The sequence below is a fragment of the Passer domesticus genome, chromosome 7 (genome assembly GCF_036417665.1).
Source record: "Passer domesticus isolate bPasDom1 chromosome 7, bPasDom1.hap1, whole genome shotgun sequence".
Lineage (NCBI taxonomy): Eukaryota > Metazoa > Chordata > Aves > Passeriformes > Passeridae > Passer > Passer domesticus.
Window position 1 is genome coordinate 29,268,804 of NC_087480.1, and position 144,179 is coordinate 29,412,982.

Sequence of the window (144,179 nt, forward strand, 5' to 3'; positions counted from 1 at the left end):
TCCACAACCTGCCAAGACAATAAAAACAACACAAGAGAAAACAAAACATTCTAAAACACCACCAAAACATTCCGAAAACCCACCAAAAGATCATCAAAACAAATCAAAACAAACCAAACAATAGGAGGAACACGGCAACATATTGGCAAGCAAGAGACGGAGAGCGCGGCACCTTCTAGGAGGCCAAGAAAGAAGCCGCACAACACCTGCACTGTGTCTGCAACTTTCAAACTGCTAGAAGCTAGTGGCTTGCCACTGGCCTGCCTCTTCAATTGCCATTAGCATTCCAATGGAAGCTATTCTTGGACAACTTTGCTCTGCTTGCTGCTAGTTCTGCCCCAGCCTACCATAGATAACCTTGCTCTTCCCTTGAGGCTCTGAGATGCCAAGAACTTGTCAACTTCAAAGGGCGGGCCGGGCTACATCTACTCAGCTGCCACAGTTTCTCCTTGCTAGACCTAGTGGGAAAGCATTTTGCTGAGATGCAGAAGGCAAGAAACGCAGAATACAGAGACGCGGAGCTGTCCCAAGTGCCGCTGCCAGGCGTCTTTCCGCAGAAGGAGCGCCCCGCAGCGCACCGCAACCGGCACCGTCATCTCTGCGCAAAGAGCCAAAATCTTTGAAAACCTGCCAAAACTAATCCAAAAATATTTTCAGACCCGCCAAAATAGAAAACCAGACAGAAGTGATCAATACATTCGAAAAAACCTGACAAAACATGATAAAGCCCACCAAAGCTAATCCAAACACACCAAAAACTGGGCTAAACAGAATCAAAACCTTCTAAAAACCGGCCAAAATATTTCAAAACCCGTCAAAACTAATCCAAACATTCCGAATACCCGCCAAAACATTCCAAATACCCGCCAAAATATTTTAAACCCCGCCAAAAGGAATCCAAACATTCCAAAACCTGCCAAGACAATAAAAACAACTCAAGAGAATACAAAACATTCTAAAACCCAACCAAAACATTCCGAAAACCCGCCAAAACATCATAAAAACAAATCAAAACCAACCAAAATATTCCGAAAACCCGCCAAAATAATTTAGACCCACAAAACTCATCAAAACATTCTGAAAAAATGCCAAAACATTAGAAAACCAGCCAGAACTGATCAAAACATTCCAAAAACTTGGCAAAACATCATAAAAACAAATCAAAACCAACCAAAACATTCCAAAAACCCGACAAAATAGTTTACAACCTGCCAAAACTGATCAAAACATTCTGAAAAGATGCCAAAATACTAGAAAACCAGTCAGAAGTGATCAAAACTTTCAATAACTTGCCAAAACATAATCAAAACAAATGAAAGCAAACCAAAACATTCCAAATACCCGCCAAAATATTTTAAAACCCGCCAAAACGAATCCAAACGTTCCACAACCTGCCAAGACAATAAAAACAACACAAGAGAAAACAAAACATTCTAAAACACCACCAAAACATTCCGAAAACCCACCAAAAGATCATCAAAACAAATCAAAACAAACCAAACAATAGGAGGAACACGGCAACATATTGGCAAGCAAGAGACGGAGAGCGCGGCACCTTCTAGGAGGCCAAGAAAGAAGCCGCACAACACCTGCACTGTGTCTGCAACTTTCAAACTGCTAGAAGCTAGTGGCTTGCCACTGGCCTGCCTCTTCAATTGCCATTAGCATTCCAATGGAAGCTATTCTTGGACAACTTTGCTCTGCTTGCTGCTAGTTCTGCCCCAGCCTACCATAGATAACCTTGCTCTTCCCTTGAGGCTCTGAGATGCCAAGAACATGTCAACTTCAAAGGGCGGGCCGGGCTACATCTACTCAGCTGCCACAGTTTCTCCTTGCTAGACCTAGTGGGAAAGCATTTTGCTGAGATGCAGAAGGCAAGAAACGCAGAATACGGAGACGCGGAGCTGTCCCAAGTGCCGCTGCCAGGCGTCTTGCCGCAGAAGGAGCGCCCCGCACCGCACCGCAACCGGCACCGTCATCTCTGCGCAAAGAGCCAAAATCTTTGAAAACCCGCCAAAACTCATCCAAAAATATTTTCAAACCCGCCAAAATAGAAAACCAGACAGAAGTGATCAATACATTCGAAAAAACCTGACAAAACATGATAAAGCCCACCAAAGCTAATCCAAACACACCAAAAACTGGGCTAAACAGAATCAAAACCTTCTAAAAACCGGCCAAAATATTTCAAAACCCGTCAAAACTAATCAAAACATTCCGAATACCCGCCAAAACATTCCAAATACCCGCCAAAATATTTTAAACCCCGCCAAAAGGAATCCAAACATTCCAAAACCTGCCAACACAATAAAAACAACTCAAGAGAATACAAAACATTCTAAAACCCAACCAAAACATTCCCGAAAACCCGACAAAACATCATAAAAACAAATCAAAACCAACCAAAATATTCCGAAAACCCGCCAAAATAATTTAGACCCACAAAACTCATCAAAACATTCTGAAAAAATGCCAAAACATTAGAAAACCAGCCAGAACTGATCAAAACATTCAAAAAACTTGGCAAAACATCATAAAAACAAATCAAAACCAACCAAAACATTCAAAAAACCTGACAAAATAGTTTACAACCTGCCAAAACTGATCAAAACATTCTGAAAAGATGCCAAAATACTAGAAAACCAGTCAGAAGTGATCGAAACATTCAATAACTTGCCAAAACATAATCAAAACAAATGAAAGCAAACCAAAACATTCCAAATACCCGCCAAAATATTTTAAAACCCGCCAAAACGAATCCAAACGTTCCACAACCTGCCAAGACAATAAAAACAACACAAGAGAAAACAAAACATTCTAAAACACCACCAAAACATTCCGAAAACCCACCAAAAGATCATCAAAACAAATCAAAACAAACCAAACAATAGGAGGAACACGGCAACATATTGGCAAGCAAGAGACGGAGAGCGCGGCACCTTCTAGGAGGCCAAGAAAGAAGCCGCACAACACCTGCACTGTGTCTGCAACTTTCAAACTGCTAGAAGCTAGTGGCTTGCCACTGGCCTGCCTCTTCAATTGCCATTAGCATTCCAATGGAAGCTATTCTTGGACAACTTTGCTCTGCTTGCTGCTAGTTCTGCCCCAGCCTACCATAGATAACCTTGCTCTTCCCTTGAGGCTCTGAGATGCCAAGAACTTGTCAACTTCAAAGGGCGGGCCGGGCTACATCTACTCAGCTGCCACAGTTTCTCCTTGCTAGACCTAGTGGGAAAGCATTTTGCTGAGATGCAGAAGGCAAGAAACGCAGAATACAGAGACGCGGAGCTGTCCCAAGTGCCGCTGCCAGGCGTCTTTCCGCAGAAGGAGCGCCCCGGAGCGCACCGCAACCGGCACCGTCATCTCTGCGCAAAGAGCCAAAATATTTGAAAACCCGCCAAAACTCATCCAAAAATATTTTCAAACCCGCCAAAATAGAAAACCAGACAGAAGTGATCAATACATTCGAAAAAACCTGACAAAACATGATAAAGCCCACCAAAGCTAATCCAAACACACCAAAAACTGGGCTAAACAGAATCAAAACCTTCTAAAAACCGGCCAAAATATTTCAAAACCCGTCAAAACTAATCAAAACATTCCGAATACCCGCCAAAACATTCCAAATACCCGCCAAAATATTTTAAACCCCGCCAAAAGGAATCCAAACATTCCAAAACCTGCCAACACAATAAAAACAACTCAAGAGAATACAAAACATTCTAAAACCCAACCAAAACATTCCGAAAACCCGCCAAAACATCATCAAAACAAATCAAAACCAACCAAAATATTCCGAAAACCCGCCAAAATAATTTAGACCCACAAAACTCATCAAAACATTCTGAAAAAATGCCAAAACATTAGAAAACCAGCCAGAACTGATCAAAACATGCAAAAAACTTGGCAAAACATCATAAAAACAAATCAAAACCAACCAAAACATTCAAAAAACCTGACAAAATAGTTTACAACCTGCCAAAACTGATCAAAACATTCTGAAAAGATGCCAAAATACTAGAAAACCAGTCAGAAGTGATCAAAACTTTCAATAACTTGCCAAAACATAATCAAAACAAATGAAAGCAAACCAAAACATTCCAAATACCCGCCAAAATATTTTAAAACCCGCCAAAACGAATCCAAACGTTCCACAACCTGCCAAGACAATAAAAACAACACAAGAGAAAACAAAACATTCTAAAACACCACCAAAACATTCCGAAAACCCGCCAAAAGATCATCAAAACAAATCAAAACAAACCAAACAATAGGAGGAACACGGCAACATATTGGCAAGCAAGAGACGGAGAGTGCGGCACCTTCTAGGAGGCCAAGAAGGAAGCCACACAACACCTGCACTGTGTCTGCAACTTTCAAACTGCTAGAAGATAGTGGCTTACCACTGGCCTGCCTCTTCAATTGCCATTAGCATTCCAATGGAAGCTATTCTTGGACAACTTTGCTCTGCTTGCAGCTAGTTCTGCCCCAGCCTACCATAGATAACCTTGCTCTTCCCTTGAGGTTCTGAGATGCCAAGAACTTGTCAACTTCAAAGGGCGGGCCGGGCTACATCTACTCAGCTGCCACAGTTTCTCCTTGCTAGACCTAGTGGGAAAGCATTTTGCTGAGATGCAGAAGGCAAGAAACGCACAATACGGAGACGCGGAGCTGTCCCAAGTGCCGCTGCCAGGCGTCTTTCCGCAGAAGGAGCGCCCCGCAGCGCACCGCAACCGGCACCGTCATCTCTGCGCAAAGAGCCAAAATCTTTGAAAACCCGCCAAAACTCATCCAAAAATATTTTCAAACCCGCCAAAATAGAAAACCAGACAGAAGTGATCAATACATTCGAAAAAACCTGACAAAACATGATAAAGCCCACCAAAGCTAATCCAAACACACCAAAAACTGGGCTAAACAGAATCAAAACCTTCTAAAAACCGGCCAAAATATTTCAAAACCCGTCAAAACTAATCCAAACATTCCGAATACCCGCCAAAACATTCCAAATACCCGCCAAAATATTTTAAACCCCGCCAAAAGGAATCCAAACATTCCAAAACCTGCCAACACAATAAAAACAACTCAAGAGAATACAAAACATTCTAAAACCCAACCAAAACATTCCAAAAACCCGCCAAAACATCATAAAAACAAATCAAAACCAACCAAAATATTCCGAAAACCCGCCAAAATAATTTAGACCCACAAAACTCATCAAAACATTCTGAAAAAATGCCAAAACATTAGAAAACCAGCCAGAACTGATCAAAACATGCAAAAAACTTGGCAAAACACCATAAAAACAAATCAAAACCAACCAAAACATTCCAAAAACCCGACAAAATATTTTACAACCTGCCAAAACTGATCAAAACATTCTGAAAAGATGCCAAAATACTAGAAAACCAGTCAGAAGTGATCAAAACTTTCAATAACTTGCCAAAACATAATCAAAACAAATGAAAGCAAACCAAAACATTCCAAATACCCGCCAAAATATTTTAAAACCCGCCAAAACGAATCCAAACGTTCCACAACCTGCCAAGACAATAAAAACAACACAAGAGAAAACAAAACATTCTAAAACACCACCAAAACATTCCGAAAACCCGCCAAAAGATCATCAAAACAAATCAAAACAAACCAAACAATAGGAGGAACACGGCAACATATTGGCAAGCAAGAGACGGAGAGCGCGGCACCACGGCACCTTCTAGGAGGCCAAGAAAGAAGCCGCACAACACCTGCACTGTGTCTGCAACTTTCAAACTGCTAGAAGCTAGTGGCTTGCCACTGGCCTGCCTCTTCAATTGCCATTAGCATTCCAATGGAAGCTATTCTTGGACAACTTTGCTCTGCTTGCTGCTAGTTCTGCCCCAGCCTACCATAGATAACCTTGCTCTTCCCTTGAGGCTCTGAGATGCCAAGAACTTGTCAACTTCAAAGGGCGGGCCGGGCTACATCTACTCAGCTGCCACAGTTTCTCCTTGCTAGACCTAGTGGGAAAGCATTTTGCTGAGATGCAGAAGGCAAGAAACGCAGAATACGGAGACGCGGAGCTGTCCCAAGTGCCGCTGCCAGGCGTCTTTCCGCAGAAGGAGCGCCCCGCAGCGCACCGCAACCGGCACCGTCATCTCTGCGCAAAGAGCCAAAATCTTTGAAAACCCGCCAAAACTCATCCAAAAATATTTTCAAACCCGCCAAAATAGAAAACCAGACAGAAGTGATCAATACATTCGAAAAAACCTGACAAAACATGATAAAGCCCACCAAAGCTAATCCAAACACACCAAAAACTGGGCTAAACAGAATCAAAACCTTCTAAAAACCGGCCAAAATATTTCAAAACCCGTCAAAACTAATCAAAACATTCCGAATACCCGCCAAAACATTCCAAATACCCGCCAAAATATTTTAAACCCCGCCAAAAGGAATCCAAACATTCCAAAACCTGCCAACACAATAAAAACAACTCAAGAGAATACAAAACATTCTAAAACCCAACCAAAATATTCCGAAAACCCGCCAAAATAATTTAGACCCACAAAACTCATCAAAACATTCTGAAAAAATGCCAAAATATTAGAATACCAGCCAGAACTGATCAAAACATGCAAAAAACTTGGCAAAACACCATAAAAACAAATCAAAACCAACCAAAACATTCCAAAAACCTGACAAAATAGTTTACAACCTGCCAAAACTGATCAAAACATTCTGAAAAGATGCCAAAATACTAGAAAACCAGTCAGAAGTGATCAAAACTTTCAATAACTTGCCAAAACATAATCAAAACAAATGAAAGCAAACCAAAACATTCCAAATACCCGCCAAAATATTTTAAAACCCGCCAAAACGAATCCAAACGTTCCACAACCTGCCAAGACAATAAAAACAACACAAGAGAAAACAAAACATTCTAAAACACCACCAAAACATTCCGAAAACCCGCCAAAAGATCATCAAAACAAATCAAAACAAACCAAACAATAGGAGGAACACGGCAACATATTGGCAAGCAAGAGACGGAGAGCGCGGCACCTTCTAGGAGGCCAAGAAAGAAGCCGCACAACACCTGCACTGTGTCTGCAACTTTCAAACTGCTAGAAGCTAGTGGCTTGCCACTGGCCTGCCTCTTCAATTGCCATTAGCATTCCAATGGAAGCTATTCTTGGACAACTTTGCTCTGCTTGCTGCTAGTTCTGCCCCAGCCTACCATAGATAACCTTGCTCTTCCCTTGAGGCTCTGAGATGCCAAGAACTTGTCAACTTCAAAGGGCGGGCCGGGCTACATCTACTCAGCTGCCACAGTTTCTCCTTGCTAGACCTAGTGGGAAAGCATTTTGCTGAGATGCAGAAGGCAAGAAACGCAGAATACGGAGACGCGGAGCTGTCCCAAGTGCCGCTGCCAGGCGTCTTGCCGCAGAAGGAGCGCCCCGCAGCGCACCGCAACCGGCACCGTCATCTCTGCGCAAAGAGCCAAAATATTTGAAAACCCGCCAAAACTCATCCAAAAATATTTTCAAACCCGCCAAAATAGAAAACCAGACAGAAGTGATCAATACATTCGAAAAAACCTGACAAAACATGATAAAGCCCACCAAAGCTAATCCAAACACACCAAAAACTGGGCTAAACAGAATCAAAACCTTCTAAAAACCGGCCAAAATATTTCAAAACCCGTCAAAACTAATCAAAACATTCCGAATACCCGCCAAAACATTCCAAATACCCGCCAAAATATTTTAAACCCCGCCAAAAGGAATCCAAACATTCCAAAACCTGCCAACACAATAAAAACAACTCAAGAGAATACAAAACATTCTAAAACCCAACCAAAACATTCCCGAAAACCCGACAAAACATCATAAAAACAAATCAAAACCAACCAAAATATTCCGAAAACCCGCCAAAATAATTTAGACCCACAAAACTCATCAAAACATTCTGAAAAAATGCCAAAACATTAGAAAACCAGCCAGAACTGATCAAAACATTCAAAAAACTTGGCAAAACATCATAAAAACAAATCAAAACCAACCAAAACATTCAAAAAACGTGACAAAATAGTTTACAACCTGCCAAAACTGATCAAAACATTCTGAAAAGATGCCAAAATACTAGAAAACCAGTCAGAAGTGATCGAAACATTCAATAACTTGCCAAAACATAATCAAAACAAATGAAAGCAAACCAAAACATTCCAAATACCCGCCAAAATATTTTAAAACCCGCCAAAACGAATCCAAACGTTCCACAACCTGCCAAGACAATAAAAACAACACAAGAGAAAACAAAACATTCTAAAACACCACCAAAACATTCCAAAAACCCGCCAAAAGATCATCAAAACAAATCAAAACAAACCAAACAATAGGAGGAACACGGCAACATATTGGCAAGCAAGAGACGGAGAGCGCGGCACCACGGCACCTTCTAGGAGGCCAAGAAAGAAGCCGCACAACACCTGCACTGTGTCTGCAACTTTCAAACTGCTAGAAGCTAGTGGCTTGCCACTGGCCTGCCTCTTCAATTGCCATTAGCATTCCAATGGAAGCTATTCTTGGACAACTTTGCTCTGCTTGCTGCTAGTTCTGCCCCAGCCTACCATAGATAACCTTGCTCTTCCCTTGAGGCTCTGAGATGCCAAGAACTTGTCAACTTCAAAGGGCGGGCCGGGCTACATCTACTCAGCTGCCACAGTTTCTCCTTGCTAGACCTAGTGGGAAAGCATTTTGCTGAGATGCAGAAGGCAAGAAACGCAGAATACGGAGACGCGGAGCTGTCCCAAGTGCCGCTGCCAGGCGTCTTGCCGCAGAAGGAGCGCCCCGCAGCGCACCGCAACCGGCACCGTCATCTCTGCGCAAAGAGCCAAAATATTTGAAAACCCGCCAAAACTCATCCAAAAATATTTTCAAACCCGCCAAAATAGAAAACCAGACAGAAGTGATCAATACATTCGAAAAAACCTGACAAAACATGATAAAGCCCACCAAAGCTAATCCAAACACACCAAAAACTGGGCTAAACAGAATCAAAACCTTCTAAAAACCGGCCAAAATATTTCAAAACCCGTCAAAACTAATCAAAACATTCCGAATACCCGCCAAAACATTCCAAATACCCGCCAAAATATTTTAAACCCCGCCAAAAGGAATCCAAACATTCCAAAACCTGCCAACACAATAAAAACAACTCAAGAGAATACAAAACATTCTAAAACCCAACCAAAACATTCCCGAAAACCCGACAAAACATCATAAAAACAAATCAAAACCAACCAAAATATTCCGAAAACCCGCCAAAATAATTTAGACCCACAAAACTCATCAAAACATTCTGAAAAAATGCCAAAACATTAGAAAACCAGCCAGAACTGATCAAAACATTCAAAAAACTTGGCAAAACATCATAAAAACAAATCAAAACCAACCAAAACATTCAAAAAACCTGACAAAATAGTTTACAACCTGCCAAAACTGATCAAAACATTCTGAAAAGATGCCAAAATACTAGAAAACCAGTCAGAAGTGATCGAAACATTCAATAACTTGCCAAAACATAATCAAAACAAATGAAAGCAAACCAAAACATTCCAAATACCCGCCAAAATATTTTAAAACCCGCCAAAACGAATCCAAACGTTCCACAACCTGCCAAGACAATAAAAACAACACAAGAGAAAACAAAACATTCTAAAACACCACCAAAACATTCCGAAAACCCGCCAAAAGATCATCAAAACAAATCAAAACAAACCAAACAATAGGAGGAACACGGCAACATATTGGCAAGCAAGAGACGGAGAACGCGGCACCTTCTAGGAGGCCAAGAAGGAAGCCGCACAACACCTGCACTGTGTCTGCAACTTTCAAACTGCTAGAAGATAGTGGCTTGCCACTGGCCTGCCTCTTCAATTGCCATTAGCATTCCAATGGAAGCTATTCTTGGACAACTTTGCTCTGCTTGCAGCTAGTTCTGCCCCAGCCTACCATAGATAACCTTGCTCTTCCCTTGAGGTTCTGAGATGCCAAGAACTTGTCAACTTCAAAGGGCGGGCCGGGCTACATCTACTCAGCTGCCACAGTTTCTCCTTGCTAGACCTAGTGGGAAAGCATTTTGCTGAGATGCAGAAGGCAAGAAACGCAGAATACGGAGACGCGGAGCTGTCCCAAGTGCCGCTGCCAGGCGTTTTTCCGCAGAAGGAGCGCCCCGGAGCGCACCGCAACCGGCACCGTCATCTCTGCGCAAAGAGCCAAAATATTTGAAAACCCGCCAAAACTCATCCAAAAATATTTTCAAACCCGCCAAAATAGAAAACCAGACAGAAGTGATCAATACATTCGAAAAAACCTGACAAAACATGATAAAGCCCACCAAAGCTAATCCAAACACACCAAACACTGGGCTAAACAGAATCAAAACCTTCTAAAAACCGGCCAAAATATTTCAAAACCCGTCAAAACTAATCCAAACATTCCGAATACCCGCCAAAACATTCCAAATACCCGCCAAAATATTTTAAACCCCGCCAAAAGGAATCCAAACATTCCAAAACCTGCCAACACAATAAAAACAACTCAAGAGAATACAAAACATTCTAAAACCCAACCAAAACATTCCGAAAACCCGCCAAAACATCATAAAAACAAATCAAAACCAACCAAAATATTCCGAAAACCCGCCAAAATAATTTAGACCCACAAAACTCATCAAAACATTCTGAAAAAATGCCAAAACATTAGAAAACCAGCCAGAACTGATCAAAACATGCAAAAAACTTGGCAAAACACCATAAAAACAAATCAAAACCAACCAAAACATTCCAAAAACCCGACAAAATATTTTACAACCTGCCAAAACTGATCAAAACATTCTGAAAAGATGCCAAAATACTAGAAAACCAGTCAGAAGTGATCAAAACTTTCAATAACTTGCCAAAACATAATCAAAACAAATGAAAGCAAACCAAAACATTCCAAATACCCGCCAAAATATTTTAAAACCCGCCAAAACGAATCCAAACGTTCCACAACCTGCCAAGACAATAAAAACAACACAAGAGAAAACAAAACATTCTAAAACACCACCAAAACATTCCGAAAACCCACCAAAAGATCATCAAAACAAATCAAAACAAACCAAACAATAGGAGGAACACGGCAACATATTGGCAAGCAAGAGACGGAGAGCGCGGCACCACGGCACCTTCTAGGAGGCCAAGAAAGAAGCCGCACAACACCTGCACTGTGTCTGCAACTTTCAAACTGCTAGAAGCTAGTGGCTTGCCACTGGCCTGCCTCTTCAATTGCCATTAGCATTCCAATGGAAGCTATTCTTGGACAACTTTGCTCTGCTTGCTGCTAGTTCTGCCCCAGCCTACCATAGATAACCTTGCTCTTCCCTTGAGGCTCTGAGATGCCAAGAACTTGTCAACTTCAAAGGGCGGGCCGGGCTACATCTACTCAGCTGCCACAGTTTCTCCTTGCTAGACCTAGTGGGAAAGCATTTTGCTGAGATGCAGAAGGCAAGAAACACAGAATACGGAGACGCGGAGCTGTCCCAAGTGCCGCTGCCAGGCGTCTTGCCGCAGAAGGAGCGCCCCGCAGCGCACCGCAACCGGCACCGTCATCTCTGCGCAAAGAGCCAAAATATTTGAAAACCCGCCAAAACTCATCCAAAAATATTTTCAAACCCGCCAAAATAGAAAACCAGACAGAAGTGATCAATACATTCGAAAAAACCTGACAAAACATGATAAAGCCCACCAAAGCTAATCCAAACACACCAAAAACTGGGCTAAACAGAATCAAAACCTTCTAAAAACCGGCCAAAATATTTCAAAACCCGTCAAAACTAATCAAAACATTCCGAATACCCGCCAAAACATTCCAAATACCCGCCAAAATATTTTAAACCCCGCCAAAAGGAATCCAAACATTCCAAAACCTGCCAACACAATAAAAACAACTCAAGAGAATACAAAACATTCTAAAACCCAACCAAAACATTCCCGAAAACCCGACAAAACATCATAAAAACAAATCAAAACCAACCAAAATATTCCGAAAACCCGCCAAAATAATTTAGACCCACAAAACTCATCAAAACATTCTGAAAAAATGCCAAAACATTAGAAAACCAGCCAGAACTGATCAAAACATTCAAAAAACTTGGCAAAACATCATAAAAACAAATCAAAACCAACCAAAACATTCAAAAAACCTGACAAAATAGTTTACAACCTGCCAAAACTGATCAAAACATTCTGAAAAGATGCCAAAATACTAGAAAACCAGTCAGAAGTGATCGAAACATTCAATAACTTGCCAAAACATAATCAAAACAAATGAAAGCAAACCAAAACATTCCAAATACCCGCCAAAATATTTTAAAACCCGCCAAAACGAATCCAAACGTTCCACAACCTGCCAAGACAATAAAAACAACACAAGAGAAAACAAAACATTCTAAAACACCACCAAAACATTCCGAAAACCCGCCAAAAGATCATCAAAACAAATCAAAACAAACCAAACAATAGGAGGAACACGGCAACATATTGGCAAGCAAGAGACGGAGAGTGCGGCACCTTCTAGGAGGCCAAGAAGGAAGCCGCACAACACCTGCACTGTGTCTGCAACTTTCAAACTGCTAGAAGATAGTGGCTTACCACTGGCCTGCCTCTTCAATTGCCATTAGCATTCCAATGGAAGCTATTCTTGGACAACTTTGCTCTGCTTGCAGCTAGTTCTGCCCCAGCCTACCATAGATAACCTTGCTCTTCCCTTGAGGCTCTGAGATGCCAAGAACTTGTCAACTTCAAAGGGCGGGCCGGGCTACATCTACTCAGCTGCCACAGTTTCTCCTTGCTAGACCTAGTGGGAAAACATTTTGCTGAGATGCAGAAGGCAAGAAACGCAGAATACGGAGACGCGGAGCTGTCCCAAGTGCCGCTGCCAGGCGTCTTTCCGCAGAAGGAGCGCCCTGGAGCGCACCGCAACCGGCACCGTCGTCTCTGCGCAAAGAGCCAAAATATTTTCAAACCCGCCAAAACTCATCCAAAAATATTTTCAAACCCGCCAAAATAGAAAACCAGACAGAAGTGATCAATACATTCGAAAAAACCTGACAAAACATGATAAAGCCCACCAAAGCTAATCCAAACACACCAAAAACTGGGCTAAACAGAATCAAAACCTTCTAAAAACCTGCCAAAATATTTCAAAACCCGTCAAAACTAATCCAAACATTCCGAATACCCGCCAAAACATTCCAAATACCCACCAAAATATTTTAAACCCCGCCAAAAGGAATCCAAACATTCCAAAACCTGCCAACACAATAAAAACAACTCAAGAGAATACAAAACATTCTAAAACCCAACCAAAACATTCCGAAAACCCGCCAAAACATCATCAAAACAAATCAAAACCAACCAAAATATTCCGAAAACCCGCCAAAATAATTTAGACCCACAAAACTCATCAAAACATTCTGAAAAAATGCCAAAACATTAGAAAACCAGCCAGAACTGATCAAAACATTCAAAAAACTTGGCAAAACACCATAAAAACAAATCAAAACCAACCAAAACATTCCAAAAACCCGACAAAATAGTTTACAACCTGCCAAAACTGATCAAAACATTCTGAAAAGATGCCAAAATACTAGAAAACCAGTCAGAAGTGATCAAAACTTTCAATAACTTGCCAAAACATAATCAAAACAAATGAAAGCAAACCAAAACATTCCAAATACCCGCCAAAATATTTTAAAACCCGCCAAAACGAATCCAAACGTTCCACAACCTGCCAAGACAATAAAAACAACACAAGAGAAAACAAAACATTCTAAAACACCACCAAAACATTCCGAAAACCCGCCAAAAGATCATCAAAACAAATCAAAACAAACCAAACAATAGGAGGAACACGGCAACATATTGGCAAGCAAGAGACGGAGAGCGCGGCACCACGGCACCTTCTAGGAGGCCAAGAAAGAAGCCGCACAACACCTGCACTGTGTCTGCAACTTTCAAACTGCTAGAAGCTAGTGGCTTGCCACTGGCCTGCCTCTTCAATTGCCATTAGCATTCCAATGGAAGCTATTCTTGGACAACTTTGCTCTGCTTGCTGCTAGTTCTGCCCCAGCCTACCATAGATAACCTTGCTCTTCCCTTGAGGCTCTGAGATGCCAAGAACTTGTCAACTTCAAAGGGCGGGCCGGGCTACATCTACTCAGCTGCCACAGTTTCTCCTTGCTAGACCTAGTGGGAAAGCATTTTGCTGAGATGCAGAAGGCAAGAAACGCAGAATACGGAGACGCGGAGCTGTCCCAAGTGCCGCTGCCAGGCGTCTTGCCGCAGAAGGAGCGCCCCGCAGCGCACCGCAACCGGCACCGTCATCTCTGCGCAAAGAGCCAAAATATTTGAAAACCCGCCAAAACTCATCCAAAAATATTTTCAAACCCGCCAAAATAGAAAACCAGACAGAAGTGATCAATACATTCGAAAAAACCTGACAAAACATGATAAAGCCCACCAAAGCTAATCCAAACACACCAAAAACTGGGCTAAACAGAATCAAAACCTTCTAAAAACCGGCCAAAATATTTCAAAACCCGTCAAAACTAATCAAAACATTCCGAATACCCGCCAAAACATTCCAAATACCCGCCAAAATATTTTAAACCCCGCCAAAAGGAATCCAAACATTCCAAAACCTGCCAACACAATAAAAACAACTCAAGAGAATACAAAACATTCTAAAACCCAACCAAAACATTCCCGAAAACCCGACAAAACATCATAAAAACAAATCAAAACCAACCAAAATATTCCGAAAACCCGCCAAAATAATTTAGACCCACAAAACTCATCAAAACATTCTGAAAAAATGCCAAAACATTAGAAAACCAGCCAGAACTGATCAAAACATTCAAAAAACTTGGCAAAACATCATAAAAACAAATCAAAACCAACCAAAACATTCAAAAAACCTGACAAAATAGTTTACAACCTGCCAAAACTGATCAAAACATTCTGAAAAGATGCCAAAATACTAGAAAACCAGTCAGAAGTGATCGAAACATTCAATAACTTGCCAAAACATAATCAAAACAAATGAAAGCAAACCAAAACATTCCAAATACCCGCCAAAATATTTTAAAACCCGCCAAAACGAATCCAAACGTTCCACAACCTGCCAAGACAATAAAAACAACACAAGAGAAAACAAAACATTCTAAAACACCACCAAAACATTCCGAAAACCCGCCAAAAGATCATCAAAACAAATCAAAACAAACCAAACAATAGGAGGAACACGGCAACATATTGGCAAGCAAGAGACGGAGAACGCGGCACCTTCTAGGAGGCCAAGAAGGAAGCCGCACAACACCTGCACTGTGTCTGCAACTTTCAAACTGCTAGAAGATAGTGGCTTACCACTGGCCTGCCTCTTCAATTGCCATTAGCATTCCAATGGAAGCTATTCTTGGACAACTTTGCTCTGCTTGCAGCTAGTTCTGCCCCAGCCTACCATAGATAACCTTGCTCTTCCCTTGAGGTTCTGAGATGCCAAGAACTTGTCAACTTCAAAGGGCGGGCCGGGCTACATCTACTCAGCTGCCACAGTTTCTCCTTGCTAGACCTAGTGGGAAAGCATTTTGCTGAGATGCAGAAGGCAAGAAACGCAGAATACGGAGACGCGGAGCTGTCCCAAGTGCCGCTGCCAGGCGTTTTTCCGCAGAAGGAGCGCCCCGGAGCGCACCGCAACCGGCACCGTCATCTCTGCGCAAAGAGCCAAAATATTTGAAAACCCGCCAAAACTCATCCAAAAATATTTTCAAACCCGCCAAAATAGAAAACCAGACAGAAGTGATCAATACATTCGAAAAAACCTGACAAAACATGATAAAGCCCACCAAAGCTAATCCAAACACACCAAACACTGGGCTAAACAGAATCAAAACCTTCTAAAAACCGGCCAAAATATTTCAAAACCCGTCAAAACTAATCCAAACATTCCGAATACCCGCCAAAACATTCCAAATACCCGCCAAAATATTTTAAACCCCGCCAAAAGGAATCCAAACATTCCAAAACCTGCCAAGACAATAAAAACAACTCAAGAGAATACAAAACATTCTAAAACCCAACCAAAACATTCCGAAAACCCGCCAAAACATCATAAAAACAAATCAAAACCAACCAAAATATTCCGAAAACCCGCCAAAATAATTTAGACCCACAAAACTCATCAAAACATTCTGAAAAAATGCCAAAACATTAGAAAACCAGCCAGAACTGATCAAAACATGCAAAAAACTTGGCAAAACACCATAAAAACAAATCAAAACCAACCAAAACATTCCAAAAACCCGACAAAATATTTTACAACCTGCCAAAACTGATCAAAACATTCTGAAAAGATGCCAAAATACTAGAAAACCAGTCAGAAGTGATCGAAACATTCAATAACTTGCCAAAACATAATCAAAACAAATGAAAGCAAACCAAAACATTCCAAATACCCGCCAAAATATTTTAAAACCCGCCAAAACGAATCCAAACGTTCCACAACCTGCCAAGACAATAAAAACAACACAAGAGAAAACAAAACATTCTAAAACACCACCAAAACATTCCGAAAACCCGCCAAAAGATCATCAAAACAAATCAAAACAAACCAAACAATAGGAGGAACACGGCAACATATTGGCAAGCAAGAGACGGAGAGCGCGGCACCACGGCACCTTCTAGGAGGCCAAGAAAGAAGCCGCACAACACCTGCACTGTGTCTGCAACTTTCAAACTGCTAGAAGCTAGTGGCTTGCCACTGGCCTGCCTCTTCAATTGCCATTAGCATTCCAATGGAAGCTATTCTTGGACAACTTTGCTCTGCTTGCTGCTAGTTCTGCCCCAGCCTACCATAGATAACCTTGCTCTTCCCTTGAGGCTCTGAGATGCCAAGAACTTGTCAACTTCAAAGGGCGGGCCGGGCTACATCTACTCAGCTGCCACAGTTTCTCCTTGCTAGACCTAGTGGGAAAGCATTTTGCTGAGATGCAGAAGGCAAGAAACACAGAATACGGAGACGCGGAGCTGTCCCAAGTGCCGCTGCCAGGCGTCTTGCCGCAGAAGGAGCGCCCCGCAGCGCACCGCAACCGGCACCGTCATCTCTGCGCAAAGAGCCAAAATATTTGAAAACCCGCCAAAACTCATCCAAAAATATTTTCAAACCCGCCAAAATAGAAAACCAGACAGAAGTGATCAATACATTCGAAAAAACCTGACAAAACATGATAAAGCCCACCAAAGCTAATCCAAACACACCAAAAACTGGGCTAAACAGAATCAAAACCTTCTAAAAACCGGCCAAAATATTTCAAAACCCGTCAAAACTAATCAAAACATTCCGAATACCCGCCAAAACATTCCAAATACCCGCCAAAATATTTTAAACCCCGCCAAAAGGAATCCAAACATTCCAAAACCTGCCAACACAATAAAAACAACTCAAGAGAATACAAAACATTCTAAAACCCAACCAAAACATTCCCGAAAACCCGACAAAACATCATAAAAACAAATCAAAACCAACCAAAATATTCCGAAAACCCGCCAAAATAATTTAGACCCACAAAACTCATCAAAACATTCTGAAAAAATGCCAAAACATTAGAAAACCAGCCAGAACTGATCAAAACATTCAAAAAACTTGGCAAAACATCATAAAAACAAATCAAAACCAACCAAAACATTCAAAAAACCTGACAAAATAGTTTACAACCTGCCAAAACTGATCAAAACATTCTGAAAAGATGCCAAAATACTAGAAAACCAGTCAGAAGTGATCGAAACATTCAATAACTTGCCAAAACATAATCAAAACAAATGAAAGCAAACCAAAACATTCCAAATACCCGCCAAAATATTTTAAAACCCGCCAAAACGAATCCAAACGTTCCACAACCTGCCAAGACAATAAAAACAACACAAGAGAAAACAAAACATTCTAAAACACCACCAAAACATTCCGAAAACCCGCCAAAACATCATCAAAACAAATCAAAACAAACCAAACAATAGGAGGAACACGGCAACATATTGGCAAGCAAGAGACGGAGAGTGCGGCACCTTCTAGGAGGCCAAGAAGGAAGCCGCACAACACCTGCACTGTGTCTGCAACTTTCAAACTGCTAGAAGATAGTGGCTTACCACTGGCCTGCCTCTTCAATTGCCATTAGCATTCCAATGGAAGCTATTCTTGGACAACTTTGCTCTGCTTGCAGCTAGTTCTGCCCCAGCCTACCATAGATAACCTTGCTCTTCCCTTGAGGCTCTGAGATGCCAAGAACTTGTCAACTTCAAAGGGCGGGCCGGGCTACATCTACTCAGCTGCCACAGTTTCTCCTTGCTAGACCTAGTGGGAAAGCATTTTGCTGAGATGCAGAAGGCAAGAAACGCAGAATACGGAGACGCGGAGCTGTCCCAAGTGCCGCTGCCAGGCGTCTTTCCGCAGAAGGAGCGCCCTGGAGCGCACCGCAACCGGCACCGTCGTCTCTGCGCAAAGAGCCAAAATATTTTCAAACCCGCCAAAACTCATCCAAAAATATTTTCAAACCCGCCAAAATAGAAAACCAGACAGAAGTGATCAATACATTCGAAAAAACCTGACAAAACATGATAAAGCCCACCAAAGCTAATCCAAACACACCAAAAACTGGGCTAAACAGAATCAAAACCTTCTAAAAACCTGCCAAAATATTTCAAAACCCGTCAAAACTAATCCAAACATTCCGAATACCCGCCAAAACATTCCAAATACCCACCAAAATATTTTAAACCCCGCCAAAAGGAATCCAAACATTCCAAAACCTGCCAACACAATAAAAACAACTCAAGAGAATACAAAACATTCTAAAACCCAACCAAAACATTCCGAAAACCCGCCAAAACATCATCAAAACAAATCAAAACCAACCAAAATATTCCGAAAACCCGCCAAAATAATTTAGACCCACAAAACTCATCAAAACATTCTGAAAAAATGCCAAAACATTAGAAAACCAGCCAGAACTGATCAAAACATTCAAAAAACTTGGCAAAACACCATAAAAACAAATCAAAACCAACCAAAACATTCCAAAAACCCGACAAAATAGTTTACAACCTGCCAAAACTGATCAAAACATTCTGAAAAGATGCCAAAATACTAGAAAACCAGTCAGAAGTGATCAAAACTTTCAATAACTTGCCAAAACATAATCAAAACAAATGAAAGCAAACCAAAACATTCCAAATACCCGCCAAAATATTTTAAAACCCGCCAAAACGAATCCAAACGTTCCACAACCTGCCAAGACAATAAAAACAACACAAGAGAAAACAAAACATTCTAAAACACCACCAAAACATTCCGAAAACCCGCCAAAAGATCATCAAAACAAATCAAAACAAACCAAACAATAGGAGGAACACGGCAACATATTGGCAAGCAAGAGACGGAGAGCGCGGCACCACGGCACCTTCTAGGAGGCCAAGAAAGAAGCCGCACAACACCTGCACTGTGTCTGCAACTTTCAAACTGCTAGAAGCTAGTGGCTTGCCACTGGCCTGCCTCTTCAATTGCCATTAGCATTCCAATGGAAGCTATTCTTGGACAACTTTGCTCTGCTTGCTGCTAGTTCTGCCCCAGCCTACCATAGATAACCTTGCTCTTCCCTTGAGGCTCTGAGATGCCAAGAACTTGTCAACTTCAAAGGGCGGGCCGGGCTACATCTACTCAGCTGCCACAGTTTCTCCTTGCTAGACCTAGTGGGAAAGCATTTTGCTGAGATGCAGAAGGCAAGAAACGCAGAATACGGAGACGCGGAGCTGTCCCAAGTGCCGCTGCCAGGCGTCTTTCCGCAGAAGGAGCGCCCCGGAGCGCACCGCAACCGGCACCGTCGTCTCTGCGCAAAGAGCCAAAATATTTGAAAACCCGCCAAAACTCATCCAAAAATATTTTCAAACCCGCCAAAATAGAAAACCAGACAGAAGTGATCAATACATTCGAAAAAACCTGACAAAACATGATAAAGCCCACCAAAGCTAATCCAAACACACCAAAAACTGGGCTAAACAGAATCAAAACCTTCTAAAAACCGGCCAAAATATTTCAAAACCCGTCAAAACTAATCAAAACATTCCGAATACCCGCCAAAACATTCCAAATACCCGCCAAAATATTTTAAACCCCGCCAAAAGGAATCCAAACATTCCAAAACCTGCCAACACAATAAAAACAACTCAAGAGAATACAAAACATTCTAAAACCCAACCAAAACATTCCGAAAACCCGCCAAAACATCATAAAAACAAATCAAAACCAACCAAAATATTCCGAAAACCCGCCAAAATAATTTAGACCCACAAAACTCATCAAAACATTCTGAAAAAATGCCAAAACATTAGAAAACCAGCCAGAACTGATCAAAACATGCAAAAAACTTGGCAAAACACCATAAAAACAAATCAAAACCAACCAAAACATTCCAAAAACCCGACAAAATATTTTACAACCTGCCAAAACTGATCAAAACATTCTGAAAAGATGCCAAAATACTAGAAAACCAGTCAGAAGTGATCAAAACTTTCAATAACTTGCCAAAACATAATCAAAACAAATGAAAGCAAACCAAAACATTCCAAATACCCGCCAAAATATTTTAAAACCCGCCAAAACGAATCCAAACGTTCCACAACCTGCCAAGACAATAAAAACAACACAAGAGAAAACAAAACATTCTAAAACACCACCAAAACATTCCGAAAACCCGCCAAAAGATCATCAAAACAAATCAAAACAAACCAAACAATAGGAGGAACACGGCAACATATTGGCAAGCAAGAGACGGAGAACGCGGCACCTTCTAGGAGGCCAAGAAGGAAGCCGCACAACACCTGCACTGTGTCTGCAACTTTCAAACTGCTAGAAGATAGTGGCTTACCACTGGCCTGCCTCTTCAATTGCCATTAGCATTCCAATGGAAGCTATTCTTGGACAACTTTGCTCTGCTTGCAGCTAGTTCTGCCCCAGCCTACCATAGATAACCTTGCTCTTCCCTTGAGGTTCTGAGATGCCAAGAACTTGTCAACTTCAAAGGGCGGGCCGGGCTACATCTACTCAGCTGCCACAGTTTCTCCTTGCTAGACCTAGTGGGAAAGCATTTTGCTGAGATGCAGAAGGCAAGAAACGCAGAATACGGAGACGCGGAGCTGTCCCAAGTGCCGCTGCCAGGCGTTTTTCCGCAGAAGGAGCGCCCCGGAGCGCACCGCAACCGGCACCGTCATCTCTGCGCAAAGAGCCAAAATATTTGAAAACCCGCCAAAACTCATCCAAAAATATTTTCAAACCCGCCAAAATAGAAAACCAGACAGAAGTGATCAATACATTCGAAAAAACCTGACAAAACATGATAAAGCCCACCAAAGCTAATCCAAACACACCAAACACTGGGCTAAACAGAATCAAAACCTTCTAAAAACCGGCCAAAATATTTCAAAACCCGTCAAAACTAATCCAAACATTCCGAATACCCGCCAAAACATTCCAAATACCCGCCAAAATATTTTAAACCCCGCCAAAAGGAATCCAAACATTCCAAAACCTGCCAACACAATAAAAACAACTCAAGAGAATACAAAACATTCTAAAACCCAACCAAAACATTCCGAAAACCCGCCAAAACATCATAAAAACAAATCAAAACCAACCAAAATATTCCAAAAACCCGCCAAAATAATTTAGACCCACAAAACTCATCAAAACATTCTGAAAAAATGCCAAAACATTAGAAAACCAGCCAGAACTGATCAAAACATGCAAAAAACTTGGCAAAACACCATAAAAACAAATCAAAACCAACCAAAACATTCCAAAAACCCGACAAAATATTTTACAACCTGCCAAAACTGATCAAAACATTCTGAAAAGATGCCAAAATACTAGAAAACCAGTCAGAAGTGATCAAAACTTTCAATAACTTGCCAAAACATAATCAAAACAAATGAAAGCAAACCAAAACATTCCAAATACCCGCCAAAATATTTTAAAACCCGCCAAAACGAATCCAAACGTTCCACAACCTGCCAAGACAATAAAAACAACACAAGAGAAAACAAAACATTCTAAAACACCACCAAAACATTCCGAAAACCCGCCAAAAGATCATCAAAACAAATCAAAACAAACCAAACAATAGGAGGAACACGGCAACATATTGGCAAGCAAGAGACGGAGAGCGCGGCACCACGGCACCTTCTAGGAGGCCAAGAAAGAAGCCGCACAACACCTGCACTGTGTCTGCAACTTTCAAACTGCTAGAAGCTAGTGGCTTGCCACTGGCCTGCCTCTTCAATTGCCATTAGCATTCCAATGGAAGCTATTCTTGGACAACTTTGCTCTGCTTGCTGCTAGTTCTGCCCCAGCCTACCATAGATAACCTTGCTCTTCCCTTGAGGCTCTGAGATGCCAAGAACTTGTCAACTTCAAAGGGCGGGCCGGGCTACATCTACTCAGCTGCCACAGTTTCTCCTTGCTAGACCTAGTGGGAAAGCATTTTGCTGAGATGCAGAAGGCAAGAAACACAGAATACGGAGACGCGGAGCTGTCCCAAGTGCCGCTGCCAGGCGTCTTGCCGCAGAAGGAGCGCCCCGCAGCGCACCGCAACCGGCACCGTCATCTCTGCGCAAAGAGCCAAAATATTTGAAAACCCGCCAAAACTCATCCAAAAATATTTTCAAACCCGCCAAAATAGAAAACCAGACAGAAGTGATCAATACATTCGAAAAAACCTGACAAAACATGATAAAGCCCACCAAAGCTAATCCAAACACACCAAAAACTGGGCTAAACAGAATCAAAACCTTCTAAAAACCGGCCAAAATATTTCAAAACCCGTCAAAACTAATCCAAACATTCCGAATACCCGCCAAAACATTCCAAATACCCGCCAAAATATTTTAAACCCCGCCAAAAGGAATCCAAACATTCCAAAACCTGCCAACACAATAAAAACAACTCAAGAGAATACAAAACATTCTAAAACCCAACCAAAACATTCCCGAAAACCCGACAAAACATCATAAAAACAAATCAAAACCAACCAAAATATTCCGAAAACCCGCCAAAATAATTTAGACCCACAAAACTCATCAAAACATTCTGAAAAAATGCCAAAACATTAGAAAACCAGCCAGAACTGATCAAAACATTCAAAAAACTTGGCAAAACATCATAAAAACAAATCAAAACCAACCAAAACATTCAAAAAACCTGACAAAATAGTTTACAACCTGCCAAAACTGATCAAAACATTCTGAAAAGATGCCAAAATACTAGAAAACCAGTCAGAAGTGATCGAAACATTCAATAACTTGCCAAAACATAATCAAAACAAATGAAAGCAAACCAAAACATTCCAAATACCCGCCAAAATATTTTAAAACCCGCCAAAACGAATCCAAACGTTCCACAACCTGCCAAGACAATAAAAACAACACAAGAGAAAACAAAACATTCTAAAACACCACCAAAACATTCCGAAAACCCGCCAAAAGATCATCAAAACAAATCAAAACAAACCAAACAATAGGAGGAACACGGCAACATATTGGCAAGCAAGAGACGGAGAGTGCGGCACCTTCTAGGAGGCCAAGAAGGAAGCCGCACAACACCTGCACTGTGTCTGCAACTTTCAAACTGCTAGAAGATAGTGGCTTACCACTGGCCTGCCTCTTCAATTGCCATTAGCATTCCAATGGAAGCTATTCTTGGACAACTTTGCTCTGCTTGCAGCTAGTTCTGCCCCAGCCTACCATAGATAACCTTGCTCTTCCCTTGAGGCTCTGAGATGCCAAGAACTTGTCAACTTCAAAGGGCGGGCCGGGCTACATCTACTCAGCTGCCACAGTTTCTCCTTGCTAGACCTAGTGGGAAAACATTTTGCTGAGATGCAGAAGGCAAGAAACGCAGAATACGGAGACGCGGAGCTGTCCCAAGTGCCGCTGCCAGGCGTCTTTCCGCAGAAGGAGCGCCCTGGAGCGCACCGCAACCGGCACCGTCGTCTCTGCGCAAAGAGCCAAAATATTTTCAAACCCGCCAAAACTCATCCAAAAATATTTTCAAACCCGCCAAAATAGAAAACCAGACAGAAGTGATCAATACATTCGAAAAAACCTGACAAAACATGATAAAGCCCACCAAAGCTAATCCAAACACACCAAAAACTGGGCTAAACAGAATCAAAACCTTCTAAAAACCTGCCAAAATATTTCAAAACCCGTCAAAACTAATCCAAACATTCCGAATACCCGCCAAAACATTCCAAATACCCACCAAAATATTTTAAACCCCGCCAAAAGGAATCCAAACATTCCAAAACCTGCCAACACAATAAAAACAACTCAAGAGAATACAAAACATTCTAAAACCCAACCAAAACATTCCGAAAACCCGCCAAAACATCATCAAAACAAATCAAAACCAACCAAAATATTCCGAAAACCCGCCAAAATAATTTAGACCCACAAAACTCATCAAAACATTCTGAAAAAATGCCAAAACATTAGAAAACCAGCCAGAACTGATCAAAACATTCAAAAAACTTGGCAAAACACCATAAAAACAAATCAAAACCAACCAAAACATTCCAAAAACCCGACAAAATAGTTTACAACCTGCCAAAACTGATCAAAACATTCTGAAAAGATGCCAAAATACTAGAAAACCAGTCAGAAGTGATCAAAACTTTCAATAACTTGCCAAAACATAATCAAAACAAATGAAAGCAAACCAAAACATTCCAAATACCCGCCAAAATATTTTAAAACCCGCCAAAACGAATCCAAACGTTCCACAACCTGCCAAGACAATAAAAACAACACAAGAGAAAACAAAACATTCTAAAACACCACCAAAACATTCCGAAAACCCGCCAAAAGATCATCAAAACAAATCAAAACAAACCAAACAATAGGAGGAACACGGCAACATATTGGCAAGCAAGAGACGGAGAGCGCGGCACCACGGCACCTTCTAGGAGGCCAAGAAAGAAGCCGCACAACACCTGCACTGTGTCTGCAACTTTCAAACTGCTAGAAGCTAGTGGCTTGCCACTGGCCTGCCTCTTCAATTGCCATTAGCATTCCAATGGAAGCTATTCTTGGACAACTTTGCTCTGCTTGCTGCTAGTTCTGCCCCAGCCTACCATAGATAACCTTGCTCTTCCCTTGAGGCTCTGAGATGCCAAGAACTTGTCAACTTCAAAGGGCGGGCCGGGCTACATCTACTCAGCTGCCACAGTTTCTCCTTGCTAGACCTAGTGGGAAAGCATTTTGCTGAGATGCAGAAGGCAAGAAACGCAGAATACGGAGACGCGGAGCTGTCCCAAGTGCCGCTGCCAGGCGTCTTTCCGCAGAAGGAGCGCCCCGGAGCGCACCGCAACCGGCACCGTCGTCTCTGCGCAAAGAGCCAAAATATTTGAAAACCCGCCAAAACTCATCCAAAAATATTTTCAAACCCGCCAAAATAGAAAACCAGACAGAAGTGATCAATACATTCGAAAAAACCTGACAAAACATGATAAAGCCCACCAAAGCTAATCCAAACACACCAAAAACTGGGCTAAACAGAATCAAAACCTTCTAAAAACCGGCCAAAATATTTCAAAACCCGTCAAAACTAATCAAAACATTCCGAATACCCGCCAAAACATTCCAAATACCCGCCAAAATATTTTAAACCCCGCCAAAAGGAATCCAAACATTCCAAAACCTGCCAACACAATAAAAACAACTCAAGAGAATACAAAACATTCTAAAACCCAACCAAAACATTCCGAAAACCCGCCAAAACATCATAAAAACAAATCAAAACCAACCAAAATATTCCGAAAACCCGCCAAAATAATTTAGACCCACAAAACTCATCAAAACATTCTGAAAAAATGCCAAAACATTAGAAAACCAGCCAGAACTGATCAAAACATTCAAAAAACTTGGCAAAACATCATAAAAACAAATCAAAACCAACCAAAACATTCAAAAAACCTGACAAAATAGTTTACAACCTGCCAAAACTGATCAAAACATTCTGAAAAGATGCCAAAATACTAGAAAACCAGTCAGAAGTGATCGAAACATTCAATAACTTGCCAAAACATAATCAAAACAAATGAAAGCAAACCAAAACATTCCAAATACCCGCCAAAATATTTTAAAACCCGCCAAAACGAATCCAAACGTTCCACAACCTGCCAAGACAATAAAAACAACACAAGAGAAAACAAAACATTCTAAAACACCACCAAAACATTCCGAAAACCCGCCAAAAGATCATCAAAACAAATCAAAACAAACCAAACAATAGGAGGAACACGGCAACATATTGGCAAGCAAGAGACGGAGAGTGCGGCACCTTCTAGGAGGCCAAGAAGGAAGCCGCACAACACCTGCACTGTGTCTGCAACTTTCAAACTGCTAGAAGATAGTGGCTTACCACTGGCCTGCCTCTTCAATTGCCATTAGCATTCCAATGGAAGCTATTCTTGGACAACTTTGCTCTGCTTGCAGCTAGTTCTGCCCCAGCCTACCATAGATAACCTTGCTCTTCCCTTGAGGCTCTGAGATGCCAAGAACTTGTCAACTTCAAAGGGCGGGCCGGGCTACATCTACTCAGCTGCCACAGTTTCTCCTTGCTAGACCTAGTGGGAAAACATTTTGCTGAGATGCAGAAGGCAAGAAACGCAGAATACGGAGACGCGGAGCTGTCCCAAGTGCCGCTGCCAGGCGTCTTTCCGCAGAAGGAGCGCCCTGGAGCGCACCGCAACCGGCACCGTCGTCTCTGCGCAAAGAGCCAAAATATTTTCAAACCCGCCAAAACTCATCCAAAAATATTTTCAAACCCGCCAAAATAGAAAACCAGACAGAAGTGATCAATACATTCGAAAAAACCTGACAAAACATGATAAAGCCCACCAAAGCTAATCCAAACACACCAAAAACTGGGCTAAACAGAATCAAAACCTTCTAAAAACCTGCCAAAATATTTCAAAACCCGTCAAAACTAATCCAAACATTCCGAATACCCGCCAAAACATTCCAAATACCCACCAAAATATTTTAAACCCCGCCAAAAGGAATCCAAACATTCCAAAACCTGCCAACACAATAAAAACAACTCAAGAGAATACAAAACATTCTAAAACCCAACCAAAACATTCCGAAAACCCGCCAAAACATCATCAAAACAAATCAAAACCAACCAAAATATTCCGAAAACCCGCCAAAATAATTTAGACCCACAAAACTCATCAAAACATTCTGAAAAAATGCCAAAACATTAGAAAACCAGCCAGAACTGATCAAAACATTCAAAAAACTTGGCAAAACACCATAAAAACAAATCAAAACCAACCAAAACATTCCAAAAACCCGACAAAATAGTTTACAACCTGCCAAAACTGATCAAAACATTCTGAAAAGATGCCAAAATACTAGAAAACCAGTCAGAAGTGATCAAAACTTTCAATAACTTGCCAAAACATAATCAAAACAAATGAAAGCAAACCAAAACATTCCAAATACCCGCCAAAATATTTTAAAACCCGCCAAAACGAATCCAAACGTTCCACAACCTGCCAAGACAATAAAAACAACACAAGAGAAAACAAAACATTCTAAAACACCACCAAAACATTCCGAAAACCCGCCAAAAGATCATCAAAACAAATCAAAACAAACCAAACAATAGGAGGAACACGGCAACATATTGGCAAGCAAGAGACGGAGAGCGCGGCACCACGGCACCTTCTAGGAGGCCAAGAAAGAAGCCGCACAACACCTGCACTGTGTCTGCAACTTTCAAACTGCTAGAAGCTAGTGGCTTGCCACTGGCCTGCCTCTTCAATTGCCATTAGCATTCCAATGGAAGCTATTCTTGGACAACTTTGCTCTGCTTGCTGCTAGTTCTGCCCCAGCCTACCATAGATAACCTTGCTCTTCCCTTGAGGCTCTGAGATGCCAAGAACTTGTCAACTTCAAAGGGCGGGCCGGGCTACATCTACTCAGCTGCCACAGTTTCTCCTTGCTAGACCTAGTGGGAAAGCATTTTGCTGAGATGCAGAAGGCAAGAAACGCAGAATACGGAGACGCGGAGCTGTCCCAAGTGCCGCTGCCAGGCGTCTTGCCGCAGAAGGAGCGCCCCGCAGCGCACCGCAACCGGCACCGTCATCTCTGCGCAAAGAGCCAAAATATTTGAAAACCCGCCAAAACTCATCCAAAAATATTTTCAAACCCGCCAAAATAGAAAACCAGACAGAAGTGATCAATACATTCGAAAAAACCTGACAAAACATGATAAAGCCCACCAAAGCTAATCCAAACACACCAAAAACTGGGCTAAACAGAATCAAAACCTTCTAAAAACCGGCCAAAATATTTCAAAACCCGTCAAAACTAATCAAAACATTCCGAATACCCGCCAAAACATTCCAAATACCCGCCAAAATATTTTAAACCCCGCCAAAAGGAATCCAAACATTCCAAAACCTGCCAACACAATAAAAACAACTCAAGAGAATACAAAACATTCTAAAACCCAACCAAAACATTCCCGAAAACCCGACAAAACATCATAAAAACAAATCAAAACCAACCAAAATATTCCGAAAACCCGCCAAAATAATTTAGACCCACAAAACTCATCAAAACATTCTGAAAAAATGCCAAAACATTAGAAAACCAGCCAGAACTGATCAAAACATTCAAAAAACTTGGCAAAACATCATAAAAACAAATCAAAACCAACCAAAACATTCAAAAAACCTGACAAAATAGTTTACAACCTGCCAAAACTGATCAAAACATTCTGAAAAGATGCCAAAATACTAGAAAACCAGTCAGAAGTGATCGAAACATTCAATAACTTGCCAAAACATAATCAAAACAAATGAAAGCAAACCAAAACATTCCAAATACCCGCCAAAATATTTTAAAACCCGCCAAAACGAATCCAAACGTTCCACAACCTGCCAAGACAATAAAAACAACACAAGAGAAAACAAAACATTCTAAAACACCACCAAAACATTCCGAAAACCCGCCAAAAGATCATCAAAACAAATCAAAACAAACCAAACAATAGGAGGAACACGGCAACATATTGGCAAGCAAGAGACGGAGAACGCGGCACCTTCTAGGAGGCCAAGAAGGAAGCCGCACAACACCTGCACTGTGTCTGCAACTTTCAAACTGCTAGAAGATAGTGGCTTACCACTGGCCTGCCTCTTCAATTGCCATTAGCATTCCAATGGAAGCTATTCTTGGACAACTTTGCTCTGCTTGCAGCTAGTTCTGCCCCAGCCTACCATAGATAACCTTGCTCTTCCCTTGAGGTTCTGAGATGCCAAGAACTTGTCAACTTCAAAGGGCGGGCCGGGCTACATCTACTCAGCTGCCACAGTTTCTCCTTGCTAGACCTAGTGGGAAAGCATTTTGCTGAGATGCAGAAGGCAAGAAACGCAGAATACGGAGACGCGGAGCTGTCCCAAGTGCCGCTGCCAGGCGTTTTTCCGCAGAAGGAGCGCCCCGGAGCGCACCGCAACCGGCACCGTCATCTCTGCGCAAAGAGCCAAAATATTTGAAAACCCGCCAAAACTCATCCAAAAATATTTTCAAACCCGCCAAAATAGAAAACCAGACAGAAGTGATCAATACATTCGAAAAAACCTGACAAAACATGATAAAGCCCACCAAAGCTAATCCAAACACACCAAACACTGGGCTAAACAGAATCAAAACCTTCTAAAAACCGGCCAAAATATTTCAAAACCCGTCAAAACTAATCCAAACATTCCGAATACCCGCCAAAACATTCCAAATACCCGCCAAAATATTTTAAACCCCGCCAAAAGGAATCCAAACATTCCAAAACCTGCCAAGACAATAAAAACAACTCAAGAGAATACAAAACATTCTAAAACCCAACCAAAACATTCCGAAAACCCGCCAAAACATCATAAAAACAAATCAAAACCAACCAAAATATTCCGAAAACCCGCCAAAATAATTTAGACCCACAAAACTCATCAAAACATTCTGAAAAAATGCCAAAACATTAGAAAACCAGCCAGAACTGATCAAAACATGCAAAAAACTTGGCAAAACACCATAAAAACAAATCAAAACCAACCAAAACATTCCAAAAACCCGACAAAATATTTTACAACCTGCCAAAACTGATCAAAACATTCTGAAAAGATGCCAAAATACTAGAAAACCAGTCAGAAGTGATCGAAACATTCAATAACTTGCCAAAACATAATCAAAACAAATGAAAGCAAACCAAAACATTCCAAATACCCGCCAAAATATTTTAAAACCCGCCAAAACGAATCCAAACGTTCCACAACCTGCCAAGACAATAAAAACAACACAAGAGAAAACAAAACATTCTAAAACACCACCAAAACATTCCGAAAACCCGCCAAAAGATCATCAAAACAAATCAAAACAAACCAAACAATAGGAGGAACACGGCAACATATTGGCAAGCAAGAGACGGAGAGCGCGGCACCACGGCACCTTCTAGGAGGCCAAGAAAGAAGCCGCACAACACCTGCACTGTGTCTGCAACTTTCAAACTGCTAGAAGCTAGTGGCTTGCCACTGGCCTGCCTCTTCAATTGCCATTAGCATTCCAATGGAAGCTATTCTTGGACAACTTTGCTCTGCTTGCTGCTAGTTCTGCCCCAGCCTACCATAGATAACCTTGCTCTTCCCTTGAGGCTCTGAGATGCCAAGAACTTGTCAACTTCAAAGGGCGGGCCGGGCTACATCTACTCAGCTGCCACAGTTTCTCCTTGCTAGACCTAGTGGGAAAGCATTTTGCTGAGATGCAGAAGGCAAGAAACACAGAATACGGAGACGCGGAGCTGTCCCAAGTGCCGCTGCCAGGCGTCTTGCCGCAGAAGGAGCGCCCCGCAGCGCACCGCAACCGGCACCGTCATCTCTGCGCAAAGAGCCAAAATATTTGAAAACCCGCCAAAACTCATCCAAAAATATTTTCAAACCCGCCAAAATAGAAAACCAGACAGAAGTGATCAATACATTCGAAAAAACCTGACAAAACATGATAAAGCCCACCAAAGCTAATCCAAACACACCAAAAACTGGGCTAAACAGAATCAAAACCTTCTAAAAACCGGCCAAAATATTTCAAAACCCGTCAAAACTAATCAAAACATTCCGAATACCCGCCAAAACATTCCAAATACCCGCCAAAATATTTTAAACCCCGCCAAAAGGAATCCAAACATTCCAAAACCTGCCAACACAATAAAAACAACTCAAGAGAATACAAAACATTCTAAAACCCAACCAAAACATTCCCGAAAACCCGACAAAACATCATAAAAACAAATCAAAACCAACCAAAATATTCCGAAAACCCGCCAAAATAATTTAGACCCACAAAACTCATCAAAACATTCTGAAAAAATGCCAAAACATTAGAAAACCAGCCAGAACTGATCAAAACATTCAAAAAACTTGGCAAAACATCATAAAAACAAATCAAAACCAACCAAAACATTCAAAAAACCTGACAAAATAGTTTACAACCTGCCAAAACTGATCAAAACATTCTGAAAAGATGCCAAAATACTAGAAAACCAGTCAGAAGTGATCGAAACATTCAATAACTTGCCAAAACATAATCAAAACAAATGAAAGCAAACCAAAACATTCCAAATACCCGCCAAAATATTTTAAAACCCGCCAAAACGAATCCAAACGTTCCACAACCTGCCAAGACAATAAAAACAACACAAGAGAAAACAAAACATTCTAAAACACCACCAAAACATTCCGAAAACCCGCCAAAACATCATCAAAACAAATCAAAACAAACCAAACAATAGGAGGAACACGGCAACATATTGGCAAGCAAGAGACGGAGAGTGCGGCACCTTCTAGGAGGCCAAGAAGGAAGCCGCACAACACCTGCACTGTGTCTGCAACTTTCAAACTGCTAGAAGATAGTGGCTTACCACTGGCCTGCCTCTTCAATTGCCATTAGCATTCCAATGGAAGCTATTCTTGGACAACTTTGCTCTGCTTGCAGCTAGTTCTGCCCCAGCCTACCATAGATAACCTTGCTCTTCCCTTGAGGCTCTGAGATGCCAAGAACTTGTCAACTTCAAAGGGCGGGCCGGGCTACATCTACTCAGCTGCCACAGTTTCTCCTTGCTAGACCTAGTGGGAAAGCATTTTGCTGAGATGCAGAAGGCAAGAAACGCAGAATACGGAGACGCGGAGCTGTCCCAAGTGCCGCTGCCAGGCGTCTTTCCGCAGAAGGAGCGCCCTGGAGCGCACCGCAACCGGCACCGTCGTCTCTGCGCAAAGAGCCAAAATATTTTCAAACCCGCCAAAACTCATCCAAAAATATTTTCAAACCCGCCAAAATAGAAAACCAGACAGAAGTGATCAATACATTCGAAAAAACCTGACAAAACATGATAAAGCCCACCAAAGCTAATCCAAACACACCAAAAACTGGGCTAAACAGAATCAAAACCTTCTAAAAACCTGCCAAAATATTTCAAAACCCGTCAAAACTAATCCAAACATTCCGAATACCCGCCAAAACATTCCAAATACCCACCAAAATATTTTAAACCCCGCCAAAAGGAATCCAAACATTCCAAAACCTGCCAACACAATAAAAACAACTCAAGAGAATACAAAACATTCTAAAACCCAACCAAAACATTCCGAAAACCCGCCAAAACATCATCAAAACAAATCAAAACCAACCAAAATATTCCGAAAACCCGCCAAAATAATTTAGACCCACAAAACTCATCAAAACATTCTGAAAAAATGCCAAAACATTAGAAAACCAGCCAGAACTGATCAAAACATTCAAAAAACTTGGCAAAACACCATAAAAACAAATCAAAACCAACCAAAACATTCCAAAAACCCGACAAAATAGTTTACAACCTGCCAAAACTGATCAAAACATTCTGAAAAGATGCCAAAATACTAGAAAACCAGTCAGAAGTGATCAAAACTTTCAATAACTTGCCAAAACATAATCAAAACAAATGAAAGCAAACCAAAACATTCCAAATACCCGCCAAAATATTTTAAAACCCGCCAAAACGAATCCAAACGTTCCACAACCTGCCAAGACAATAAAAACAACACAAGAGAAAACAAAACATTCTAAAACACCACCAAAACATTCCGAAAACCCGCCAAAAGATCATCAAAACAAATCAAAACAAACCAAACAATAGGAGGAACACGGCAACATATTGGCAAGCAAGAGACGGAGAGCGCGGCACCACGGCACCTTCTAGGAGGCCAAGAAAGAAGCCGCACAACACCTGCACTGTGTCTGCAACTTTCAAACTGCTAGAAGCTAGTGGCTTGCCACTGGCCTGCCTCTTCAATTGCCATTAGCATTCCAATGGAAGCTATTCTTGGACAACTTTGCTCTGCTTGCTGCTAGTTCTGCCCCAGCCTACCATAGATAACCTTGCTCTTCCCTTGAGGCTCTGAGATGCCAAGAACTTGTCAACTTCAAAGGGCGGGCCGGGCTACATCTACTCAGCTGCCACAGTTTCTCCTTGCTAGACCTAGTGGGAAAGCATTTTGCTGAGATGCAGAAGGCAAGAAACGCAGAATACGGAGACGCGGAGCTGTCCCAAGTGCCGCTGCCAGGCGTCTTTCCGCAGAAGGAGCGCCCCGGAGCGCACCGCAACCGGCACCGTCGTCTCTGCGCAAAGAGCCAAAATATTTGAAAACCCGCCAAAACTCATCCAAAAATATTTTCAAACCCGCCAAAATAGAAAACCAGACAGAAGTGATCAATACATTCGAAAAAACCTGACAAAACATGATAAAGCCCACCAAAGCTAATCCAAACACACCAAAAACTGGGCTAAACAGAATCAAAACCTTCTAAAAACCGGCCAAAATATTTCAAAACCCGTCAAAACTAATCAAAACATTCCGAATACCCGCCAAAACATTCCAAATACCCGCCAAAATATTTTAAACCCCGCCAAAAGGAATCCAAACATTCCAAAACCTGCCAACACAATAAAAACAACTCAAGAGAATACAAAACATTCTAAAACCCAACCAAAACATTCCGAAAACCCGCCAAAACATCATAAAAACAAATCAAAACCAACCAAAATATTCCGAAAACCCGCCAAAATAATTTAGACCCACAAAACTCATCAAAACATTCTGAAAAAATGCCAAAACATTAGAAAACCAGCCAGAACTGATCAAAACATGCAAAAAACTTGGCAAAACACCATAAAAACAAATCAAAACCAACCAAAACATTCCAAAAACCCGACAAAATATTTTACAACCTGCCAAAACTGATCAAAACATTCTGAAAAGATGCCAAAATACTAGAAAACCAGTCAGAAGTGATCAAAACTTTCAATAACTTGCCAAAACATAATCAAAACAAATGAAAGCAAACCAAAACATTCCAAATACCCGCCAAAATATTTTAAAACCCGCCAAAACGAATCCAAACGTTCCACAACCTGCCAAGACAATAAAAACAACACAAGAGAAAACAAAACATTCTAAAACACCACCAAAACATTCCGAAAACCCGCCAAAAGATCATCAAAACAAATCAAAACAAACCAAACAATAGGAGGAACACGGCAACATATTGGCAAGCAAGAGACGGAGAACGCGGCACCTTCTAGGAGGCCAAGAAGGAAGCCGCACAACACCTGCACTGTGTCTGCAACTTTCAAACTGCTAGAAGATAGTGGCTTACCACTGGCCTGCCTCTTCAATTGCCATTAGCATTCCAATGGAAGCTATTCTTGGACAACTTTGCTCTGCTTGCAGCTAGTTCTGCCCCAGCCTACCATAGATAACCTTGCTCTTCCCTTGAGGTTCTGAGATGCCAAGAACTTGTCAACTTCAAAGGGCGGGCCGGGCTACATCTACTCAGCTGCCACAGTTTCTCCTTGCTAGACCTAGTGGGAAAGCATTTTGCTGAGATGCAGAAGGCAAGAAACGCAGAATACGGAGACGCGGAGCTGTCCCAAGTGCCGCTGCCAGGCGTTTTTCCGCAGAAGGAGCGCCCCGGAGCGCACCGCAACCGGCACCGTCATCTCTGCGCAAAGAGCCAAAATATTTGAAAACCCGCCAAAACTCATCCAAAAATATTTTCAAACCCGCCAAAATAGAAAACCAGACAGAAGTGATCAATACATTCGAAAAAAACCTGACAAAACATGATAAAGCCCACCAAAGCTAATCCAAACACACCAAACACTGGGCTAAACAGAATCAAAACCTTCTAAAAACCGGCCAAAATATTTCAAAACCCGTCAAAACTAATCCAAACATTCCGAATACCCGCCAAAACATTCCAAATACCCGCCAAAATATTTTAAACCCCGCCAAAAGGAATCCAAACATTCCAAAACCTGCCAACACAATAAAAACAACTCAAGAGAATACAAAACATTCTAAAACCCAACCAAAACATTCCGAAAACCCGCCAAAACATCATAAAAACAAATCAAAACCAACCAAAATATTCCAAAAACCCGCCAAAATAATTTAGACCCACAAAACTCATCAAAACATTCTGAAAAAATGCCAAAACATTAGAAAACCAGCCAGAACTGATCAAAACATGCAAAAAACTTGGCAAAACACCATAAAAACAAATCAAAACCAACCAAAACATTCCAAAAACCCGACAAAATATTTTACAACCTGCCAAAACTGATCAAAACATTCTGAAAAGATGCCAAAATACTAGAAAACCAGTCAGAAGTGATCAAAACTTTCAATAACTTGCCAAAACATAATCAAAACAAATGAAAGCAAACCAAAACATTCCAAATACCCGCCAAAATATTTTAAAACCCGCCAAAACGAATCCAAACGTTCCACAACCTGCCAAGACAATAAAAACAACACAAGAGAAAACAAAACATTCTAAAACACCACCAAAACATTCCGAAAACCCGCCAAAAGATCATCAAAACAAATCAAAACAAACCAAACAATAGGAGGAACACGGCAACATATTGGCAAGCAAGAGACGGAGAGCGCGGCACCACGGCACCTTCTAGGAGGCCAAGAAAGAAGCCGCACAACACCTGCACTGTGTCTGCAACTTTCAAACTGCTAGAAGCTAGTGGCTTGCCACTGGCCTGCCTCTTCAATTGCCATTAGCATTCCAATGGAAGCTATTCTTGGACAACTTTGCTCTGCTTGCTGCTAGTTCTGCCCCAGCCTACCATAGATAACCTTGCTCTTCCCTTGAGGCTCTGAGATGCCAAGAACTTGTCAACTTCAAAGGGCGGGCCGGGCTACATCTACTCAGCTGCCACAGTTTCTCCTTGCTAGACCTAGTGGGAAAGCATTTTGCTGAGATGCAGAAGGCAAGAAACACAGAATACGGAGACGCGGAGCTGTCCCAAGTGCCGCTGCCAGGCGTCTTGCCGCAGAAGGAGCGCCCCGCAGCGCACCGCAACCGGCACCGTCATCTCTGCGCAAAGAGCCAAAATATTTGAAAACCCGCCAAAACTCATCCAAAAATATTTTCAAACCCGCCAAAATAGAAAACCAGACAGAAGTGATCAATACATTCGAAAAAACCTGACAAAACATGATAAAGCCCACCAAAGCTAATCCAAACACACCAAAAACTGGGCTAAACAGAATCAAAACCTTCTAAAAACCGGCCAAAATATTTCAAAACCCGTCAAAACTAATCCAAACATTCCGAATACCCGCCAAAACATTCCAAATACCCGCCAAAATATTTTAAACCCCGCCAAAAGGAATCCAAACATTCCAAAACCTGCCAACACAATAAAAACAACTCAAGAGAATACAAAACATTCTAAAACCCAACCAAAACATTCCCGAAAACCCGACAAAACATCATAAAAACAAATCAAAACCAACCAAAATATTCCGAAAACCCGCCAAAATAATTTAGACCCACAAAACTCATCAAAACATTCTGAAAAAATGCCAAAACATTAGAAAACCAGCCAGAACTGATCAAAACATTCAAAAAACTTGGCAAAACATCATAAAAACAAATCAAAACCAACCAAAACATTCAAAAAACCTGACAAAATAGTTTACAACCTGCCAAAACTGATCAAAACATTCTGAAAAGATGCCAAAATACTAGAAAACCAGTCAGAAGTGATCGAAACATTCAATAACTTGCCAAAACATAATCAAAACAAATGAAAGCAAACCAAAACATTCCAAATACCCGCCAAAATATTTTAAAACCCGCCAAAACGAATCCAAACGTTCCACAACCTGCCAAGACAATAAAAACAACACAAGAGAAAACAAAACATTCTAAAACACCACCAAAACATTCCGAAAACCCGCCAAAAGATCATCAAAACAAATCAAAACAAACCAAACAATAGGAGGAACACGGCAACATATTGGCAAGCAAGAGACGGAGAGTGCGGCACCTTCTAGGAGGCCAAGAAGGAAGCCGCACAACACCTGCACTGTGTCTGCAACTTTCAAACTGCTAGAAGATAGTGGCTTACCACTGGCCTGCCTCTTCAATTGCCATTAGCATTCCAATGGAAGCTATTCTTGGACAACTTTGCTCTGCTTGCAGCTAGTTCTGCCCCAGCCTACCATAGATAACCTTGCTCTTCCCTTGAGGCTCTGAGATGCCAAGAACTTGTCAACTTCAAAGGGCGGGCCGGGCTACATCTACTCAGCTGCCACAGTTTCTCCTTGCTAGACCTAGTGGGAAAACATTTTGCTGAGATGCAGAAGGCAAGAAACGCAGAATACGGAGACGCGGAGCTGTCCCAAGTGCCGCTGCCAGGCGTCTTTCCGCAGAAGGAGCGCCCTGGAGCGCACCGCAACCGGCACCGTCGTCTCTGCGCAAAGAGCCAAAATATTTTCAAACCCGCCAAAACTCATCCAAAAATATTTTCAAACCCGCCAAAATAGAAAACCAGACAGAAGTGATCAATACATTCGAAAAAACCTGACAAAACATGATAAAGCCCACCAAAGCTAATCCAAACACACCAAAAACTGGGCTAAACAGAATCAAAACCTTCTAAAAACCTGCCAAAATATTTCAAAACCCGTCAAAACTAATCCAAACATTCCGAATACCCGCCAAAACATTCCAAATACCCACCAAAATATTTTAAACCCCGCCAAAAGGAATCCAAACATTCCAAAACCTGCCAACACAATAAAAACAACTCAAGAGAATACAAAACATTCTAAAACCCAACCAAAACATTCCGAAAACCCGCCAAAACATCATCAAAACAAATCAAAACCAACCAAAATATTCCGAAAACCCGCCAAAATAATTTAGACCCACAAAACTCATCAAAACATTCTGAAAAAATGCCAAAACATTAGAAAACCAGCCAGAACTGATCAAAACATTCAAAAAACTTGGCAAAACACCATAAAAACAAATCAAAACCAACCAAAACATTCCAAAAACCCGACAAAATAGTTTACAACCTGCCAAAACTGATCAAAACATTCTGAAAAGATGCCAAAATACTAGAAAACCAGTCAGAAGTGATCAAAACTTTCAATAACTTGCCAAAACATAATCAAAACAAATGAAAGCAAACCAAAACATTCCAAATACCCGCCAAAATATTTTAAAACCCGCCAAAACGAATCCAAACGTTCCACAACCTGCCAAGACAATAAAAACAACACAAGAGAAAACAAAACATTCTAAAACACCACCAAAACATTCCGAAAACCCGCCAAAAGATCATCAAAACAAATCAAAACAAACCAAACAATAGGAGGAACACGGCAACATATTGGCAAGCAAGAGACGGAGAGCGCGGCACCACGGCACCTTCTAGGAGGCCAAGAAAGAAGCCGCACAACACCTGCACTGTGTCTGCAACTTTCAAACTGCTAGAAGCTAGTGGCTTGCCACTGGCCTGCCTCTTCAATTGCCATTAGCATTCCAATGGAAGCTATTCTTGGACAACTTTGCTCTGCTTGCTGCTAGTTCTGCCCCAGCCTACCATAGATAACCTTGCTCTTCCCTTGAGGCTCTGAGATGCCAAGAACTTGTCAACTTCAAAGGGCGGGCCGGGCTACATCTACTCAGCTGCCACAGTTTCTCCTTGCTAGACCTAGTGGGAAAGCATTTTGCTGAGATGCAGAAGGCAAGAAACGCAGAATACGGAGACGCGGAGCTGTCCCAAGTGCCGCTGCCAGGCGTCTTTCCGCAGAAGGAGCGCCCCGGAGCGCACCGCAACCGGCACCGTCGTCTCTGCGCAAAGAGCCAAAATATTTGAAAACCCGCCAAAACTCATCCAAAAATATTTTCAAACCCGCCAAAATAGAAAACCAGACAGAAGTGATCAATACATTCGAAAAAACCTGACAAAACATGATAAAGCCCACCAAAGCTAATCCAAACACACCAAAAACTGGGCTAAACAGAATCAAAACCTTCTAAAAACCGGCCAAAATATTTCAAAACCCGTCAAAACTAATCAAAACATTCCGAATACCCGCCAAAACATTCCAAATACCCGCCAAAATATTTTAAACCCCGCCAAAAGGAATCCAAACATTCCAAAACCTGCCAACACAATAAAAACAACTCAAGAGAATACAAAACATTCTAAAACCCAACCAAAACATTCCGAAAACCCGCCAAAACATCATAAAAACAAATCAAAACCAACCAAAATATTCCGAAAACCCGCCAAAATAATTTAGACCCACAAAACTCATCAAAACATTCTGAAAAAATGCCAAAACATTAGAAAACCAGCCAGAACTGATCAAAACATGCAAAAAACTTGGCAAAACACCATAAAAACAAATCAAAACCAACCAAAACATTCCAAAAACCCGACAAAATATTTTACAACCTGCCAAAACTGATCAAAACATTCTGAAAAGATGCCAAAATACTAGAAAACCAGTCAGAAGTGATCAAAACTTTCAATAACTTGCCAAAACATAATCAAAACAAATGAAAGCAAACCAAAACATTCCAAATACCCGCCAAAATATTTTAAAACCCGCCAAAACGAATCCAAACGTTCCACAACCTGCCAAGACAATAAAAACAACACAAGAGAAAACAAAACATTCTAAAACACCACCAAAACATTCCGAAAACCCGCCAAAAGATCATCAAAACAAATCAAAACAAACCAAACAATAGGAGGAACACGGCAACATATTGGCAAGCAAGAGACGGAGAACGCGGCACCTTCTAGGAGGCCAAGAAGGAAGCCGCACAACACCTGCACTGTGTCTGCAACTTTCAAACTGCTAGAAGATAGTGGCTTACCACTGGCCTGCCTCTTCAATTGCCATTAGCATTCCAATGGAAGCTATTCTTGGACAACTTTGCTCTGCTTGCAGCTAGTTCTGCCCCAGCCTACCATAGATAACCTTGCTCTTCCCTTGAGGTTCTGAGATGCCAAGAACTTGTCAACTTCAAAGGGCGGGCCGGGCTACATCTACTCAGCTGCCACAGTTTCTCCTTGCTAGACCTAGTGGGAAAGCATTTTGCTGAGATGCAGAAGGCAAGAAACGCAGAATACGGAGACGCGGAGCTGTCCCAAGTGCCGCTGCCAGGCGTTTTTCCGCAGAAGGAGCGCCCCGGAGCGCACCGCAACCGGCACCGTCATCTCTGCGCAAAGAGCCAAAATATTTGAAAACCCGCCAAAACTCATCCAAAAATATTTTCAAACCCGCCAAAATAGAAAACCAGACAGAAGTGATCAATACATTCGAAAAAACCTGACAAAACATGATAAAGCCCACCAAAGCTAATCCAAACACACCAAACACTGGGCTAAACAGAATCAAAACCTTCTAAAAACCGGCCAAAATATTTCAAAACCCGTCAAAACTAATCCAAACATTCCGAATACCCGCCAAAACATTCCAAATACCCGCCAAAATATTTTAAACCCCGCCAAAAGGAATCCAAACATTCCAAAACCTGCCAACACAATAAAAACAACTCAAGAGAATACAAAACATTCTAAAACCCAACCAAAACATTCCGAAAACCCGCCAAAACATCATAAAAACAAATCAAAACCAACCAAAATATTCCAAAAACCCGCCAAAATAATTTAGACCCACAAAACTCATCAAAACATTCTGAAAAAATGCCAAAACATTAGAAAACCAGCCAGAACTGATCAAAACATGCAAAAAACTTGGCAAAACACCATAAAAACAAATCAAAACCAACCAAAACATTCCAAAAACCCGACAAAATATTTTACAACCTGCCAAAACTGATCAAAACATTCTGAAAAGATGCCAAAATACTAGAAAACCAGTCAGAAGTGATCAAAACTTTCAATAACTTGCCAAAACATAATCAAAACAAATGAAAGCAAACCAAAACATTCCAAATACCCGCCAAAATATTTTAAAACCCGCCAAAACGAATCCAAACGTTCCACAACCTGCCAAGACAATAAAAACAACACAAGAGAAAACAAAACATTCTAAAACACCACCAAAACATTCCGAAAACCCGCCAAAAGATCATCAAAACAAATCAAAACAAACCAAACAATAGGAGGAACACGGCAACATATTGGCAAGCAAGAGACGGAGAGCGCGGCACCACGGCACCTTCTAGGAGGCCAAGAAAGAAGCCGCACAACACCTGCACTGTGTCTGCAACTTTCAAACTGCTAGAAGCTAGTGGCTTGCCACTGGCCTGCCTCTTCAATTGCCATTAGCATTCCAATGGAAGCTATTCTTGGACAACTTTGCTCTGCTTGCTGCTAGTTCTGCCCCAGCCTACCATAGATAACCTTGCTCTTCCCTTGAGGCTCTGAGATGCCAAGAACTTGTCAACTTCAAAGGGCGGGCCGGGCTACATCTACTCAGCTGCCACAGTTTCTCCTTGCTAGACCTAGTGGGAAAGCATTTTGCTGAGATGCAGAAGGCAAGAAACACAGAATACGGAGACGCGGAGCTGTCCCAAGTGCCGCTGCCAGGCGTCTTGCCGCAGAAGGAGCGCCCCGCAGCGCACCGCAACCGGCACCGTCATCTCTGCGCAAAGAGCCAAAATATTTGAAAACCCGCCAAAACTCATCCAAAAATATTTTCAAACCCGCCAAAATAGAAAACCAGACAGAAGTGATCAATACATTCGAAAAAACCTGACAAAACATGATAAAGCCCACCAAAGCTAATCCAAACACACCAAAAACTGGGCTAAACAGAATCAAAACCTTCTAAAAACCGGCCAAAATATTTCAAAACCCGTCAAAACTAATCCAAACATTCCGAATACCCGCCAAAACATTCCAAATACCCGCCAAAATATTTTAAACCCCGCCAAAAGGAATCCAAACATTCCAAAACCTGCCAACACAATAAAAACAACTCAAGAGAATACAAAACATTCTAAAACCCAACCAAAACATTCCCGAAAACCCGACAAAACATCATAAAAACAAATCAAAACCAACCAAAATATTCCGAAAACCCGCCAAAATAATTTAGACCCACAAAACTCATCAAAACATTCTGAAAAAATGCCAAAACATTAGAAAACCAGCCAGAACTGATCAAAACATTCAAAAAACTTGGCAAAACATCATAAAAACAAATCAAAACCAACCAAAACATTCAAAAAACCTGACAAAATAGTTTACAACCTGCCAAAACTGATCAAAACATTCTGAAAAGATGCCAAAATACTAGAAAACCAGTCAGAAGTGATCGAAACATTCAATAACTTGCCAAAACATAATCAAAACAAATGAAAGCAAACCAAAACATTCCAAATACCCGCCAAAATATTTTAAAACCCGCCAAAACGAATCCAAACGTTCCACAACCTGCCAAGACAATAAAAACAACACAAGAGAAAACAAAACATTCTAAAACACCACCAAAACATTCCGAAAACCCGCCAAAAGATCATCAAAACAAATCAAAACAAACCAAACAATAGGAGGAACACGGCAACATATTGGCAAGCAAGAGACGGAGAGTGCGGCACCTTCTAGGAGGCCAAGAAGGAAGCCGCACAACACCTGCACTGTGTCTGCAACTTTCAAACTGCTAGAAGATAGTGGCTTACCACTGGCCTGCCTCTTCAATTGCCATTAGCATTCCAATGGAAGCTATTCTTGGACAACTTTGCTCTGCTTGCAGCTAGTTCTGCCCCAGCCTACCATAGATAACCTTGCTCTTCCCTTGAGGCTCTGAGATGCCAAGAACTTGTCAACTTCAAAGGGCGGGCCGGGCTACATCTACTCAGCTGCCACAGTTTCTCCTTGCTAGACCTAGTGGGAAAACATTTTGCTGAGATGCAGAAGGCAAGAAACGCAGAATACGGAGACGCGGAGCTGTCCCAAGTGCCGCTGCCAGGCGTCTTTCCGCAGAAGGAGCGCCCTGGAGCGCACCGCAACCGGCACCGTCGTCTCTGCGCAAAGAGCCAAAATATTTTCAAACCCGCCAAAACTCATCCAAAAATATTTTCAAACCCGCCAAAATAGAAAACCAGACAGAAGTGATCAATACATTCGAAAAAACCTGACAAAACATGATAAAGCCCACCAAAGCTAATCCAAACACACCAAAAACTGGGCTAAACAGAATCAAAACCTTCTAAAAACCTGCCAAAATATTTCAAAACCCGTCAAAACTAATCCAAACATTCCGAATACCCGCCAAAACATTCCAAATACCCGCCAAAATATTTTAAACCCCGCCAAAAGGAATCCAAACATTCCAAAACCTGCCAACACAATAAAAACAACTCAAGAGAATACAAAACATTCTAAAACCCAACCAAAACATTCCGAAAACCCGACAAAACATCATCAAAACAAATCAAAACCAACCAAAATATTCCGAAAACCCGCCAAAATAATTTAGACCCACAAAACTCATCAAAACATTCTGAAAAAATGCCAAAACATTAGAAAACCAGCCAGAACTGATCAAAACATTCAAAAAACTTGGCAAAACACCATAAAAACAAATCAAAACCAACCAAAACATTCCAAAAACCCGACAAAATAGTTTACAACCTGCCAAAACTGATCAAAACATTCTGAAAAGATGCCAAAATACTAGAAAACCAGTCAGAAGTGATCAAAACTTTCAATAACTTGCCAAAACATAATCAAAACAAATGAAAGCAAACCAAAACATTCCAAATACCCGCCAAAATATTTTAAAACCCGCCAAAACGAATCCAAACGTTCCACAACCTGCCAAGACAATAAAAACAACACAAGAGAAAACAAAACATTCTAAAACACCACCAAAACATTCCGAAAACCCGCCAAAAGATCATCAAAACAAATCAAAACAAACCAAACAATAGGAGGAACACGGCAACATATTGGCAAGCAAGAGACGGAGAGCGCGGCACCACGGCACCTTCTAGGAGGCCAAGAAAGAAGCCGCACAACACCTGCACTGTGTCTGCAACTTTCAAACTGCTAGAAGCTAGTGGCTTGCCACTGGCCTGCCTCTTCAATTGCCATTAGCATTCCAATGGAAGCTATTCTTGGACAACTTTGCTCTGCTTGCTGCTAGTTCTGCCCCAGCCTACCATAGATAACCTTGCTCTTCCCTTGAGGCTCTGAGATGCCAAGAACTTGTCAACTTCAAAGGGCGGGCCGGGCTACATCTACTCAGCTGCCACAGTTTCTCCTTGCTAGACCTAGTGGGAAAGCATTTTGCTGAGATGCAGAAGGCAAGAAACGCAGAATACGGAGACGCGGAGCTGTCCCAAGTGCCGCTGCCAGGCGTCTTGCCGCAGAAGGAGCGCCCCGCAGCGCACCGCAACCGGCACCGTCATCTCTGCGCAAAGAGCCAAAATATTTGAAAACCCGCCAAAACTCATCCAAAAATATTTTCAAACCCGCCAAAATAGAAAACCAGACAGAAGTGATCAATACATTCGAAAAAACCTGACAAAACATGATAAAGCCCACCAAAGCTAATCCAAACACACCAAAAACTGGGCTAAACAGAATCAAAACCTTCTAAAAACCGGCCAAAATATTTCAAAACCCGTCAAAACTAATCAAAACATTCCGAATACCCGCCAAAACATTCCAAATACCCGCCAAAATATTTTAAACCCCGCCAAAAGGAATCCAAACATTCCAAAACCTGCCAACACAATAAAAACAACTCAAGAGAATACAAAACATTCTAAAACCCAACCAAAACATTCCCGAAAACTCGACAAAACATCATAAAAACAAATCAAAACCAACCAAAATATTCCGAAAACCCGCCAAAATAATTTAGACCCACAAAACTCATCAAAACATTCTGAAAAAATGCCAAAACATTAGAAAACCAGCCAGAACTGATCAAAACATTCAAAAAACTTGGCAAAACATCATAAAAACAAATCAAAACCAACCAAAACATTCAAAAAACCTGACAAAATAGTTTACAACCTGCCAAAACTGATCAAAACATTCTGAAAAGATGCCAAAATACTAGAAAACCAGTCAGAAGTGATCGAAACATTCAATAACTTGCCAAAACATAATCAAAACAAATGAAAGCAAACCAAAACATTCCAAATACCCGCCAAAATATTTTAAAACCCGCCAAAACGAATCCAAACGTTCCACAACCTGCCAAGACAATAAAAACAACACAAGAGAAAACAAAACATTCTAAAACACCACCAAAACATTCCGAAAACCCGCCAAAAGATCATCAAAACAAATCAAAACAAACCAAACAATAGGAGGAACACGGCAACATATTGGCAAGCAAGAGACGGAGAGTGCGGCACCTTCTAGGAGGCCAAGAAGGAAGCCGCACAACACCTGCACTGTGTCTGCAACTTTCAAACTGCTAGAAGATAGTGGCTTACCACTGGCCTGCCTCTTCAATTGCCATTAGCATTCCAATGGAAGCTATTCTTGGACAACTTTGCTCTGCTTGCAGCTAGTTCTGCCCCAGCCTACCATAGATAACCTTGCTCTTCCCTTGAGGCTCTGAGATGCCAAGAACTTGTCAACTTCAAAGGGCGGGCCGGGCTACATCTACTCAGCTGCCACAGTTTCTCCTTGCTAGACCTAGTGGGAAAACATTTTGCTGAGATGCAGAAGGCAAGAAACGCAGAATACGGAGACGCGGAGCTGTCCCAAGTGCCGCTGCCAGGCGTCTTTCCGCAGAAGGAGCGCCCTGGAGCGCACCGCAACCGGCACCGTCGTCTCTGCGCAAAGAGCCAAAATATTTTCAAACCCGCCAAAACTCATCCAAAAATATTTTCAAACCCGCCAAAATAGAAAACCAGACAGAAGTGATCAATACATTCGAAAAAACCTGACAAAACATGATAAAGCCCACCAAAGCTAATCCAAACACACCAAAAACTGGGCTAAACAGAATCAAAACCTTCTAAAAACCGGCCAAAATATTTCAAAACCCGTCAAAACTAATCCAAACATTCCGAATACCCGCCAAAACATTCCAAATACCCGCCAAAATATTTTAAACCCCGCCAAAAGGAATCCAAACATTCCAAAACCTGCCAACACAATAAAAACAACTCAAGAGAATACAAAACATTCTAAAACCCAACCAAAACATTCCGAAAACCCGCCAAAACATCATCAAAACAAATCAAAACCAACCAAAATATTCCGAAAACCCGCCAAAATAATTTAGACCCACAAAACTCATCAAAACATTCTGAAAAAATGCCAAAACATTAGAAAACCAGCCAGAACTGATCAAAACATTCAAAAAACTTGGCAAAACACCATAAAAACAAATCAAAACCAACCAAAACATTCCAAAAACCCGACAAAATAGTTTACAACCTGCCAAAACTGATCAAAACATTCTGAAAAGATGCCAAAATACTAGAAAACCAGTCAGAAGTGATCAAAACTTTCAATAACTTGCCAAAACATAATCAAAACAAATGAAAGCAAACCAAAACATTCCAAATACCCGCCAAAATATTTTAAAACCCGCCAAAACGAATCCAAACGTTCCACAACCTGCCAAGACAATAAAAACAACACAAGAGAAAACAAAACATTCTAAAACACCACCAAAACATTCCGAAAACCCGCCAAAAGATCATCAAAACAAATCAAAACAAACCAAACAATAGGAGGAACACGGCAACATATTGGCAAGCAAGAGACGGAGAGCGCGGCACCACGGCACCTTCTAGGAGGCCAAGAAAGAAGCCGCACAACACCTGCACTGTGTCTGCAACTTTCAAACTGCTAGAAGCTAGTGGCTTGCCACTGGCCTGCCTCTTCAATTGCCATTAGCATTCCAATGGAAGCTATTCTTGGACAACTTTGCTCTGCTTGCTGCTAGTTCTGCCCCAGCCTACCATAGATAACCTTGCTCTTCCCTTGAGGCTCTGAGATGCCAAGAACTTGTCAACTTCAAAGGGCGGGCCGGGCTACATCTACTCAGCTGCCACAGTTTCTCCTTGCTAGACCTAGTGGGAAAGCATTTTGCTGAGATGCAGAAGGCAAGAAACGCAGAATACGGAGACGCGGAGCTGTCCCAAGTGCCGCTGCCAGGCGTCTTGCCGCAGAAGGAGCGCCCCGCAGCGCACCGCAACCGGCACCGTCATCTCTGCGCAAAGAGCCAAAATATTTGAAAACCCGCCAAAACTCATCCAAAAATATTTTCAAACCCGCCAAAATAGAAAACCAGACAGAAGTGATCAATACATTCGAAAAAACCTGACAAAACATGATAAAGCCCACCAAAGCTAATCCAAACACACCAAAAACTGGGCTAAACAGAATCAAAACCTTCTAAAAACCGGCCAAAATATTTCAAAACCCGTCAAAACTAATCAAAACATTCCGAATACCCGCCAAAACATTCCAAATACCCGCCAAAATATTTTAAACCCCGCCAAAAGGAATCCAAACATTCCAAAACCTGCCAACACAATAAAAACAACTCAAGAGAATACAAAACATTCTAAAACCCAACCAAAACATTCCCGAAAACCCGACAAAACATCATAAAAACAAATCAAAACCAACCAAAATATTCCGAAAACCCGCCAAAATAATTTAGACCCACAAAACTCATCAAAACATTCTGAAAAAATGCCAAAACATTAGAAAACCAGCCAGAACTGATCAAAACATTCAAAAAACTTGGCAAAACATCATAAAAACAAATCAAAACCAACCAAAACATTCAAAAAACCTGACAAAATAGTTTACAACCTGCCAAAACTGATCAAAACATTCTGAAAAGATGCCAAAATACTAGAAAACCAGTCAGAAGTGATCGAAACATTCAATAACTTGCCAAAACATAATCAAAACAAATGAAAGCAAACCAAAACATTCCAAATACCCGCCAAAATATTTTAAAACCCGCCAAAACGAATCCAAACGTTCCACAACCTGCCAAGACAATAAAAACAACACAAGAGAAAACAAAACATTCTAAAACACCACCAAAACATTCCGAAAACCCGCCAAAAGATCATCAAAACAAATCAAAACAAACCAAACAATAGGAGGAACACGGCAACATATTGGCAAGCAAGAGACGGAGAGTGCGGCACCTTCTAGGAGGCCAAGAAGGAAGCCGCACAACACCTGCACTGTGTCTGCAACTTTCAAACTGCTAGAAGATAGTGGCTTACCACTGGCCTGCCTCTTCAATTGCCATTAGCATTCCAATGGAAGCTATTCTTGGACAACTTTGCTCTGCTTGCAGCTAGTTCTGCCCCAGCCTACCATAGATAACCTTGCTCTTCCCTTGAGGCTCTGAGATGCCAAGAACTTGTCAACTTCAAAGGGCGGGCCGGGCTACATCTACTCAGCTGCCACAGTTTCTCCTTGCTAGACCTAGTGGGAAAACATTTTGCTGAGATGCAGAAGGCAAGAAACGCAGAATACGGAGACGCGGAGCTGTCCCAAGTGCCGCTGCCAGGCGTCTTTCCGCAGAAGGAGCGCCCTGGAGCGCACCGCAACCGGCACCGTCGTCTCTGCGCAAAGAGCCAAAATATTTTCAAACCCGCCAAAACTCATCCAAAAATATTTTCAAACCCGCCAAAATAGAAAACCAGACAGAAGTGATCAATACATTCGAAAAAACCTGACAAAACATGATAAAGCCCACCAAAGCTAATCCAAACACACCAAAAACTGGGCTAAACAGAATCAAAACCTTCTAAAAACCTGCCAAAATATTTCAAAACCCGTCAAAACTAATCCAAACATTCCGAATACCCGCCAAAACATTCCAAATACCCGCCAAAATATTTTAAACCCCGCCAAAAGGAATCCAAACATTCCAAAACCTGCCAACACAATAAAAACAACTCAAGAGAATACAAAACATTCTAAAACCCAACCAAAACATTCCGAAAACCCGCCAAAACATCATCAAAACAAATCAAAACCAACCAAAATATTCCGAAAACCCGCCAAAATAATTTAGACCCACAAAACTCATCAAAACATTCTGAAAAAATGCCAAAACATTAGAAAACCAGCCAGAACTGATCAAAACATTCAAAAAACTTGGCAAAACACCATAAAAACAAATCAAAACCAACCAAAACATTCCAAAAACCCGACAAAATAGTTTACAACCTGCCAAAACTGATCAAAACATTCTGAAAAGATGCCAAAATACTAGAAAACCAGTCAGAAGTGATCAAAACTTTCAATAACTTGCCAAAACATAATCAAAACAAATGAAAGCAAACCAAAACATTCCAAATACCCGCCAAAATATTTTAAAACCCGCCAAAACGAATCCAAACGTTCCACAACCTGCCAAGACAATAAAAACAACACAAGAGAAAACAAAACATTCTAAAACACCACCAAAACATTCCGAAAACCCGCCAAAAGATCATCAAAACAAATCAAAACAAACCAAACAATAGGAGGAACACGGCAACATATTGGCAAGCAAGAGACGGAGAGCGCGGCACCACGGCACCTTCTAGGAGGCCAAGAAAGAAGCCGCACAACACCTGCACTGTGTCTGCAACTTTCAAACTGCTAGAAGCTAGTGGCTTGCCACTGGCCTGCCTCTTCAATTGCCATTAGCATTCCAATGGAAGCTATTCTTGGACAACTTTGCTCTGCTTGCTGCTAGTTCTGCCCCAGCCTACCATAGATAACCTTGCTCTTCCCTTGAGGCTCTGAGATGCCAAGAACTTGTCAACTTCAAAGGGCGGGCCGGGCTACATCTACTCAGCTGCCACAGTTTCTCCTTGCTAGACCTAGTGGGAAAGCATTTTGCTGAGATGCAGAAGGCAAGAAACGCAGAATACGGAGACGCGGAGCTGTCCCAAGTGCCGCTGCCAGGCGTCTTGCCGCAGAAGGAGCGCCCCGCAGCGCACCGCAACCGGCACCGTCATCTCTGCGCAAAGAGCCAAAATATTTGAAAACCCGCCAAAACTCATCCAAAAATATTTTCAAACCCGCCAAAATAGAAAACCAGACAGAAGTGATCAATACATTCGAAAAAACCTGACAAAACATGATAAAGCCCACCAAAGCTAATCCAAACACACCAAAAACTGGGCTAAACAGAATCAAAACCTTCTAAAAACCGGCCAAAATATTTCAAAACCCGTCAAAACTAATCAAAACATTCCGAATACCCGCCAAAACATTCCAAATACCCGCCAAAATATTTTAAACCCCGCCAAAAGGAATCCAAACATTCCAAAACCTGCCAAGACAATAAAAACAACTCAAGAGAATACAAAACATTCTAAAACCCAACCAAAACATTCCCGAAAACTCGACAAAACATCATAAAAACAAATCAAAACCAACCAAAATATTCCGAAAACCCGCCAAAATAATTTAGACCCACAAAACTCATCAAAACATTCTGAAAAAATGCCAAAACATTAGAAAACCAGCCAGAACTGATCAAAACATTCAAAAAACTTGGCAAAACATCATAAAAACAAATCAAAACCAACCAAAACATTCAAAAAACCTGACAAAATAGCTTACAACCTGCCAAAACTGATCAAAACATTCTGAAAAGATGCCAAAATACTAGAAAACCAGTCAGAAGTGATCGAAACATTCAATAACTTGCCAAAACATAATCAAAACAAATGAAAGCAAACCAAAACATTCCAAATACCCGCCAAAATATTTTAAAACCCGCCAAAACGAATCCAAACGTTCCACAACCTGCCAAGACAATAAAAACAACACAAGAGAAAACAAAACATTCTAAAACACCACCAAAACATTCCGAAAACCCGCCAAAAGATCATCAAAACAAATCAAAACAAACCAAACAATAGGAGGAACACGGCAACATATTGGCAAGCAAGAGACGGAGAACGCGGCACCTTCTAGGAGGCCAAGAAGGAAGCCGCACAACACCTGCACTGTGTCTGCAACTTTCAAACTGCTAGAAGATAGTGGCTTACCACTGGCCTGCCTCTTCAATTGCCATTAGCATTCCAATGGAAGCTATTCTTGGACAACTTTGCTCTGCTTGCAGCTAGTTCTGCCCCAGCCTACCATAGATAACCTTGCTCTTCCCTTGAGGTTCTGAGATGCCAAGAACTTGTCAACTTCAAAGGGCGGGCCGGGCTACATCTACTCAGCTGCCACAGTTTCTCCTTGCTAGACCTAGTGGGAAAGCATTTTGCTGAGATGCAGAAGGCAAGAAACGCAGAATACGGAGACGCGGAGCTGTCCCAAGTGCCGCTGCCAGGCGTTTTTCCGCAGAAGGAGCGCCCCGGAGCGCACCGCAACCGGCACCGTCATCTCTGCGCAAAGAGCCAAAATATTTGAAAACCCGCCAAAACTCATCCAAAAATATTTTCAAACCCGCCAAAATAGAAAACCAGACAGAAGTGATCAATACATTCGAAAAAACCTGACAAAACATGATAAAGCCCACCAAAGCTAATCCAAACACACCAAACACTGGGCTAAACAGAATCAAAACCTTCTAAAAACCGGCCAAAATATTTCAAAACCCGTCAAAACTAATCAAAACATTCCGAATACCCGCCAAAACATTCCAAATACCCGCCAAAATATTTTAAACCCCGCCAAAAGGAATCCAAACATTCCAAAACCTGCCAACACAATAAAAACAACTCAAGAGAATACAAAACATTCTAAAACCCAACCAAAACATTCCGAAAACCCGCCAAAACATCATAAAAACAAATCAAAACCAACCAAAATATTCCGAAAACCCGCCAAAATAATTTAGACCCACAAAACTCATCAAAACATTCTGAAAAAATGCCAAAACATTAGAAAACCAGCCAGAACTGATCAAAACATGCAAAAAACTTGGCAAAACACCATAAAAACAAATCAAAACCAACCAAAACATTCCAAAAACCCGACAAAATATTTTACAACCTGCCAAAACTGATCAAAACATTCTGAAAAGATGCCAAAATACTAGAAAACCAGTCAGAAGTGATCGAAACATTCAATAACTTGCCAAAACATAATCAAAACAAATGAAAGCAAACCAAAACATTCCAAATACCCGCCAAAATATTTTAAAACCCGCCAAAACGAATCCAAACGTTCCACAACCTGCCAAGACAATAAAAACAACACAAGAGAAAACAAAACATTCTAAAACACCACCAAAACATTCCGAAAACCCGCCAAAACATCATCAAAACAAATCAAAACAAACCAAACAATAGGAGGAACACGGCAACATATTGGCAAGCAAGAGACGGAGAGTGCGGCACCTTCTAGGAGGCCAAGAAGGAAGCCGCACAACACCTGCACTGTGTCTGCAACTTTCAAACTGCTAGAAGATAGTGGCTTACCACTGGCCTGCCTCTTCAATTGCCATTAGCATTCCAATGGAAGCTATTCTTGGACAACTTTGCTCTGCTTGCAGCTAGTTCTGCCCCAGCCTACCATAGATAACCTTGCTCTTCCCTTGAGGCTCTGAGATGCCAAGAACTTGTCAACTTCAAAGGGCGGGCCGGGCTACATCTACTCAGCTGCCACAGTTTCTCCTTGCTAGACCTAGTGGGAAAACATTTTGCTGAGATGCAGAAGGCAAGAAACGCAGAATACGGAGACGCGGAGCTGTCCCAAGTGCCGCTGCCAGGCGTCTTTCCGCAGAAGGAGCGCCCCGCAGCGCACCGCAACCGGCACCGTCGTCTCTGCGCAAAGAGCCAAAATATTTTCAAACCCGCCAAAACTCATCCAAAAATATTTTCAAACCCGCCAAAATAGAAAACCAGACAGAAGTGATCAATACATTCGAAAAAACCTGACAAAACATGATAAAGCCCACCAAAGCTAATCCAAACACACCAAAAACTGGGCTAAACAGAATCAAAACCTTCTAAAAACCTGCCAAAATATTTCAAAACCCGTCAAAACTAATCCAAACATTCCGAATACCCGCCAAAACATTCCAAATACCCACCAAAATATTTTAAACCCCGCCAAAAGGAATCCAAACATTCCAAAACCTGCCAACACAATAAAAACAACTCAAGAGAATACAAAACATTCTAAAACCCAACCAAAACATTCCGAAAACCCGCCAAAACATCATCAAAACAAATCAAAACCAACCAAAATATTCCGAAAACCCGCCAAAATAATTTAGACCCACAAAACTCATCAAAACATTCTGAAAAAATGCCAAAACATTAGAAAACCAGCCAGAACTGATCAAAACATTCAAAAAACTTGGCAAAACACCATAAAAACAAATCAAAACCAACCAAAACATTCCAAAAACCCGACAAAATAGTTTACAACCTGCCAAAACTGATCAAAACATTCTGAAAAGATGCCAAAATACTAGAAAACCAGTCAGAAGTGATCAAAACTTTCAATAACTTGCCAAAACATAATCAAAACAAATGAAAGCAAACCAAAACATTCCAAATACCCGCCAAAATATTTTAAAACCCGCCAAAACGAATCCAAACGTTCCACAACCTGCCAAGACAATAAAAACAACACAAGAGAAAACAAAACATTCTAAAACACCACCAAAACATTCCGAAAACCCGCCAAAAGATCATCAAAACAAATCAAAACAAACCAAACAATAGGAGGAACACGGCAACATATTGGCAAGCAAGAGACGGAGAGCGCGGCACCACGGCACCTTCTAGGAGGCCAAGAAAGAAGCCGCACAACACCTGCACTGTGTCTGCAACTTTCAAACTGCTAGAAGCTAGTGGCTTGCCACTGGCCTGCCTCTTCAATTGCCATTAGCATTCCAATGGAAGCTATTCTTGGACAACTTTGCTCTGCTTGCTGCTAGTTCTGCCCCAGCCTACCATAGATAACCTTGCTCTTCCCTTGAGGCTCTGAGATGCCAAGAACTTGTCAACTTCAAAGGGCGGGCCGGGCTACATCTACTCAGCTGCCACAGTTTCTCCTTGCTAGACCTAGTGGGAAAGCATTTTGCTGAGATGCAGAAGGCAAGAAACGCAGAATACGGAGACGCGGAGCTGTCCCAAGTGCCGCTGCCAGGCGTCTTGCCGCAGAAGGAGCGCCCCGCAGCGCACCGCAACCGGCACCGTCATCTCTGTGCAAAGAGCCAAAATATTTGAAAACCCGCCAAAACTCATCCAAAAATATTTTCAAACCCGCCAAAATAGAAAACCAGACAGAAGTGATCAATACATTCGAAAAAACCTGACAAAACATGATAAAGCCCACCAAAGCTAATCCAAACACACCAAAAACTGGGCTAAACAGAATCAAAACCTTCTAAAAACCGGCCAAAATATTTCAAAACCCGTCAAAACTAATCAAAACATTCCGAATACCCGCCAAAACATTCCAAATACCCGCCAAAATATTTTAAACCCCGCCAAAAGGAATCCAAACATTCCAAAACCTGCCAACACAATAAAAACAACTCAAGAGAATACAAAACATTCTAAAACCCAACCAAAACATTCCGAAAACCCGCCAAAACATCATAAAAACAAATCAAAACCAACCAAAATATTCCGAAAACCCGCCAAAATAATTTAGACCCACAAAACTCATCAAAACATTCTGAAAAAATGCCAAAACATTAGAAAACCAGCCAGAACTGATCAAAACATGCAAAAAACTTGGCAAAACACCATAAAAACAAATCAAAACCAACCAAAACATTCCAAAAACCCGACAAAATATTTTACAACCTGCCAAAACTGATCAAAACATTCTGAAAAGATGCCAAAATACTAGAAAACCAGTCAGAAGTGATCAAAACTTTCAATAACTTGCCAAAACATAATCAAAACAAATGAAAGCAAACCAAAACATTCCAAATACCCGCCAAAATATTTTAAAACCCGCCAAAACGAATCCAAACGTTCCACAACCTGCCAAGACAATAAAAACAACACAAGAGAAAACAAAACATTCTAAAACACCACCAAAACATTCCGAAAACCCGCCAAAAGATCATCAAAACAAATCAAAACAAACCAAACAATAGGAGGAACACGGCAACATATTGGCAAGCAAGAGACGGAGAGCGCGGCACCACGGCACCTTCTAGGAGGCCAAGAAAGAAGCCGCACAACACCTGCACTGTGTCTGCAACTTTCAAACTGCTAGAAGCTAGTGGCTTGCCACTGGCCTGCCTCTTCAATTGCCATTAGCATTCCAATGGAAGCTATTCTTGGACAACTTTGCTCTGCTTGCTGCTAGTTCTGCCCCAGCCTACCATAGATAACCTTGCTCTTCCCTTGAGGCTCTGAGATGCCAAGAACTTGTCAACTTCAAAGGGCGGGCCGGGCTACATCTACTCAGCTGCCACAGTTTCTCCTTGCTAGACCTAGTGGGAAAGCATTTTGCTGAGATGCAGAAGGCAAGAAACGCAGAATACGGAGACGCGGAGCTGTCCCAAGTGCCGCTGCCAGGCGTCTTTCCGCAGAAGGAGCGCCCCGGAGCGCACCGCAACCGGCACCGTCATCTCTGCGCAAAGAGCCAAAATATTTGAAAACCCGCCAAAACTCATCCAAAAATATTTTCAAACCCGCCAAAATAGAAAACCAGACAGAAGTGATCAATACATTCGAAAAAACCTGACAAAACATGATAAAGCCCACCAAAGCTAATCCAAACACACCAAAAACTGGGCTAAACAGAATCAAAACCTTCTAAAAACCGGCCAAAATATTTCAAAACCCGTCAAAACTAATCAAAACATTCCGAATACCCGCCAAAACATTCCAAATACCCGCCAAAATATTTTAAACCCCGCCAAAAGGAATCCAAACATTCCAAAACCTGCCAACACAATAAAAACAACTCAAGAGAATACAAAACATTCTAAAACCCAACCAAAACATTCCGAAAACCCGCCAAAACATCATAAAAACAAATCAAAACCAACCAAAATATTCCGAAAACCCGCCAAAATAATTTAGACCCACAAAACTCATCAAAACATTCTGAAAAAATGCCAAAACATTAGAAAACCAGCCAGAACTGATCAAAACATGCAAAAAACTTGGCAAAACACCATAAAAACAAATCAAAACCAACCAAAACATTCCAAAAACCCGACAAAATATTTTACAACCTGCCAAAACTGATCAAAACATTCTGAAAAGATGCCAAAATACTAGAAAACCAGTCAGAAGTGATCAAAACTTTCAATAACTTGCCAAAACATAATCAAAACAAATGAAAGCAAACCAAAACATTCCAAATACCCGCCAAAATATTTTAAAACCCGCCAAAACGAATCCAAACGTTCCACAACCTGCCAAGACAATAAAAACAACACAAGAGAAAACAAAACATTCTAAAACACCACCAAAACATTCCGAAAACCCGCCAAAAGATCATCAAAACAAATCAAAACAAACCAAACAATAGGAGGAACACGGCAACATATTGGCAAGCAAGAGACGGAGAACGCGGCACCTTCTAGGAGGCCAAGAAGGAAGCCGCACAACACCTGCACTGTGTCTGCAACTTTCAAACTGCTAGAAGATAGTGGCTTACCACTGGCCTGCCTCTTCAATTGCCATTAGCATTCCAATGGAAGCTATTCTTGGACAACTTTGCTCTGCTTGCAGCTAGTTCTGCCCCAGCCTACCATAGATAACCTTGCTCTTCCCTTGAGGTTCTGAGATGCCAAGAACTTGTCAACTTCAAAGGGCGGGCCGGGCTACATCTACTCAGCTGCCACAGTTTCTCCTTGCTAGACCTAGTGGGAAAGCATTTTGCTGAGATGCAGAAGGCAAGAAACGCAGAATACGGAGACGCGGAGCTGTCCCAAGTGCCGCTGCCAGGCGTTTTTCCGCAGAAGGAGCGCCCCGGAGCGCACCGCAACCGGCACCGTCATCTCTGCGCAAAGAGCCAAAATATTTGAAAACCCGCCAAAACTCATCCAAAAATATTTTCAAACCCGCCAAAATAGAAAACCAGACAGAAGTGATCAATACATTCGAAAAAACCTGACAAAACATGATAAAGCCCACCAAAGCTAATCCAAACACACCAAACACTGGGCTAAACAGAATCAAAACCTTCTAAAAACCGGCCAAAATATTTCAAAACCCGTCAAAACTAATCCAAACATTCCGAATACCCGCCAAAACATTCCAAATACCCGCCAAAATATTTTAAACCCCGCCAAAAGGAATCCAAACATTCCAAAACCTGCCAACACAATAAAAACAACTCAAGAGAATACAAAACATTCTAAAACCCAACCAAAACATTCCGAAAACCCGCCAAAACATCATAAAAACAAATCAAAACCAACCAAAATATTCCGAAAACCCGCCAAAATAATTTAGACCCACAAAACTCATCAAAACATTCTGAAAAAATGCCAAAACATTAGAAAACCAGCCAGAACTGATCAAAACATGCAAAAAACTTGGCAAAACACCATAAAAACAAATCAAAACCAACCAAAACATTCCAAAAACCCGACAAAATATTTTACAACCTGCCAAAACTGATCAAAACATTCTGAAAAGATGCCAAAATACTAGAAAACCAGTCAGAAGTGATCAAAACTTTCAATAACTTGCCAAAACATAATCAAAACAAATGAAAGCAAACCAAAACATTCCAAATACCCGCCAAAATATTTTAAAACCCGCCAAAACGAATCCAAACGTTCCACAACCTGCCAAGACAATAAAAACAACACAAGAGAAAACAAAACATTCTAAAACACCACCAAAACATTCCGAAAACCCGCCAAAAGATCATCAAAACAAATCAAAACAAACCAAACAATAGGAGGAACACGGCAACATATTGGCAAGCAAGAGACGGAGAGCGCGGCACCACGGCACCTTCTAGGAGGCCAAGAAAGAAGCCGCACAACACCTGCACTGTGTCTGCAACTTTCAAACTGCTAGAAGCTAGTGGCTTGCCACTGGCCTGCCTCTTCAATTGCCATTAGCATTCCAATGGAAGCTATTCTTGGACAACTTTGCTCTGCTTGCTGCTAGTTCTGCCCCAGCCTACCATAGATAACCTTGCTCTTCCCTTGAGGCTCTGAGATGCCAAGAACTTGTCAACTTCAAAGGGCGGGCCGGGCTACATCTACTCAGCTGCCACAGTTTCTCCTTGCTAGACCTAGTGGGAAAGCATTTTGCTGAGATGCAGAAGGCAAGAAACGCAGAATACGGAGACGCGGAGCTGTCCCAAGTGCCGCTGCCAGGCGTCTTTCCGCAGAAGGAGCGCCCCGGAGCGCACCGCAACCGGCACCGTCATCTCTGCGCAAAGAGCCAAAATATTTGAAAACCCGCCAAAACTCATCCAAAAATATTTTCAAACCCGCCAAAATAGAAAACCAGACAGAAGTGATCAATACATTCGAAAAAACCTGACAAAACATGATAAAGCCCACCAAAGCTAATCCAAACACACCAAAAACTGGGCTAAACAGAATCAAAACCTTCTAAAAACCGGCCAAAATATTTCAAAACCCGTCAAAACTAATCAAAACATTCCGAATACCCGCCAAAACATTCCAAATACCCGCCAAAATATTTTAAACCCCGCCAAAAGGAATCCAAACATTCCAAAACCTGCCAACACAATAAAAACAACTCAAGAGAATACAAAACATTCTAAAACCCAACCAAAACATTCCGAAAACCCGCCAAAACATCATAAAAACAAATCAAAACCAACCAAAATATTCCGAAAACCCGCCAAAATAATTTAGACCCACAAAACTCATCAAAACATTCTGAAAAAATGCCAAAACATTAGAAAACCAGCCAGAACTGATCAAAACATGCAAAAAACTTGGCAAAACACCATAAAAACAAATCAAAACCAACCAAAACATTCCAAAAACCCGACAAAATATTTTACAACCTGCCAAAACTGATCAAAACATTCTGAAAAGATGCCAAAATACTAGAAAACCAGTCAGAAGTGATCAAAACTTTCAATAACTTGCCAAAACATAATCAAAACAAATGAAAGCAAACCAAAACATTCCAAATACCCGCCAAAATATTTTAAAACCCGCCAAAACGAATCCAAACGTTCCACAACCTGCCAAGACAATAAAAACAACACAAGAGAAAACAAAACATTCTAAAACACCACCAAAACATTCCGAAAACCCGCCAAAAGATCATCAAAACAAATCAAAACAAACCAAACAATAGGAGGAACACGGCAACATATTGGCAAGCAAGAGACGGAGAACGCGGCACCTTCTAGGAGGCCAAGAAGGAAGCCGCACAACACCTGCACTGTGTCTGCAACTTTCAAACTGCTAGAAGATAGTGGCTTACCACTGGCCTGCCTCTTCAATTGCCATTAGCATTCCAATGGAAGCTATTCTTGGACAACTTTGCTCTGCTTGCAGCTAGTTCTGCCCCAGCCTACCATAGATAACCTTGCTCTTCCCTTGAGGTTCTGAGATGCCAAGAACTTGTCAACTTCAAAGGGCGGGCCGGGCTACATCTACTCAGCTGCCACAGTTTCTCCTTGCTAGACCTAGTGGGAAAGCATTTTGCTGAGATGCAGAAGGCAAGAAACGCAGAATACGGAGACGCGGAGCTGTCCCAAGTGCCGCTGCCAGGCGTTTTTCCGCAGAAGGAGCGCCCCGGAGCGCACCGCAACCGGCACCGTCATCTCTGCGCAAAGAGCCAAAATATTTGAAAACCCGCCAAAACTCATCCAAAAATATTTTCAAACCCGCCAAAATAGAAAACCAGACAGAAGTGATCAATACATTCGAAAAAACCTGACAAAACATGATAAAGCCCACCAAAGCTAATCCAAACACACCAAACACTGGGCTAAACAGAATCAAAACCTTCTAAAAACCGGCCAAAATATTTCAAAACCCGTCAAAACTAATCCAAACATTCCGAATACCCGCCAAAACATTCCAAATACCCGCCAAAATATTTTAAACCCCGCCAAAAGGAATCCAAACATTCCAAAACCTGCCAACACAATAAAAACAACTCAAGAGAATACAAAACATTCTAAAACCCAACCAAAACATTCCGAAAACCCGCCAAAACATCATAAAAACAAATCAAAACCAACCAAAATATTCCGAAAACCCGCCAAAATAATTTAGACCCACAAAACTCATCAAAACATTCTGAAAAAATGCCAAAACATTAGAAAACCAGCCAGAACTGATCAAAACATGCAAAAAACTTGGCAAAACACCATAAAAACAAATCAAAACCAACCAAAACATTCCAAAAACCCGACAAAATATTTTACAACCTGCCAAAACTGATCAAAACATTCTGAAAAGATGCCAAAATACTAGAAAACCAGTCAGAAGTGATCAAAACTTTCAATAACTTGCCAAAACATAATCAAAACAAATGAAAGCAAACCAAAACATTCCAAATACCCGCCAAAATATTTTAAAACCCGCCAAAACGAATCCAAACGTTCCACAACCTGCCAAGACAATAAAAACAACACAAGAGAAAACAAAACATTCTAAAACACCACCAAAACATTCCGAAAACCCGCCAAAAGATCATCAAAACAAATCAAAACAAACCAAACAATAGGAGGAACACGGCAACATATTGGCAAGCAAGAGACGGAGAACGCGGCACCTTCTAGGAGGCCAAGAAGGAAGCCGCACAACACCTGCACTGTGTCTGCAACTTTCAAACTGCTAGAAGATAGTGGCTTACCACTGGCCTGCCTCTTCAATTGCCATTAGCATTCCAATGGAAGCTATTCTTGGACAACTTTGCTCTGCTTGCAGCTAGTTCTGCCCCAGCCTACCATAGATAACCTTGCTCTTCCCTTGAGGTTCTGAGATGCCAAGAACTTGTCAACTTCAAAGGGCGGGCCGGGCTACATCTACTCAGCTGCCACAGTTTCTCCTTGCTAGACCTAGTGGGAAAGCATTTTGCTGAGATGCAGAAGGCAAGAAACGCAGAATACGGAGACGCGGAGCTGTCCCAAGTGCCGCTGCCAGGCGTTTTTCCGCAGAAGGAGCGCCCCGGAGCGCACCGCAACCGGCACCGTCATCTCTGCGCAAAGAGCCAAAATATTTGAAAACCCGCCAAAACTCATCCAAAAATATTTTCAAACCCGCCAAAATAGAAAACCAGACAGAAGTGATCAATACATTCGAAAAAACCTGACAAAACATGATAAAGCCCACCAAAGCTAATCCAAACACACCAAACACTGGGCTAAACAGAATCAAAACCTTCTAAAAACCGGCCAAAATATTTCAAAACCCGTCAAAACTAATCCAAACATTCCGAATACCCGCCAAAACATTCCAAATACCCGCCAAAATATTTTAAACCCCGCCAAAAGGAATCCAAACATTCCAAAACCTGCCAACACAATAAAAACAACTCAAGAGAATACAAAACATTCTAAAACCCAACCAAAACATTCCGAAAACCCGACAAAACATCATAAAAACAAATCAAAACCAACCAAAATATTCCGAAAACCCGCCAAAATAATTTAGACCCACAAAACTCATCAAAACATTCTGAAAAAATGCCAAAACATTAGAAAACCAGCCAGAACTGATCAAAACATGCAAAAAACTTGGCAAAACACCATAAAAACAAATCAAAACCAACCAAAACATTCCAAAAACCCGACAAAATATTTTACAACCTGCCAAAACTGATCAAAACATTCTGAAAAGATGCCAAAATACTAGAAAACCAGTCAGAAGTGATCAAAACTTTCAATAACTTGCCAAAACATAATCAAAACAAATGAAAGCAAACCAAAACATTCCAAATACCCGCCAAAATATTTTAAAACCCGCCAAAACGAATCCAAACGTTCCACAACCTGCCAAGACAATAAAAACAACACAAGAGAAAACAAAACATTCTAAAACACCACCAAAACATTCCGAAAACCCGCCAAAAGATCATCAAAACAAATCAAAACAAACCAAACAATAGGAGGAACACGGCAACATATTGGCAAGCAAGAGACGGAGAGCGCGGCACCACGGCACCTTCTAGGAGGCCAAGAAAGAAGCCGCACAACACCTGCACTGTGTCTGCAACTTTCAAACTGCTAGAAGCTAGTGGCTTGCCACTGGCCTGCCTCTTCAATTGCCATTAGCATTCCAATGGAAGCTATTCTTGGACAACTTTGCTCTGCTTGCTGCTAGTTCTGCCCCAGCCTACCATAGATAACCTTGCTCTTCCCTTGAGGCTCTGAGATGCCAAGAACTTGTCAACTTCAAAGGGCGGGCCGGGCTACATCTACTCAGCTGCCACAGTTTCTCCTTGCTAGACCTAGTGGGAAAACATTTTGCTGAGATGCAGAAGGCAAGAAACGCAGAATACGGAGACGCGGAGCTGTCCCAAGTGCCGCTGCCAGGCGTCTTTCCGCAGAAGGAGCGCCCCGCAGCGCACCGCAACCGGCACCGTCATCTCTGCGCAAAGAGCCAAAATATTTTCAAACCCGCCAAAACTCATCCAAAAATATTTTCAAACCCGCCAAAATAGAAAACCAGACAGAAGTGATCAATACATTCGAAAAAACCTGACAAAACATGATAAAGCCCACCAAAGCTAATCCAAACACACCAAAAACTGGGCTAAACAGAATCAAAACCTTCTAAAAACCTGCCAAAATATTTCAAAACCCGTCAAAACTAATCCAAACATTCCGAATACCCGCCAAAACATTCCAAATACCCGCCAAAATATTTTAAACCCCGCCAAAAGGAATCCAAACATTCCAAAACCTGCCAACACAATAAAAACAACTCAAGAGAATACAAAACATTCTAAAACCCAACCAAAACATTCCGAAAACCCGCCAAAACATCATCAAAACAAATCAAAACCAACCAAAATATTCCGAAAACCCGCCAAAATAATTTAGACCCACAAAACTCATCAAAACATTCTGAAAAAATGCCAAAACATTAGAAAACCAGCCAGAACTGATCAAAACATTCAAAAAACTTGGCAAAACACCATAAAAACAAATCAAAACCAACCAAAACATTCCAAAAACCCGACAAAATAGTTTACAACCTGCCAAAACTGATCAAAACATTCTGAAAAGATGCCAAAATACTAGAAAACCAGTCAGAAGTGATCAAAACTTTCAATAACTTGCCAAAACATAATCAAAACAAATGAAAGCAAACCAAAACATTCCAAATACCCGCCAAAATATTTTAAAACCCGCCAAAACGAATCCAAACGTTCCACAACCTGCCAAGACAATAAAAACAACACAAGAGAAAACAAAACATTCTAAAACACCACCAAAACATTCCGAAAACCCGCCAAAAGATCATCAAAACAAATCAAAACAAACCAAACAATAGGAGGAACACGGCAACATATTGGCAAGCAAGAGACGGAGAGCGCGGCACCACGGCACCTTCTAGGAGGCCAAGAAAGAAGCCGCACAACACCTGCACTGTGTCTGCAACTTTCAAACTGCTAGAAGCTAGTGGCTTGCCACTGGCCTGCCTCTTCAATTGCCATTAGCATTCCAATGGAAGCTATTCTTGGACAACTTTGCTCTGCTTGCTGCTAGTTCTGCCCCAGCCTACCATAGATAACCTTGCTCTTCCCTTGAGGCTCTGAGATGCCAAGAACTTGTCAACTTCAAAGGGCGGGCCGGGCTACATCTACTCAGCTGCCACAGTTTCTCCTTGCTAGACCTAGTGGGAAAGCATTTTGCTGAGATGCAGAAGGCAAGAAACGCAGAATACGGAGACGCGGAGCTGTCCCAAGTGCCGCTGCCAGGCGTCTTGCCGCAGAAGGAGCGCCCCGCAGCGCACCGCAACCGGCACCGTCATCTCTGCGCAAAGAGCCAAAATATTTGAAAACCCGCCAAAACTCATCCAAAAATATTTTCAAACCCGCCAAAATAGAAAACCAGACAGAAGTGATCAATACATTCGAAAAAACCTGACAAAACATGATAAAGCCCACCAAAGCTAATCCAAACACACCAAAAACTGGGCTAAACAGAATCAAAACCTTCTAAAAACCGGCCAAAATATTTCAAAACCCGTCAAAACTAATCAAAACATTCCGAATACCCGCCAAAACATTCCAAATACCCGCCAAAATATTTTAAACCCCGCCAAAAGGAATCCAAACATTCCAAAACCTGCCAACACAATAAAAACAACTCAAGAGAATACAAAACATTCTAAAACCCAACCAAAACATTCCCGAAAACTCGACAAAACATCATAAAAACAAATCAAAACCAACCAAAATATTCCGAAAACCCGCCAAAATAATTTAGACCCACAAAACTCATCAAAACATTCTGAAAAAATGCCAAAACATTAGAAAACCAGCCAGAACTGATCAAAACATTCAAAAAACTTGGCAAAACATCATAAAAACAAATCAAAACCAACCAAAACATTCAAAAAACCTGACAAAATAGCTTACAACCTGCCAAAACTGATCAAAACATTCTGAAAAGATGCCAAAATACTAGAAAACCAGTCAGAAGTGATCGAAACATTCAATAACTTGCCAAAACATAATCAAAACAAATGAAAGCAAACCAAAACATTCCAAATACCCGCCAAAATATTTTAAAACCCGCCAAAACGAATCCAAACGTTCCACAACCTGCCAAGACAATAAAAACAACACAAGAGAAAACAAAACATTCTAAAACACCACCAAAACATTCCGAAAACCCGCCAAAAGATCATCAAAACAAATCAAAACAAACCAAACAATAGGAGGAACACGGCAACATATTGGCAAGCAAGAGACGGAGAACGCGGCACCTTCTAGGAGGCCAAGAAGGAAGCCGCACAACACCTGCACTGTGTCTGCAACTTTCAAACTGCTAGAAGATAGTGGCTTACCACTGGCCTGCCTCTTCAATTGCCATTAGCATTCCAATGGAAGCTATTCTTGGACAACTTTGCTCTGCTTGCAGCTAGTTCTGCCCCAGCCTACCATAGATAACCTTGCTCTTCCCTTGAGGTTCTGAGATGCCAAGAACTTGTCAACTTCAAAGGGCGGGCCGGGCTACATCTACTCAGCTGCCACAGTTTCTCCTTGCTAGACCTAGTGGGAAAGCATTTTGCTGAGATGCAGAAGGCAAGAAACGCAGAATACGGAGACGCGGAGCTGTCCCAAGTGCCGCTGCCAGGCGTTTTTCCGCAGAAGGAGCGCCCCGGAGCGCACCGCAACCGGCACCGTCATCTCTGCGCAAAGAGCCAAAATATTTGAAAACCCGCCAAAACTCATCCAAAAATATTTTCAAACCCGCCAAAATAGAAAACCAGACAGAAGTGATCAATACATTCGAAAAAACCTGACAAAACATGATAAAGCCCACCAAAGCTAATCCAAACACACCAAAAACTGGGCTAAACAGAATCAAAACCTTCTAAAAACCGGCCAAAATATTTCAAAACCCGTCAAAACTAATCCAAACATTCCGAATACCCGCCAAAACATTCCAAATACCCGCCAAAATATTTTAAACCCCGCCAAAAGGAATCCAAACATTCCAAAACCTGCCAACACAATAAAAACAACTCAAGAGAATACAAAACATTCTAAAACCCAACCAAAACATTCCGAAAACCCGCCAAAACATCATAAAAACAAATCAAAACCAACCAAAATATTCCGAAAACCCGCCAAAATAATTTAGACCCACAAAACTCATCAAAACATTCTGAAAAAATGCCAAAACATTAGAAAACCAGCCAGAACTGATCAAAACATGCAAAAAACTTGGCAAAACACCATAAAAACAAATCAAAACCAACCAAAACATTCCAAAAACCCGACAAAATATTTTACAACCTGCCAAAACTGATCAAAACATTCTGAAAAGATGCCAAAATACTAGAAAACCAGTCAGAAGTGATCAAAACTTTCAATAACTTGCCAAAACATAATCAAAACAAATGAAAGCAAACCAAAACATTCCAAATACCCGCCAAAATATTTTAAAACCCGCCAAAACGAATCCAAACGTTCCACAACCTGCCAAGACAATAAAAACAACACAAGAGAAAACAAAACATTCTAAAACACCACCAAAACATTCCGAAAACCCGCCAAAAGATCATCAAAACAAATCAAAACAAACCAAACAATAGGAGGAACACGGCAACATATTGGCAAGCAAGAGACGGAGAGCGCGGCACCACGGCACCTTCTAGGAGGCCAAGAAAGAAGCCGCACAACACCTGCACTGTGTCTGCAACTTTCAAACTGCTAGAAGCTAGTGGCTTGCCACTGGCCTGCCTCTTCAATTGCCATTAGCATTCCAATGGAAGCTATTCTTGGACAACTTTGCTCTGCTTGCTGCTAGTTCTGCCCCAGCCTACCATAGATAACCTTGCTCTTCCCTTGAGGCTCTGAGATGCCAAGAACTTGTCAACTTCAAAGGGCGGGCCGGGCTACATCTACTCAGCTGCCACAGTTTCTCCTTGCTAGACCTAGTGGGAAAGCATTTTGCTGAGATGCAGAAGGCAAGAAACACAGAATACGGAGACGCGGAGCTGTCCCAAGTGCCGCTGCCAGGCGTCTTGCCGCAGAAGGAGCGCCCCGCAGCGCACCGCAACCGGCACCGTCATCTCTGCGCAAAGAGCCAAAATATTTGAAAACCCGCCAAAACTCATCCAAAAATATTTTCAAACCCGCCAAAATAGAAAACCAGACAGAAGTGATCAATACATTCGAAAAAACCTGACAAAACATGATAAAGCCCACCAAAGCTAATCCAAACACACCAAAAACTGGGCTAAACAGAATCAAAACCTTCTAAAAACCGGCCAAAATATTTCAAAACCCGTCAAAACTAATCAAAACATTCCGAATACCCGCCAAAACATTCCAAATACCCGCCAAAATATTTTAAACCCCGCCAAAAGGAATCCAAACATTCCAAAACCTGCCAACACAATAAAAACAACTCAAGAGAATACAAAACATTCTAAAACCCAACCAAAACATTCCCGAAAACCCGACAAAACATCATAAAAACAAATCAAAACCAACCAAAATATTCCGAAAACCCGCCAAAATAATTTAGACCCACAAAACTCATCAAAACATTCTGAAAAAATGCCAAAACATTAGAAAACCAGCCAGAACTGATCAAAACATTCCAAAAACTTGGCAAAACATCATAAAAACAAATCAAAACCAACCAAAACATTCAAAAAACCTGACAAAATAGTTTACAACCTGCCAAAACTGATCAAAACATTCTGAAAAGATGCCAAAATACTAGAAAACCAGTCAGAAGTGATCGAAACATTCAATAACTTGCCAAAACATAATCAAAACAAATGAAAGCAAACCAAAACATTCCAAATACCCGCCAAAATATTTTAAAACCCGCCAAAACGAATCCAAACGTTCCACAACCTGCCAAGACAATAAAAACAACACAAGAGAAAACAAAACATTCTAAAACACCACCAAAACATTCCGAAAACCCGCCAAAACATCATCAAAACAAATCAAAACAAACCAAACAATAGGAGGAACACGGCAACATATTGGCAAGCAAGAGACGGAGAGTGCGGCACCTTCTAGGAGGCCAAGAAGGAAGCCGCACAACACCTGCACTGTGTCTGCAACTTTCAAACTGCTAGAAGATAGTGGCTTACCACTGGCCTGCCTCTTCAATTGCCATTAGCATTCCAATGGAAGCTATTCTTGGACAACTTTGCTCTGCTTGCAGCTAGTTCTGCCCCAGCCTACCATAGATAACCTTGCTCTTCCCTTGAGGCTCTGAGATGCCAAGAACTTGTCAACTTCAAAGGGCGGGCCGGGCTACATCTACTCAGCTGCCACAGTTTCTCCTTGCTAGACCTAGTGGGAAAACATTTTGCTGAGATGCAGAAGGCAAGAAACGCAGAATACGGAGACGCGGAGCTGTCCCAAGTGCCGCTGCCAGGCGTCTTTCCGCAGAAGGAGCGCCCCGGAGCGCACCGCAACCGGCACCGTCGTCTCTGCGCAAAGAGCCAAAATATTTTCAAACCCGCCAAAACTCATCCAAAAATATTTTCAAACCCGCCAAAATAGAAAACCAGACAGAAGTGATCAATACATTCGAAAAAACCTGACAAAACATGATAAAGCCCACCAAAGCTAATCCAAACACACCAAAAACTGGGCTAAACAGAATCAAAACCTTCTAAAAACCTGCCAAAATATTTCAAAACCCGTCAAAACTAATCCAAACATTCCGAATACCCGCCAAAACATTCCAAATACCCACCAAAATATTTTAAACCCCGCCAAAAGGAATCCAAACATTCCAAAACCTGCCAACACAATAAAAACAACTCAAGAGAATACAAAACATTCTAAAACCCAACCAAAACATTCCGAAAACCCGCCAAAACATCATCAAAACAAATCAAAACCAACCAAAATATTCCGAAAACCCGCCAAAATAATTTAGACCCACAAAACTCATCAAAACATTCTGAAAAAATGCCAAAACATTAGAAAACCAGCCAGAACTGATCAAAACATTCAAAAAACTTGGCAAAACACCATAAAAACAAATCAAAACCAACCAAAACATTCCAAAAACCCGACAAAATAGTTTACAACCTGCCAAAACTGATCAAAACATTCTGAAAAGATGCCAAAATACTAGAAAACCAGTCAGAAGTGATCAAAACTTTCAATAACTTGCCAAAACATAATCAAAACAAATGAAAGCAAACCAAAACATTCCAAATACCCGCCAAAATATTTTAAAACCCGCCAAAACGAATCCAAACGTTCCACAACCTGCCAAGACAATAAAAACAACACAAGAGAAAACAAAACATTCTAAAACACCACCAAAACATTCCGAAAACCCGCCAAAAGATCATCAAAACAAATCAAAACAAACCAAACAATAGGAGGAACACGGCAACATATTGGCAAGCAAGAGACGGAGAGCGCGGCACCACGGCACCTTCTAGGAGGCCAAGAAAGAAGCCGCACAACACCTGCACTGTGTCTGCAACTTTCAAACTGCTAGAAGCTAGTGGCTTGCCACTGGCCTGCCTCTTCAATTGCCATTAGCATTCCAATGGAAGCTATTCTTGGACAACTTTGCTCTGCTTGCTGCTAGTTCTGCCCCAGCCTACCATAGATAACCTTGCTCTTCCCTTGAGGCTCTGAGATGCCAAGAACTTGTCAACTTCAAAGGGCGGGCCGGGCTACATCTACTCAGCTGCCACAGTTTCTCCTTGCTAGACCTAGTGGGAAAGCATTTTGCTGAGATGCAGAAGGCAAGAAACGCAGAATACGGAGACGCGGAGCTGTCCCAAGTGCCGCTGCCAGGCGTCTTTCCGCAGAAGGAGCGCCCCGGAGCGCACCGCAACCGGCACCGTCGTCTCTGCGCAAAGAGCCAAAATATTTGAAAACCCGCCAAAACTCATCCAAAAATATTTTCAAACCCGCCAAAATAGAAAACCAGACAGAAGTGATCAATACATTCGAAAAAACCTGACAAAACATGATAAAGCCCACCAAAGCTAATCCAAACACACCAAAAACTGGGCTAAACAGAATCAAAACCTTCTAAAAACCGGCCAAAATATTTCAAAACCCGTCAAAACTAATCAAAACATTCCGAATACCCGCCAAAACATTCCAAATACCCGCCAAAATATTTTAAACCCCGCCAAAAGGAATCCAAACATTCCAAAACCTGCCAACACAATAAAAACAACTCAAGAGAATACAAAACATTCTAAAACCCAACCAAAACATTCCGAAAACCCGCCAAAATAATTTAGACCCACAAAACTCATCAAAACATTCTGAAAAAATGCCAAAACATTAGAAAACCAGCCAGAACTGATCAAAACATGCAAAAAACTTGGCAAAACACCATAAAAACAAATCAAAACCAACCAAAACATTCCAAAAACCCGACAAAATATTTTACAACCTGCCAAAACTGATCAAAACATTCTGAAAAGATGCCAAAATACTAGAAAACCAGTCAGAAGTGATCAAAACTTTCAATAACTTGCCAAAACATAATCAAAACAAATGAAAGCAAACCAAAACATTCCAAATACCCGCCAAAATATTTTAAAACCCGCCAAAACGAATCCAAACGTTCCACAACCTGCCAAGACAATAAAAACAACACAAGAGAAAACAAAACATTCTAAAACACCACCAAAACATTCCGAAAACCCGCCAAAAGATCATCAAAACAAATCAAAACAAACCAAACAATAGGAGGAACACGGCAACATATTGGCAAGCAAGAGACGGAGAGCGCGGCACCACGGCACCTTCTAGGAGGCCAAGAAAGAAGCCGCACAACACCTGCACTGTGTCTGCAACTTTCAAACTGCTAGAAGCTAGTGGCTTGCCACTGGCCTGCCTCTTCAATTGCCATTAGCATTCCAATGGAAGCTATTCTTGGACAACTTTGCTCTGCTTGCTGCTAGTTCTGCCCCAGCCTACCATAGATAACCTTGCTCTTCCCTTGAGGCTCTGAGATGCCAAGAACTTGTCAACTTCAAAGGGCGGGCCGGGCTACATCTACTCAGCTGCCACAGTTTCTCCTTGCTAGACCTAGTGGGAAAGCATTTTGCTGAGATGCAGAAGGCAAGAAACGCAGAATACGGAGACGCGGAGCTGTCCCAAGTGCCGCTGCCAGGCGTCTTTCCGCAGAAGGAGCGCCCCGGAGCGCACCGCAACCGGCACCGTCGTCTCTGCGCAAAGAGCCAAAATATTTGAAAACCCGCCAAAACTCATCCAAAAATATTTTCAAACCCGCCAAAATAGAAAACCAGACAGAAGTGATCAATACATTCGAAAAAACCTGACAAAACATGATAAAGCCCACCAAAGCTAATCCAAACACACCAAAAACTGGGCTAAACAGAATCAAAACCTTCTAAAAACCGGCCAAAATATTTCAAAACCCGTCAAAACTAATCAAAACATTCCGAATACCCGCCAAAACATTCCAAATACCCGCCAAAATATTTTAAACCCCGCCAAAAGGAATCCAAACATTCCAAAACCTGCCAACACAATAAAAACAACTCAAGAGAATACAAAACATTCTAAAACCCAACCAAAACATTCCGAAAACCCGCCAAAATAATTTAGACCCACAAAACTCATCAAAACATTCTGAAAAAATGCCAAAACATTAGAAAACCAGCCAGAACTGATCAAAACATGCAAAAAACTTGGCAAAACACCATAAAAACAAATCAAAACCAACCAAAACATTCCAAAAACCCGACAAAATATTTTACAACCTGCCAAAACTGATCAAAACATTCTGAAAAGATGCCAAAATACTAGAAAACCAGTCAGAAGTGATCAAAACTTTCAATAACTTGCCAAAACATAATCAAAACAAATGAAAGCAAACCAAAACATTCCAAATACCCGCCAAAATATTTTAAAACCCGCCAAAACGAATCCAAACGTTCCACAACCTGCCAAGACAATAAAAACAACACAAGAGAAAACAAAACATTCTAAAACACCACCAAAACATTCCGAAAACCCGCCAAAAGATCATCAAAACAAATCAAAACAAACCAAACAATAGGAGGAACACGGCAACATATTGGCAAGCAAGAGACGGAGAGCGCGGCACCACGGCACCTTCTAGGAGGCCAAGAAAGAAGCCGCACAACACCTGCACTGTGTCTGCAACTTTCAAACTGCTAGAAGCTAGTGGCTTGCCACTGGCCTGCCTCTTCAATTGCCATTAGCATTCCAATGGAAGCTATTCTTGGACAACTTTGCTCTGCTTGCTGCTAGTTCTGCCCCAGCCTACCATAGATAACCTTGCTCTTCCCTTGAGGCTCTGAGATGCCAAGAACTTGTCAACTTCAAAGGGCGGGCCGGGCTACATCTACTCAGCTGCCACAGTTTCTCCTTGCTAGACCTAGTGGGAAAGCATTTTGCTGAGATGCAGAAGGCAAGAAACGCAGAATACGGAGACGCGGAGCTGTCCCAAGTGCCGCTGCCAGGCGTCTTGCCGCAGAAGGAGCGCCCCGCAGCGCACCGCAACCGGCACCGTCATCTCTGCGCAAAGAGCCAAAATATTTGAAAACCCGCCAAAACTCATCCAAAAATATTTTCAAACCCGCCAAAATAGAAAACCAGACAGAAGTGATCAATACATTCGAAAAAACCTGACAAAACATGATAAAGCCCACCAAAGCTAATCCAAACACACCAAAAACTGGGCTAAACAGAATCAAAACCTTCTAAAAACCGGCCAAAATATTTCAAAACCCGTCAAAACTAATCCAAACATTCCGAATACCCGCCAAAACATTCCAAATACCCGCCAAAATATTTTAAACCCCGCCAAAAGGAATCCAAACATTCCAAAACCTGCCAACACAATAAAAACAACTCAAGAGAATACAAAACATTCTAAAACCCAACCAAAACATTCCCGAAAACCCGACAAAACATCATAAAAACAAATCAAAACCAACCAAAATATTCCGAAAACCCGCCAAAATAATTTAGACCCACAAAACTCATCAAAACATTCTGAAAAAATGCCAAAACATTAGAAAACCAGCCAGAACTGATCAAAACATTCAAAAAACTTGGCAAAACATCATAAAAACAAATCAAAACCAACCAAAACATTCCAAAAACCTGACAAAATAGTTTACAACCTGCCAAAACTGATCAAAACATTCTGAAAAGATGCCAAAATACTAGAAAACCAGTCAGAAGTGATCGAAACATTCAATAACTTGCCAAAACATAATCAAAACAAATGAAAGCAAACCAAAACATTCCAAATACCCGCCAAAATATTTTAAAACCCGCCAAAACGAATCCAAACGTTCCACAACCTGCCAAGACAATAAAAACAACACAAGAGAAAACAAAACATTCTAAAACACCACCAAAACATTCCGAAAACCCGCCAAAAGATCATCAAAACAAATCAAAACAAACCAAACAATAGGAGGAACACGGCAACATATTGGCAAGCAAGAGACGGAGAGTGCGGCACCTTCTAGGAGGCCAAGAAGGAAGCCGCACAACACCTGCACTGTGTCTGCAACTTTCAAACTGCTAGAAGATAGTGGCTTACCACTGGCCTGCCTCTTCAATTGCCATTAGCATTCCAATGGAAGCTATTCTTGGACAACTTTGCTCTGCTTGCAGCTAGTTCTGCCCCAGCCTACCATAGATAACCTTGCTCTTCCCTTGAGGTTCTGAGATGCCAAGAACTTGTCAACTTCAAAGGGCGGGCCGGGCTACATCTACTCAGCTGCCACAGTTTCTCCTTGCTAGACCTAGTGGGAAAGCATTTTGCTGAGATGCAGAAGGCAAGAAACGCAGAATACGGAGACGCGGAGCTGTCCCAAGTGCCGCTGCCAGGCGTCTTTCCGCAGAAGGAGCGCCCCGGAGCGCACCGCAACCGGCACCGTCATCTCTGCGCAAAGAGCCAAAATCTTTGAAAACCCGCCAAAACTCATCCAAAAATATTTTCAAACCCGCCAAAATAGAAAACCAGACAGAAGTGATCAATACATTCGAAAAAACCTGACAAAACATGATAAAGCCCACCAAAGCTAATCCAAACACACCAAAAACTGGGCTAAACAGAATCAAAACCTTCTAAAAACCTGCCAAAATATTTCAAAACCCGTCAAAACTAATCAAAACATTCCGAATACCCGCCAAAACATTCCAAATACCCGCCAAAATATTTTAAACCCCGCCAAAAGGAATCCAAACATTCCAAAACCTGCCAAGACAATAAAAACAACTCAAGAGAATACAAAACATTCTAAAACCCAACCAAAACATTCCGAAAACCCGCCAAAACATCATCAAAACAAATCAAAACCAACCAAAATATTCCGAAAACCCGCCAAAATAATTTAGACCCACAAAACTCATCAAAACATTCTGAAAAAATGCCAAAACATTAGAAAACCAGCCAGAACTGATCAAAACATGCAAAAAACTTGGCAAAACACCATAAAAACAAATCAAAACCAACCAAAACATTCCAAAAACCCGACAAAATATTTTACAACCTGCCAAAACTGATCAAAACATTCTGAAAAGATGCCAAAATACTAGAAAACCAGTCAGAAGTGATCAAAACTTTCAATAACTTGCCAAAACATAATCAAAACAAATGAAAGCAAACCAAAACATTCCAAATACCCGCCAAAATATTTTAAAACCCGCCAAAACGAATCCAAACGTTCCACAACCTGCCAAGACAATAAAAACAACACAAGAGAAAACAAAACATTCTAAAACACCACCAAAACATTCCGAAAACCCGCCAAAACATCATCAAAACAAATCAAAACAAACCAAACAATAGGAGGAACACGGCAACATATTGGCAAGCAAGAGACGGAGAGCGCGGCACCACGGCACCTTCTAGGAGGCCAAGAAAGAAGCCGCACAACACCTGCACTGTGTCTGCAACTTTCAAACTGCTAGAAGCTAGTGGCTTGCCACTGGCCTGCCTCTTCAATTGCCATTAGCATTCCAATGGAAGCTATTCTTGGACAACTTTGCTCTGCTTGCTGCTAGTTCTGCCCCAGCCTACCATAGATAACCTTGCTCTTCCCTTGAGGCTCTGAGATGCCAAGAACTTGTCAACTTCAAAGGGCGGGCCGGGCTACATCTACTCAGCTGCCACAGTTTCTCCTTGCTAGACCTAGTGGGAAAGCATTTTGCTGAGATGCAGAAGGCAAGAAACGCAGAATACGGAGACGCGGAGCTGTCCCAAGTGCCGCTGCCAGGCGTCTTGCCGCAGAAGGAGCGCCCCGCAGCGCACCGCAACCGGCACCGTCATCTCTGCGCAAAGAGCCAAAATATTTGAAAACCCGCCAAAACTCATCCAAAAATATTTTCAAACCCGCCAAAATAGAAAACCAGACAGAAGTGATCAATACATTCGAAAAAACCTGACAAAACATGATAAAGCCCACCAAAGCTAATCCAAACACACCAAAAACTGGGCTAAACAGAATCAAAACCTTCTAAAAACCGGCCAAAATATTTCAAAACCCGTCAAAACTAATCCAAACATTCCGAATACCCGCCAAAACATTCCAAATACCCGCCAAAATATTTTAAACCCCGCCAAAAGGAATCCAAACATTCCAAAACCTGCCAACACAATAAAAACAACTCAAGAGAATACAAAACATTCTAAAACCCAACCAAAACATTCCCGAAAACCCGACAAAACATCATAAAAACAAATCAAAACCAACCAAAATATTCCGAAAACCCGCCAAAATAATTTAGACCCACAAAACTCATCAAAACATTCTGAAAAAATGCCAAAACATTAGAAAACCAGCCAGAACTGATCAAAACATTCAAAAAACTTGGCAAAACATCATAAAAACAAATCAAAACCAACCAAAACATTCAAAAAACCTGACAAAATAGTTTACAACCTGCCAAAACTGATCAAAACATTCTGAAAAGATGCCAAAATACTAGAAAACCAGTCAGAAGTGATCGAAACATTCAATAACTTGCCAAAACATAATCAAAACAAATGAAAGCAAACCAAAACATTCCAAATACCCGCCAAAATATTTTAAAACCCGCCAAAACGAATCCAAACGTTCCACAACCTGCCAAGACAATAAAAACAACACAAGAGAAAACAAAACATTCTAAAACACCACCAAAACATTCCGAAAACCCGCCAAAAGATCATCAAAACAAATCAAAACAAACCAAACAATAGGAGGAACACGGCAACATATTGGCAAGCAAGAGACGGAGAGTGCGGCACCTTCTAGGAGGCCAAGAAGGAAGCCGCACAACACCTGCACTGTGTCTGCAACTTTCAAACTGCTAGAAGATAGTGGCTTACCACTGGCCTGCCTCTTCAATTGCCATTAGCATTCCAATGGAAGCTATTCTTGGACAACTTTGCTCTGCTTGCAGCTAGTTCTGCCCCAGCCTACCATAGATAACCTTGCTCTTCCCTTGAGGTTCTGAGATGCCAAGAACTTGTCAACTTCAAAGGGCGGGCCGGGCTACATCTACTCAGCTGCCACAGTTTCTCCTTGCTAGACCTAGTGGGAAAGCATTTTGCTGAGATGCAGAAGGCAAGAAACGCAGAATACGGAGACGCGGAGCTGTCCCAAGTGCCGCTGCCAGGCGTCTTTCCGCAGAAGGAGCGCCCCGGAGCGCACCGCAACCGGCACCGTCATCTCTGCGCAAAGAGCCAAAATATTTGAAAACCCGCCAAAACTCATCCAAAAATATTTTCAAACCCACCAAAATAGAAAACCAGACAGAAGTGATCAATACATTCGAAAAAACCTGACAAAACATGATAAAGCCCACCAAAGCTAATCCAAACACACCAAAAACTGGGCTAAACAGAATCAAAACCTTCTAAAAACCGGCCAAAATATTTCAAAACCCGTCAAAACTAATCCAAACATTCCGAATACCCGCCAAAACATTCCAAATACCCGCCAAAATATTTTAAACCCCGCCAAAAGGAATCCAAACATTCCAAAACCTGCCAACACAATAAAAACAACTCAAGAGAATACAAAACATTCTAAAACCCAAGCAAAACATTCCGAAAACCCGCCAAAACATCATAAAAACAAATCAAAACCAACCAAAATATTCCGAAAACCCGCCAAAATAATTTAGACCCACAAAACTCATCAAAACATTCTGAAAAAATGCCAAAACATTAGAAAACCAGCCAGAACTGATCAAAACATGCAAAAAACTTGGCAAAACACCATAAAAACAAATCAAAACCAACCAAAACATTCCAAAAACCCGACAAAATATTTTACAACCTGCCAAAACTGATCAAAACATTCTGAAAAGATGCCAAAATACTAGAAAACCAGTCAGAAGTGATCAAAACTTTCAATAACTTGCCAAAACATAATCAAAACAAATGAAAGCAAACCAAAACATTCCAAATACCCGCCAAAATATTTTAAAACCCGCCAAAACGAATCCAAACGTTCCACAACCTGCCAAGACAATAAAAACAACACAAGAGAAAACAAAACATTCTAAAACACCACCAAAACATTCCGAAAACCCGCCAAAAGATCATCAAAACAAATCAAAACAAACCAAACAATAGGAGGAACACGGCAACATATTGGCAAGCAAGAGACGGAGAGCGCGGCACCACGGCACCTTCTAGGAGGCCAAGAAAGAAGCCGCACAACACCTGCACTGTGTCTGCAACTTTCAAACTGCTAGAAGCTAGTGGCTTGCCACTGGCCTGCCTCTTCAATTGCCATTAGCATTCCAATGGAAGCTATTCTTGGACAACTTTGCTCTGCTTGCTGCTAGTTCTGCCCCAGCCTACCATAGATAACCTTGCTCTTCCCTTGAGGCTCTGAGATGCCAAGAACTTGTCAACTTCAAAGGGCGGGCCGGGCTACATCTACTCAGCTGCCACAGTTTCTCCTTGCTAGACCTAGTGGGAAAGCATTTTGCTGAGATGCAGAAGGCAAGAAACGCAGAATACGGAGACGCGGAGCTGTCCCAAGTGCCGCTGCCAGGCGTCTTGCCGCAGAAGGAGCGCCCCGCAGCGCACCGCAACCGGCACCGTCATCTCTGCGCAAAGAGCCAAAATATTTGAAAACCCGCCAAAACTCATCCAAAAATATTTTCAAACCCGCCAAAATAGAAAACCAGACAGAAGTGATCAATACATTCGAAAAAACCTGACAAAACATGATAAAGCCCACCAAAGCTAATCCAAACACACCAAAAACTGGGCTAAACAGAATCAAAACCTTCTAAAAACCGGCCAAAATATTTCAAAACCCGTCAAAACTAATCAAAACATTCCGAATACCCGCCAAAACATTCCAAATACCCGCCAAAATATTTTAAACCCCGCCAAAAGGAATCCAAACATTCCAAAACCTGCCAACACAATAAAAACAACTCAAGAGAATACAAAACATTCTAAAACCCAACCAAAACATTCCCGAAAACCCGACAAAACATCATAAAAACAAATCAAAACCAACCAAAATATTCCGAAAACCCGCCAAAATAATTTAGACCCACAAAACTCATCAAAACATTCTGAAAAAATGCCAAAACATTAGAAAACCAGCCAGAACTGATCAAAACATTCAAAAAACTTGGCAAAACATCATAAAAACAAATCAAAACCAACCAAAACATTCCAAAAACCTGACAAAATAGTTTACAACCTGCCAAAACTGATCAAAACATTCTGAAAAGATGCCAAAATACTAGAAAACCAGTCAGAAGTGATCGAAACATTCAATAACTTGCCAAAACATAATCAAAACAAATGAAAGCAAACCAAAACATTCCAAATACCCGCCAAAATATTTTAAAACCCGCCAAAACGAATCCAAACGTTCCACAACCTGCCAAGACAATAAAAACAACACAAGAGAAAACAAAACATTCTAAAACACCACCAAAACATTCGGAAAACCCGCCAAAAGATCATCAAAACAAATCAAAACAAACCAAACAATAGGAGGAACACGGCAACATATTGGCAAGCAAGAGACGGAGAGTGCGGCACCTTCTAGGAGGCCAAGAAGGAAGCCGCACAACACCTGCACTGTGTCTGCAACTTTCAAACTGCTAGAAGATAGTGGCTTACCACTGGCCTGCCTCTTCAATTGCCATTAGCATTCCAATGGAAGCTATTCTTGGACAACTTTGCTCTGCTTGCAGCTAGTTCTGCCCCAGCCTACCATAGATAACCTTGCTCTTCCCTTGAGGTTCTGAGATGCCAAGAACTTGTCAACTTCAAAGGGCGGGCCGGGCTACATCTACTCAGCTGCCACAGTTTCTCCTTGCTAGACCTAGTGGGAAAGCATTTTGCTGAGATGCAGAAGGCAAGAAACGTAGAATACGGAGACGCGGAGCTGTCCCAAGTGCCGCTGCCAGGCGTCTTTCCGCAGAAGGAGCGCCCTGGAGCGCACCGCAACCGGCACCGTCGTCTCTGCGCAAAGAGCCAAAATATTTGAAAACCCGCCAAAACTAATCCAAAAATATTTTCAAACCCGCCAAAATAGAAAACCAGACAGAAGTGATCAATACATTCGAAAAAACCTGACAAAACATGATAAAGCCCACCAAAGCTAATCCAAACACACCAAAAACTGGGCTAAACAGAATCAAAACCTTCTAAAAACCTGCCAAAATATTTCAAAACCCGTCAAAACTAATCCAAACATTCCGAATACCCGCCAAAACATTCCAAATACCCACCAAAATATTTTAAACCCCGCCAAAAGGAATCCAAACATTCCAAAACCTGCCAACACAATAAAAACAACTCAAGAGAATACAAAACATTCTAAAACCCAACCAAAACATTCCGAAAACCCGACAAAACATCATAAAAACAAATCAAAACCAACCAAAATATTCCGAAAACCCGCCAAAATAATTTAGACCCACAAAACTCATCAAAACATTCTGAAAAAATGCCAAAACATTAGAAAACCAGCCAGAACTGATCAAAACATGCAAAAAACTTGGCAAAACACCATAAAAACAAATCAAAACCAACCAAAACATTCCAAAAACCCGACAAAATAGTTTACAACCTGCCAAAACTGATCAAAACATTCTGAAAAGATGCCAAAATACTAGAAAACCAGTCAGAAGTGATCAAAACTTTCAATAACTTGCCAAAACATAATCAAAACAAATGAAAGCAAACCAAAACATTCCAAATACCCGCCAAAATATTTTAAAACCCGCCAAAACGAATCCAAACGTTCCACAACCTGCCAAGACAATAAAAACAACACAAGAGAAAACAAAACATTCTAAAACACCACCAAAACATTCCGAAAACCCGCCAAAAGATCATCAAAACAAATCAAAACAAACCAAACAATAGGAGGAACACGGCAACATATTGGCAAGCAAGAGACGGAGAGCGCGGCACCACGGCACCTTCTAGGAGGCCAAGAAAGAAGCCGCACAACACCTGCACTGTGTCTGCAACTTTCAAACTGCTAGAAGCTAGTGGCTTGCCACTGGCCTGCCTCTTCAATTGCCATTAGCATTCCAATGGAAGCTATTCTTGGACAACTTTGCTCTGCTTGCTGCTAGTTCTGCCCCAGCCTACCATAGATAACCTTGCTCTTCCCTTGAGGCTCTGAGATGCCAAGAACTTGTCAACTTCAAAGGGCGGGCCGGGCTACATCTACTCAGCTGCCACAGTTTCTCCTTGCTAGACCTAGTGGGAAAGCATTTTGCTGAGATGCAGAAGGCAAGAAACGCAGAATACGGAGACGCGGAGCTGTCCCAAGTGCCGCTGCCAGGCGTCTTGCCGCAGAAGGAGCGCCCCGCAGCGCACCGCAACCGGCACCGTCATCTCTGCGCAAAGAGCCAAAATATTTGAAAACCCGCCAAAACTCATCCAAAAATATTTTCAAACCCGCCAAAATAGAAAACCAGACAGAAGTGATCAATACATTCGAAAAAACCTGACAAAACATGATAAAGCCCACCAAAGCTAATCCAAACACACCAAAAACTGGGCTAAACAGAATCAAAACCTTCTAAAAACCGGCCAAAATATTTCAAAACCCGTCAAAACTAATCAAAACATTCCGAATACCCGCCAAAACATTCCAAATACCCGCCAAAATATTTTAAACCCCGCCAAAAGGAATCCAAACATTCCAAAACCTGCCAACACAATAAAAACAACTCAAGAGAATACAAAACATTCTAAAACCCAACCAAAACATTCCCGAAAACCCGACAAAACATCATAAAAACAAATCAAAACCAACCAAAATATTCCGAAAACCCGCCAAAATAATTTAGACCCACAAAACTCATCAAAACATTCTGAAAAAATGCCAAAACATTAGAAAACCAGCCAGAACTGATCAAAACATTCAAAAAACTTGGCAAAACATCATAAAAACAAATCAAAACCAACCAAAACATTCCAAAAACCTGACAAAATAGTTTACAACCTGCCAAAACTGATCAAAACATTCTGAAAAGATGCCAAAATACTAGAAAACCAGTCAGAAGTGATCGAAACATTCAATAACTTGCCAAAACATAATCAAAACAAATGAAAGCAAACCAAAACATTCCAAATACCCGCCAAAATATTTTAAAACCCGCCAAAACGAATCCAAACGTTCCACAACCTGCCAAGACAATAAAAACAACACAAGAGAAAACAAAACATTCTAAAACACCACCAAAACATTCGGAAAACCCGCCAAAAGATCATCAAAACAAATCAAAACAAACCAAACAATAGGAGGAACACGGCAACATATTGGCAAGCAAGAGACGGAGAGTGCGGCACCTTCTAGGAGGCCAAGAAGGAAGCCGCACAACACCTGCACTGTGTCTGCAACTTTCAAACTGCTAGAAGATAGTGGCTTACCACTGGCCTGCCTCTTCAATTGCCATTAGCATTCCAATGGAAGCTATTCTTGGACAACTTTGCTCTGCTTGCAGCTAGTTCTGCCCCAGCCTACCATAGATAACCTTGCTCTTCCCTTGAGGTTCTGAGATGCCAAGAACTTGTCAACTTCAAAGGGCGGGCCGGGCTACATCTACTCAGCTGCCACAGTTTCTCCTTGCTAGACCTAGTGGGAAAGCATTTTGCTGAGATGCAGAAGGCAAGAAACGTAGAATACGGAGACGCGGAGCTGTCCCAAGTGCCGCTGCCAGGCGTCTTTCCGCAGAAGGAGCGCCCTGGAGCGCACCGCAACCGGCACCGTCGTCTCTGCGCAAAGAGCCAAAATATTTGAAAACCCGCCAAAACTAATCCAAAAATATTTTCAAACCCGCCAAAATAGAAAACCAGACAGAAGTGATCAATACATTCGAAAAAACCTGACAAAACATGATAAAGCCCACCAAAGCTAATCCAAACACACCAAAAACTGGGCTAAACAGAATCAAAACCTTCTAAAAACCTGCCAAAATATTTCAAAACCCGTCAAAACTAATCCAAACATTCCGAATACCCGCCAAAACATTCCAAATACCCACCAAAATATTTTAAACCCCGCCAAAAGGAATCCAAACATTCCAAAACCTGCCAACACAATAAAAACAACTCAAGAGAATACAAAACATTCTAAAACCCAACCAAAACATTCCGAAAACCCGACAAAACATCATAAAAACAAATCAAAACCAACCAAAATATTCCGAAAACCCGCCAAAATAATTTAGACCCACAAAACTCATCAAAACATTCTGAAAAAATGCCAAAACATTAGAAAACCAGCCAGAACTGATCAAAACATGCAAAAAACTTGGCAAAACACCATAAAAACAAATCAAAACCAACCAAAACATTCCAAAAACCCGACAAAATAGTTTACAACCTGCCAAAACTGATCAAAACATTCTGAAAAGATGCCAAAATACTAGAAAACCAGTCAGAAGTGATCAAAACTTTCAATAACTTGCCAAAACATAATCAAAACAAATGAAAGCAAACCAAAACATTCCAAATACCCGCCAAAATATTTTAAAACCCGCCAAAACGAATCCAAACGTTCCACAACCTGCCAAGACAATAAAAACAACACAAGAGAAAACAAAACATTCTAAAACACCACCAAAACATTCCGAAAACCCGCCAAAAGATCATCAAAACAAATCAAAACAAACCAAACAATAGGAGGAACACGGCAACATATTGGCAAGCAAGAGACGGAGAGCGCGGCACCTTCTAGGAGGCCAAGAAAGAAGCCGCACAACACCTGCACTGTGTCTGCAACTTTCAAACTGCTAGAAGCTAGTGGCTTGCCACTGGCCTGCCTCTTCAATTGCCATTAGCATTCCAATGGAAGCTATTCTTGGACAACTTTGCTCTGCTTGCTGCTAGTTCTGCCCCAGCCTACCATAGATAACCTTGCTCTTCCCTTGAGGCTCTGAGATGCCAAGAACTTGTCAACTTCAAAGGGCGGGCCGGGCTACATCTACTCAGCTGCCACAGTTTCTCCTTGCTAGACCTAGTGGGAAAGCATTTTGCTGAGATGCAGAAGGCAAGAAACGCAGAATACGGAGACGCGGAGCTGTCCCAAGTGCCGCTGCCAGGCGTCTTTCCGCAGAAGGAGCGCCCCGGAGCGCACCGCAACCGGCACCGTCGTCTCTGCGCAAAGAGCCAAAATCTTTGAAAACCCGCCAAAACTCATCCAAAAATATTTTCAAACCCGCCAAAATAGAAAACCAGACAGAAGTGATCAATACATTCGAAAAAACCTGACAAAACATGATAAAGCCCACCAAAGCTAATCCAAACACACCAAAAACTGGGCTAAACAGAATCAAAACCTTCTAAAAACCGGCCAAAATATTTCAAAACCCGTCAAAACTAATCAAAACATTCCGAATACCCGCCAAAACATTCCAAATACCCGCCAAAATATTTTAAACCCCGCCAAAAGGAATCCAAACATTCCAAAACCTGCCAACACAATAAAAACAACTCAAGAGAATACAAAACATTCTAAAACCCAACCAAAACATTCCCGAAAACCCGACAAAACATCATAAAAACAAATCAAAACCAACCAAAATATTCCGAAAACCCGCCAAAATAATTTAGACCCACAAAACTCATCAAAACATTCTGAAAAAATGCCAAAACATTAGAAAACCAGCCAGAACTGATCAAAACATTCAAAAAACTTGGCAAAACATCATAAAAACAAATCAAAACCAACCAAAACATTCAAAAAACCTGACAAAATAGTTTACAACCTGCCAAAACTGATCAAAACATTCTGAAAAGATGCCAAAATACTAGAAAACCAGTCAGAAGTGATCGAAACATTCAATAACTTGCCAAAACATAATCAAAACAAATGAAAGCAAACCAAAACATTCCAAATACCCGCCAAAATATTTTAAAACCCGCCAAAACGAATCCAAACGTTCCACAACCTGCCAAGACAATAAAAACAACACAAGAGAAAACAAAACATTCTAAAACACCACCAAAACATTCCGAAAACCCGCCAAAAGATCATCAAAACAAATCAAAACAAACCAAACAATAGGAGGAACACGGCAACATATTGGCAAGCAAGAGACGGAGAGCGCGGCACCTTCTAGGAGGCCAAGAAAGAAGCCGCACAACACCTGCACTGTGTCTGCAACTTTCAAACTGCTAGAAGCTAGTGGCTTGCCACTGGCCTGCCTCTTCAATTGCCATTAGCATTCCAATGGAAGCTATTCTTGGACAACTTTGCTCTGCTTGCTGCTAGTTCTGCCCCAGCCTACCATAGATAACCTTGCTCTTCCCTTGAGGCTCTGAGATGCCAAGAACTTGTCAACTTCAAAGGGCGGGCCGGGCTACATCTACTCAGCTGCCACAGTTTCTCCTTGCTAGACCTAGTGGGAAAGCATTTTGCTGAGATGCAGAAGGCAAGAAACGCAGAATACGGAGACGCGGAGCTGTCCCAAGTGCCGCTGCCAGGCGTCTTGCCGCAGAAGGAGCGCCCCGCAGCGCACCGCAACCGGCACCGTCATCTCTGCGCAAAGAGCCAAAATCTTTGAAAACCCGCCAAAACTCATCCAAAAATATTTTCAAACCCGCCAAAATAGAAAACCAGACAGAAGTGATCAATACATTCGAAAAAACCTGACAAAACATGATAAAGCCCACCAAAGCTAATCCAAACACACCAAAAACTGGGCTAAACAGAATCAAAACCTTCTAAAAACCGGCCAAAATATTTCAAAACCCGTCAAAACTAATCAAAACATTCCGAATACCCGCCAAAACATTCCAAATACCCGCCAAAATATTTTAAACCCCGCCAAAAGGAATCCAAACATTCCAAAACCTGCCAACACAATAAAAACAACTCAAGAGAATACAAAACATTCTAAAACCCAACCAAAACATTCCCGAAAACCCGACAAAACATCATAAAAACAAATCAAAACCAACCAAAATATTCCGAAAACCCGCCAAAATAATTTAGACCCACAAAACTCATCAAAACATTCTGAAAAAATGCCAAAACATTAGAAAACCAGCCAGAACTGATCAAAACATTCAAAAAACTTGGCAAAACATCATAAAAACAAATCAAAACCAACCAAAACATTCAAAAAACCTGACAAAATAGTTTACAACCTGCCAAAACTGATCAAAACATTCTGAAAAGATGCCAAAATACTAGAAAACCAGTCAGAAGTGATCGAAACATTCAATAACTTGCCAAAACATAATCAAAACAAATGAAAGCAAACCAAAACATTCCAAATACCCGCCAAAATATTTTAAAACCCGCCAAAACGAATCCAAACGTTCCACAACCTGCCAAGACAATAAAAACAACACAAGAGAAAACAAAACATTCTAAAACACCACCAAAACATTCCGAAAACCCGCCAAAACATCATCAAAACAAATCAAAACAAACCAAACAATAGGAGGAACACGGCAACATATTGGCAAGCAAGAGACGGAGAGTGCGGCACCTTCTAGGAGGCCAAGAAGGAAGCCGCACAACACCTGCACTGTGTCTGCAACTTTCAAACTGCTAGAAGATAGTGGCTTACCACTGGCCTGCCTCTTCAATTGCCATTAGCATTCCAATGGAAGCTATTCTTGGACAACTTTGCTCTGCTTGCAGCTAGTTCTGCCCCAGCCTACCATAGATAACCTTGCTCTTCCCTTGAGGTTCTGAGATGCCAAGAACTTGTCAACTTCAAAGGGCGGGCCGGGCTACATCTACTCAGCTGCCACAGTTTCTCCTTGCTAGACCTAGTGGGAAAGCATTTTGCTGAGATGCAGAAGGCAAGAAACGCAGAATACGGAGACGCGGAGCTGTCCCAAGTGCCGCTGCCAGGCGTCTTTCCGCAGAAGGAGCGCCCCGGAGCGCACCGCAACCGGCACCGTCATCTCTGCGCAAAGAGCCAAAATCTTTGAAAACCCGCCAAAACTCATCCAAAAATATTTTCAAACCCGCCAAAATAGAAAACCAGACAGAAGTGATCAATACATTCGAAAAAACCTGACAAAACATGATAAAGCCCACCAAAGCTAATCCAAACACACCAAAAACTGGGCTAAACAGAATCAAAACCTTCTAAAAACCGGCCAAAATATTTCAAAACCCGTCAAAACTAATCCAAACATTCCGAATACCCGCCAAAACATTCCAAATACCCGCCAAAATATTTTAAACCCCGCCAAAAGGAATCCAAACATTCCAAAACCTGCCAAGACAATAAAAACAACTCAAGAGAATACAAAACATTCTAAAACCCAACCAAAACATTCCGAAAACCCGCCAAAACATCATAAAAACAAATCAAAACCAACCAAAATATTCCGAAAACCCGCCAAAATAATTTAGACCCACAAAACTCATCAAAACATTCTGAAAAAATGCCAAAACATTAGAAAACCAGCCAGAACTGATCAAAACATGCAAAAAACTTGGCAAAACACCATAAAAACAAATCAAAACCAACCAAAACATTCCAAAAACCCGACAAAATATTTTACAACCTGCCAAAACTGATCAAAACATTCTGAAAAGATGCCAAAATACTAGAAAACCAGTCAGAAGTGATCAAAACTTTCAATAACTTGCCAAAACATAATCAAAACAAATGAAAGCAAACCAAAACATTCCAAATACCCGCCAAAATATTTTAAAACCCGCCAAAACGAATCCAAACGTTCCACAACCTGCCAAGACAATAAAAACAACACAAGAGAAAACAAAACATTCTAAAACACCACCAAAACATTCCGAAAACCCGCCAAAACATCATCAAAACAAATCAAAACAAACCAAACAATAGGAGGAACACGGCAACATATTGGCAAGCAAGAGACGGAGAGCGCGGCACCACGGCACCTTCTAGGAGGCCAAGAAAGAAGCCGCACAACACCTGCACTGTGTCTGCAACTTTCAAACTGCTAGAAGCTAGTGGCTTGCCACTGGCCTGCCTCTTCAATTGCCATTAGCATTCCAATGGAAGCTATTCTTGGACAACTTTGCTCTGCTTGCTGCTAGTTCTGCCCCAGCCTACCATAGATAACCTTGCTCTTCCCTTGAGGCTCTGAGATGCCAAGAACTTGTCAACTTCAAAGGGCGGGCCGGGCTACATCTACTCAGCTGCCACAGTTTCTCCTTGCTAGACCTAGTGGGAAAGCATTTTGCTGAGATGCAGAAGGCAAGAAACACAGAATACGGAGACGCGGAGCTGTCCCAAGTGCCGCTGCCAGGCGTCTTGCCGCAGAAGGAGCGCCCCGCAGCGCACCGCAACCGGCACCGTCATCTCTGCGCAAAGAGCCAAAATATTTGAAAACCCGCCAAAACTCATCCAAAAATATTTTCAAACCCGCCAAAATAGAAAACCAGACAGAAGTGATCAATACATTCGAAAAAACCTGACAAAACATGATAAAGCCCACCAAAGCTAATCCAAACACACCAAAAACTGGGCTAAACAGAATCAAAACCTTCTAAAAACCGGCCAAAATATTTCAAAACCCGTCAAAACTAATCCAAACATTCCGAATACCCGCCAAAACATTCCAAATACCCGCCAAAATATTTTAAACCCCGCCAAAAGGAATCCAAACATTCCAAAACCTGCCAACACAATAAAAACAACTCAAGAGAATACAAAACATTCTAAAACCCAACCAAAACATTCCCGAAAACCCGACAAAACATCATAAAAACAAATCAAAACCAACCAAAATATTCCGAAAACCCGCCAAAATAATTTAGACCCACAAAACTCATCAAAACATTCTGAAAAAATGCCAAAACATTAGAAAACCAGCCAGAACTGATCAAAACATTCAAAAAACTTGGCAAAACATCATAAAAACAAATCAAAACCAACCAAAACATTCAAAAAACCTGACAAAATAGTTTACAACCTGCCAAAACTGATCAAAACATTCTGAAAAGATGCCAAAATACTAGAAAACCAGTCAGAAGTGATCGAAACATTCAATAACTTGCCAAAACATAATCAAAACAAATGAAAGCAAACCAAAACATTCCAAATACCCGCCAAAATATTTTAAAACCCGCCAAAACGAATCCAAACGTTCCACAACCTGCCAAGACAATAAAAACAACACAAGAGAAAACAAAACATTCTAAAACACCACCAAAACATTCCGAAAACCCGCCAAAAGATCATCAAAACAAATCAAAACAAACCAAACAATAGGAGGAACACGGCAACATATTGGCAAGCAAGAGACGGAGAGTGCGGCACCTTCTAGGAGGCCAAGAAGGAAGCCGCACAACACCTGCACTGTGTCTGCAACTTTCAAACTGCTAGAAGATAGTGGCTTACCACTGGCCTGCCTCTTCAATTGCCATTAGCATTCCAATGGAAGCTATTCTTGGACAACTTTGCTCTGCTTGCAGCTAGTTCTGCCCCAGCCTACCATAGATAACCTTGCTCTTCCCTTGAGGCTCTGAGATGCCAAGAACTTGTCAACTTCAAAGGGCGGGCCGGGCTACATCTACTCAGCTGCCACAGTTTCTCCTTGCTAGACCTAGTGGGAAAACATTTTGCTGAGATGCAGAAGGCAAGAAACGCAGAATACGGAGACGCGGAGCTGTCCCAAGTGCCGCTGCCAGGCGTCTTTCCGCAGAAGGAGCGCCCTGGAGCGCACCGCAACCGGCACCGTCGTCTCTGCGCAAAGAGCCAAAATATTTGAAAACCCGCCAAAACTCATCCAAAAATATTTTCAAACCCGCCAAAATAGAAAACCAGACAGAAGTGATCAATACATTCGAAAAAACCTGACAAAACATGATAAAGCCCACCAAAGCTAATCCAAACACACCAAAAACTGGGCTAAACAGAATCAAAACCTTCTAAAAACCGGCCAAAATATTTCAAAACCCGTCAAAACTAATCCAAACATTCCGAATACCCGCCAAAACATTCCAAATACCCGCCAAAATATTTTAAACCCCGCCAAAAGGAATCCAAACATTCCAAAACCTGCCAACACAATAAAAACAACTCAAGAGAATACAAAACATTCTAAAACCCAAGCAAAACATTCCGAAAACCCGCCAAAACATCATAAAAACAAATCAAAACCAACCAAAATATTCCGAAAACCCGCCAAAATAATTTAGACCCACAAAACTCATCAAAACATTCTGAAAAAATGCCAAAACATTAGAAAACCAGCCAGAACTGATCAAAACATGCAAAAAACTTGGCAAAACACCATAAAAACAAATCAAAACCAACCAAAACATTCCAAAAACCCGACAAAATATTTTACAACCTGCCAAAACTGATCAAAACATTCTGAAAAGATGCCAAAATACTAGAAAACCAGTCAGAAGTGATCAAAACTTTCAATAACTTGCCAAAACATAATCAAAACAAATGAAAGCAAACCAAAACATTCCAAATACCCGCCAAAATATTTTAAAACCCGCCAAAACGAATCCAAACGTTCCACAACCTGCCAAGACAATAAAAACAACACAAGAGAAAACAAAACATTCTAAAACACCACCAAAACATTCCGAAAACCCGCCAAAACATCATCAAAACAAATCAAAACAAACCAAACAATAGGAGGAACACGGCAACATATTGGCAAGCAAGAGACGGAGAGCGCGGCACCACGGCACCTTCTAGGAGGCCAAGAAAGAAGCCGCACAACACCTGCACTGTGTCTGCAACTTTCAAACTGCTAGAAGCTAGTGGCTTGCCACTGGCCTGCCTCTTCAATTGCCATTAGCATTCCAATGGAAGCTATTCTTGGACAACTTTGCTCTGCTTGCTGCTAGTTCTGCCCCAGCCTACCATAGATAACCTTGCTCTTCCCTTGAGGCTCTGAGATGCCAAGAACTTGTCAACTTCAAAGGGCGGGCCGGGCTACATCTACTCAGCTGCCACAGTTTCTCCTTGCTAGACCTAGTGGGAAAGCATTTTGCTGAGATGCAGAAGGCAAGAAACGCAGAATACGGAGACGCGGAGCTGTCCCAAGTGCCGCTGCCAGGCGTCTTGCCGCAGAAGGAGCGCCCCGCAGCGCACCGCAACCGGCACCGTCATCTCTGCGCAAAGAGCCAAAATATTTGAAAACCCGCCAAAACTCATCCAAAAATATTTTCAAACCCGCCAAAATAGAAAACCAGACAGAAGTGATCAATACATTCGAAAAAACCTGACAAAACATGATAAAGCCCACCAAAGCTAATCCAAACACACCAAAAACTGGGCTAAACAGAATCAAAACCTTCTAAAAACCGGCCAAAATATTTCAAAACCCGTCAAAACTAATCAAAACATTCCGAATACCCGCCAAAACATTCCAAATACCCGCCAAAATATTTTAAACCCCGCCAAAAGGAATCCAAACATTCCAAAACCTGCCAACACAATAAAAACAACTCAAGAGAATACAAAACATTCTAAAACCCAAACAAAACATTCCCGAAAACCCGACAAAACATCATAAAAACAAATCAAAACCAACCAAAATATTCCGAAAACCCGCCAAAATAATTTAGACCCACAAAACTCATCAAAACATTCTGAAAAAATGCCAAAACATTAGAAAACCAGCCAGAACTGATCAAAACATTCAAAAAACTTGGCAAAACATCATAAAAACAAATCAAAACCAACCAAAACATTCCAAAAACCTGACAAAATAGTTTACAACCTGCCAAAACTGATCAAAACATTCTGAAAAGATGCCAAAATACTAGAAAACCAGTCAGAAGTGATCGAAACATTCAATAACTTGCCAAAACATAATCAAAACAAATGAAAGCAAACCAAAACATTCCAAATACCCGCCAAAATATTTTAAAACCCGCCAAAACGAATCCAAACGTTCCACAACCTGCCAAGACAATAAAAACAACACAAGAGAAAACAAAACATTCTAAAACACCACCAAAACATTCCGAAAACCCGCCAAAAGATCATCAAAACAAATCAAAACAAACCAAACAATAGGAGGAACACGGCAACATATTGGCAAGCAAGAGACGGAGAGTGCGGCACCTTCTAGGAGGCCAAGAAGGAAGCCGCACAACACCTGCACTGTGTCTGCAACTTTCAAACTGCTAGAAGATAGTGGCTTACCACTGGCCTGCCTCTTCAATTGCCATTAGCATTCCAATGGAAGCTATTCTTGGACAACTTTGCTCTGCTTGCAGCTAGTTCTGCCCCAGCCTACCATAGATAACCTTGCTCTTCCCTTGAGGTTCTGAGATGCCAAGAACTTGTCAACTTCAAAGGGCGGGCCGGGCTACATCTACTCAGCTGCCACAGTTTCTCCTTGCTAGACCTAGTGGGAAAGCATTTTGCTGAGATGCAGAAGGCAAGAAACGCAGAATACGGAGACGCGGAGCTGTCCCAAGTGCCGCTGCCAGGCGTCTTGCCGCAGAAGGAGCGCCCCGGAGCGCACCGCAACCGGCACCGTCATCTCTGCGCAAAGAGCCAAAATATTTGAAAACCCGCCAAAACTCATCCAAAAATATTTTCAAACCCGCCAAAATAGAAAACCAGACAGAAGTGATCAATACATTCGAAAAAACCTGACAAAACATGATAAAGCCCACCAAAGCTAATCCAAACACACCAAAAACTGGGCTAAACAGAATCAAAACCTTCTAAAAACCGGCCAAAATATTTCAAAACCCGTCAAAACTAATCCAAACATTCCGAATACCCGCCAAAACATTCCAAATACCCGCCAAAATATTTTAAACCCCGCCAAAAGGAATCCAAACATTCCAAAACCTGCCAACACAATAAAAACAACTCAAGAGAATACAAAACATTCTAAAACCCAACCAAAACATTCCGAAAACCCGCCAAAACATCATAAAAACAAATCAAAACCAACCAAAATATTCCGAAAACCCGCCAAAATAATTTAGACCCACAAAACTCATCAAAACATTCTGAAAAAATGCCAAAACATTAGAAAACCAGCCAGAACTGATCAAAACATGCAAAAAACTTGGCAAAACACCATAAAAACAAATCAAAACCAACCAAAACATTCCAAAAACCCGACAAAATATTTTACAACCTGCCAAAACTGATCAAAACATTCTGAAAAGATGCCAAAATACTAGAAAACCAGTCAGAAGTGATCAAAACTTTCAATAACTTGCCAAAACATAATCAAAACAAATTAAAGCAAACCAAAACATTCCAAATACCCGCCAAAATATTTTAAAACCCGCCAAAACGAATCCAAACGTTCCACAACCTGCCAAGACAATAAAAACAACACAAGAGAAAACAAAACATTCTAAAACACCACCAAAACATTCCGAAAACCCGCCAAAACATCATCAAAACAAATCAAAACAAACCAAACAATAGGAGGAACACGGCAACATATTGGCAAGCAAGAGACGGAGAGCGCGGCACCACGGCACCTTCTAGGAGGCCAAGAAAGAAGCCGCACAACACCTGCACTGTGTCTGCAACTTTCAAACTGCTAGAAGCTAGTGGCTTGCCACTGGCCTGCCTCTTCAATTGCCATTAGCATTCCAATGGAAGCTATTCTTGGACAACTTTGCTCTGCTTGCTGCTAGTTCTGCCCCAGCCTACCATAGATAACCTTGCTCTTCCCTTGAGGCTCTGAGATGCCAAGAACTTGTCAACTTCAAAGGGCGGGCCGGGCTACATCTACTCAGCTGCCACAGTTTCTCCTTGCTAGACCTAGTGGGAAAGCATTTTGCTGAGATGCAGAAGGCAAGAAACGCAGAATACGGAGACGCGGAGCTGTCCCAAGTGCCGCTGCCAGGCGTCTTGCCGCAGAAGGAGCGCCCCGGAGCGCACCGCAACCGGCACCGTCGTCTCTGCGCAAAGAGCCAAAATCTTTGAAAACCCGCCAAAACTCATCCAAAAATATTTTCAAACCCGCCAAAATAGAAAACCAGACAGAAGTGATCAATACATTCGAAAAAACCTGACAAAACATGATAAAGCCCACCAAAGCTAATCCAAACACACCAAAAACTGGGCTAAACAGAATCAAAACCTTCTAAAAACCGGCCAAAATATTTCAAAACCCGTCAAAACTAATCCAAACATTCCGAATACCCGCCAAAACATTCCAAATACCCGCCAAAATATTTTAAACCCCGCCAAAAGGAATCCAAACATTCCAAAACCTGCCAACACAATAAAAACAACTCAAGAGAATACAAAACATTCTAAAACCCAAGCAAAACATTCCCGAAAACCCGACAAAACATCATAAAAACAAATCAAAACCAACCAAAATATTCCGAAAACCCGCCAAAATAATTTAGACCCACAAAACTCATCAAAACATTCTGAAAAAATGCCAAAACATTAGAAAACCAGCCAGAACTGATCAAAACATTCAAAAAACTTGGCAAAACATCATAAAAACAAATCAAAACCAACCAAAACATTCAAAAAACCTGACAAAATAGTTTACAACCTGCCAAAACTGATCAAAACATTCTGAAAAGATGCCAAAATACTAGAAAACCAGTCAGAAGTGATCGAAACATTCAATAACTTGCCAAAACATAATCAAAACAAATGAAAGCAAACCAAAACATTCCAAATACCCGCCAAAATATTTTAAAACCCGCCAAAACGAATCCAAACGTTCCACAACCTGCCAAGACAATAAAAACAACACAAGAGAAAACAAAACATTCTAAAACACCACCAAAACATTCGGAAAACCCGCCAAAAGATCATCAAAACAAATCAAAACAAACCAAACAATAGGAGGAACACGGCAACATATTGGCAAGCAAGAGACGGAGAGTGCGGCACCTTCTAGGAGGCCAAGAAGGAAGCCGCACAACACCTGCACTGTGTCTGCAACTTTCAAACTGCTAGAAGATAGTGGCTTACCACTGGCCTGCCTCTTCAATTGCCATTAGCATTCCAATGGAAGCTATTCTTGGACAACTTTGCTCTGCTTGCAGCTAGTTCTGCCCCAGCCTACCATAGATAACCTTGCTCTTCCCTTGAGGTTCTGAGATGCCAAGAACTTGTCAACTTCAAAGGGCGGGCCGGGCTACATCTACTCAGCTGCCACAGTTTCTCCTTGCTAGACCTAGTGGGAAAGCATTTTGCTGAGATGCAGAAGGCAAGAAACGTAGAATACGGAGACGCGGAGCTGTCCCAAGTGCCGCTGCCAGGCGTCTTTCCGCAGAAGGAGCGCCCCGGAGCGCACCGCAACCGGCACCGTCGTCTCTGCGCAAAGAGCCAAAATATTTGAAAACCCGCCAAAACTAATCCAAAAATATTTTCAAACCCGCCAAAATAGAAAACCAGACAGAAGTGATCAATACATTCGAAAAAACCTGACAAAACATGATAAAGCCCACCAAAGCTAATCCAAACACACCAAAAACTGGGCTAAACAGAATCAAAACCTTCTAAAAACCGGCCAAAATATTTCAAAACCCGTCAAAACTAATCAAAACATTCCGAATACCCGCCAAAACATTCCAAATACCCGCCAAAATATTTTAAACCCCGCCAAAAGGAATCCAAACATTCCAAAACCTGCCAACACAATAAAAACAACTCAAGAGAATACAAAACATTCTAAAACCCAACCAAAACATTCCGAAAACCCGCCAAAACATCATAAAAACAAATCAAAACCAACCAAAATATTCCGAAAACCCGCCAAAATAATTTAGACCCACAAAACTCATCAAAACATTCTGAAAAAATGCCAAAACATTAGAAAACCAGCCAGAACTGATCAAAACATTCAAAAAACTTGGCAAAACATCATAAAAACAAATCAAAACCAACCAAAACATTCCAAAAACCCGACAAAATAGTTTACAACCTGCCAAAACTGATCAAAACATTCTGAAAAGATGCCAAAATACTAGAAAACCAGTCAGAAGTGATCAAAACTTTCAATAACTTGCCAAAACATAATCAAAACAAATGAAAGCAAACCAAAACATTCCAAATACCCGCCAAAATATTTTAAAACCCGCCAAAACGAATCCAAACGTTCCACAACCTGCCAAGACAATAAAAACAACACAAGAGAAAACAAAACATTCTAAAACACCACCAAAACATTCCGAAAACCCGCCAAAAGATCATCAAAACAAATCAAAACAAACCAAACAATAGGAGGAACACGGCAACATATTGGCAAGCAAGAGACGGAGAGCGCGGCACCTTCTAGGAGGCCAAGAAAGAAGCCGCACAACACCTGCACTGTGTCTGCAACTTTCAAACTGCTAGAAGCTAGTAGCTTGCCACTGGCCTGCCTCTTCAATTGCCATTAGCATTCCAATGGAAGCTATTCTTGGACAACTTTGCTCTGCTTGCTGCTAGTTCTGCCCCAGCCTACCATAGATAACCTTGCTCTTCCCTTGAGGCTCTGAGATGCCAAGAACTTGTCAACTTCAAAGGGCGGGCCGGGCTACATCTACTCAGCTGCCACAGTTTCTCCTTGCTAGACCTAGTGGGAAAGCATTTTGCTGAGATGCAGAAGGCAAGAAACGCAGAATACGGAGACGCGGAGCTGTCCCAAGTGCCGCTGCCAGGCGTCTTTCCGCAGAAGGAGCGCCCCGGAGCGCACCGCAACCGGCACCGTCATCTCTGCGCAAAGAGCCAAAATATTTGAAAACCTGCCAAAACTAATCCAAAAATATTTTCAAACCCGCCAAAATAGAAAACCAGACAGAAGTGATCAATACATTCGAAAAAACCTGACAAAACATGATAAAGCCCACCAAAGCTAATCCAAACACACCAAAAACTGGGCTAAACAGAATCAAAACCTTCTAAAAACCGGCCAAAATATTTCAAAACCCGTCAAAACTAATCAAAACATTCCGAATACCCGCCAAAACATTCCAAATACCCGCCAAAATATTTTAAACCCCGCCAAAAGGAATCCAAACATTCCAAAACCTGCCAACACAATAAAAACAACTCAAGAGAATACAAAACATTCTAAAACCCAACCAAAACATTCCCGAAAACCCGACAAAACATCATAAAAACAAATCAAAACCAACCAAAATATTCCGAAAACCCGCCAAAATAATTTAGACCCACAAAACTCATCAAAACATTCTGAAAAAATGCCAAAACATTAGAAAACCAGCCAGAACTGATCAAAACATTCAAAAAACTTGGCAAAACATCATAAAAACAAATCAAAACCAACCAAAACATTCCAAAAACCTGACAAAATAGTTTACAACCTGCCAAAACTGATCAAAACATTCTGAAAAGATGCCAAAATACTAGAAAACCAGTCAGAAGTGATCAAAACTTTCAATAACTTGCCAAAACATAATCAAAACAAATGAAAGCAAACCAAAACATTCCAAATACCCACCAAAATATTTTAAAACCCGCCAAAACGAATCCAAACGTTCCACAACATGCCAAGACAATAAAAACAACACAAGAGAAAACAAAACATTCTAAAACACCACCAAAACATTCCGAAAACCCGCCAAAAGATCATCAAAACAAATCAAAACAAACCAAACAATAGGAGGAACACGGCAACATATTGGCAAGCAAGAGACGGAGAGCGCGGCACCTTCTAGGAGGCCAAGAAAGAAGCCGCACAACACCTGCACTGTGTCTGCAACTTTCAAACTGCTAGAAGCTAGTGGCTTGCCACTGGCCTGCCTCTTCAATTGCCATTAGCATTCCAATGGAAGCTATTCTTGGACAACTTTGCTCTGCTTGCTGCTAGTTCTGCCCCAGCCTACCATAGATAACCTTGCTCTTCCCTTGAGGCTCTGAGATGCCAAGAACTTGTCAACTTCAAAGGGCGGGCCGGGCTACATCTACTCAGCTGCCACAGTTTCTCCTTGCTAGACCTAGTGGGAAAGCATTTTGCTGAGATGCAGAAGGCAAGAAACGCAGAATACGGAGACGCGGAGCTGTCCCAAGTGCCGCTGCCAGGCGTCTTGCCGCAGAAGGAGCGCCCCGGAGCGCACCGCAACCGGCACCGTCGTCTCTGCGCAAAGAGCCAAAATCTTTGAAAACCCGCCAAAACTCATCCAAAAATATTTTCAAACCCGCCAAAATAGAAAACCAGACAGAAGTGATCAATACATTCGAAAAAACCTGACAAAACATGATAAAGCCCACCAAAGCTAATCCAAACACACCAAAAACTGGGCTAAACAGAATCAAAACCTTCTAAAAACCGGCCAAAATATTTCAAAACCCGTCAAAACTAATCAAAACATTCCGAATACCCGCCAAAACATTCCAAATACCCGCCAAAATATTTTAAACCCCGCCAAAAGGAATCCAAACATTCCAAAACCTGCCAACACAATAAAAACAACTCAAGAGAATACAAAACATTCTAAAACCCAACCAAAACATTCCCGAAAACCCGACAAAACATCATAAAAACAAATCAAAACCAACCAAAATATTCCGAAAACCCGCCAAAATAATTTAGACCCACAAAACTCATCAAAACATTCTGAAAAAATGCCAAAACATTAGAAAACCAGCCAGAACTGATCAAAACATTCCAAAAACTTGGCAAAACATCATAAAAACAAATCAAAACCAACCAAAACATTCCAAAAACCCGACAAAATAGTTTACAACCTGCCAAAACTGATCAAAACATTCTGAAAAGATGCCAAAATACTAGAAAACCAGTCAGAAGTGATCAAAACTTTCAATAACTTGCCAAAACATAATCAAAACAAATTAAAGCAAACCAAAACATTCCAAATACCCGCCAAAATATTTTAAAACCCGCCAAAACGAATCCAAACGTTCCACAACCTGCCAAGACAATAAAAACAACACAAGAGAAAACAAAACATTCTAAAACACCACCAAAACATTCCGAAAACCCGCCAAAAGATCATCAAACAAATCAAAACAAACCAAACAATAGGAGGAACACGGCAACATATTGGCAAGCAAGAGACGGAGAGCGCGGCACCACGGCACCTTCTAGGAGGCCAAGAAAGAAGCCGCACAACACCTGCACTGTGTCTGCAACTTTCAAACTGCTAGAAGCTAGTGGCTTGCCACTGGCCTGCCTCTTCAATTGCCATTAGCATTCCAATGGAAGCTATTCTTGGACAACTTTGCTCTGCTTGCTGCTAGTTCTGCCCCAGCCTACCATAGATAACCTTGCTCTTCCCTTGAGGCTCTGAGATGCCAAGAACTTGTCAACTTCAAAGGGCGGGCCGGGCTACATCTACTCAGCTGCCACAGTTTCTCCTTGCTAGACCTAGTGGGAAAGCATTTTGCTGAGATGCAGAAGGCAAGAAACGCAGAATACGGAGACGCGGAGCTGTCCCAAGTGCCGCTGCCAGGCGTCTTTCCGCAGAAGGAGCGCCCCGGAGCGCACCGCAACCGGCACCGTCATCTCTGCGCAAAGAGCCAAAATATTTGAAAACCTGCCAAAACTAATCCAAAAATATTTTCAAACCCGCCAAAATAGAAAACCAGACAGAAGTGATCAATACATTCGAAAAAACCTGACAAAACATGATAAAGCCCACCAAAGCTAATCCAAACACACCAAAAACTGGGCTAAACAGAATCAAAACCTTCTAAAAACCGGCCAAAATATTTCAAAACCCGTCAAAACTAATCAAAACATTCCGAATACCCGCCAAAACATTCCAAATACCCGCCAAAATATTTTAAACCCCGCCAAAAGGAATCCAAACATTCCAAAACCTGCCAACACAATAAAAACAACTCAAGAGAATACAAAACATTCTAAAACCCAACCAAAACATTCCGAAAACCCGCCAAAACATCATAAAAACAAATCAAAACCAACCAAAATATTCCGAAAACCCGCCAAAATAATTTAGACCCACAAAACTCATCAAAACATTCTGAAAAAATGCCAAAACATTAGAAAACCAGCCAGAACTGATCAAAACATTCAAAAAACTTGGCAAAACATCATAAAAACAAATCAAAACCAACCAAAACATTCCAAAAACCTGACAAAATAGTTTACAACCTGCCAAAACTGATCAAAACATTCTGAAAAGATGCCAAAATACTAGAAAACCAGTCAGAAGTGATCAAAACTTTCAATAACTTGCCAAAACATAATCAAAACAAATGAAAGCAAACCAAAACATTCCAAATACCCACCAAAATATTTTAAAACCCGCCAAAACGAATCCAAACGTTCCACAACATGCCAAGACAATAAAAACAACACAAGAGAAAACAAAACATTCTAAAACACCACCAAAACATTCCGAAAACCCGCCAAAAGATCATCAAAACAAATCAAAACAAACCAAACAATAGGAGGAACACGGCAACATATTGGCAAGCAAGAGACGGAGAGCGCGGCACCTTCTAGGAGGCCAAGAAAGAAGCCGCACAACACCTGCACTGTGTCTGCAACTTTCAAACTGCTAGAAGCTAGTGGCTTGCCACTGGCCTGCCTCTTCAATTGCCATTAGCATTCCAATGGAAGCTATTCTTGGACAACTTTGCTCTGCTTGCTGCTAGTTCTGCCCCAGCCTACCATAGATAACCTTGCTCTTCCCTTGAGGCTCTGAGATGCCAAGAACTTGTCAACTTCAAAGGGCGGGCCGGGCTACATCTACTCAGCTGCCACAGTTTCTCCTTGCTAGACCTAGTGGGAAAGCATTTTGCTGAGATGCAGAAGGCAAGAAACGCAGAATACGGAGACGCGGAGCTGTCCCAAGTGCCGCTGCCAGGCGTCTTGCCGCAGAAGGAGCGCCCCGGAGCGCACCGCAACCGGCACCGTCGTCTCTGCGCAAAGAGCCAAAATCTTTGAAAACCCGCCAAAACTCATCCAAAAATATTTTCAAACCCGCCAAAATAGAAAACCAGACAGAAGTGATCAATACATTCGAAAAAACCTGACAAAACATGATAAAGCCCACCAAAGCTAATCCAAACACACCAAAAACTGGGCTAAACAGAATCAAAACCTTCTAAAAACCGGCCAAAATATTTCAAAACCCGTCAAAACTAATCAAAACATTCCGAATACCCGCCAAAACATTCCAAATACCCGCCAAAATATTTTAAACCCCGCCAAAAGGAATCCAAACATTCCAAAACCTGCCAACACAATAAAAACAACTCAAGAGAATACAAAACATTCTAAAACCCAACCAAAACATTCCCGAAAACCCGACAAAACATCATAAAAACAAATCAAAACCAACCAAAATATTCCGAAAACCCGCCAAAATAATTTAGACCCACAAAACTCATCAAAACATTCTGAAAAAATGCCAAAACATTAGAAAACCAGCCAGAACTGATCAAAACATTCAAAAAACTTGGCAAAACATCATAAAAACAAATCAAAACCAACCAAAACATTCAAAAAACCTGACAAAATAGTTTACAACCTGCCAAAACTGATCAAAACATTCTGAAAAGATGCCAAAATACTAGAAAACCAGTCAGAAGTGATCGAAACATTCAATAACTTGCCAAAACATAATCAAAACAAATGAAAGCAAACCAAAACATTCCAAATACCCGCCAAAATATTTTAAAACCCGCCAAAACGAATCCAAACGTTCCACAACCTGCCAACACAATAAAAACAACACAAGAGAAAACAAAACATTCTAAAACACCACCAAAACATTCCGAAAACCCGCCAAAAGATCATCAAAACAAATCAAAACAAACCAAACAATAGGAGGAACACGGCAACATATTGGCAAGCAAGAGACGGAGAGCGCGGCACCTTCTAGGAGGCCAAGAAAGAAGCCGCACAACACCTGCACTGTGTCTGCAACTTTCAAACTGCTAGAAGCTAGTGGCTTGCCACTGGCCTGCCTCTTCAATTGCCATTAGCATTCCAATGGAAGCTATTCTTGGACAACTTTGCTCTGCTTGCTGCTAGTTCTGCCCCAGCCTACCATAGATAACCTTGCTCTTCCCTTGAGGCTCTGAGATGCCAAGAACTTGTCAACTTCAAAGGGCGGGCCGGGCTACATCTACTCAGCTGCCACAGTTTCTCCTTGCTAGACCTAGTGGGAAAGCATTTTGCTGAGATGCAGAAGGCAAGAAACGCAGAATACGGAGACGCGGAGCTGTCCCAAGTGCCGCTGCCAGGCGTCTTTCCGCAGAAGGAGCGCCCCGGAGCGCACCGCAACCGGCACCGTCATCTCTGCGCAAAGAGCCAAAATATTTGAAAACCTGCCAAAACTAATCCAAAAATATTTTCAAACCCGCCAAAATAGAAAACCAGACAGAAGTGATCAATACATTCGAAAAAACCTGACAAAACATGATAAAGCCCACCAAAGCTAATCCAAACACACCAAAAACTGGGCTAAACAGAATCAAAACCTTCTAAAAACCGGCCAAAATATTTCAAAACCCGTCAAAACTAATCAAAACATTCCGAATACCCGCCAAAACATTCCAAATACCCGCCAAAATATTTTAAACCCCGCCAAAAGGAATCCAAACATTCCAAAACCTGCCAACACAATAAAAACAACTCAAGAGAATACAAAACATTCTAAAACCCAACCAAAACATTCCGAAAACCCGCCAAAACATCATAAAAACAAATCAAAACCAACCAAAATATTCCGAAAACCCGCCAAAATAATTTAGACCCACAAAACTCATCAAAACATTCTGAAAAAATGCCAAAACATTAGAAAACCAGCCAGAACTGATCAAAACATTCAAAAAACTTGGCAAAACATCATAAAAACAAATCAAAACCAACCAAAACATTCCAAAAACCCGACAAAATAGTTTACAACCTGCCAAAACTGATCAAAACATTCTGAAAAGATGCCAAAATACTAGAAAACCAGTCAGAAGTGATCAAAACTTTCAATAACTTGCCAAAACATAATCAAAACAAATGAAAGCAAACCAAAACATTCCAAATACCCGCCAAAATATTTTAAAACCCGCCAAAACGAATCCAAACGTTCCACAACCTGCCAACACAATAAAAACAACACAAGAGAAAACAAAACATTCTAAAACACCACCAAAACATTCCGAAAACCCGCCAAAAGATCATCAAAACAAATCAAAACAAACCAAACAATAGGAGGAACACGGCAACATATTGGCAAGCAAGAGACGGAGAGCGCGGCACCACGGCACCTTCTAGGAGGCCAAGAAAGAAGCCGCACAACACCTGCACTGTGTCTGCAACTTTCAAACTGCTAGAAGCTAGTGGCTTGCCACTGGCCTGCCTCTTCAATTGCCATTAGCATTCCAATGGAAGCTATTCTTGGACAACTTTGCTCTGCTTGCTGCTAGTTCTGCCCCAGCCTACCATAGATAACCTTGCTCTTCCCTTGAGGCTCTGAGATGCCAAGAACTTGTCAACTTCAAAGGGCGGGCCGGGCTACATCTACTCAGCTGCCACAGTTTCTCCTTGCTAGACCTAGTGGGAAAGCATTTTGCTGAGATGCAGAAGGCAAGAAACGCAGAATACGGAGACGCGGAGCTGTCCCAAGTGCCGCTGCCAGGCGTCTTGCCGCAGAAGGAGCGCCCCGGAGCGCACCGCAACCGGCACCGTCGTCTCTGCGCAAAGAGCCAAAATCTTTGAAAACCCGCCAAAACTCATCCAAAAATATTTTCAAACCCGCCAAAATAGAAAACCAGACAGAAGTGATCAATACATTCGAAAAAACCTGACAAAACATGATAAAGCCCACCAAAGCTAATCCAAACACACCAAAAACTGGGCTAAACAGAATCAAAACCTTCTAAAAACCGGCCAAAATATTTCAAAACCCGTCAAAACTAATCAAAACATTCCGAATACCCGCCAAAACATTCCAAATACCCGCCAAAATATTTTAAACCCCGCCAAAAGGAATCCAAACATTCCAAAACCTGCCAACACAATAAAAACAACTCAAGAGAATACAAAACATTCTAAAACCCAACCAAAACATTCCCGAAAACCCGACAAAACATCATAAAAACAAATCAAAACCAACCAAAATATTCCGAAAACCCGCCAAAATAATTTAGACCCACAAAACTCATCAAAACATTCTGAAAAAATGCCAAAACATTAGAAAACCAGCCAGAACTGATCAAAACATTCAAAAAACTTGGCAAAACATCATAAAAACAAATCAAAACCAACCAAAACATTCCAAAAACCTGACAAAATAGTTTACAACCTGCCAAAACTGATCAAAACATTCTGAAAAGATGCCAAAATACTAGAAAACCAGTCAGAAGTGATCGAAACATTCAATAACTTGCCAAAACATAATCAAAACAAATGAAAGCAAACCAAAACATTCCAAATACCCGCCAAAATATTTTAAAACCCGCCAAAACGAATCCAAACGTTCCACAACCTGCCAAGACAATAAAAACAACACAAGAGAAAACAAAACATTCTAAAACACCACCAAAACATTCCGAAAACCCGCCAAAAGATCATCAAAACAAATCAAAACAAACCAAACAATAGGAGGAACACGGCAACATATTGGCAAGCAAGAGACGGAGAGCGCGGCACCTTCTAGGAGGCCAAGAAAGAAGCCGCACAACACCTGCACTGTGTCTGCAACTTTCAAACTGCTAGAAGCTAGTGGCTTGCCACTGGCCTGCCTCTTCAATTGCCATTAGCATTCCAATGGAAGCTATTCTTGGACAACTTTGCTCTGCTTGCTGCTAGTTCTGCCCCAGCCTACCATAGATAACCTTGCTCTTCCCTTGAGGCTCTGAGATGCCAAGAACTTGTCAACTTCAAAGGGCGGGCCGGGCTACATCTACTCAGCTGCCACAGTTTCTCCTTGCTAGACCTAGTGGGAAAGCATTTTGCTGAGATGCAGAAGGCAAGAAACGCAGAATACAGAGACGCGGAGCTGTCCCAAGTGCCACTGCCAGGCGTTTTTCCGCAGAAGGAGCGCCCCGGAGCGCACCGCAACCGGCACCGTCATCTCTGCGCAAAGAGCCAAAATATTTGAAAACCTGCCAAAACTAATCCAAAAATATTTTCAAACCCGCCAAAATAGAAAACCAGACAGAAGTGATCAATACATTCGAAAAAACCTGACAAAACATGATAAAGCCCACCAAAGCTAATCCAAACACACCAAAAACTGGGCTAAACAGAATCAAAACCTTCTAAAAACCGGCCAAAATATTTCAAAACCCGTCAAAACTAATCAAAACATTCCGAATACCCGCCAAAACATTCCAAATACCCGCCAAAATATTTTAAACCCCGCCAAAAGGAATCCAAACATTCCAAAACCTGCCAACACAATAAAAACAACTCAAGAGAATACAAAACATTCTAAAACCCAACCAAAACATTCCGAAAACCCGCCAAAACATCATAAAAACAAATCAAAACCAACCAAAATATTCCGAAAACCCGCCAAAATAATTTAGACCCACAAAACTCATCAAAACATTCTGAAAAAATGCCAAAACATTAGAAAACCAGCCAGAACTGATCAAAACATTCCAAAAACTTGGCAAAACATCATAAAAACAAATCAAAACCAACCAAAACATTCCAAAAACCCGACAAAATAGTTTACAACCTGCCAAAACTGATCAAAACATTCTGAAAAGATGCCAAAATACTAGAAAACCAGTCAGAAGTGATCAAAACTTTCAATAACTTGCCAAAACATAATCAAAACAAATGAAAGCAAACCAAAACATTCCAAATACCCGCCAAAATATTTTAAAACCCGCCAAAACGAATCCAAACGTTCCACAACATGCCAAGACAATAAAAACAACACAAGAGAAAACAAAACATTCTAAAACACCACCAAAACATTCCGAAAACCCGCCAAAAGATCATCAAAACAAATCAAAACAAACCAAACAATAGGAGGAACACGGCAACATATTGGCAAGCAAGAGACGGAGAGCGCGGCACCTTCTAGGAGGCCAAGAAAGAAGCCGCACAACACCTGCACTGTGTCTGCAACTTTCAAACTGCTAGAAGCTAGTGGCTTGCCACTGGCCTGCCTCTTCAATTGCCATTAGCATTCCAATGGAAGCTATTCTTGGACAACTTTGCTCTGCTTGCTGCTAGTTCTGCCCCAGCCTACCATAGATAACCTTGCTCTTCCCTTGAGGCTCTGAGATGCCAAGAACTTGTCAACTTCAAAGGGCGGGCCGGGCTACATCTACTCAGCTGCCACAGTTTCTCCTTGCTAGACCTAGTGGGAAAGCATTTTGCTGAGATGCAGAAGGCAAGAAACGCAGAATACGGAGACGCGGAGCTGTCCCAAGTGCCGCTGCCAGGCGTCTTGCCGCAGAAGGAGCGCCCCGGAGCGCACCGCAACCGGCACCGTCGTCTCTGCGCAAAGAGCCAAAATCTTTGAAAACCCGCCAAAACTCATCCAAAAATATTTTCAAACCCGCCAAAATAGAAAACCAGACAGAAGTGATCAATACATTCGAAAAAACCTGACAAAACATGATAAAGCCCACCAAAGCTAATCCAAACACACCAAAAACTGGGCTAAACAGAATCAAAACCTTCTAAAAACCGGCCAAAATATTTCAAAACCCGTCAAAACTAATCAAAACATTCCGAATACCCGCCAAAACATTCCAAATACCCGCCAAAATATTTTAAACCCCGCCAAAAGGAATCCAAACATTCCAAAACCTGCCAACACAATAAAAACAACTCAAGAGAATACAAAACATTCTAAAACCCAACCAAAACATTCCCGAAAACCCGACAAAACATCATAAAAACAAATCAAAACCAACCAAAATATTCCGAAAACCCGCCAAAATAATTTAGACCCACAAAACTCATCAAAACATTCTGAAAAAATGCCAAAACATTAGAAAACCAGCCAGAACTGATCAAAACATTCAAAAAACTTGGCAAAACATCATAAAAACAAATCAAAACCAACCAAAACATTCAAAAAACCTGACAAAATAGTTTACAACCTGCCAAAACTGATCAAAACATTCTGAAAAGATGCCAAAATACTAGAAAACCAGTCAGAAGTGATCGAAACATTCAATAACTTGCCAAAACATAATCAAAACAAATGAAAGCAAACCAAAACATTCCAAATACCCGCCAAAATATTTTAAAACCCGCCAAAACGAATCCAAACGTTCCACAACCTGCCAAGACAATAAAAACAACACAAGAGAAAACAAAACATTCTAAAACACCACCAAAACATTCCGAAAACCCGCCAAAAGATCATCAAAACAAATCAAAACAAACCAAACAATAGGAGGAACACGGCAACATATTGGCAAGCAAGAGACGGAGAGCGCGGCACCTTCTAGGAGGCCAAGAAAGAAGCCGCACAACACCTGCACTGTGTCTGCAACTTTCAAACTGCTAGAAGCTAGTGGCTTGCCACTGGCCTGCCTCTTCAATTGCCATTAGCATTCCAATGGAAGCTATTCTTGGACAACTTTGCTCTGCTTGCTGCTAGTTCTGCCCCAGCCTACCATAGATAACCTTGCTCTTCCCTTGAGGCTCTGAGATGCCAAGAACTTGTCAACTTCAAAGGGCGGGCCGGGCTACATCTACTCAGCTGCCACAGTTTCTCCTTGCTAGACCTAGTGGGAAAGCATTTTGCTGAGATGCAGAAGGCAAGAAACGCAGAATACAGAGACGCGGAGCTGTCCCAAGTGCCACTGCCAGGCGTTTTTCCGCAGAAGGAGCGCCCCGGAGCGCACCGCAACCGGCACCGTCATCTCTGCGCAAAGAGCCAAAATATTTGAAAACCTGCCAAAACTAATCCAAAAATATTTTCAAACCCGCCAAAATAGAAAACCAGACAGAAGTGATCAATACATTCGAAAAAACCTGACAAAACATGATAAAGCCCACCAAAGCTAATCCAAACACACCAAAAACTGGGCTAAACAGAATCAAAACCTTCTAAAAACCGGCCAAAATATTTCAAAACCCGTCAAAACTAATCAAAACATTCCGAATACCCGCCAAAACATTCCAAATACCCGCCAAAATATTTTAAACCCCGCCAAAAGGAATCCAAACATTCCAAAACCTGCCAACACAATAAAAACAACTCAAGAGAATACAAAACATTCTAAAACCCAACCAAAACATTCCCGAAAACCCGACAAAACATCATAAAAACAAATCAAAACCAACCAAAATATTCCGAAAACCCGCCAAAATAATTTAGACCCACAAAACTCATCAAAACATTCTGAAAAAATGCCAAAACATTAGAAAACCAGCCAGAACTGATCAAAACATTCCAAAAACTTGGCAAAACATCATAAAAACAAATCAAAACCAACCAAAACATTCCAAAAACCCGACAAAATAGTTTACAACCTGCCAAAACTGATCAAAACATTCTGAAAAGATGCCAAAATACTAGAAAACCAGTCAGAAGTGATCAAAACTTTCAATAACTTGCCAAAACATAATCAAAACAAATGAAAGCAAACCAAAACATTCCAAATACCCGCCAAAATATTTTAAAACCCGCCAAAACGAATCCAAACGTTCCACAACCTGCCAAGACAATAAAAACAACACAAGAGAAAACAAAACATTCTAAAACACCACCAAAACATTCCGAAAACCCGCCAAAAGATCATCAAACAAATCAAAACAAACCAAACAATAGGAGGAACACGGCAACATATTGGCAAGCAAGAGACGGAGAGCGCGGCACCACGGCACCTTCTAGGAGGCCAAGAAAGAAGCCGCACAACACCTGCACTGTGTCTGCAACTTTCAAACTGCTAGAAGCTAGTGGCTTGCCACTGGCCTGCCTCTTCAATTGCCATTAGCATTCCAATGGAAGCTATTCTTGGACAACTTTGCTCTGCTTGCTGCTAGTTCTGCCCCAGCCTACCATAGATAACCTTGCTCTTCCCTTGAGGCTCTGAGATGCCAAGAACTTGTCAACTTCAAAGGGCGGGCCGGGCTACATCTACTCAGCTGCCACAGTTTCTCCTTGCTAGACCTAGTGGGAAAGCATTTTGCTGAGATGCAGAAGGCAAGAAACGCAGAATACGGAGACGCGGAGCTGTCCCAAGTGCCGCTGCCAGGCGTCTTTCCGCAGAAGGAGCGCCCCGGAGCGCACCGCAACCGGCACCGTCATCTCTGCGCAAAGAGCCAAAATCTTTGAAAACCCGCCAAAACTCATCCAAAAATATTTTCAAACCCGCCAAAATAGAAAACCAGACAGAAGTGATCAATACATTCGAAAAAACCTGACAAAACATGATAAAGCCCACCAAAGCTAATCCAAACACACCAAAAACTGGGCTAAACAGAATCAAAACCTTCTAAAAACCGGCCAAAATATTTCAAAACCCGTCAAAACTAATCAAAACATTCCGAATACCCGCCAAAACATTCCAAATACCCGCCAAAATATTTTAAACCCCGCCAAAAGGAATCCAAACATTCCAAAACCTGCCAACACAATAAAAACAACTCAAGAGAATACAAAACATTCTAAAACCCAAACAAAACATTCCGAAAACCCGCCAAAACATCATAAAAACAAATCAAAACCAACCAAAATATTCCGAAAACCCGCCAAAATAATTTAGACCCACAAAACTCATCAAAACATTCTGAAAAAATGCCAAAACATTAGAAAACCAGCCAGAACTGATCAAAACATTCAAAAAACTTGGCAAAACATCATAAAAACAAATCAAAACCAACCAAAACATTCCAAAAACCTGACAAAATAGTTTACAACCTGCCAAAACTGATCAAAACATTCTGAAAAGATGCCAAAATACTAGAAAACCAGTCAGAAGTGATCGAAACATTCAATAACTTGCCAAAACATAATCAAAACAAATGAAAGCAAACCAAAACATTCCAAATACCCGCCAAAATATTTTAAAACCCGCCAAAACGAATCCAAACGTTCCACAACCTGCCAAGACAATAAAAACAACACAAGAGAAAACAAAACATTCTAAAACACCACCAAAACATTCCGAAAACCCACCAAAAGATCATCAAAACAAATCAAAACAAACCAAACAATAGGAGGAACACGGCAACATATTGGCAAGCAAGAGACGGAGAGCGCGGCACCTTCTAGGAGGCCAAGAAAGAAGCCGCACAACACCTGCACTGTGTCTGCAACTTTCAAACTGCTAGAAGCTAGTGGCTTGCCACTGGCCTGCCTCTTCAATTGCCATTAGCATTCCAATGGAAGCTATTCTTGGACAACTTTGCTCTGCTTGCTGCTAGTTCTGCCCCAGCCTACCATAGATAACCTTGCTCTTCCCTTGAGGCTCTGAGATGCCAAGAACTTGTCAACTTCAAAGGGCGGGCCGGGCTACATCTACTCAGCTGCCACAGTTTCTCCTTGCTAGACCTAGTGGGAAAGCATTTTGCTGAGATGCAGAAGGCAAGAAACGCAGAATACGGAGACGCGGAGCTGTCCCAAGTGCCGCTGCCAGGCGTCTTTCCGCAGAAGGAGCGCCCCGGAGCGCACCGCAACCGGCACCGTCATCTCTGCGCAAAGAGCCAAAATCTTTGAAAACCCGCCAAAACTCATCCAAAAATATTTTCAAACCCGCCAAAATAGAAAACCAGACAGAAGTGATCAATACATTCGAAAAAACCTGACAAAACATGATAAAGCCCACCAAAGCTAATCCAAACACACCAAAAACTGGGCTAAACAGAATCAAAACCTTCTAAAAACCGGCCAAAATATTTCAAAACCCGTCAAAACTAATCAAAACATTCCGAATACCCGCCAAAACATTCCAAATACCCGCCAAAATATTTTAAACCCCGCCAAAAGGAATCCAAACATTCCAAAACCTGCCAACACAATAAAAACAACTCAAGAGAATACAAAACATTCTAAAACCCAAACAAAACATTCCGAAAACCCGCCAAAACATCATAAAAACAAATCAAAACCAACCAAAATATTCCGAAAACCCGCCAAAATAATTTAGACCCACAAAACTCATCAAAACATTCTGAAAAAATGCCAAAACATTAGAAAACCAGCCAGAACTGATCAAAACATTCAAAAAACTTGGCAAAACATCATAAAAACAAATCAAAACCAACCAAAACATTCCAAAAACCTGACAAAATAGTTTACAACCTGCCAAAACTGATCAAAACATTCTGAAAAGATGCCAAAATACTAGAAAACCAGTCAGAAGTGATCGAAACATTCAATAACTTGCCAAAACATAATCAAAACAAATGAAAGCAAACCAAAACATTCCAAATACCCGCCAAAATATTTTAAAACCCGCCAAAACGAATCCAAACGTTCCACAACCTGCCAAGACAATAAAAACAACACAAGAGAAAACAAAACATTCTAAAACACCACCAAAACATTCCGAAAACCCACCAAAAGATCATCAAAACAAATCAAAACAAACCAAACAATAGGAGGAACACGGCAACATATTGGCAAGCAAGAGACGGAGAGCGCGGCACCTTCTAGGAGGCCAAGAAAGAAGCCGCACAACACCTGCACTGTGTCTGCAACTTTCAAACTGCTAGAAGCTAGTGGCTTGCCACTGGCCTGCCTCTTCAATTGCCATTAGCATTCCAATGGAAGCTATTCTTGGACAACTTTGCTCTGCTTGCTGCTAGTTCTGCCCCAGCCTACCATAGATAACCTTGCTCTTCCCTTGAGGCTCTGAGATGCCAAGAACTTGTCAACTTCAAAGGGCGGGCCGGGCTACATCTACTCAGCTGCCACAGTTTCTCCTTGCTAGACCTAGTGGGAAAGCATTTTGCTGAGATGCAGAAGGCAAGAAACGCAGAATACAGAGACGCGGAGCTGTCCCAAGTGCCGCTGCCAGGCGTCTTTCCGCAGAAGGACCGCCCCGGAGCGCACCGCAACCGGCACCGTCATCTCTGCGCAAAGAGCCAAAATATTTGAAAACCTGCCAAAACTAATCCAAAAATATTTTCAAACCCGCCAAAATAGAAAACCAGACAGAAGTGATCAATACATTCGAAAAAACCTGACAAAACATGATAAAGCCCACCAAAGCTAATCCAAACACACCAAAAACTGGGCTAAACAGAATCAAAACCTTCTAAAAACCGGCCAAAATATTTCAAAACCCGTCAAAACTAATCAAAACATTCCGAATACCCGCCAAAACATTCCAAATACCCGCCAAAATATTTTAAACCCCGCCAAAAGGAATCCAAACATTCCAAAACCTGCCAACACAATAAAAACAACTCAAGAGAATACAAAACATTCTAAAACCCAACCAAAACATTCCGAAAACCCGCCAAAACATCATAAAAACAAATCAAAACCAACCAAAATATTCCGAAAACCCGCCAAAATAATTTAGACCCACAAAACTCATCAAAACATTCTGAAAAAATGCCAAAACATTAGAAAACCAGCCAGAACTGATCAAAACATTCAAAAAACTTGGCAAAACATCATAAAAACAAATCAAAACCAACCAAAACATTCCAAAAACCCGACAAAATAGTTTACAACCTGCCAAAACTGATCAAAACATTCTGAAAAGATGCCAAAATACTAGAAAACCAGTCAGAAGTGATCAAAACTTTCAATAACTTGCCAAAACATAATCAAAACAAATGAAAGCAAACCAAAACATTCCAAATACCCGCCAAAATATTTTAAAACCCGCCAAAACGAATCCAAACGTTCCACAACATGCCAAGACAATAAAAACAACACAAGAGAAAACAAAACATTCTAAAACACCACCAAAACATTCCGAAAACCCGCCAAAAGATCATCAAAACAAATCAAAACAAACCAAACAATAGGAGGAACACGGCAACATATTGGCAAGCAAGAGACGGAGAGCGCGGCACCTTCTAGGAGGCCAAGAAAGAAGCCGCACAACACCTGCACTGTGTCTGCAACTTTCAAACTGCTAGAAGCTAGTGGCTTGCCACTGGCCTGCCTCTTCAATTGCCATTAGCATTCCAATGGAAGCTATTCTTGGACAACTTTGCTCTGCTTGCTGCTAGTTCTGCCCCAGCCTACCATAGATAACCTTGCTCTTCCCTTGAGGCTCTGAGATGCCAAGAACTTGTCAACTTCAAAGGGCGGGCCGGGCTACATCTACTCAGCTGCCACAGTTTCTCCTTGCTAGACCTAGTGGGAAAGCATTTTGCTGAGATGCAGAAGGCAAGAAACGCAGAATACGGAGACGCGGAGCTGTCCCAAGTGCCGCTGCCAGGCGTCTTGCCGCAGAAGGAGCGCCCCGGAGCGCACCGCAACCGGCACCGTCGTCTCTGCGCAAAGAGCCAAAATATTTGAAAACCCGCCAAAACTAATCCAAAAATATTTTCAAACCCGCCAAAATAGAAAACCAGACAGAAGTGATCAATACATTCGAAAAAACCTGACAAAACATGATAAAGCCCACCAAAGCTAATCCAAACACACCAAAAACTGGGCTAAACAGAATCAAAACCTTCTAAAAACCGGCCAAAATATTTCAAAACCCGTCAAAACTAATCAAAACATTCCGAATACCCGCCAAAACATTCCAAATACCCGCCAAAATATTTTAAACCCCGCCAAAAGGAATCCAAACATTCCAAAACCTGCCAACACAATAAAAACAACTCAAGAGAATACAAAACATTCTAAAACCCAACCAAAACATTCCGAAAACCCGCCAAAACATCATAAAAACAAATCAAAACCAACCAAAATATTCCGAAAACCCGCCAAAATAATTTAGACCCACAAAACTCATCAAAACATTCTGAAAAAATGCCAAAACATTAGAAAACCAGCCAGAACTGATCAAAACATTCAAAAAACTTGGCAAAACATCATAAAAACAAATCAAAACCAACCAAAACATTCCAAAAACCCGACAAAATAGTTTACAACCTGCCAAAACTGATCAAAACATTCTGAAAAGATGCCAAAATACTAGAAAACCAGTCAGAAGTGATCAAAACTTTCAATAACTTGCCAAAACATAATCAAAACAAATGAAAGCAAACCAAAACATTCCAAATACCCGCCAAAATATTTTAAAACCCGCCAAAACGAATCCAAACGTTCCACAACATGCCAAGACAATAAAAACAACACAAGAGAAAACAAAACATTCTAAAACACCACCAAAACATTCCGAAAACCCGCCAAAAGATCATCAAAACAAATCAAAACAAACCAAACAATAGGAGGAACACGGCAACATATTGGCAAGCAAGAGACGGAGAGCGCGGCACCTTCTAGGAGGCCAAGAAAGAAGCCGCACAACACCTGCACTGTGTCTGCAACTTTCAAACTGCTAGAAGCTAGTGGCTTGCCACTGGCCTGCCTCTTCAATTGCCATTAGCATTCCAATGGAAGCTATTCTTGGACAACTTTGCTCTGCTTGCTGCTAGTTCTGCCCCAGCCTACCATAGATAACCTTGCTCTTCCCTTGAGGCTCTGAGATGCCAAGAACTTGTCAACTTCAAAGGGCGGGCCGGGCTACATCTACTCAGCTGCCACAGTTTCTCCTTGCTAGACCTAGTGGGAAAGCATTTTGCTGAGATGCAGAAGGCAAGAAACGCAGAATACGGAGACGCGGAGCTGTCCCAAGTGCCGCTGCCAGGCGTCTTGCCGCAGAAGGAGCGCCCCGGAGCGCACCGCAACCGGCACCGTCGTCTCTGCGCAAAGAGCCAAAATATTTGAAAACCCGCCAAAACTAATCCAAAAATATTTTCAAACCCGCCAAAATAGAAAACCAGACAGAAGTGATCAATACATTCGAAAAAACCTGACAAAACATGATAAAGCCCACCAAAGCTAATCCAAACACACCAAAAACTGGGCTAAACAGAATCAAAACCTTCTAAAAACCGGCCAAAATATTTCAAAACCCGTCAAAACTAATCCAAACATTCCGAATACCCGCCAAAACATTCCAAATACCCGCCAAAATATTTTAAACCCCGCCAAAAGGAATCCAAACATTCCAAAACATGCCAACACAATAAAAACAACTCAAGAGAATACAAAACATTCTAAAACCCAACCAAAACATTCCCGAAAACCCGACAAAACATCATAAAAACAAATCAAAACCAACCAAAATATTCCGAAAACCCGCCAAAATAATTTAGACCCACAAAACTCATCAAAACATTCTGAAAAAATGCCAAAACATTAGAAAACCAGCCAGAATTGATCAAAACATTCAAAAAACTTGGCAAAACATCATAAAAACAAATCAAAACCAACCAAAACATTCAAAAAACCTGACAAAATAGTTTACAACCTGCCAAAACTGATCAAAACATTCTGAAAAGATGCCAAAATACTAGAAAACCAGTCAGAAGTGATCGAAACATTCAATAAATTGCCAAAACATAATCAAAACAAATGAAAGCAAACCAAAACATTCCAAATACCCGCCAAAATATTTTAAAACCCGCCAAAACGAATCCAAACGTTCCACAACCTGCCAAGACAATAAAAACAACACAAGAGAAAACAAAACATTCTAAAACACCACCAAAACATTCCGAAAACCCGCCAAAAGATCATCAAAACAAATCAAAACAAACCAAACAATAGGAGGAACACGGCAACATATTGGCAAGCAAGAGACGGAGAGCGCGGCACCACGGCACCTTTTAGGAGGCCAAGAAAGAAGCCGCACAACACCTGCACTGTGTCTGCAACTTTCAAACTGCTAGAAGCTAGTGGCTTGCCACTGGCCTGCCTCTTCAATTGCCATTAGCATTCCAATGGAAGCTATTCTTGGACAACTTTGCTCTGCTTGCTGCTAGTTCTGCCCCAGCCTACCATAGATAACCTTGCTCTTCCCTTGAGGCTCTGAGATGCCAAGAACTTGTCAACTTCAAAGGGCGGGCCGGGCTACATCTACTCAGCTGCCACAGTTTCTCCTTGCTAGACCTAGTGGGAAAGCATTTTGCTGAGATGCAGAAGGCAAGAAACGCAGAATACGGAGACGCGGAGCTGTCCCAAGTGCCGCTGCCAGGCGTCTTTCCGCAGAAGGAGCGCCCCGGAGCGCACCGCAACCGGCACCGTCATCTCTGCGCAAAGAGCCAAAATATTTGAAAACCCGCCAAAACTCATCCAAAAATATTTTCAAACCCGCCAAAATAGAAAACCAGACAGAAGTGATCAATACATTCGAAAAAACCTGACAAAACATGATAAAGCCCACCAAAGCTAATCCAAACACACCAAAAACTGGGCTAAACAGAATCAAAACCTTCTAAAAACCGGCCAAAATATTTCAAAACCCGTCAAAACTAATCAAAACATTCCGAATACCCGCCAAAACATTCCAAATACCCGCCAAAATATTTTAAACCCCGCCAAAAGGAATCCAAACATTCCAAAACCTGCCAACACAATAAAAACAACTCAAGAGAATACAAAACATTCTAAAACCCAACCAAAACATTCCGAAAACCCGCCAAAACATCATAAAAACAAATCAAAACCAACCAAAATATTCCGAAAACCCGCCAAAATAATTTAGACCCACAAAACTCATCAAAACATTCTGAAAAAATGCCAAAACATTAGAAAACCAGCCAGAACTGATCAAAACATTCAAAAAACTTGGCAAAACATCATAAAAACAAATCAAAACCAACCAAAACATTCCAAAAACCCGACAAAATAGTTTACAACCTGCCAAAACTGATCAAAACATTCTGAAAAGATGCCAAAATACTAGAAAACCAGTCAGAAGTGATCAAAACTTTCAATAACTTGCCAAAACATAATCAAAACAAATGAAAACAAACCAAAACATTCCAAATACCCGCCAAAATATTTTAAAACCCGCCAAAACGAATCCAAACGTTCCACAACCTGCCAAGACAATAAAAACAACACAAGAGAAAACAAAACATTCTAAAACACCACCAAAACATTCCGAAAACCCACCAAAAGATCATCAAAACAAATCAAAACAAACCAAACAATAGGAGGAACACGGCAACATATTGGCAAGCAAGAGACGGAGAGCGCGGCACCTTCTAGGAGGCCAAGAAAGAAGCCGCACAACACCTGCACTGTGTCTGCAACTTTCAAACTGCTAGAAGCTAGTGGCTTGCCACTGGCCTGCCTCTTCAATTGCCATTAGCATTCCAATGGAAGCTATTCTTGGACAACTTTGCTCTGCTTGCTGCTAGTTCTGCCCCAGCCTACCATAGATAACCTTGCTCTTCCCTTGAGGCTCTGAGATGCCAAGAACTTGTCAACTTCAAAGGGCGGGCCGGGCTACATCTACTCAGCTGCCACAGTTTCTCCTTGCTAGACCTAGTGGGAAAGCATTTTGCTGAGATGCAGAAGGCAAGAAACGCAGAATACGGAGACGCGGAGCTGTCCCAAGTGCCGCTGCCAGGCGTCTTTCCGCAGAAGGAGCGCCCCGGAGCGCACCGCAACCGGCACCGTCATCTCTGCGCAAAGAGCCAAAATATTTTCAAACCCGCCAAAACTCATCCAAAAATATTTTCAAACCCGCCAAAATAGAAAACCAGACAGAAGTGATCAATACATTCGAAAAAACCTGACAAAACATGATAAAGCCCACCAAAGCTAATCCAAACACACCAAAAACTGGGCTAAACAGAATCAAAACCTTCTAAAAACCGGCCAAAATATTTCAAAACCCGTCAAAACTAATCAAAACATTCCGAATACCTGCCAAAACATTCCAAATACCCGCCAAAATATTTTAAACCCCGCCAAAAGGAATCCAAACATTCCAAAACCTGCCAACACAATAAAAACAACTCAAGAGAATACAAAACATTCTAAAACCCAACCAAAACATTCCCGAAAACCCGACAAAACATCATAAAAACAAATCAAAACCAACCAAAATATTCCGAAAACCCGCCAAAATAATTTAGACCCACAAAACTCATCAAAACATTCTGAAAAAATGCCAAAACATTAGAAAACCAGCCAGAACTGATCAAAACATTCCAAAAACTTGGCAAAACATCATAAAAACAAATCAAAACCAACCAAAACATTCCAAAAACCCGACAAAATAGTTTACAACCTGCCAAAACTGATCAAAACATTCTGAAAAGATGCCAAAATACTAGAAAACCAGTCAGAAGTGATCAAAACTTTCAATAACTTGCCAAAACATAATCAAAACAAATGAAAACAAACCAAAACATTCCAAATACCCGCCAAAATATTTTAAAACCCGCCAAAACGAATCCAAACGTTCCACAACCTGCCAAGACAATAAAAACAACACAAGAGAAAACAAAACATTCTAAAACACCACCAAAACATTCCGAAAACCCGCCAAAAGATCATCAAAACAAATCAAAACAAACCAAACAATAGGAGGAACACGGCAACATATTGGCAAGCAAGAGACGGAGAGCGCGGCACCACGGCACCTTCTAGGAGGCCAAGAAAGAAGCCGCACAACACCTGCACTGTGTCTGCAACTTTCAAACTGCTAGAAGCTAGTGGCTTGCCACTGGCCTGCCTCTTCAATTGCCATTAGCATTCCAATGGAAGCTATTCTTGGACAACTTTGCTCTGCTTGCTGCTAGTTCTGCCCCAGCCTACCATAGATAACCTTGCTCTTCCCTTGAGGCTCTGAGATGCCAAGAACTTGTCAACTTCAAAGGGCGGGCCGGGCTACATCTACTCAGCTGCCACAGTTTCTCCTTGCTAGACCTAGTGGGAAAGCATTTTGCTGAGATGCAGAAGGCAAGAAACGCAGAATACGGAGACGCGGAGCTGTCCCAAGTGCCGCTGCCAGGCGTCTTGCCGCAGAAGGACCGCCCCGGAGCGCACCGCAACCGGCACCGTCATCTCTGCGCAAAGAGCCAAAATATTTGAAAACCCGCCAAAACTCATCCAAAAATATTTTCAAACCCGCCAAAATAGAAAACCAGACAGAAGTGATCAATACATTCGAAAAAACCTGACAAAACATGATAAAGCCCACCAAAGCTAATCCAAACACACCAAAAACTGGGCTAAACAGAATCAAAACCTTCTAAAAACCGGCCAAAATATTTCAAAACCCGTCAAAACTAATCAAAACATTCCGAATACCCGCCAAAACATTCCAAATACCCGCCAAAATATTTTAAACCCCGCCAAAAGGAATCCAAACATTCCAAAACCTGCCAACACAATAAAAACAACTCAAGAGAATACAAAACATTCCGAAAACCCGCCAAAACATCATAAAAACAAATCAAAACCAACCAAAATATTCCGAAAACCCGCCAAAATAATTTAGACCCACAAAACTCATCAAAACATTCTGAAAAAATGCCAAAACATTAGAAAACCAGCCAGAACTGATCAAAACATTCCAAAAACTTGGCAAAACATCATAAAAACAAATCAAAACCAACCAAAACATTCCAAAAACCCGACAAAATAGTTTACAACCTGCCAAAACTGATCAAAACATTCTGAAAAGATGCCAAAATACTAGAAAACCAGTCAGAAGTGATCAAAACTTTCAATAACTTGCCAAAACATAATCAAAACAAATGAAAACAAACCAAAACATTCCAAATACCCGCCAAAATATTTTAAAACCCGCCAAAACGAATCCAAACGTTCCACAACCTGCCAAGACAATAAAAACAACACAAGAGAAAACAAAACATTCTAAAACACCACCAAAACATTCCGAAAACCCGCCAAAAGATCATCAAAACAAATCAAAACAAACCAAACAATAGGAGGAACACGGCAACATATTGGCAAGCAAGAGACGGAGAGCGCGGCACCACGGCACCTTCTAGGAGGCCAAGAAAGAAGCCGCACAACACCTGCACTGTGTCTGCAACTTTCAAACTGCTAGAAGCTAGTGGCTTGCCACTGGCCTGCCTCTTCAATTGCCATTAGCATTCCAATGGAAGCTATTCTTGGACAACTTTGCTCTGCTTGCTGCTAGTTCTGCCCCAGCCTACCATAGATAACCTTGCTCTTCCCTTGAGGCTCTGAGATGCCAAGAACTTGTCAACTTCAAAGGGCGGGCCGGGCTACATCTACTCAGCTGCCACAGTTTCTCCTTGCTAGACCTAGTGGGAAAGCATTTTGCTGAGATGCAGAAGGCAAGAAACGCAGAATACGGAGACGCGGAGCTGTCCCAAGTGCCGCTGCCAGGCGTCTTGCCGCAGAAGGAGCGCCCCGGAGCGCACCGCAACCGGCACCGTCATCTCTGCGCAAAGAGCCAAAATATTTGAAAACCCGCCAAAACTCATCCAAAAATATTTTCAAACCCGCCAAAATAGAAAACCAGACAGAAGTGATCAATACATTCGAAAAAACCTGACAAAACATGATAAAGCCCACCAAAGCTAATCCAAACACACCAAAAACTGGGCTAAACAGAATCAAAACCTTCTAAAAACCGGCCAAAATATTTCAAAACCCGTCAAAACTAATCAAAACATTCCGAATACCCGCCAAAACATTCCAAATACCCGCCAAAATATTTTAAACCCCGCCAAAAGGAATCCAAACATTCCAAAACCTGCCAACACAATAAAAACAACTCAAGAGAATACAAAACATTCCGAAAACCCGCCAAAACATCATAAAAACAAATCAAAACCAACCAAAATATTCCGAAAACCCGCCAAAATAATTTAGACCCACAAAACTCATCAAAACATTCTGAAAAAATGCCAAAACATTAGAAAACCAGCCAGAACTGATCAAAACATTCCAAAAACTTGGCAAAACATCATAAAAACAAATCAAAACCAACCAAAACATTCCAAAAACCCGACAAAATAGTTTACAACCTGCCAAAACTGATCAAAACATTCTGAAAAGATGCCAAAATACTAGAAAACCAGTCAGAAGTGATCAAAACTTTCAATAACTTGCCAAAACATAATCAAAACAAATGAAAGCAAACCAAAACATTCCAAATACCCGCCAAAATATTTTAAAACCCGCCAAAACGAATCCAAACGTTCCACAACCTGCCAAGACAATAAAAACAACACAAGAGAAAACAAAACATTCTAAAACACCACCAAAACATTCCGAAAACCCACCAAAAGATCATCAAAACAAATCAAAACAAACCAAACAATAGGAGGAACACGGCAACATATTGGCAAGCAAGAGACGGAGAGCGCGGCACCTTCTAGGAGGCCAAGAAAGAAGCCGCACAACACCTGCACTGTGTCTGCAACTTTCAAACTGCTAGAAGCTAGTGGCTTGCCACTGGCCTGCCTCTTCAATTGCCATTAGCATTCCAATGGAAGCTATTCTTGGACAACTTTGCTCTGCTTGCTGCTAGTTCTGCCCCAGCCTACCATAGATAACCTTGCTCTTCCCTTGAGGCTCTGAGATGCCAAGAACTTGTCAACTTCAAAGGGCGGGCCGGGCTACATCTACTCAGCTGCCACAGTTTCTCCTTGCTAGACCTAGTGGGAAAGCATTTTGCTGAGATGCAGAAGGCAAGAAACGCAGAATACAGAGACGCGGAGCTGTCCCAAGTGCCGCTGCCAGGCGTCTTTCCGCAGAAGGACCGCCCCGGAGCGCACCGCAACCGGCACCGTCATCTCTGCGCAAAGAGCCAAAATATTTTCAAACCTGCCAAAACTAATCCAAAAATATTTTCAAACCCGCCAAAATAGAAAACCAGACAGAAGTGATCAATACATTCGAAAAAACCTGACAAAACATGATAAAGCCCACCAAAGCTAATCCAAACACACCAAAAACTGGGCTAAACAGAATCAAAACCTTCTAAAAACCGGCCAAAATATTTCAAAACCCGTCAAAACTAATCAAAACATTCCGAATATCCGCCAAAACATTCCAAATACCCGCCAAAATATTTTAAACCCCGCCAAAAGGAATCCAAACATTCCAAAACCTGCCAAGACAATAAAAACAACTCAAGAGAATACAAAACATTCTAAAACCCAACCAAAACATTCCGAAAACCCGCCAAAACATCATAAAAACAAATCAAAACCAACCAAAATATTCCGAAAACCCGCCAAAATAATTTAGACCCACAAAACTCATCAAAACATTCTGAAAAAATGCCAAAACATTAGAAAACCAGCCAGAACTGATCAAAACATTCAAAAAACTTGGCAAAACATCATAAAAACAAATCAAAACCAACCAAAACATTCCAAAAACCCGACAAAATAGTTTACAACCTGCCAAAACTGATCAAAACATTCTGAAAAGATGCCAAAATACTAGAAAACCAGTCAGAAGTGATCAAAACTTTCAATAACTTGCCAAAACATAATCAAAACAAATGAAAACAAACCAAAACATTCCAAATACCCGCCAAAATATTTTAAAACCCGCCAAAACGAATCCAAACGTTCCACAACCTGCCAAGACAATAAAAACAACACAAGAGAAAACAAAACATTCTAAAACACCACCAAAACATTCCGAAAACCCGCCAAAAGATCATCAAAACAAATCAAAACAAACCAAACAATAGGAGGAACACGGCAACATATTGGCAAGCAAGAGACGGAGAGCGCGGCACCTTCTAGGAGGCCAAGAAAGAAGCCGCACAACACCTGCACTGTGTCTGCAACTTTCAAACTGCTAGAAGCTAGTGGCTTGCCACTGGCCTGCCTCTTCAATTGCCATTAGCATTCCAATGGAAGCTATTCTTGGACAACTTTGCTCTGCTTGCTGCTAGTTCTGCCCCAGCCTACCATAGATAACCTTGCTCTTCCCTTGAGGCTCTGAGATGCCAAGAACTTGTCAACTTCAAAGGGCGGGCCGGGCTACATCTACTCAGCTGCCACAGTTTCTCCTTGCTAGACCTAGTGGGAAAGCATTTTGCTGAGATGCAGAAGGCAAGAAACGCAGAATACAGAGACGCGGAGCTGTCCCAAGTGCCGCTGCCAGGCGTCTTTCCGCAGAAGGACCGCCCCGGAGCGCACCGCAACCGGCACCGTCATCTCTGCGCAAAGAGCCAAAATATTTTCAAACCTGCCAAAACTAATCCAAAAATATTTTCAAACCCGCCAAAATAGAAAACCAGACAGAAGTGATCAATACATTCGAAAAAACCTGACAAAACATGATAAAGCCCACCAAAGCTAATCCAAACACACCAAAAACTGGGCTAAACAGAATCAAAACCTTCTAAAAACCGGCCAAAATATTTCAAAACCCGTCAAAACTAATCAAAACATTCCGAATATCCGCCAAAACATTCCAAATACCCGCCAAAATATTTTAAACCCCGCCAAAAGGAATCCAAACATTCCAAAACCTGCCAAGACAATAAAAACAACTCAAGAGAATACAAAACATTCTAAAACCCAACCAAAACATTCCGAAAACCCGCCAAAACATCATAAAAACAAATCAAAACCAACCAAAATATTCCGAAAACCCGCCAAAATAATTTAGACCCACAAAACTCATCAAAACATTCTGAAAAAATGCCAAAACATTAGAAAACCAGCCAGAACTGATCAAAACATTCAAAAAACTTGGCAAAACATCATAAAAACAAATCAAAACCAACCAAAACATTCCAAAAACCCGACAAAATAGTTTACAACCTGCCAAAACTGATCAAAACATTCTGAAAAGATGCCAAAATACTAGAAAACCAGTCAGAAGTGATCAAAACTTTCAATAACTTGCCAAAACATAATCAAAACAAATGAAAACAAACCAAAACATTCCAAATACCCGCCAAAATATTTTAAAACCCGCCAAAACGAATCCAAACGTTCCACAACCTGCCAAGACAATAAAAACAACACAAGAGAAAACAAAACATTCTAAAACACCACCAAAACATTCCGAAAACCCGCCAAAAGATCATCAAAACAAATCAAAACAAACCAAACAATAGGAGGAACACGGCAACATATTGGCAAGCAAGAGACGGAGAGCGCGGCACCACGGCACCTTCTAGGAGGCCAAGAAAGAAGCCGCACAACACCTGCACTGTGTCTGCAACTTTCAAACTGCTAGAAGCTAGTGGCTTGCCACTGGCCTGCCTCTTCAATTGCCATTAGCATTCCAATGGAAGCTATTCTTGGACAACTTTGCTCTGCTTGCTGCTAGTTCTGCCCCAGCCTACCATAGATAACCTTGCTCTTCCCTTGAGGCTCTGAGATGCCAAGAACTTGTCAACTTCAAAGGGCGGGCCGGGCTACATCTACTCAGCTGCCACAGTTTCTCCTTGCTAGACCTAGTGGGAAAGCATTTTGCTGAGATGCAGAAGGCAAGAAACGCAGAATACGGAGACGCGGAGCTGTCCCAAGTGCCGCTGCCAGGCGTCTTTCCGCAGAAGGAGCGCCCCGGAGCGCACCGCAACCGGCACCGTCATCTCTGCGCAAAGAGCCAAAATATTTGAAAACCCGCCAAAACTAATCCAAAAATATTTTCAAACCCGCCAAAATAGAAAACCAGACAGAAGTGATCAATACATTCGAAAAAACCTGACAAAACATGATAAAGCCCACCAAAGCTAATCCAAACACACCAAAAACTGGGCTAAACAGAATCAAAACCTTCTAAAAACCGGCCAAAATATTTCAAAACCCGTCAAAACTAATCAAAACATTCCGAATACCCGCCAAAACATTCCAAATACCCGCCAAAATATTTTAAACCCCGCCAAAAGGAATCCAAACATTCCAAAACCTGCCAACACAATAAAAACAACTCAAGAGAATACAAAACATTCTAAAACCCAACCAAAACATTCCGAAAACCCGCCAAAACATCATAAAAACAAATCAAAACCAACCAAAATATTCCGAAAACCCGCCAAAATAATTTAGACCCACAAAACTCATCAAAACATTCTGAAAAAATGCCAAAACATTAGAAAACCAGCCAGAACTGATCAAAACATTCGAAAAACTTGGCAAAACATCATAAAAACAAATCAAAACCAACCAAAACATTCCAAAAACCCGACAAAATAGTTTACAACCTGCCAAAACTGATCAAAACATTCTGAAAAGATGCCAAAATACTAGAAAACCAGTCAGAAGTGATCAAAACTTTCAATAACTTGCCAAAACATAATCAAAACAAATGAAAGCAAACCAAAACATTCCAAATACCCGCCAAAATATTTTAAAACCCGCCAAAACGAATCCAAACGTTCCACAACCTGCCAAGACAATAAAAACAACACAAGAGAAAACAAAACATTCTAAAACACCACCAAAACATTCCGAAAACCCGCCAAAAGATCATCAAAACAAATCAAAACAAACCAAACAATAGGAGGAACACGGCAACATATTGGCAAGCAAGAGACGGAGAGCGCGGCACCTTCTAGGAGGCCAAGAAAGAAGCCGCACAACACCTGCACTGTGTCTGCAACTTTCAAACTGCTAGAAGCTAGTGGCTTGCCACTGGCCTGCCTCTTCAATTGCCATTAGCATTCCAATGGAAGCTATTCTTGGACAACTTTGCTCTGCTTGCTGCTAGTTCTGCCCCAGCCTACCATAGATAACCTTGCTCTTCCCTTGAGGCTCTGAGATGCCAAGAACTTGTCAACTTCAAAGGGCGGGCCGGGCTACATCTACTCAGCTGCCACAGTTTCTCCTTGCTAGACCTAGTGGGAAAGCATTTTGCTGAGATGCAGAAGGCAAGAAACGCAGAATACAGAGACGCGGAGCTGTCCCAAGTGCCGCTGCCAGGCGTCTTTCCGCAGAAGGAGCGCCCCGGAGCGCACCGCAACCGGCACCGTCATCTCTGCGCAAAGAGCCAAAATATTTTCAAACCTGCCAAAACTAATCCAAAAATATTTTCAAACCCGCCAAAATAGAAAACCAGACAGAAGTGATCAATACATTCGAAAAAACCTGACAAAACATGATAAAGCCCACCAAAGCTAATCCAAACACACCAAAAACTGGGCTAAACAGAATCAAAACCTTCTAAAAACCGGCCAAAATATTTCAAAACCCGTCAAAACTAATCAAAACATTCCGAATACCCGCCAAAACATTCCAAATACCCGCCAAAATATTTTAAACCCCGCCAAAAGGAATCCAAACATTCCAAAACCTGCCAACACAATAAAAACAACTCAAGAGAATACAAAACATTCTAAAACCCAACCAAAACATTCCGAAAACCCGACAAAACATCATAAAAACAAATCAAAACCAACCAAAATATTCCGAAAACCCGCCAAAATAATTTAGACCCACAAAACTCATCAAAACATTCTGAAAAAATGCCAAAACATTAGAAAACCAGCCAGAACTGATCAAAACATTCAAAAAACTTGGCAAAACATCATAAAAACAAATCAAAACCAACCAAAACATTCCAAAAACCCGACAAAATAGTTTACAACCTGCCAAAACTGATCAAAACATTCTGAAAAGATGCCAAAATACTAGAAAACCAGTCAGAAGTGATCAAAACTTTCAATAACTTGCCAAAACATAATCAAAACAAATGAAAGCAAACCAAAACATTCCAAATACCCGCCAAAATATTTTAAAACCCGCCAAAACGAATCCAAACGTTCCACAACATGCCAAGACAATAAAAACAACACAAGAGAAAACAAAACATTCTAAAACACCACCAAAACATTCCGAAAACCCGCCAAAAGATCATCAAAACAAATCAAAACAAACCAAACAATAGGAGGAACACGGCAACATATTGGCAAGCAAGAGACGGAGAGCGCGGCACCTTCTAGGAGGCCAAGAAAGAAGCCGCACAACACCTGCACTGTGTCTGCAACTTTCAAACTGCTAGAAGCTAGTGGCTTGCCACTGGCCTGCCTCTTCAATTGCCATTAGCATTCCAATGGAAGCTATTCTTGGACAACTTTGCTCTGCTTGCTGCTAGTTCTGCCCCAGCCTACCATAGATAACCTTGCTCTTCCCTTGAGGCTCTGAGATGCCAAGAACTTGTCAACTTCAAAGGGCGGGCCGGGCTACATCTACTCAGCTGCCACAGTTTCTCCTTGCTAGACCTAGTGGGAAAGCATTTTGCTGAGATGCAGAAGGCAAGAAACGCAGAATACGGAGACGCGGAGCTGTCCCAAGTGCCGCTGCCAGGCGTCTTTCCGCAGAAGGAGCGCCCCGGAGCGCACCGCAACCGGCACCGTCGTCTCTGCGCAAAGAGCCAAAATCTTTGAAAACCCGCCAAAACTAATCCAAAAATATTTTCAAACCCGCCAAAATAGAAAACCAGACAGAAGTGATCAATACATTCGAAAAAACCTGACAAAACATGATAAAGCCCACCAAAGCTAATCCAAACACACCAAAAACTGGGCTAAACAGAATCAAAACCTTCTAAAAACCGGCCAAAATATTTCAAAACCCGTCAAAACTAATCAAAACATTCCGAATACCCGCCAAAACATTCCAAATACCCGCCAAAATATTTTAAACCCCGCCAAAAGGAATCCAAACATTCCAAAACCTGCCAACACAATAAAAACAACTCAAGAGAATACAAAACATTCTAAAACCCAACCAAAACATTCCCGAAAACCCGACAAAACATCATAAAAACAAATCAAAACCAACCAAAATATTCCGAAAACCCGCCAAAATAATTTAGACCCACAAAACTCATCAAAACATTCTGAAAAAATGCCAAAACATTAGAAAACCAGCCAGAACTGATCAAAACATTCAAAAAACTTGGCAAAACATCATAAAAACAAATCAAAACCAACCAAAACATTCAAAAAACCTGACAAAATAGTTTACAACCTGCCAAAACTGATCAAAACATTCTGAAAAGATGCCAAAATACTAGAAAACCAGTCAGAAGTGATCGAAACATTCAATAACTTGCCAAAACATAATCAAAACAAATGAAAGCAAACCAAAACATTCCAAATACCCGCCAAAATATTTTAAAACCCGCCAAAACGAATCCAAACGTTCCACAACCTGCCAAGACAATAAAAACAACACAAGAGAAAACAAAACATTCTAAAACACCACCAAAACATTCCGAAAACCCGCCAAAAGATCATCAAAACAAATCAAAACAAACCAAACAATAGGAGGAACACGGCAACATATTGGCAAGCAAGAGACGGAGAGCGCGGCACCTTCTAGGAGGCCAAGAAAGAAGCCGCACAACACCTGCACTGTGTCTGCAACTTTCAAACTGCTAGAAGCTAGTGGCTTGCCACTGGCCTGCCTCTTCAATTGCCATTAGCATTCCAATGGAAGCTATTCTTGGACAACTTTGCTCTGCTTGCTGCTAGTTCTGCCCCAGCCTACCATAGATAACCTTGCTCTTCCCTTGAGGCTCTGAGATGCCAAGAACTTGTCAACTTCAAAGGGCGGGCCGGGCTACATCTACTCAGCTGCCACAGTTTCTCCTTGCTAGACCTAGTGGGAAAGCATTTTGCTGAGATGCAGAAGGCAAGAAACGCAGAATACAGAGACGCGGAGCTGTCCCAAGTGCCACTGCCAGGCGTTTTGCCGCAGAAGGAGCGCCCCGGAGCGCACCGCAACCGGCACCGTCATCTCTGCGCAAAGAGCCAAAATATTTGAAAACCTGCCAAAACTAATCCAAAAATATTTTCAAACCCGCCAAAATAGAAAACCAGACAGAAGTGATCAATACATTCGAAAAAACCTGACAAAACATGATAAAGCCCACCAAAGCTAATCCAAACACACCAAAAACTGGGCTAAACAGAATCAAAACCTTCTAAAAACCGGCCAAAATATTTCAAAACCCGTCAAAACTAATCCAAACATTCCGAATACCCGCCAAAACATTCCAAATACCCGCCAAAATATTTTAAACCCCGCCAAAAGGAATCCAAACATTCCAAAACCTGCCAACACAATAAAAACAACTCAAGAGAATACAAAACATTCTAAAACCCAACCAAAACATTCCCGAAAACCCGACAAAACATCATAAAAACAAATCAAAACCAACCAAAATATTCCGAAAACCCGCCAAAATAATTTAGACCCACAAAACTCATCAAAACATTCTGAAAAAATGCCAAAACATTAGAAAACCAGCCAGAACTGATCAAAACATTCCAAAAACTTGGCAAAACATCATAAAAACAAATCAAAACCAACCAAAACATTCCAAAAACCCGACAAAATAGTTTACAACCTGCCAAAACTGATCAAAACATTCTGAAAAGATGCCAAAATACTAGAAAACCAGTCAGAAGTGATCAAAACTTTCAATAACTTGCCAAAACATAATCAAAACAAATGAAAGCAAACCAAAACATTCCAAATACCCGCCAAAATATTTTAAAACCCGCCAAAACGAATCCAAACGTTCCACAACCTGCCAAGACAATAAAAACAACACAAGAGAAAACAAAACATTCTAAAACACCACCAAAACATTCCGAAAACCCGCCAAAAGATCATCAAACAAATCAAAACAAACCAAACAATAGGAGGAACACGGCAACATATTGGCAAGCAAGAGACGGAGAGCGCGGCACCACGGCACCTTCTAGGAGGCCAAGAAAGAAGCCGCACAACACCTGCACTGTGTCTGCAACTTTCAAACTGCTAGAAGCTAGTGGCTTGCCACTGGCCTGCCTCTTCAATTGCCATTAGCATTCCAATGGAAGCTATTCTTGGACAACTTTGCTCTGCTTGCTGCTAGTTCTGCCCCAGCCTACCATAGATAACCTTGCTCTTCCCTTGAGGCTCTGAGATGCCAAGAACTTGTCAACTTCAAAGGGCGGGCCGGGCTACATCTACTCAGCTGCCACAGTTTCTCCTTGCTAGACCTAGTGGGAAAGCATTTTGCTGAGATGCAGAAGGCAAGAAACGCAGAATACGGAGACGCGGAGCTGTCCCAAGTGCCGCTGCCAGGCGTCTTTCCGCAGAAGGAGCGCCCCGGAGCGCACCGCAACCGGCACCGTCATCTCTGCGCAAAGAGCCAAAATCTTTGAAAACCCGCCAAAACTCATCCAAAAATATTTTCAAACCCGCCAAAATAGAAAACCAGACAGAAGTGATCAATACATTCGAAAAAACCTGACAAAACATGATAAAGCCCACCAAAGCTAATCCAAACACACCAAAAACTGGGCTAAACAGAATCAAAACCTTCTAAAAACCGGCCAAAATATTTCAAAACCCGTCAAAACTAATCAAAACATTCCGAATACCCGCCAAAACATTCCAAATACCCGCCAAAATATTTTAAACCCCGCCAAAAGGAATCCAAACATTCCAAAACCTGCCAACACAATAAAAACAACTCAAGAGAATACAAAACATTCTAAAACCCAACCAAAACATTCCGAAAACCCGACAAAACATCATAAAAACAAATCAAAACCAACCAAAATATTCCGAAAACCCGCCAAAATAATTTAGACCCACAAAACTCATCAAAACATTCTGAAAAAATGCCAAAACATTAGAAAACCAGCCAGAACTGATCAAAACATTCAAAAAACTTGGCAAAACATCATAAAAACAAATCAAAACCAACCAAAACATTCCAAAAACCTGACAAAATAGTTTACAACCTGCCAAAACTGATCAAAACATTCTGAAAAGATGCCAAAATACTAGAAAACCAGTCAGAAGTGATCGAAACATTCAATAACTTGCCAAAACATAATCAAAACAAATGAAAGCAAACCAAAACATTCCAAATACCCGCCAAAATATTTTAAAACCCGCCAAAACGAATCCAAACGTTCCACAACCTGCCAAGACAATAAAAACAACACAAGAGAAAACAAAACATTCTAAAACACCACCAAAACATTCCGAAAACCCGCCAAAAGATCATCAAAACAAATCAAAACAAACCAAACAATAGGAGGAACACGGCAACATATTGGCAAGCAAGAGACGGAGAGCGCGGCACCTTCTAGGAGGCCAAGAAAGAAGCCGCACAACACCTGCACTGTGTCTGCAACTTTCAAACTGCTAGAAGCTAGTGGCTTGCCACTGGCCTGCCTCTTCAATTGCCATTAGCATTCCAATGGAAGCTATTCTTGGACAACTTTGCTCTGCTTGCTGCTAGTTCTGCCCCAGCCTACCATAGATAACCTTGCTCTTCCCTTGAGGCTCTGAGATGCCAAGAACTTGTCAACTTCAAAGGGCGGGCCGGGCTACATCTACTCAGCTGCCACAGTTTCTCCTTGCTAGACCTAGTGGGAAAGCATTTTGCTGAGATGCAGAAGGCAAGAAACGCAGAATACGGAGACGCGGAGCTGTCCCAAGTGCCGCTGCCAGGCGTCTTGCCGCAGAAGGAGCGCCCCGGAGCGCACCGCAACCGGCACCGTCATCTCTGCGCAAAGAGCCAAAATCTTTGAAAACCCGCCAAAACTCATCCAAAAATATTTTCAAACCCGCCAAAATAGAAAACCAGACAGAAGTGATCAATACATTCGAAAAAACCTGACAAAACATGATAAAGCCCACCAAAGCTAATCCAAACACACCAAAAACTGGGCTAAACAGAATCAAAACCTTCTAAAAACCGGCCAAAATATTTCAAAACCCGTCAAAACTAATCAAAACATTCCGAATACCCGCCAAAACATTCCAAATACCCGCCAAAATATTTTAAACCCCGCCAAAAGGAATCCAAACATTCCAAAACCTGCCAACACAATAAAAACAACTCAAGAGAATACAAAACATTCTAAAACCCAAACAAAACATTCCGAAAACCCGCCAAAACATCATAAAAACAAATCAAAACCAACCAAAATATTCCGAAAACCCGCCAAAATAATTTAGACCCACAAAACTCATCAAAACATTCTGAAAAAATGCCAAAACATTAGAAAACCAGCCAGAACTGATCAAAACATTCAAAAAACTTGGCAAAACATCATAAAAACAAATCAAAACCAACCAAAACATTCCAAAAACCTGACAAAATAGTTTACAACCTGCCAAAACTGATCAAAACATTCTGAAAAGATGCCAAAATACTAGAAAACCAGTCAGAAGTGATCGAAACATTCAATAACTTGCCAAAACATAATCAAAACAAATGAAAGCAAACCAAAACATTCCAAATACCCGCCAAAATATTTTAAAACCCGCCAAAACGAATCCAAACGTTCCACAACCTGCCAAGACAATAAAAACAACACAAGAGAAAACAAAACATTCTAAAACACCACCAAAACATTCCGAAAACCCACCAAAAGATCATCAAAACAAATCAAAACAAACCAAACAATAGGAGGAACACGGCAACATATTGGCAAGCAAGAGACGGAGAGCGCGGCACCTTCTAGGAGGCCAAGAAAGAAGCCGCACAACACCTGCACTGTGTCTGCAACTTTCAAACTGCTAGAAGCTAGTGGCTTGCCACTGGCCTGCCTCTTCAATTGCCATTAGCATTCCAATGGAAGCTATTCTTGGACAACTTTGCTCTGCTTGCTGCTAGTTCTGCCCCAGCCTACCATAGATAACCTTGCTCTTCCCTTGAGGCTCTGAGATGCCAAGAACTTGTCAACTTCAAAGGGCGGGCCGGGCTACATCTACTCAGCTGCCACAGTTTCTCCTTGCTAGACCTAGTGGGAAAGCATTTTGCTGAGATGCAGAAGGCAAGAAACGCAGAATACAGAGACGCGGAGCTGTCCCAAGTGCCGCTGCCAGGCGTCTTTCCGCAGAAGGAGCGCCCCGGAGCGCACCGCAACCGGCACCGTCATCTCTGCGCAAAGAGCCAAAATATTTGAAAACCTGCCAAAACTAATCCAAAAATATTTTCAAACCCGCCAAAATAGAAAACCAGACAGAAGTGATCAATACATTCGAAAAAACCTGACAAAACATGATAAAGCCCACCAAAGCTAATCCAAACACACCAAAAACTGGGCTAAACAGAATCAAAACCTTCTAAAAACCGGCCAAAATATTTCAAAACCCGTCAAAACTAATCAAAACATTCCGAATACCCGCCAAAACATTCCAAATACCCGCCAAAATATTTTAAACCCCGCCAAAAGGAATCCAAACATTCCAAAACCTGCCAACACAATAAAAACAACTCAAGAGAATACAAAACATTCTAAAACCCAACCAAAACATTCCGAAAACCCGCCAAAACATCATAAAAACAAATCAAAACCAACCAAAATATTCCGAAAACCCGCCAAAATAATTTAGACCCACAAAACTCATCAAAACATTCTGAAAAAATGCCAAAACATTAGAAAACCAGCCAGAACTGATCAAAACATTCAAAAAACTTGGCAAAACATCATAAAAACAAATCAAAACCAACCAAAACATTCCAAAAACCCGACAAAATAGTTTACAACCTGCCAAAACTGATCAAAACATTCTGAAAAGATGCCAAAATACTAGAAAACCAGTCAGAAGTGATCAAAACTTTCAATAACTTGCCAAAACATAATCAAAACAAATGAAAGCAAACCAAAACATTCCAAATACCCGCCAAAATATTTTAAAACCCGCCAAAACGAATCCAAACGTTCCACAACATGCCAAGACAATAAAAACAACACAAGAGAAAACAAAACATTCTAAAACACCACCAAAACATTCCGAAAACCCGCCAAAAGATCATCAAAACAAATCAAAACAAACCAAACAATAGGAGGAACACGGCAACATATTGGCAAGCAAGAGACGGAGAGCGCGGCACCTTCTAGGAGGCCAAGAAAGAAGCCGCACAACACCTGCACTGTGTCTGCAACTTTCAAACTGCTAGAAGCTAGTGGCTTGCCACTGGCCTGCCTCTTCAATTGCCATTAGCATTCCAATGGAAGCTATTCTTGGACAACTTTGCTCTGCTTGCTGCTAGTTCTGCCCCAGCCTACCATAGATAACCTTGCTCTTCCCTTGAGGCTCTGAGATGCCAAGAACTTGTCAACTTCAAAGGGCGGGCCGGGCTACATCTACTCAGCTGCCACAGTTTCTCCTTGCTAGACCTAGTGGGAAAGCATTTTGCTGAGATGCAGAAGGCAAGAAACGCAGAATACGGAGACGCGGAGCTGTCCCAAGTGCCGCTGCCAGGCGTCTTGCCGCAGAAGGAGCGCCCCGGAGCGCACCGCAACCGGCACCGTCGTCTCTGCGCAAAGAGCCAAAATATTTGAAAACCCGCCAAAACTAATCCAAAAATATTTTCAAACCCGCCAAAATAGAAAACCAGACAGAAGTGATCAATACATTCGAAAAAACCTGACAAAACATGATAAAGCCCACCAAAGCTAATCCAAACACACCAAAAACTGGGCTAAACAGAATCAAAACCTTCTAAAAACCGGCCAAAATATTTCAAAACCCGTCAAAACTAATCAAAACATTCCGAATACCCGCCAAAACATTCCAAATACCCGCCAAAATATTTTAAACCCCGCCAAAAGGAATCCAAACATTCCAAAACCTGCCAACACAATAAAAACAACACAAGAGAATACAAAACATTCTAAAACCCAACCAAAACATTCCGAAAACCCGCCAAAACATCATAAAAACAAATCAAAACCAACCAAAATATTCCGAAAACCCGCCAAAATAATTTAGACCCACAAAACTCATCAAAACATTCTGAAAAAATGCCAAAACATTAGAAAACCAGCCAGAACTGATCAAAACATTCAAAAAACTTGGCAAAACATCATAAAAACAAATCAAAACCAACCAAAACATTCCAAAAACCCGACAAAATAGTTTACAACCTGCCAAAACTGATCAAAACATTCTGAAAAGATGCCAAAATACTAGAAAACCAGTCAGAAGTGATCAAAACTTTCAATAACTTGCCAAAACATAATCAAAACAAATGAAAGCAAACCAAAACATTCCAAATACCCGCCAAAATATTTTAAAACCCGCCAAAACGAATCCAAACGTTCCACAACCTGCCAAGACAATAAAAACAACACAAGAGAAAACAAAACATTCTAAAACACCACCAAAACATTCCGAAAACCCGCCAAAAGATCATCAAAACAAATCAAAACAAACCAAACAATAGGAGGAACACGGCAACATATTGGCAAGCAAGAGACGGAGAGCGCGGCACCTTTTAGGAGGCCAAGAAAGAAGCCGCACAACACCTGCACTGTGTCTGCAACTTTCAAACTGCTAGAAGCTAGTGGCTTGCCACTGGCCTGCCTCTTCAATTGCCATTAGCATTCCAATGGAAGCTATTCTTGGACAACTTTGCTCTGCTTGCTGCTAGTTCTGCCCCAGCCTACCATAGATAACCTTGCTCTTCCCTTGAGGCTCTGAGATGCCAAGAACTTGTCAACTTCAAAGGGCGGGCCGGGCTACATCTACTCAGCTGCCACAGTTTCTCCTTGCTAGACCTAGTGGGAAAGCATTTTGCTGAGATGCAGAAGGCAAGAAACGCAGAATACGGAGACGCGGAGCTGTCCCAAGTGCCGCTGCCAGGCGTCTTTCCGCAGAAGGAGCGCCCCGGAGCGCACCGCAACCGGCACCGTCATCTCTGCGCAAAGAGCCAAAATATTTGAAAACCCGCCAAAACTCATCCAAAAATATTTTCAAACCCGCCAAAATAGAAAACCAGACAGAAGTGATCAATACATTCGAAAAAACCTGACAAAACATGATAAAGCCCACCAAAGCTAATCCAAACACACCAAAAACTGGGCTAAACAGAATCAAAACCTTCTAAAAACCGGCCAAAATATTTCAAAACCCGTCAAAACTAATCAAAACATTCCGAATACCCGCCAAAACATTCCAAATACCCGCCAAAATATTTTAAACCCCGCCAAAAGGAATCCAAACATTCCAAAACCTGCCAACACAATAAAAACAACTCAAGAGAATACAAAACATTCTAAAACCCAACCAAAACATTCCGAAAACCCGCCAAAACATCATAAAAACAAATCAAAACCAACCAAAATATTCCGAAAACCCGCCAAAATAATTTAGACCCACAAAACTCATCAAAACATTCTGAAAAAATGCCAAAACATTAGAAAACCAGCCAGAACTGATCAAAACATTCAAAAAACTTGGCAAAACATCATAAAAACAAATCAAAACCAACCAAAACATTCCAAAAACCCGACAAAATAGTTTACAACCTGCCAAAACTGATCAAAACATTCTGAAAAGATGCCAAAATACTAGAAAACCAGTCAGAAGTGATCAAAACTTTCAATAACTTGCCAAAACATAATCAAAACAAATGAAAACAAACCAAAACATTCCAAATACCCGCCAAAATATTTTAAAACCCGCCAAAACGAATCCAAACGTTCCACAACCTGCCAAGACAATAAAAACAACACAAGAGAAAACAAAACATTCTAAAACACCACCAAAACATTCCGAAAACCCACCAAAAGATCATCAAAACAAATCAAAACAAACCAAACAATAGGAGGAACACGGCAACATATTGGCAAGCAAGAGACGGAGAGCGCGGCACCTTCTAGGAGGCCAAGAAAGAAGCCGCACAACACCTGCACTGTGTCTGCAACTTTCAAACTGCTAGAAGCTAGTGGCTTGCCACTGGCCTGCCTCTTCAATTGCCATTAGCATTCCAATGGAAGCTATTCTTGGACAACTTTGCTCTGCTTGCTGCTAGTTCTGCCCCAGCCTACCATAGATAACCTTGCTCTTCCCTTGAGGCTCTGAGATGCCAAGAACTTGTCAACTTCAAAGGGCGGGCCGGGCTACATCTACTCAGCTGCCACAGTTTCTCCTTGCTAGACCTAGTGGGAAAGCATTTTGCTGAGATGCAGAAGGCAAGAAACGCAGAATACGGAGACGCGGAGCTGTCCCAAGTGCCGCTGCCAGGCGTCTTTCCGCAGAAGGAGCGCCCCGGAGCGCACCGCAACCGGCACCGTCATCTCTGCGCAAAGAGCCAAAATATTTTCAAACCCGCCAAAACTCATCCAAAAATATTTTCAAACCCGCCAAAATAGAAAACCAGACAGAAGTGATCAATACATTCGAAAAAACCTGACAAAACATGATAAAGCCCACCAAAGCTAATCCAAACACACCAAAAACTGGGCTAAACAGAATCAAAACCTTCTAAAAACCGGCCAAAATATTTCAAAACCCGTCAAAACTAATCAAAACATTCCGAATACCTGCCAAAACATTCCAAATACCCGCCAAAATATTTTAAACCCCGCCAAAAGGAATCCAAACATTCCAAAACCTGCCAACACAATAAAAACAACTCAAGAGAATACAAAACATTCTAAAACCCAACCAAAACATTCCCGAAAACCCGACAAAACATCATAAAAACAAATCAAAACCAACCAAAATATTCCGAAAACCCGCCAAAATAATTTAGACCCACAAAACTCATCAAAACATTCTGAAAAAATGCCAAAACATTAGAAAACCAGCCAGAACTGATCAAAACATTCCAAAAACTTGGCAAAACATCATAAAAACAAATCAAAACCAACCAAAACATTCCAAAAACCCGACAAAATAGTTTACAACCTGCCAAAACTGATCAAAACATTCTGAAAAGATGCCAAAATACTAGAAAACCAGTCAGAAGTGATCAAAACTTTCAATAACTTGCCAAAACATAATCAAAACAAATGAAAACAAACCAAAACATTCCAAATACCCGCCAAAATATTTTAAAACCCGCCAAAACGAATCCAAACGTTCCACAACCTGCCAAGACAATAAAAACAACACAAGAGAAAACAAAACATTCTAAAACACCACCAAAACATTCCGAAAACCCGCCAAAAGATCATCAAAACAAATCAAAACAAACCAAACAATAGGAGGAACACGGCAACATATTGGCAAGCAAGAGACGGAGAGCGCGGCACCACGGCACCTTCTAGGAGGCCAAGAAAGAAGCCGCACAACACCTGCACTGTGTCTGCAACTTTCAAACTGCTAGAAGCTAGTGGCTTGCCACTGGCCTGCCTCTTCAATTGCCATTAGCATTCCAATGGAAGCTATTCTTGGACAACTTTGCTCTGCTTGCTGCTAGTTCTGCCCCAGCCTACCATAGATAACCTTGCTCTTCCCTTGAGGCTCTGAGATGCCAAGAACTTGTCAACTTCAAAGGGCGGGCCGGGCTACATCTACTCAGCTGCCACAGTTTCTCCTTGCTAGACCTAGTGGGAAAGCATTTTGCTGAGATGCAGAAGGCAAGAAACGCAGAATACGGAGACGCGGAGCTGTCCCAAGTGCCGCTGCCAGGCGTCTTGCCGCAGAAGGACCGCCCCGGAGCGCACCGCAACCGGCACCGTCATCTCTGCGCAAAGAGCCAAAATATTTGAAAACCCGCCAAAACTCATCCAAAAATATTTTCAAACCCGCCAAAATAGAAAACCAGACAGAAGTGATCAATACATTCGAAAAAACCTGACAAAACATGATAAAGCCCACCAAAGCTAATCCAAACACACCAAAAACTGGGCTAAACAGAATCAAAACCTTCTAAAAACCGGCCAAAATATTTCAAAACCCGTCAAAACTAATCAAAACATTCCGAATACCCGCCAAAACATTCCAAATACCCGCCAAAATATTTTAAACCCCGCCAAAAGGAATCCAAACATTCCAAAACCTGCCAACACAATAAAAACAACTCAAGAGAATACAAAACATTCCGAAAACCCGCCAAAACATCATAAAAACAAATCAAAACCAACCAAAATATTCCGAAAACCCGCCAAAATAATTTAGACCCACAAAACTCATCAAAACATTCTGAAAAAATGCCAAAACATTAGAAAACCAGCCAGAACTGATCAAAACATTCCAAAAACTTGGCAAAACATCATAAAAACAAATCAAAACCAACCAAAACATTCCAAAAACCCGACAAAATAGTTTACAACCTGCCAAAACTGATCAAAACATTCTGAAAAGATGCCAAAATACTAGAAAACCAGTCAGAAGTGATCAAAACTTTCAATAACTTGCCAAAACATAATCAAAACAAATGAAAGCAAACCAAAACATTCCAAATACCCGCCAAAATATTTTAAAACCCGCCAAAACGAATCCAAACGTTCCACAACCTGCCAAGACAATAAAAACAACACAAGAGAAAACAAAACATTCTAAAACACCACCAAAACATTCCGAAAACCCGCCAAAAGATCATCAAAACAAATCAAAACAAACCAAACAATAGGAGGAACACGGCAACATATTGGCAAGCAAGAGACGGAGAGCGCGGCACCTTCTAGGAGGCCAAGAAAGAAGCCGCACAACACCTGCACTGTGTCTGCAACTTTCAAACTGCTAGAAGCTAGTGGCTTGCCACTGGCCTGCCTCTTCAATTGCCATTAGCATTCCAATGGAAGCTATTCTTGGACAACTTTGCTCTGCTTGCTGCTAGTTCTGCCCCAGCCTACCATAGATAACCTTGCTCTTCCCTTGAGGCTCTGAGATGCCAAGAACTTGTCAACTTCAAAGGGCGGGCCGGGCTACATCTACTCAGCTGCCACAGTTTCTCCTTGCTAGACCTAGTGGGAAAGCATTTTGCTGAGATGCAGAAGGCAAGAAACGCAGAATACAGAGACGCGGAGCTGTCCCAAGTGCCGCTGCCAGGCGTCTTGCCGCAGAAGGAGCGCCCCGGAGCGCACCGCAACCGGCACCGTCATCTCTGCGCAAAGAGCCAAAATATTTGAAAACCCGCCAAAACTCATCCAAAAATATTTTCAAACCCGCCAAAATAGAAAACCAGACAGAAGTGATCAATACATTCGAAAAAACCTGACAAAACATGATAAAGCCCACCAAAGCTAATCCAAACACACCAAAAACTGGGCTAAACAGAATCAAAACCTTCTAAAAACCGGCCAAAATATTTCAAAACCCGTCAAAACTAATCAAAACATTCCGAATACCCGCCAAAACATTCCAAATACCCGCCAAAATATTTTAAACCCCGCCAAAAGGAATCCAAACATTCCAAAACCTGCCAACACAATAAAAACAACTCAAGAGAATACAAAACATTCTAAAACCCAACCAAAACATTCCGAAAACCCGACAAAACATCATAAAAACAAATCAAAACCAACCAAAATATTCCGAAAACCCGCCAAAATAATTTAGACTCACAAAACTCATCAAAACATTCTGAAAAAATGCCAAAACATTAGAAAACCAGCCAGAACTGATCAAAACATTCGAAAAACTTGGCAAAACATCATAAAAACAAATCAAAACCAACCAAAACATTCCAAAAACCCGACAAAATAGTTTACAACCTGCCAAAACTGATCAAAACATTCTGAAAAGATGCCAAAATACTAGAAAACCAGTCAGAAGTGATCAAAACTTTCAATAACTTGCCAAAACATAATCAAAACAAATGAAAACAAACCAAAACATTCCAAATACCTGCCAAAATATTTTAAAACCCGCCAAAACGAATCCAAACGTTCCACAACCTGCCAAGACAATAAAAACAACACAAGAGAAAACAAAACATTCTAAAACACCACCAAAACATTCCGAAAACCCACCAAAAGATCATCAAAACAAATCAAAACAAACCAAACAATAGGAGGAACACGGCAACATATTGGCAAGCAAGAGACGGAGAGCGCGGCACCTTCTAGGAGGCCAAGAAAGAAGCCGCACAACACCTGCACTGTGTCTGCAACTTTCAAACTGCTAGAAGCTAGTGGCTTGCCACTGGCCTGCCTCTTCAATTGCCATTAGCATTCCAATGGAAGCTATTCTTGGACAACTTTGCTCTGCTTGCTGCTAGTTCTGCCCCAGCCTACCATAGATAACCTTGCTCTTCCCTTGAGGCTCTGAGATGCCAAGAACTTGTCAACTTCAAAGGGCGGGCCGGGCTACATCTACTCAGCTGCCACAGTTTCTCCTTGCTAGACCTAGTGGGAAAGCATTTTGCTGAGATGCAGAAGGCAAGAAACGCAGAATACGGAGACGCGGAGCTGTCCCAAGTGCCGCTGCCAGGCGTCTTTCCGCAGAAGGAGCGCCCCGGAGCGCACCGCAACCGGCACCGTCATCTCTGCGCAAAGAGCCAAAATATTTTCAAACCCGCCAAAACTCATCCAAAAATATTTTCAAACCCGCCAAAATAGAAAACCAGACAGAAGTGATCAATACATTCGAAAAAACCTGACAAAACATGATAAAGCCCACCAAAGCTAATCCAAACACACCAAAAACTGGGCTAAACAGAATCAAAACCTTCTAAAAACCGGCCAAAATATTTCAAAACCCGTCAAAACTAATCAAAACATTCCGAATACCTGCCAAAACATTCCAAATACCCGCCAAAATATTTTAAACCCCGCCAAAAGGAATCCAAACATTCCAAAACCTGCCAACACAATAAAAACAACTCAAGAGAATACAAAACATTCTAAAACCCAAACAACACATTCCCGAAAACCCGACAAAACATCATAAAAACAAATCAAAACCAACCAAAATATTCCGAAAACCCGCCAAAATAATTTAGACCCACAAAACTCATCAAAACATTCTGAAAAAATGCCAAAACATTAGAAAACCAGCCAGAACTGATCAAAACATTCAAAAAACTTGGCAAAACATCATAAAAACAAATCAAAACCAACCAAAACATTCAAAAAACCTGACAAAATAGTTTACAACCTGCCAAAACTGATCAAAACATTCTGAAAAGATGCCAAAATACTAGAAAACCAGTCAGAAGTGATCGAAACATTGAATAACTTGCCAAAACATAATCAAAACAAATGAAAGCAAACCAAAACATTCCAAATACCCGCCAAAATATTTTAAAACCCGCCAAAACGAATCCAAACGTTCCACAACCTGCCAAGACAATAAAAACAACACAAGAGAAAACAAAACATTCTAAAACACCACCAAAACATTCCGAAAACCCGCCAAAAGATCATCAAAACAAATCAAAACAAACCAAACAATAGGAGGAACACGGCAACATATTGGCAAGCAAGAGACGGAGAGCGCGGCACCTTCTAGGAGGCCAAGAAAGAAGCCGCACAACACCTGCACTGTGTCTGCAACTTTCAAACTGCTAGAAGCTAGTGGCTTGCCACTGGCCTGCCTCTTCAATTGCCATTAGCATTCCAATGGAAGCTATTCTTGGACAACTTTGCTCTGCTTGCTGCTAGTTCTGCCCCAGCCTACCATAGATAACCTTGCTCTTCCCTTGAGGCTCTGAGATGCCAAGAACTTGTCAACTTCAAAGGGCGGGCCGGGCTACATCTACTCAGCTGCCACAGTTTCTCCTTGCTAGACCTAGTGGGAAAGCATTTTGCTGAGATGCAGAAGGCAAGAAACGCAGAATACGGAGACGCGGAGCTGTCCCAAGTGCCGCTGCCAGGCGTCTTTCCGCAGAAGGAGCGCCCCGGAGCGCACCGCAACCGGCACCGTCATCTCTGCGCAAAGAGCCAAAATATTTTCAAACCCGCCAAAACTCATCCAAAAATATTTTCAAACCCGCCAAAATAGAAAACCAGACAGAAGTGATCAATACATTCGAAAAAACCTGACAAAACATGATAAAGCCCACCAAAGCTAATCCAAACACACCAAAAACTGGGCTAAACAGAATCAAAACCTTCTAAAAACCGGCCAAAATATTTCAAAACCCGTCAAAACTAATCAAAACATTCCGAATACCTGCCAAAACATTCCAAATACCCGCCAAAATATTTTAAACCCCGCCAAAAGGAATCCAAACATTCCAAAACCTGCCAACACAATAAAAACAACTCAAGAGAATACAAAACATTCTAAAACCCAAACAAAACATTCCCGAAAACCCGACAAAACATCATAAAAACAAATCAAAACCAACCAAAATATTCCGAAAACCCGCCAAAATAATTTAGACCCACAAAACTCATCAAAACATTCTGAAAAAATGCCAAAACATTAGAAAACCAGCCAGAACTGATCAAAACATTCAAAAAACTTGGCAAAACATCATAAAAACAAATCAAAACCAACCAAAACATTCAAAAAACCTGACAAAATAGTTTACAACCTGCCAAAACTGATCAAAACATTCTGAAAAGATGCCAAAATACTAGAAAACCAGTCAGAAGTGATCGAAACATTGAATAACTTGCCAAAACATAATCAAAACAAATGAAAGCAAACCAAAACATTCCAAATACCCGCCAAAATATTTTAAAACCCGCCAAAACGAATCCAAACGTTCCACAACCTGCCAAGACAATAAAAACAACACAAGAGAAAACAAAACATTCTAAAACACCACCAAAACATTCCGAAAACCCGCCAAAAGATCATCAAAACAAATCAAAACAAACCAAACAATAGGAGGAACACGGCAACATATTGGCAAGCAAGAGACGGAGAGCGCGGCACCTTCTAGGAGGCCAAGAAAGAAGCCGCACAACACCTGCACTGTGTCTGCAACTTTCAAACTGCTAGAAGCTAGTGGCTTGCCACTGGCCTGCCTCTTCAATTGCCATTAGCATTCCAATGGAAGCTATTCTTGGACAACTTTGCTCTGCTTGCTGCTAGTTCTGCCCCAGCCTACCATAGATAACCTTGCTCTTCCCTTGAGGCTCTGAGATGCCAAGAACTTGTCAACTTCAAAGGGCGGGCCGGGCTACATCTACTCAGCTGCCACAGTTTCTCCTTGCTAGACCTAGTGGGAAAGCATTTTGCTGAGATGCAGAAGGCAAGAAACGCAGAATACAGAGACGCGGAGCTGTCCCAAGTGCCGCTGCCAGGCGTCTTTCCGCAGAAGGAGCGCCCCGGAGCGCACCGCAACCGGCACCGTCATCTCTGCGCAAAGAGCCAAAATATTTGAAAACCTGCCAAAACTCATCCAAAAATATTTTCAAACCCGCCAAAATAGAAAACCAGACAGAAGTGATCAATACATTCGAAAAAACCTGACAAAACATGATAAAGCCCACCAAAGCTAATCCAAACACACCAAAAACTGGGCTAAACAGAATCAAAACCTTCTAAAAACCGGCCAAAATATTTCAAAACCCGTCAAAACTAATCAAAACATTCCGAATACCCGCCAAAACATTCCAAATACCCGCCAAAATATTTTAAACCCCGCCAAAAGGAATCCAAACATTCCAAAACCTGCCAACACAATAAAAACAACTCAAGAGAATACAAAACATTCTAAAACCCAACCAAAACATTCCGAAAACCCGCCAAAACATCATAAAAACAAATCAAAACCAACCAAAATATTCCGAAAACCCGCCAAAATAATTTAGACTCACAAAACTCATCAAAACATTCTGAAAAAATGCCAAAACATTAGAAAACCAGCCAGAACTGATCAAAACATTCGAAAAACTTGGCAAAACATCATAAAAACAAATCAAAACCAACCAAAACATTCCAAAAACCCGACAAAATAGTTTACAACCTGCCAAAACTGATCAAAACATTCTGAAAAGATGCCAAAATACTAGAAAACCAGTCAGAAGTGATCAAAACTTTCAATAACTTGCCAAAACATAATCAAAACAAATGAAAACAAACCAAAACATTCCAAATACCCGCCAAAATATTTTAAAACCCGCCAAAACGAATCCAAACGTTCCACAACCTGCCAAGACAATAAAAACAACACAAGAGAAAACAAAACATTCTAAAACACCACCAAAACATTCCGAAAACCCACCAAAAGATCATCAAAACAAATCAAAACAAACCAAACAATAGGAGGAACACGGCAACATATTGGCAAGCAAGAGACGGAGAGCGCGGCACCTTCTAGGAGGCCAAGAAAGAAGCCGCACA